Raw genomic sequence first — 144,179 nt, 5'->3', positions numbered from 1 at the left:
CACTCAAAACTGGCAGTCTTTCAGGTCATTCAATAAATGGGCCAGAGTAACACACCCAAATGAGGAATGTGCTGCCTCCAAAATCCAAATAGGCCCACTAAGCACTGTGCCTCTTTCATGGTTGTAGGAGGGGCCAAATGCAGCAACTTCATCTTAGAAGGAATATCTCAGCAGGCCCCACACCACTGGACCCCTAGAAATTTTACTGAGTTAGAAGATCACTGAATTTTAGTCAGATTTACTTCCCATCTTCTGGCACACAAATGTCTCACCAATAAGTCCAGTGTGTTTGCTACTTCTTGCTCACTGGATCCAGTCAGCATAGTGTCATCAATGTAATGGACCAATGTGATATCTTGCAGAAGCAAAAAGCTATCAAGGTCTCTCCAAATAAGATTATGACCAAAGCTGGAGAGTTGATATATGCCTGAGGTAGAACAGTAAAGGTATATTGCTGGCCTTGCCAGCTGAAGGCAAATTGCTTCTGGTGGGCCTTATAGACAGGAATGTAGAAAAAGGCATTTGCCAAGTCCTAATGGCTGCATACCAAGTAGCAGGAGATGTGTTAATTTGTTCAAGCAATGAAACCACACCTGGTACAGCAGCTGCAATTGGAGTCACCGCTTGGTTAAGCTTATGATAATCCACTGTCGTTCTCCAAGATCCATCTGTCTTCTGCACAGGCCAAATGGGAGAGTTGAGTGGAGATGTGGTGGGAATCACCACCCCTGTATCCTTCAAGTCCTTGATGGGTGCTCTAATCTCCACAGTACCTCCAGAGATGTGATATGGTATTTGATTTACTATTTTTATAGGTAGAGTTGGCTCTAATGGCTTCCATTTGGCCTTTCCCACCGTAGTATCCCTCACCCTACCAGTCAGGGAGCCAGTGTGGGGGCTCTGCCAGCTGCTAAGTATGCCTATGCCAATTGTGCATTCTGGCACTAGGGAAATGACCACAGGATGAGTCTGGTGACCCACTGGACCCACTATAAGTTGGACCTGAACTAAAACTCCATTAATTACCTGACCTCCACAAGCCCCTACTTTAACGGAGGATCACAATGACATTTTGGGTCCCCTGGAATCAATGTCAGCTTAGACCCAGTGTCCAGTAGTCCCTGAAATATCTGATCATTTCCCTTTCCCCAATGCACAGTTACTATGGCAAAAGGCCAGGGTCTCCTTGGGAAAGGATGGGAGATTCACCGCATAAATTATCAGTAATGTAGTGGGGTCTTTACTCAAGGGCACCTAGCCTCTCCTTCATTCAAGGGGTTCTGGGTCTGTAAACTGGCTCAAGTCTGGACATCAATTAAGGGGCTGTGGTTCTCTCTTTATAATTCAAATTAGTCTTTTATCAGTTCGATCTAGAAGTTTTCTGCTTGTATAAATTAAGTAGGAATACAGTAGACTTCCTATCAATTTCACTTTTAGGAACACTGTGGTTAATTATCAGATGCTAGAGGTCTACAAGAGTCAGACTATTCTGATTGCCGCTTTGCCTCTGCTGTCCATTATGGTAGCTACATCCACCTTGTCTTTGATGGTTGAGTGCCACCACTTGGCCCCTGCCATCTTGGGATCCAATTATTCCCATTATATTTAAATTCTGTAGTTGAGTGACTGTTGTTCCCACATTAGATCTGATGCACAGAGAAGAGCGATTACAGGGCTCTTCAAAAATGCAGGTACTGCCCCCTCGCAAATCTATTTCACAAGTAATTGGTCAAGGGTATACCTTCTGGACCCTCCCCACTGGGATGAGTAGGTCTAAAGTGACTAATCCACTCTAGCCTTCCAATCTCCCTAAGCCTTTTGATCCCTTCCTCTCCATTAAACCAAGTGAGATTAGGCATTTCCAGCTTGCTCACAGTGGACCATCTTTTAATCCATATTTCAGCTAACCAAGCAAATAAACTATTTGAACCTTTTTTTAACTCCCTGAGCTGCAACGTTAAAAACAGAGTCCCTACTTAGTGGGCCCAAATCAATAAATTCAACCTGATCCAACTCTGTGTTCCTTCCACCATTATTCCACACCCTTAATATCCATTCCTGTGCCTGTTCTCCATATTTCTGTTTATATAAATTAGGGAACTCAAACAGTTCTTTTTGAATGTAGCACATCTCTTCATGGGTCACACTCTCAACCTCACCTCTTGAGGCCCACCAGGACTTTAGTCTAGTTATAGGTCTAGAAGCAAACAGGGGTATTGGGAGTGGCTCCTGAGCAGAATCAACATTATTTTGCCTGGAAACTGCCTCAGGGAGGCCATCACTGTTGCATTAGGCAGCACAAAGTTTATTCCCTCAGACAAAGGTGGAAAGGCTGATGGCAGCATGGGTTGGGGAGAGGATGTTGTTGCTACTGGAGATGGGGAAGCTATTCCTTCTAGCAAACAAGGTTCATCAGAGTTTACAAGCTCAGTGTCCCCAGCTTCAGCAGGGTCCCACACATCCCCATTCCAAGTTTCAGGGTCCCATTCTTTTCCAATCAATGCTCTAACTTTAACAGTAGACACTTGACAAGGTTGTGCATTGTGCAGTTCAGCCACTCACATGATAAGAGCTTGTGTCTGTTTTTCCACAATTTCAGTTCTTTCTCTACAGGAGATAGATTTTCACTCAGGGCAATGTTAGCAGATTTGAGGCTCAGTATCTTCTTCTGAAGCCGGGAGACAGAATCCCTGAGTTCACCAATTTCTCTCATTATTTTGTCCACTGAACTTAAGAGTCACTAAACTCCTTGCCTCTCACAATCAGTGAATCAGGAATGTCAAATGCATTTATTCTGTATAACTTTCTAGTTTACACCAAGGACTTTCAGTGTTCTCCATACTATTAGGAGTAGAGTCTTTAGCATTTTGGGGTCCAATCATACTAAATAACCAACTGCAGAAACCCCAAAAACAATGAAAGAATTCCACCTTTAATATTTTGTTCCTCTAGAACCACTCCTGGCACCAGAATTGTATTATTAAGGGCTCTCTTAGAAGAACAGAAATAATAGGAGACATACACACACACACACACACACACACACACACACACACACATATGTAAAGGGGAGTTTATTAAGCATTAACTTTCATGATAACAAGGTCTCACAATAGGCAGTCTGCAAAGTGAGGAATAAGGAGAGCCAGTCCGAGTCCCAAAATTGAAGAACTTGGAGTCCCATGTTTGAGGGCAGGAAGCATCCAGCATGGGAGAAAGATGTAGGGTGGGAGACTAGGCCCATCTTGCCTCTTCACTTTTTTCTGTCAGCTTTATATTCTCTGGAGTCTGGTTAGATGGTGGCCACCTGATTAAGGGTGAGTCTGCCTTTCCCAGCCCACTGACTCAAATGTTAATCTCTTTTGGAACACCCTCACAGACACACCCATGATCAAAATTGCATCCTTCAATCCAATCAAGTTGACACTCAGTATTAACCATCATGACCACCATTCAGTCAAAACCTTGACAATCTCAGTTTTAAATATTGTATCCTATTATCACAGTCACTGCTCTTAACTATTATACATCCATGTCTCTATAAATTTTGAAAATGCCTTAAGTATCCGAAGTACATTTTCTGTATACCTCCCATAATAAAAGAAAATTACTCAAATGTCTTCAAACCATGATCTTATTTGATGTTCAGAAAAGTAGTCACTAATATATAGGTCACTAGAAAAATACCTAGCTGTCTCTTACAGCAGTTCTACCACATTTTAAGTAAAACACAAGGCATATGCACATCTCGTTTGGGTGCTCCAGCAACACTCAGATAATGACACTTAAAAATACCTGTGATCATTCTAAAGGATAGCAACTGATAACCACTTGATGAAACACACAAATTATTTAATGTTCTATACTTAGTATATAGTATATTTTTCTGAACATGCATTGGGTGGGAAATTACTGATAATTCTGGAATAAGGGAAATTAGCTTCAAGATTTCCAAAGCTATTCCTGGCTGTCACTTCAGATCAAAATCTTTAGCCAATCCAGGTAGTTCCTATCCAAGTAGTTCCTAAATTTGTGATATTATGCTTCACCATTATGTATGAGGTAAGAATTAACCACCTATACTTGGCACATTGAGAAACTTCTAGACAAGCTTTCTCTCTTACGTTTTTTAGTGATGTGTACTCCCCTTCTATAGAGGTTTACTTACAGTAAAAGGAGAAGATGCACAAAATGGAATGCATCTGAAACCCTTAGAAGAGAAGAAATATCTCTGGGCCTTGGTATAATCTGCAGCTAATGTGAGCATTCTTGCACAGAAGCAAAAATAATGGAAGCTTTTGGTAAACCCAACACAACAGGCAACTCTCTATTTTTTTAATCATTTCTTACCTTCCGCATGGCTGTCTTCTTAATTCTCTGACCACATTTTTAAGACTCATATGTTAGACATTTTTCCTCTAACCAGATATAATGTCATCCCCTAGGGTTCTCTCCTCCAGTCTCTTCTTTTCTATTCGCTCTCCTTAGATAATTTACACCTATGACTAATATTTAAACTCATGATTTTCAAGTGTACACTATCAATTCCATTCTCTTTTCTAGGCCTGACCTCCTATTCATCTTCAATCTTATGACCTTCAGACGGTTCATTCATACAAAGTCTAAAACTAAACTCAAAATCCCATTGTCCTTGAAATTTTACCTTTCCCAATGTTTCCAAGCACAATTTATAGGATCTACATCTAATCAATAAACTGAACTAGAAACTTGAGATCATTCTGTTTATTTTACTAGTCTGTAATCCACATGATTGTAAGAACTTTGCCTCACTAGTCCCAATATACACAACAGGTAGCGAAGCACCAGGCATATGGCAGGTGCTCAATAAATATGTAATCAATAGATTAATAAATCGTTGACTCTTTTCCCTTCTCTTATTATTCATCTGGTTACTAAATTTTGTAGCTCTGTTCTAGAAGCATTTCTGGAATTCATCCTCTTTCTTCTATTTCTCCTGCTCCTGCCATGTACTTCTCACTTTTCTGTATCTTACTCTTCTCATGGTCGTACATCCTCCACACTGCCACAAAGGTTATCTTTCCAAAATAAAATTCTGATCAGGTTGTTCTCCCAAGGGAACATTCCTGTTGGTCTCGCAAACTCTTCAACACGGGCTTCAGTCCAAATGTTTAGCTTCTCACCATCTGGCATTTCTCTAATATAAACCTTATGGTCTACCCAGTTGGACTTGTTTCATTCTTAAACACAGTGCATATTCTTTTCTTTCCCATCAATTTGTTCATACCCTTCTCTTTGTCTGAAATGCTCTTTCACTCTTGTCTCCTGGCAAGGCAAATCAACATTGTCTCTTCTGTGAAATTTTCTCTTTCCCATAGATTCTTCCTATCTTGTTTGCCCATTGCCGTTTGCTCAGCATTCTCTCAAGGACTTTCATATTATTTTTATTTCATGTTCATTTTGTCTGCCACATCATAAGATTCTTAAAGAAGGAACCATGCTGAATTCATTTTTACTGCTCCCACTCTCCAGTAAGTATAGCATATAGTGGCCATTCAGTATGTATTTTAAATTGAGTCATTGTGTGGCATATTGAGGAGAAACTCTAAGTCTGTATTGAGTATGAAATGGAAGCTTGGCAGTATGCTTGCACCAAAGTTCTGGAAAACTTCAATATACCATGCAAAACTAGTGATTAAAGCATTATTACTACTAAAGACTTAAGTCTAAAACTGCTCAAATAAAACATTGGAGAAAAGCTTCAGGACATTGGCCTGGGAAAAATTTTCATGAGTATTAATAGCCCACAAGAGCAGGCAATTAAAGCAAATATGGACAAATGGGATCACATCGAGTTAAAAGCTTCTGCACAGCAAATGATACAAAAAACAAAGTGAAGAGACAACCCACAGAATGGGAGAAAATATTTGCAAACTACCCATCTGACAAGGAATTAATAACCAGAACATATAAGAAGCTCAAACAACTATGTAGGAAAGAGTTTAATAATCTGATCAAAAATGGGTAAAAGATTTGAATAGACATTCTCAAAAAATAAGACATACGAATGGAAAACAGGCATAGGAAAATGTGCTCAATATCATTGATCATCAGAGAAATGCAAACCAATTTTGCATTTCATCAGAGAAATGCAAAACTACAATGTCATATCATCTCACCCCAGTTAAAACGGCTTATATCCAAGAGACAAGCAATAACAAATGCTGGCAAGGATGTGGAGAAAAGGGAACGCCTGTACACTGTTGGTGGGAATGTAAATTAGTATAGCCACTATAGAGAACAGTTCGGAGGTTCCTTAAAAAACTAAAAGTTGAGCTACCATAAGATTCAGCAGTCCTACTGCTGGGTATATGCCCAAAAGAAAAGACATCAGTATGTCAAAGAGATATCCGCACTCCTATGTTTGTGCAGCACCATTTATAACAGTTAAGATTTGGAAGCAATCTAAGTGTCCATCAACAGATGAATGGATAAAGAAAATTAATACATATACACAATAGAATACTATTCAGCCATAAAAAAGAATGAGATTCTGTCATTTGCAACAACATGGATGGCACTGGAGATCCTTATGTTAAGTGAAATAAACCAGGCACAGACAAACATCGCATTTTCTCACTTATGTGTGGGACTTAAAAATCAAAACAATTGAACTAATGAACATAGGCAGTAGAAAGATGGTTACCAGAGGGTGGGAAAGGCAGCATGGGGCTGGGCAGGAGGTGGGGATGATTAATGGGTACAAAAAAAATAGAAAGAATAAATAAATACCTATTAATTGAGAGCACAATAGGGTGACTATAATCAATAACAACTTAATTATACATTTTAAAATAACTTACAGAGTGTAATCGGATTTTTTGTAACTCAAAGGACAAATGCTTGAGGGCATGGAGATCCCATTTTCTATGATGTGATTATTTCACATTGCACACCTGTATCAAAACATCTCATGCACCTCACCGATATATACATCTACTATGTACCCATAAAAATTAAGTATAATTTTTTTAAAAAACATTATTACTACTAAAACTCAGGTTATGCAATGGAATAGGGCAAACGGCTGAGAGAAGACACAGAGAGCAGTTAGCAGTTTGTTTTTATGTGTGTAAGAATTATGTGGACAATTTTCACTTTTCTGACCTTGAATCATAAGCCTCCAAGAAGTCCACCTACACATGGTTTCCTGATGAGGTCAGCATGAGCCCCACTCCAGTACTTGCTACGGTTGTTTATCTAAGCAGGAGCAAGTAACAACTGGTACAGTTTCAACCTACAGTGAGTGAAATGAAAAATGGTTTGGCACAGACATCAAAACTATGTTAAGATCATCGAGCACTGAGGTAGTGGTGGGGGAAAGCTTTATCCTACTTTACTTTCTGGAAATTATCTTTCCTCTATTTACAATACATTATGATTCCCTCATAGGTGCTGATAGATGTGTGAGAGTCTGTGTCATTATATGTCATTATATACATATATCTTTATTTCATTTATTCCACCAGCAAAATAAACTGATTAAAGATGTTTCTATATCTAATAGAATTAATATTAGTTTTCAGAAACTACAAGAAATGTATTCTGCTTGAAATAATACTACGTTGTTTAAAGATCTCTGAATTGAGTCTATATGTATAGACAACAAAAGGCCATAGTCATATTTTTGAATTTTAACTTACCTACATTTCACTTTATGTGTAGCCCCTCATGATATCCTCTATCTAACATAGCAAGGGCCTTGAATTTACATCAATATCAGTGGCTTGTTTGCTTTTTAAATACTTAATAAAGATTTCTATTATTTGATCTGAAATTTGCCTATGAAAAGAGCATTGTACTTGGTAGATACATAGCAAAATGTTTCTATTCAAATGAATGATTAAGATAAAGAGGACTGGCATCCTTAGTTGGGAATCTAGGGCCACATATGAGTGGGAACCTTGCAGCCCACTGCTAAGCCACAGACTCCTGCCATGCTGGGGTTCAAGGGGGAAAGAGTCTTACAAATCCCATCAGGGCCAACCTTCTCAGCATCCATAGATATGGATCTTTGCCAAAGAAGATAATCCTCTCTGCCCCCCACCACTATTAGTTTCATGGTATTAAGTCCTTCAATTTGAGACAGAAATTCTCCTCTCACCATTGGAGGGAGGTATAAAACCCAACTGAGACAGGAACAATAAGACTACACCGATTTAACCACGTGATAAGTAGGAATAAGTAAACAAAATCAGAACTTTTCATAAAGTCTTTTTAAGTTACGTTTTGGATGAGTAACATCTTCAGGGAAAGTAAGCATAAGGAATAAATCTAAAAGGATGACAGAAAGGGAATTTCCAACTTGATGGGGGAAAGCATAATGAAGAAAGACTTAAACAAATGAATATAAATTTGTATTTATTGAAATCACTTGCTCACAACTGATCAAAAATCATAAAACCAATAGTAGTGATAATAATTGAGTGTTATTATATGTGAAATAATAAGCTAAACATTTTTTATAAGGTTATCTGATTTAATCCTCTAATAGAATCCTGGGAGGCAAGGAGTATTGTCTTCATTTCACAAGTAAACAAAGGTTGTAGGTGTTCATTAACTTGCTCAAGGTCATATAGTTTAAAAAGTTGTGCAACTGAAATGGAATCTTAGGTCTGTCTGCCTCTAAATCCCATGCTCTTTCTTATAAAACGCAGGCTATATTTATGTAATCCTTTCCACACAGGTGTTTTTTGTTTCTTTGTTTGTTTGTTTGTTTTTGTGAGACAGTCTCGCTCTCTTGCCCAGGCTGGAGTACAGTGGCATGACCTCGGCTCACTGCAACATCCTCTTCCTGGGTTCAAGCGATTTTCCTGCCTCAGCCTCCTGAGTAACTGGGATTACAGGCACGTGCCACCACGCCCGGCTAGTTTTTGTATTTTCAATAGAGGCGAGGTTTCACCATGTTGGTCAGGCTTGTTTCGAACTCCTGACCTTGTGAGCCTCCTGCCTTGGCCTCCCAAAGTGCTGGGATTACAGGTGTGAGCCATCACGCCCAACCACAGGAAGTTCTTATTTGTGGTTGCTCCTACTCCAATTCCCACTTCAAAGTGGAATAAAATTTAATAACAGTTGTGAAAGATTGGGTTCAAGACAGAAACTGAGTTCAGTCTTAAAGATACTAAAGAAAATAACATTTCATGTGCCTGAATTTTGATACTTGAAAATACTCTACCAGCTTGTGGTCATGATGGAATACTTTATTTGAATTCAATGGATAGGTCAACCTGGAAATTTGCTTTGTAATCTGCTGCAACTCCATTAACCAGTTGACTTCAGCAAAGGAAATCAATGATCCTAACCAAATCTCATGTGGCTTAGAGCGGCCGACCAAATACATTCCCTCAACTAGAGGAAGTATCCAGTTCGATTTTGCATTTGATATTAAGCACATTAGATTGCCACTAATGAAGGTCAACTGAACATTTATTATGATTTTTATTATTATTGAAGAGCAAGCTAGATACTGACTCCCTCAGGAAACAGTTACTGAGCTTCTACTGTTGGCCAAGCACTGTTACAGGTGCTGGAGAGTCCACAGGAACCATGACAAACAAGGTCATTGCTTGCACAGGACTTTTGCTCTAAGAAGAAAGAGTGACTCATTAAAAAGAAAGAAAATAGTGGAGAAAATACCAGAATTAAAAAGGGTGATGTGAAGAGATGTGGGGCTAGAACATCTTTTGTATGTTCAAAGATGGCCTTTTAATTAAGTGACTTTTAATACACATCAAATGAAAAGATTATCAAACATTCAAGATGATTTTTTAAGTCCCAAATATATTCATAAAGTTTATTAGTAAGACAATCACTTATTCTGGGTAATAAATATTCAAGCCAGTTTGGCTATAATGAAGACATAATAGGTAGGTAGTTACTCCTTGAAATAGCCTATGGAATACAGCTGCCTGTCAAGATGATTTAGAAATTCCAAACTTGTTTCTTTTATTCTCCCAAGATCATTGATTATTAATTGCACATTCATGAATTTTAAAGAAAGAAACAATATTAATTGGGCTTTGTGGGGGACCTTATAAAATTGTGCAAGAGTGAGAGAGGCTGATGAAAGGAAAAGATTAATACCCATGTAGTGCCAGGAGGGTGACTAATGCGATTACTTCCTTATGAGGCTGTAGCTCTCAAACTCTTGATTCCAATTTTAACAGAACAAAGCAGATTTGAAGCTCATGCACTGACTTTTTGCCCAAAAATATTTGAAAATTATTTTTACTGCAGTTAGAAACTTTATTCCAGAGATAAGAAGAGTTTTCCTATCCAGAATTAGATAATTATCATACTTGTGAACAAATTGACTTTAGCCACAGTGAATAATACAAGTAGGCACAAGCACCAAAAATGTTACCACAGAGTAGTTTTATTTAGTATGGAAATTCTAGTCAATCAAAAGTATAACAGCATAAGGAATTTATTGATTATGGCCTTTTCTTCATATAACATCATAGTTATGAGTGGTCTTTTTTATGATATTTATTATACATTTTTAATTTGGATTCAATGTATCTGTGCTGGATTTTCTTCTTAAACACACATCTCTATCTATACTTATATAATAATGACAATGAATACTTTAATTAATTGTAACATTCTCAATGTGGCCCTTTTATTGTTTTTCTTAAATACAGCAGGAATTACAACTTCACTCTACTAAAATAAGTGTTTAATTTTGAATTGAAGATGCACAAAAATTAACCATGTCTTTCAGCTCTTTCTAAGAGAAGTCACCTGTCAACCTTCAATACAGTCAGAAGGATTCCAGGAGCAAAATGAAGAAAACTGAAAGCAGTATTTCACTTATAAGACTAAGAGAATTTAAAAGACCCTTTTAAATGAATAAAATAAGCATTTTTAAAATCTCTGTTATCTATAGTCATATAACTAACCACTCTAAAACTTAAATTTATTATCTCTCACATTTCTGTGAATTAGCTGAGCACAGCTTAGTGGTTCTTGCTTGGGGTCTGTCAGGCAGCTGCAGTCTGACTAAGTTGGACCGAGTGGCCACAGTGGCTCACTCTCATGGCTGGCAGATGATGTTGGCTCTTGGTTGGGAGCTTAGGTAGCTTGTCCATGTGACTTGAGCTTCTCACATCATGGCAGCTGAGTTTCAAAAGCAAGTGTTCCAAGACACTAAAAGAAGAAATGTCCTAGTTTTCCATTACCATGTAACAAATTACCACAAACTTGGTGGCATAAAACATTGCCCATTTACTGTCTCACAGTTTCTGTAGGTCAGAAATCTGGGCATCGTTTAGCTGGGTCTTCTGCTCAGTATCTCACAAAGACTGATCAAGGTGTCAACCAGGGTGACAATCTCAACGGAGGCTTAGGATCCTTTTCCAAGCTCACTTGGGTTGTTGGCAGAATTCATTTCTAGCAGTTCTAGAACTCAAGGCAACTGCTTTCTTTGAGACCAACAGGGGAATGTCTCTGCGCTCAGGGAAGACATAAACTTTTTTTGTTTAAGAAAAAAAGAACAGTTGCCCAGCCACAATGGCTCACGTCTGTAATCCCAGCATTTTGGGAGGCCGAGGCAGGCAGATCAAGAGGTCAAGAGATCGAGATCATCCTGCCCAACATGGTGAAACCTCACCTCTACTAAAAACACAAAAATTAGTCAGGTGTGTTGGCGGGCACTTTTAGTCCCAGCTACTCGGGAGGCTGAGGTAAGAGAATCACTTGAACCCAGGAGGCAGATATTGCAGTGAGCCGAGATCACGCCACTGCACTCCAGCTTGTTGACAGAGCAAGACTCTGTCGGAAAAAAAAAAAAAAAAACAAAAACAAAAACAAAAAAACAGCTTTATTGAAATATAACTCGCTCATTTAAGGTAGGAAATTCAATAGTTTTCAGTATATTCACAGAATTGTGCAACCTTAATTGCTTTCTAACTTTAGGATGCTTTTCTCATCCCAGAGAGAAACCCTGTGCCCATTAGAAGTTACTTTTTTTTTTTTTTTGAGATGGCATCTTGCTTTGTCACCCAGTCTGGAGTGTAGTGGCGTGGTCCTGACTCATTGCAACCTCTGCCTCCTGCATTCAAGTGATTCTCCAGCCTCAGCCTCCCGAGTACCTGGGACGACAGGCAGGCATGCACCACTGTGTCCAGCTAGCTAATTTTTGTATTTTTAGTAGAGACCAGATTTCACCATGTTGGTCAGGCTGGTCTTGAACTCCTGACCTCAGGTGATCTGCTCATCTCGGCCTCCCAAAGTGCTGAGATTACAGACATGAGCCACTGCACCTGGCCAAGAAGTTACTTTCAATTCCACCACTGCCCCTAGCCCTAGACAATCACTAATCGATTTGGTCTCTATAAATTTTTTCCTGTTCAGTTATATTAGTGGAATCATTCACATTCAAAAAAGACTTAGTGACTGATTCATAATCATGAGTCACTAAGTCTTTTGTGACTTAGCAAATGTTTTCAAGATATAATGTTGTGTTATGTATTTTTATTTTATCCCCTTTTATAGTTTAATATTTTTATGGATATACCACATTTTATTTATCTATCAATGTTGATAGACATTTAGATTGTTTTTATTTGGGGATTATTGTGAATAATGCTACTATAAACATTCATACAGAAGTTTTTGTATGCACATGTGCTTGTATTTCACTTGGTTTTATACCTAGGAGTGAAATTACTAGATTATATGGTAACTCTATGTTGAACAATTTGAGGGACTGCTAAACTATTTTCCAAAGCAGCCATACCATTTTCCATTCTCACCAGCAATGTATGAAGATTCCTATTACTCCTCATCCTTTTCAACACTTGTTATTATCTGTCTTTTTTATTATTATAACCATCCTATTGGGTGTGTAGTATCTCATTGTGGTTTTGATGTGCATGTCCCTAATGACTAATAATTTGAAGGTATCTTTTTATGTGCTTGTTAGCCACTTGTATACCTTCTTTGGGAAAAATACCTATTCAAATCCTTTATTCATTTTTAAAATTGAGTTATTTTTATTTCAATTTCTGAGTTTCAAGAGGTTTTTTTAAAAATATATTATGAACACATTTCTTCCTAGATATGTGATTTGCAAATATTTTCCCAATTTCATGGGTTGACTTTTCACTTTCTTGATTACATCCTTAGAATCATTACAATTTTAATTTTGATGAAGTACAATTTATCTTTTTCGGTCTTTTGCTACTTTGCTTTTGATGTTGTATCTAAGAAATTATGGCCTGCTCCAAGTTCATGATGTTTATCATATGTTTCCTAAGCGTTTAATAATTTTAGCAATTGCATTTAGGTCTAAAATCCACTTTGTGTTTATCTCTGTATATGGTGTGAGGAAGGGGTCCAATTTCGTTCTTTGGATATCCAGTTGTTACAGCACTATTTGTTGCAAAGACCTAGCCCTTTTTAAAAGGATCACCTGACTAGTTCTAACCTAACCAGGATAATCTCCCTTTCATTAATTCAAAGCCAACTTACTAGGGACCTTAATTACATCCAGAAATGCCTTTACCATTGCCATATGAGGTAACATAATTCCTGAAGTGACATTTGTCATAGTCACAGGTCTCATCCCAAATCAAGAGAAGTCTACAAAATGAGGCATCCACTCTATGAGGTAAAATTTTGGAGGACAACTTAAAATTCCCACTATCATGGATAACTACCAGTGGCTTCAGGCCTGGACTTGAAAACTGACAGAACATTATTGCTATCATATTCGATCCACAAAGCAGTCATAGGGCCTACAAAAATGCAAAGGAGGAGTAATAGGGTTCTTCTTTTCATGAAAGGAGTTCCTAAGAACATGTGCCTGTCTTTAATCTGCTACAACCTGTTGTCATAAAAAGAAGTTTTAGAGATGGTTGTTTGTTTGTTTGTTTATTTGTTGGATACAGAGTCTTGCTCTGTCATCCAGGCTGGAGTGTAGTTGCAAGATCTCGGCTTACTGCAATCTCCACCTCCTGGGTTCAAGCGATTTTCCTGCCCCAGCCTCCTGAATAGCTGGGACTACTTGTGTGCACCACATGCCTGGCTAATTTTTGGATTTTAGCAAAGATGGGGTTTTGCCCTGTTGGCCAGGGTGGTCTCAAACTCCTGACCTCAAGTGATCTGCCCATCTTGGCCTCTCAAAGTGCTAGGATTACAGGAATAAACCACCATATCCAACCTAGACATGGTTGTTTATTAAAATATTTTAATTCTAGTTTTCTTTCTTCTATTTTAAGATTCTTAAATACTCTGAAAATCAAGAAGACAAATTGTTGTAAAGTCTGAAACAGAATATAATAACTACATATATTTATTTACTGAAAAGAAATTAGAAACCCAATTATTACAGGAATCTGGCCTCTTCCTCTGTTGATTTGTGCTTAGCACATGCCCAGGTGAATCACCTTGGCTGTTTCACACAGTGCATTTCTTCTTTGTGAGCAACAGGTGACCTATGAATGACCTTAGAAGATGATTCAACTCATATACAGAAGCAGTTTTCTCAGAAGTAAGAGTTTTAAATGACTTGATTAGAACTGAAAGAGAAGGCCTCATACCAACAACCCTACCCCAATAAACTACTGTTAACTCTCTGCTCCAGCTTAATTCTAACAATGTAGAATAAAAACTCCAAGCGGCATTGTCTAATCTATGCCAAATTTGTTAAAGTGTACCGGAAATGGAGACCTATACCAATATGCAAATTTTACAGGTATAATCAGCCTGTAGTGGTTAAGCCATTGCACAAAGCTTGTCCTCATGCAAGAGAATGGGCAAAGTTTTTTAAATTTTATTTTAGATAAAGTACTTCATTTCTGCACAAGTGAATAGACCTATCTTAGATACATAAGAAACATACTCCAGAAATACATGAAAACCAACTCTGTCTCTCTGTCTGTCTCTCTCTCTCCCTCTCCCTCTCTATCACTCTCTATCACCACCCTCTCTATCTCTCTGTCTCTTTTCTCTCTCTCTCCCAGAAGAAAACTGAAATGGAAATCTGAGGGAGGTTGATAGAATACTATATGAAGGAAGAATCAGGATATTAAAATAGATATAGACTTTCTTGGAAAAAAATGTACAATTACTGTATTAGCCTAAGCTGGAATAATTATAAGTGTCTTTTTTTCATGATCACAAGGCAGAAAAAGAAAACACAAAACAAAACAAAATAGAAAACTAGAACTCAACATAAAATATCTAACTTGGTCCCAGAGCAATTTAGTTTCTAAAACTTATCCTGATTAGCAAGTTAAACAAAAAATCCTCATGTCTGAGTTTGTATCTTCATTTTCTAAATGGTGATAATCATATCTAACCTACCTATCTCAAAGAGGTATATTATAAGAATTCAGTAAAATATGTTCATATGTCTTTTTTCATAATTTTATTTTAAATTTAGGGGTGCATGTGCACGTTCATTATATAGGTACAATTGTGTCATGGGGGTTCCTTGTACAGATTATTTTGTCACCAAGGTATTAAGCCTAGTACCCATCAGGTGCACCAAGGTATTAAGCCTAGTACCCATCAGTTATTTTTCCTCTCTCTCTCCCACCCCTCATCCTCTGATCAGTCCCAGTGTGTGTTGTTCCCCTCTATGTGTCCATGTGTTCTCATTTAGCTCCCACTTATGAGTGAGAACATGTGTTATTTGGTTTTCTGTTCCTGTGTTAGTTTGCTAAGAATAATGGTCTCCAGGTCCATTCACATTTCTGCCAAGGATATGATCTTGTAGTTTTTATGGCTGCATAGTATTCCATGGTATATATGTACCACATTTTCTTTATCCTTTATCATTGATGGGCATTTATGTTGATTCCATGTCTTTGCTATTGTAAATAGTGCTGCAATGAACGTATGTGTGCCTATATCTTTATAATAGAATGATTCATATTCATTTGGGTATATACCAGCAATGGGATTGCTGAGTTGAATGATATTTCTGTTTTTAGGTTTTTGAGGAATCACCACACTGTCTTCCACAGTGGTTGAACTAATTTACGCTTCCACCTACAGTGTATAAGCATTCCTTTTTCTCCACAATATTGCTAACATCTGCTATTTTTTTGACTTTTTAATAATACCCATTCTGACTGTTGTGAGATGGTATATTAAAGACTTCTATATTTAAGTCTTTAATCCATCTTGAGTTAATTTTTTTTATATGGGGAAAGGAAGTGGTTCAGTTTCAATCTTTTGCATATGGCTAATCATAGTATCCTAACACCATTTACTGATTAGGGAATCCTTTCCCCATTGCTTGTTTTTATCAGGTTTGTTGAAGATTAAACACTTGTAGGTGTGCAGCCTTATTTCTGGTTCTCTATTCTGTTTCATTGGTCTATGTGTCTGCTTTTATACCAGCATCATGCTGCTTTGGTTACTGTAGTCCTGTAGTATTGTTTGATGTTGGGTAGCATGATGCTTCCAGCTTTGCTCTTTTTGTTTAAGATTGCCTTGGTTATTTAGGCTCTTTTTTTGGCTCCACACGAATTTTAAAATAGTTTTTTCTTAGTTCTGTAAAGAATGTCAGTGGTCGTTTAATAGAAATAGCGTTGGTCTATACATTGTTTTTGATTTGCATCTCTTTAATGATCAGTGATATTGAAGCTGTTTTTCATATGCATGTTGGTCACATGTATGTCTTCTATTGCGAAGTGTCTGTTCATGTCCTTTGTTCACTTTTCATTGGGGTTCTTTTCTTCTTGTAAATTTAAGTTCCTTATAGATGCTGGATATTAGAAAATTGCAAAAATTTTCTCCCATTATATATGTTGTCTGTTCATTCTGTTGATAGTTTCCCTTGCTGTGCAGAGGCTATATAGTCAGTATAGCCATTTTAATGATATTGATTCCTCCTGTCCATGAACATGGAATCTTTTTCCATTTGTGTCATCTCTGATTTCTTTGAACAATGGTTTTTAGTTATCTTTGTATAGATCTTTCACCTCTCTGGTTAGCTATATTCCTAGGTGTGTGTGTGTGTGTGTGTGTGTGTGTGTGTGTGTGTGTGGCAGTTGGGCCAGGAATTGTGTTGCTGAGTTCACTCTGAGCTTGACTGTTGTTGGTGTACAGGAATGCCGTGAGTTTTACACAGTGATTTTGTATTCTGAGACTTTGCTGAAGTTGTTTATCAGGTTAAGGAGCTTTTGGGCTGAGACTACAGGGTTTTCAGGTTTCTACAGGTACAGGATCACGTTATCTGCAAACAGGGATAGTTCAACTTCCTCTCTTTGTATTTAGATGCCCTTTATTTTTTTCTTTTATGATTTCCCTGGCCAGGGCTTCTAATACTATGTTGGATAGAAGTGGTGAGAGAGGGCATCTTTGTCTTGGGCTGGTTTTCAAGGGAAATACTTCCAGTTTTTGCTCACTCAGTATGATGTTAGCTGTAGCTCTGTCATAGAAGGCCCTTATTATTTTGCTGCATGTTCCTTCAATACCTAGGATTTTTGAGAGTTTTTAACATGAAGGGGTGTTGAATTTTATCGAAAGCCTTTTCTATGTCTATTCATATAATCATGTGGTTTTTCGTCTTTAGTTCTGTTCATGTGATGGGTCACATTTATTGACGTGCATATGTTGAACCAAACTTGGATCCCAGGGATAAAGCCTACTTGATCGTGGTAAATAAGCTTTTTGATGTGCTGCTCGGTTCAGTTTGCCAATATTTTGTTGAGGAGTTTTCATCGCTATTCACTGATAATAATGGCCTGAAGTTTTCTTACTTTGTTGTGTATCTGCCAGGTTTTGGTATCAGAATGATGCTGGACTTATAGAATGAGTTAGGGAGAAGTCCCTCCTCCTCAATTTTTTGGAATCATTTCAGCAGGAATGGTATCAGCTCTTCTTTGTACATCTGGTAGAATTCAGCTGTGAATCTGTCTGGTCCTGGGCTTTTTTAGTTGGTAAGATACTTATTACTGACTCAATTTCAAATCTCATTATTAGTCTGTTCAGGGATTCCATTTCTTCTTGGTTCAGTCTTGGGAGGATCTATGTGTCCAGGAACTCACCTATTTCTTCTTGATTTTCTAGTTTATGTGCATAGAGGTGTACATAATGTTCTCTGATAGTTGTTTGTATTTCTGTGGGGTTTTGGTAATATCCCCCTTGTTGTTTCTGATTGTGTTTGTTTTAATCACCTCTCTTTTCTTTTTATCAGTCTAGCTAGTAATCTATTTAATTAATTTAAAAAAATAAAATAAAACCTCCTGCATTCGGTGATCTTTTGATTGAGACATGATTTTTTTGTGTCTCAATCTCCTTCAGTTCATTATACTCTTGTCATCCAGGCTGGGGTGCAATGGCATGATCTCAGCTCATTTCAACCTCTGCCTCCCGGGTTCAAGCAATTCTCCTGCCTCAGCCTCCCAAGTAGCTGATATTACAGGCATCTGCCACCATATCCACCTAATTTTTACATTTTTTTATAGCGATGGGGTTTCACCATGTTGGCCAGGCTGGTCTGGAATGCCTGACCTCAGAAGATCCACCCACCTTGACCTCCCAAAGTGCTGGGATTATAGGCATGAGCCACCACACCAGGCCTGGTTATTTCTTGTCTTCTGCTGGCTTTGGGATTTGTTTGTCCTTGGTTCTCTAGTTCTTTTAGTTCTGATATTAGGTTGTTAACTTTCTAACTTTTTAATGTGGTATTTTAGTATTGTAAATTTTCCTCTTAACACTGACATAGCTGTCTCCCAGAGATTCTGTTATGTTGTATCTCTGTTCTTATTAGTTTAAAAGAACTTCTTGATTTCTGCCTTAATTTCGTTATTTACCCAAAAGTCGTTTATGAACAGGTTATTCAGTTACCATGGAATTGTATGGTTTTGAGTGAATTTTTTAGTCTTGATTTCTAATTTGATTGTTCTGTGGTCTGAGACATTATTTGTTATGATTTCAGTTCTTTTTATTTGCTGAGGAGTATTTTACTTCTGATTACATGAAAGATATTACAGTATGTGTCATGTGGCAATGTGAAGAATGTATATTCTGTTGTTTGGGAGTGGAGAGTTCTGTAAATGTCTACGAGGTCTATTTAATCAGTAGGGCATTAAAGTCTCCCACTATTCATGTGTGGGAGTCTGTCTCTTTGAAGGTCTCTAAGAACTTTATGAATCTGGGTGCTTCTGTATTGGATGCATATATATTTAGGATAGTTAGAGCTTTTTGTTGAATTGAATCCTTTGCTGTTATGTAATAATGCCTTCTTTGTCTTTTTTGATCTTTGTTAAAGTCTGTTTTGTCTGAAACTAGGATTGCAACCATTGCTTATTTCTGTTTTCCATTTACTTGGTAGATTTTCTCCATCCCTTTATTTTGAGTCTATGTGTGTCATTGCATGTGAGATGGATTTCTTGAAGATAGCGTACCGCTGGGTCTTGGTTCTTTATCCAGGTTGCCACTATATGTCATTTAATTGAAACATTTAGCCCATTTACATTCAAGATTACTATTTGTATGTGGGGATTTAATCTTGTCATCATGATGTTAGCTGGTTATTTTGCAGACTAGTTTATGTGGTTGCCTTATAGTGTCACTGGTCTGTATACTTCGGTATGTTTTTATAGTGGCTCGTAACTGTCTTTCTCTGTACGCCTTTTAGTATGCTTTAAGCTGCTTCGAGAAAACCGAACTTAAACTCACCTGAACAGCCAAATAATTTCCTGTCACATGACTTCCAGAAGTAGGGCAAACATTAGAGTTGACAGCTTCAGTTACTGTACATCATCAGGAGCACATGTTCTTTCCAACTCTCCTTTCTGTTGTCAAGAGATTTGGCATAATCCACGCCAAATCTCTCATTCCCCTAGTGACTATAAAATGGCTACAAGTAACAGTAGGGCCTCCCTGCCTCTTTCTATCCACAGAGAAAATAGAAATTCTTCCCTCCAGACCTTACACCCATTCCTGGACCAGTAACACCAATCAGTGAACTATCTGATGCTTGACTTATACAAGAATTCCTGAAAGGCTCTGGCTTTGATTCATTAGGACCCACTCCTGGAGCTGGGAAAGGGGGAACTTCTCATGAGTTGCAAGAGCTATGTGATGGATATAATTACATATGAACAATATTGGATATCTGTAAAGGGGAAATATTAGAGAAGAAATGAAGGTTGAGTAAGCAATCAACAGCATCCAATATAGACTGGGAAGTCACCTGGAAATAGCACATTTTTATAAATATACAATAAGATATTGTTTAGCTGTATTTCCTTCAAAGGCAGCAGCTCATCTTCCCCTACAACGATACTGAAGTTCTCCTAAAAAACTTGATGGGGAGGATCTGACTTTCTTGGCGACTATAACTGAATCTACCTTGTTTAAGGTAGATTTTGAAGGTGGATTTTTATAAATTATGACATTAAAAACTATAATACAAGCAAGAAAAGCCCGAGGCATCAGTATAAAACATGGTGTTAAGAAAAAATTTTGATGAGTTAGAAATATTTTCATATTTTAAGTGAAGAACAGCAGGATTTTTAAAAAAGAAATATCCTTACCTTATGCTATATACAAAAATTAACTCAAAATTGATCAAAAACCTAAAGGTAAGAGCTGAAACTATATCAGTCTAAGAAGAAAACAAGGGGGAAGCTTCATGACATTGAATTTGGTAATGATTCTTTAGATATGACACCAAACCACTGGAAACAAAAGAAAAATAGATAAATTGTGTATCATCAACCTTTAGAACTTTTGTGTATTAAAGGACACTTATCAACTGAGTGAAAGGCAACCTACAGAATGAAATAAAATATTTGCAAATTATATATCCAATAAGGGTGTAATATACAGGATATATAAAGAACTCCTATAACTCCACAAGAAAATAAATTGATTTTTTAAATGGACAAAGAATTGAATAGACATCTCTCCAAAAATAAATATATAAATGTCCAATGAGCCCACAAAATAATGCTCCACATCACTAATAATTAGGGAAACACAAATCAAAACTATGAGATACCACTCCATATCTATTAGGATAACTACTGAAAAAACAAACAAAACAAAATAACCAGACTTGGCGAGGATTTGAGGAATTTGGAAACCTTTTGCACTGTTGGGAATGTAAAATCGTGCAGCTGATATGGAAAACAGTATGGTGATGCCTAAAATAATTAAAAATAGAATTCATAGTAATCCACTAATTTTATTTCTGAGTATACATCTAAAAGAATTAAAAGTAAGGTGTCAAAAATACATTTATATACTCATGATGTGCATAGCAGCATTATTCACAATACTTAAAAAGTGGAAGCAACCCCATTGTCCACTGACAGATGAGTGAATAAATGAAATGTGGTATATACATATAATGAAATACTATGTAGCCTTTAAAAGGTAGGAGACGTAACACATGCTACAGCATGGATGAAACTTGAACACCTTATACTAAGTGAGACAATTCAGTCACAAAAAAATAATTACTGTATTATTCCACATATATGAAGTACCTAGTATAGTCAAATTCATAGAGACCATAACTAGATTGGTGGTTGCCAAAGGAGTTATTGTTCAATGTGTATAGAGTTTCGGTCTGGGAAGGGGTCAAAAGTTCTCATGATGAATGGTGGTGATGGGTTCACAACAATGTGAATCCATTTTATGCTACTAAACTGAACACTTACAAATGGATGATACGTTTTATATGTGTTTTCCCACTTTTTAAAAAAAGTGTACAAAAATGTTCACAATTTTGCTATTTTACTACTAAACTGTCCAAAATGTATTACTTATGTAACAAGAAAGACACTGATTTAATGGAAATACCTGTTACTTCCTTACCTCTTAGTCTTGAAAAGATTGAATTCCTATTCCACATCTGGAGGAGGTTGAAAATTTTCTCCGAGATTTCTACTAATTCTTAGTTGTAAAGTCTGCCTCTGATTCTCCATTCCTAATTTCACTGAATTATTCTATGTTAAAAAATTTTTAAACACCCTCAAGAAAACCATTTTCCTCTACATTACATTTACATAGACTCTCTTCAATTTCACAAAAGCAAAATGAAGCATTAAAACACCCCATAGACACATGCATTTAAGGAGTTAACTGAAGATTTGAAGAGATGGGAAGTAGGGCTTGTGTATATCTACAACCCAGGACATTTCAATTTGAATATCAAGCACTCAGGTCTTACAAGTCATTTCAGTGTCTCCACTTTGGTCGCTTCAAACTTATAACATCCCAACCTCACATCACATCAACCCCTTATAGCTCCTTTCTTTCTTTTTTTTAATCATTCTTCCTCACGCATTCTCTTTTGTATGGATTCTCCTCTTTCTCAAAGCTCAAAATTCTTCTCTATCATGTAATCAGTTCAGAGCTCTCTAACCCCTTTACCCCCAAATTCAGCTCTAAAACCTCCCCTGGGATCACTAGAATAAAGGACCCTTTTTTATAGGTCTTCTCCTTCTTAAAAGGTAGCTGTAGTCATGATAGGCATTTTCCCTTCCATTCCAAACAGAGGGTCAGAGCCCCAGTCTCCTTTTCTACGCCCTCACATCTTTCCTGTCACCTACCCTGCTATAAGCTGCATTCACCTCCTTGAAGACAGTGAGCTGCCAATCTTCTCTGCTGGCACAGTTCGTCTGACCCTAATCAGGTCTAAGTCCTGCTTATATAATTTTGCAAATCACCATTTTCAGGGGCATACATGGAGTCCATTTACCAAGTCTTTCTAACAAGTGCTAGAACTAGTTGTTGTCATAACCCACTGCAATGAACTCTACTGGGAATTGCAAGAGATCATTTTTCTTCTGTATCTTAAAAAGGGACTCCTTGATGCTCTCTCAGGCCTTGAAAATGGAGCGAAAATAAGAAGAAACATTTCACATTTAGCTAAACAAACCACAATGTAAAACAAGATTCATTCATCTTAGGTGCATAGGTTCTTTGAGGGCTTATTAGCTAATGTGTACTATGTATTCAAAGAGAAACAATAGCACCCTGTGTAAGAAATAATGCTTTAAAAATAAATGGACAAAAAATTTAATTTTCTATTCAAGACTGACTTGGTTTGGCTTTTACTAACCACTGACTCTGAGGAAGAGGAAAATGTTTTAAGTAATGTCTTTTAAATTGGTGTAAATTGATGGTTACCGATATTTCGACACAAAAAAAGAAATCCATATTATTCTGATAGTATAAAGGAACTTACTTGTAAAATATTTCAAACCAGTCATTTATTATTTTTTGAAGTCCATTCCATTTATTATTCAGTCCATAAATTGAGTGACTAATCTATATCCTTTCACCCATTGACATAACTCTCCAAAGATGTTCACATAATGTTGTGTATGTGAGAACAAGGTAGGAGGAATGTAAACGTAAGTCATAGAAATTACCAGAATGGTAAATAAAAGGGATTCTATAGTTTATCAACTTTAGAAATCAAAGAAAGAGCTCCCAGTCCAAATATAGCCAAATGGATAATTGTGAATAAGTTGCTAATAGGAAACTGTTAAGCGATCATCCCAGAAAAGAGATGAGAAATTTAAGAATGGTGCAGAAATTATCTAGGTGTATGTAATTTTTGTTGTGGTAGGCAGATGAATAGTAACATTTTTCCTAATGTTGTCAGTATTTAATAGTCTGAAAACTATCTACAAGTATTCAACAAGGTGGATTCCAATCTATGGAAGTGAGGAAAGCAACATGATCAGGTGTGAAAATAATTGAACTAGGTACCAGGAAACCAGGTTCTAAGGTGAGAGCTGTCACTGACTCACTAGGAGACTTCAGGTCATAGTTGCTCAGTCCCATCCATCCATTTTTTTTCTGGTGCCCATTCAATAAGTATTTCTTGAAATATTTATTGCTATGTGCTAACAAAAAATGATAAGTTCTGAGTTGCAATAATTGATTAGAAATGGTCGGTGGCCTCAGATAGCTCCCAGTCTAGAGGGAAAGACAAATAATAATGATGTTTGTTCTCTAAATAAATGTCTTTAGTTTTAGAGTGGTACTATCGATCAAGCATTGTTGTGGCAGAAAGTAGACCACATTATTGCTCTACATTCCTCACTGTTGTGGGAAATGTCAGGCTGCTATGTCTGGCAGGTACTACAGCCACAATGTGAGAACCCAGGAACTTTTCAAGAGTCTATTAAAGTGTTTCCACCCTGGAAAAAACAAAACAAAACAAAAACTGTTGGCTGCAAAATTTAAAAATAAAATTGCAACATGAACAATCATTATTGTTTTTGCTCTAAACAAGTTACTTATTTTTCAATGACTCAGAAAATACGGTGATACATAAATTATGTTTCAAGTTAGGTGTTTATTTTAATATATTTGAAAAAATATAGACTGGGCTTCCAAAAGTAACAGTGCCCGGGACTCACTAAGGTCTTTGAATAGTCACTCCCTATGTAGACAGACATGGGTTCAGTCCTGGATCAGTCACATGTTGGTTGGGGACTTAAGAAACTACCTTGAATGGCTTAAGCTGTAGTTTAGTATTCTATAACATGAAGATAATCATATCCAACTTAAAGTATTATAATGACTAACATATAATGCTTTATATGGAAGTTGCCTAGCATAATGCCTGGCACACATTGGTTGCCCAATAACTGTTATTTTAATTTTCTTTCCTGTATAGTTGGGGCTACTGTTGATATGTTTCTCTTTTTTTCCATAAAGTGACATTTTTGCATTTTTTTCTTTTAAATTATGTGTTTAGACACCATTGGGATTCCAATGTGATCTCAGTCATGTAATCTGCCTTTTTCTGAAGTTTTATTTTATTTTTAATTGACAACAATAATATATAGAAAACAATGTGATATTTCAATACATGTATACTGTGTGGAATAATCAAATCAGGCTAATTAGCATAGCCATCACCTCAAATATATAGCATTTCTTTGCGGTGAGAGGATTTAAAGTTTAGCTATTTTGAAATATACAATACTTTAATATCAACTAGTCACCATGCTAGGAAACAGACAACAGAACTTGCTCTTCCTGTCAAACTGAAACTGTGCCCGTTGACCAGCATCTCCCCTTTTCCTGCCTATACTCCTCACCTGGCCTCAGGTGGCAGGAGTGGAATCAATCACAACATATTAACTTTAACAAAAAATGTTAAAGCCTACATCACTCTGAGCATATCTCTTCCCAAACACTGGGCTCCGAGGAAACTGTTAGGAAAACAATGGTATATCCAGAGACGCCTTGACTTCTCAAGGTGATACTGTTGTGATACTAAGAAGAGGGGTTTGCCTGGCTCATACCCTTGGTGGTGTTTACTCAAGAGACACTTTCTAGTCTCTTAAGAGAATTTCTCACCCCACCCTCAAACTTCTGTCATTCTTCCATCTTTTTTATCTTTCACTGAACCTCTACAAAAAATAACACATTTTGCTGTTTAAAAAAAAAAAAAAAAAGTCATTCATCTCAATTACTGACATGCTTATTTGTATGATTTCTTTTTAAGATTATGAAGACTTGAATGGTTCTTGGAGAGTTTATTTTTATTTTATATTTGGTATCTAAAATCTGGAAAAAAGTCCCACACTTCAAGATACAGACAAATCTGCATGAAGAACAGATGAGTGAAATTTTCACAACTCAGCTTGCATTTCTCTGACTTCTCCAAAGGTCATCACTTTTGTGTGAGCATTGTTTTCTTGCCTCTATATCCCAAAGGCAATATTTTATCTTTTCTTAAAGGTTTTATGTGCTTTCTTGTACTTGTTATCTTTCTTAAATGGTCATGTAGTTAGGTGATCACATTGACTTTATTGATATTACGCAACCAGTAAAATTGTTATTATAGGTAATTAATTAATTCCCTTCCAAACCCACCCATCTTGTCTCTGTCCCTTAAAAATATGATTTACTTTTAGCATTCTGAGTTTTGCATGACCCATAATACCTTTGCTGTCACTAAGCCTAAGCCTACCCAAGAGTGGGAGCAAAGAATCTTCCAGATCTCCCACTTCACACAGAAATATCACATTGTGCCATCTATGGAGGCAAATGGATTTGGCTCCTAAAGGACAAACTTTGGTCACAACAAATTATTTATTGACGGAAATATCACTAAAAGTGTATGTGTTTTCAATTGCAGTGAAGTCCATGAGGAATTCAAACCATGTCAGTGAGCCCCTCTTCCCGATGCATTCTTCATGGGTTGAAAGAATCTCTAGGTCCTAGTTATAAAAGACTCATTTTATAGGAAAGGAGATTCAATTTTAGGAGAGTTAGTGAGTTTTCCAAGGTGGTCACTGATTTGATCAGAAGTAGGAATAGAATTTAGGTCTTCTAGGATGCTAGCCTAGTGATCTTTCCTTTACACCAAAATGTTCTTGCACTGTGAGCCTCTGACCATAACCTTTAAAAAAAAAAAAATCCCAGGTGGTTTCTGGGAAAAAAGAGAAAACTATTATCCAAAAATCGTGTCCAGAATTATGTGTCTCTGGGCCTAATTAACATGTCAGGGGCCTAAGTTGGCATCTTCTGCCTTTCTCAAGTTCTGCTTCTTAAATTTTTATACTAAGAGCAACATGGGGCCAGACACTGTGTAATGCTGTTGTTTCTCAGAGAAGTGTATTTTTTCACATATTCAGAGTAATTACACAGTGTTTTTTGTAGAAAAAAATTATTACAGTTTTTAATGCATTCCCAGTTTGTGAACTATTTAGCTGAAGAAAAAAAAAAACTACTATTCCCTTTTGCAGCAATATGGAGTCACAGGATGAAAACTCAGAAAAATTAAAGCACCGATAGCTGCTGCTTAGCACTTAACAGTTATTGAAAAATCTTTTTCATATACATTCTCTGCTTTTTGTTTTTGTTTTGAGACAGGGTTTCACTCTGTCACCCAGGTTGGAGTGCAGCTACAGGAACCCAGTTCACTGCAGTCTTGACCTCCTAGGCTTAAACAATCCTCCCACCTCACATTCCCAGGTATCTGGGACTACAGGTGTGCGCCACCACACTCAGCTACTTTTTAAAACTTTAGAGATGGGACCTCACTATGTTGCCCAGGCTGGTCTCAAACTCCTGGCCTCAAACAATCCTCCCACCTCAGCCTTCCAAAATGCTGGGATTACAGGTGTGAGCCACCGCACTTAACCTTGCATTGCCTTTCTTAATCCTACCAAGAACCTTAGAAGATGGAGATATAGAAATCATCATCTCCATTTTGCATATCAGAAACTGAAGCTCAATGAAGTTACATAATTTGGTCAAAATTACTCAAGTAGCTTTGTAGACTGATTGTTTTAATCTTAACACCAGCAGCAAAAATCTGAATATTCCTTTCCATATACATGTTTCTTTATAATTTGTACATACATTGATTAATATTGTTATTAATATTAATTAACATTATTCTTAACATTATTAATATGTTGAATATGTTATAAAACTTACTATCAAAATGGGAACTTTAAAGGGTAAGATAAATATAAAATAACCATTATTTTTTGTTACATATTTTTAATCAATGAAATAAAAGTTTTGTTCACACACAAAAAGTAGTATTTATGACATTTTTAGTACAAAATGTATGATTCAATATGCTCTGTTTTTTTGAAGAATTTTATTTAATACTTGTGATTTAGCAATATGAAATTCTGGTTCTAAGTTGAGTTTACTTTGATACTTGATTTTATGGCCAGATAAATGGAAAAGCCACTCAATATTAACATATAAATAGAAGACGTGCATTATTGATCATACTGATTAAATTATGGAAATTATTTTCAAGTTCATCCACTAATTATGCAATGTTTTCTCTTAAAATTCTGTTAAAAATTTTCCTCTCATCTGACCTCTGCTAATTATTCTTGCCAACTAATCAGAAGACATTAAGGTAGAGCAAATTTACATTATTAACAAATAAGCTCAGACTTCCAGTTTTAGCTCTGGCAGATAAAGAGCTTGGAAGTCATTACTCTCATTTTCTCAACAAGATAAAGTTGAACCTACTGAAAAATCAATGACTTTTCTTGTACCCATGAGGTAGCAGGGCAAACCACAACCCAGAAATCTCAGCTGAGATCTGCTTATCTGGACAGGAACTACTGGAGTCTTAAACTAGTAAAAACACATAAATAGTAATTTTGATGACTTAGAGGAGATGAAATATGTACTAGCTTACAATTGAGAAAATCCTGGCAGCTGCAGTCTTAGAAGGGCCTCCTCACTTTTACGTTTAGAAACCCCAACAAGCCTTCATGGTGAAGAGAAAAGAAAAATCCCCTCATGGTTCTGGTAGGGACAATCATAGTAAAACACCCCAGAGCATTCTCCATGACAAAAGCCTACTCTCCAGTTGGTGGGGGAAACACTTGACCAGAGCTTTAAAAACCGCCTGGAGGAAGGACGTTTCTCTGACTTCCTGTCTCAGCTTAGAAGGGAACAAAACTATGGAACCTTTGCAAAGGTCAAAGCCCCAGAACTCAGGCCTGCTGAAAACAGAGATTTTATTATTAGATTACAGAACATTTCCCTTGCCCTACCTTACCACCACACCAGCAGGACTCCACTAGAATAACAGTGACTTACAGCTGAAAGAGCACATTGCTATTTACATGTTTCTGCTAGTTTAAGCCTCCAGTAGTTCCTGTCCAGACAAGCAGATCTCAGCTGAGATTTCCGGTCTTACTCCAGATTCCATGTCTCAGTCCAGATTCCACATCTTAGTCCATTCATGCTGCTATAACAAAATACTATAAACAAAATACTATAAATGTTTAAACACTAAACATTTATTTCTCACAGTTCTGGAAAGTGAGAAGTCCAAGATCAAGGAGCCAGCACATTTGCTGTCCGGTGAGGACCCTATTCCTAGTTCTTGGATGATGTCTTCTTGCTGTGTCCTCACATGGAAGAAGGGGCAAACCAGCTCCCTTGGGCCTCTTTAATAAGGACATTAGTCCCAATCATAAGAGTTCTATCCTCTTGACCCAGCTATCTTTCAAAGCCCCCCTTCTTCCTAATACTATCATATCGGGGGTTAGGATTTCAACATATGAATTTTGTGGGACCACAAACATTCAGACCTTAGCACACAAACTCTATCTGAGGACTATTTCTTAGGGAAGCCTGAAGCAGTAAAAACATAGACACTAGAGGAATTTGAGACCACTACCACCTATAGCTATAGCTAACATTAAGGTGGGCCCAACTCCTAGCCAGACTGAAACAGCTATGTTGTCTGGGGTATACACCCCGGGGTTTGTCATCATGTGCCAGGAAAATTTAGTACATGGACGCACAGGAGGAGTTTAGGAGTGGAAGTTTAATAGGCAGAAGAGAAGAAAAAGAGAAACAGGTCTCTTCATAGCGAGAGGGGTTTCCGAGGGGAAAGGAATGGCTGGCAGTGAATGGGTCAGATTTTATAGTCAGGTTTGAGGAGGTGGTGTCTGAATTACATAGGACTCACAGATTGGTTCAATCAGGTATGACCTTTACATAGTGCACAGGGAAGGCTGATCTCCTCACCCTAATCTTATTAATTGGAAAGCAAATGAGCTTTCCAATTAATCGGTGCCATCTTGTCTGTTTCTTACTGTACATGTGGCTGGCAGAGAAGGGAAGGTGGAGCCACCATCTTGAATATGTCTAGTTCCTAGTTCCTGCCAGTATTCACACTTGCAAGCTTCCAGCTTGCTTATCTATGTCTGCAGCTTGACTTTAGAGTCATGCTCTTTGTTAGAAAATTATTTGGGGCTGCTTTTCATTGAAAAGCAAAGCCTTACCCAAGACTTCTGTACCCTCATTATCTGCCTAAGTGATTTCTTCATAACTCCCATATCAAGATTACCATAAATCTTCACACTAAAGGCCTAATTGCCTCAGTTCCTATTACTTTATATGTCTTGCCTTGTTTTCAACAACAAAAGCAAATAGAAGACATGCTAAAAAGCAAAAGAAAAAAAAAAAAACCTCAGATACGACATAGATTTTGGAATTATCAGGCAGAGAATTTTAAAATGCTACAGTTAATATCTTAAGAGATGTAGTAAAAAAGGTAAACAACATGCAAGCACAGATGAGTAATGTGGGCGGAAAGATGAAAATTCTAAGAAAAATCAGTTATATTCAAACCCACATGACAGAATCTGTTCTAATTAAGAAAACATTAAAAACACACACACACAATCAAATAAGTAATGGCACCACCTTCAGCCTCTCTATGATAGGGAACTACTTCTCTTGTTCTAGGATTTCCTCTCAAATGTGGCAAGGGAAACTGTCACATATCAATCGAATGAATGAACAAGTATCAATCTGTCTATTAAATGTATATGCACCCCATTTTGGCAACAACTGCACTATAACCTAATAGCCATGTCCCCATCTACATTGGGCAATTATCTATGAAGGAAGAGCTAATTTATGTTGTAATTCAATTTTCCATTGAGACACTTGGTTGAACTATGTCCTCCAATGATTGCATTTTTTTATATAGAGAGGAATAATACTTTCCACTTAACCTGCCAGATGCCCTGAATTCATATTGAGAATCAAAAACTAGTCACAGTAAACCAGTATTTAAAAGGAGATAAACTGGTTACATTAAGAGTCAATTTAGGCCAGGCATGGTGGCTCATGCCTGTAATCCCAACACTTTGGGAGGCCAAGGCGGGGAAATTACTTGAGGTCAGGAGTTCGAGACCAGCCTGGCTAACATGGTGAAACCCTGTCTCTACAAAAAATAAAAATATATATAAAAAATTAGCCAAGTGTGGTGGTGTGCACCTGTAATCCCAGCTACTCAGGAGGCTGAGGCAGGAGAATCACTTGAACCCGGGAGCAGAGGTTGCAGTGAGCTGAGATCACGCCACTGCACTCCAGCCTGGGTGACAGAGTGAGACTTCATCTCAAAAAGATAAAATAAAATAGTAAAAAAGAGTCAATTCACCATTCACTTAATCTGGAAATAGAGTTGTCTCCAGTTAACATTTATCAGTTATTTTTACTGATGCTAGTAGGAATGAAGGAGTCTTGGGTTTGACACTTTATCTAGTTAGTTGTGACAGTTCTATTCATCCAATATTCACCTTCCCCTCTTCACTTCCAAACTCTCTTTAAATAAGGCAGAGCCACCTAACTAGCTCTGGCCAATGGGCAGTGAGCAGAAGTGACAGAAAGGTATGAGCTCTTCATGTACGGTCTCTTATGGTGGAGCCTGCATCAGCAATATTCCTAAGCTTCCATGAGTAGGAGAGCCTCATACCACCTCCCTTGGTACATGCAACTATACTGGATACGTAGCATAAGCAAGAAAAACACTTGTTTAAGTCAACAAGATTTCCAAGTTCATTTATTATCTTAGCATAACTTGGCCAATCCTGAATGATACGGTAATCCTGAGGCAATTATGCTTCTTGTTTTCCTTTTCTGTAATAAGAACGAAACTACAAATGCACTCTCTCTGCTCCATAAGTTGTCACACAGAATGAGTTATAGGTTAATTAGTGGGTAAATCCCTTATACATGGATTAGAAAATGCACCCTAGCACTATGTAGGTGAACACTATAGTTCCTATAGACTCTATCAGAAAAACGGGATACATTTTTAGTGCAAGGATAGAAATGGCCTATAATTGTCTTAATATTGGTCTAGGCCCTTCTAATCAGAATAATAAATTTTAACCTCATTTGATTTATCTCAAAGTGTTTTTGCAAATAAAGGCCTTCTATTTGGAGTTTATTTATTCTCCCTTCCTCCATGTGTACATCCATGCACATTGGCTGCTCCATGACCTGTATAACTATAAATGAATAATTAAATGAATAATAAACTTAATGCATTGATCATAACTATTTATTTCTTAAAACAATAAAACAATTTTGACATATCGAGACTCTGGAATGTGTTATTCTCCAATTATGGATGTGTTGGCCCTTTGCAGAAAAAGAAAACTATGTGGAGAGAGATGGGAAAGTCAGAGTAGAATGGACTCAGGCAGAATCTACCTACACATTTCTTCAGCTCTAAAACTGAATATTACATAAAATGTTCATGCATAATTGAAAACTAAAAGCAGAAAATGTATTGTTGAGTGACATTTTAAATGACCCACAAGTTAGTGCTTTCAGTAAGTTAAAAGATAAAAAATACAACAGCGGAAGCCATGTTTTGTGTTATCACTATGATTCATTAATTTAAAAATAAGCCGATGTTCAAAAAAGAAAGCAAATCAATTTCTTTTTTTTTCTATCTGCACAGCCTAATGATTTATAAAAACAAAAGTGAGAATGTGGTCTACATATTGTGTTAGAAATATTAATAATCCAGCTGTTGAAAGTGATATAAATTTGCTTAATTCTCCTACTTTAAGTAAAAGACATTACAACACAGCATGTTGAAATCTAACTAAATGATACTATTGAAATATTGTGTTGTATGTTTTACACCTGAACCATTGTATCTAACACTCAGAGGTCTTTTAAAAAAATTTTTGTTATATTTAAGTTCTGGGATACATATGCAGAACATGCATATGTATTTATTATACTAAGTATTTATTATACTTTAAATTCCGGGATACACGTGCAGAACGTGCAGGTTTGTTACATAGGTATACAAGTGACATGGTGGTTTGCTTCACGTGTCAACCTGTCATCTACATTAGGTATTTCTCCTAATGCTATCCCTCCCCTAGTCCCCCAACCCCCAACAGACACTGGTGTGTGAAGTTCCCCTCCCTGTGTCCATGTGTTCTCATTGTTCAACTCCCACCTATGAGTGAGAACATGTGGTGTTTGGTTCTCTGTTCTTGTGTTAGTTTGCTGAGAATGATGGTTACCAGCTGCATCCATGTCCCTGCAAAGGACATGAACTCATCCGTTTTAATGGCTGCATAGTATACCATGATGTATATGTGCCACATTTTCTTTATCCAGTCGATCATTGATGGGCATTTGGGTTGGTTCCAAGTCTTCGCTATTGTGAACGGTGCTGCAATAAACATAACGTGTGCATGTGTCTTTATAGCAGGATGGTTTATAATCCTTTGAGTATATACCCAGTAATGGGATTGCTGGGTCAAGTGGTATTTCTGATTCTAGATCCTTGAGGAATCACCACACTGTCTTCCACAATGGTTGAACTAATTTATACTCCCACCAACAGTGTAAAAGCCTTCCTATTTCTCCACATCTACTGAGAGGTCTTTTTAACCAACATTCTGGGTTTTTCAAAAGAATTTTATAAGTCACTTCTCAATAATTTAACCTTTTACTTTTATACTGGGTGTTAAAGACATATAGTAAGATAAGCACTTTATAATCAGTTGACTGGCTAAGTACAAAAAAATTGAAAGAAGAGAAACTTGAAATTTTTAATTCTTCTGTGCCTAACTTTAAACATTAAATGTTTACCATAAGCATCAGTCCTGATCACAAAGGAAATACTTTTAGCATATATTTTATATTTGACTTATCCTAAGACATGGCTTCAAGTGCCTTCTACGAATCAAGCATGGCATTTGACATTAAAGGAAATAGTTTCTGAGAGCACGGAGCTGACAGTCTCGTGAGAAAGATAAGGAAACAGATAACTACAATGAATGTACTGCAAGAAAAGATCCTTTGGTGAAGCTATAGAAACCCATGGGAAGAAGACTAACCCAGGTTGGAATGGGCATGACTATGAAAAAGTGAGTAGGATTTTAGCTAAGAGAAAGACAATGAGGGCACTCTTGAAAGAGGAAAGAGTTTAAGCAACAATGCAGAAGAAAGTGTGTATCTTTGAAGAACTTCTAACTGCGTTGAACACTGGCTATACGACTGAATCACAGGCAGGGCCGCCCAAAGGAACTTTTTGCATTGATGGGAATATTCATATTGTCTTCACTCTAATGCAGTAAGTGACTGTAAAGCCACCAGTCACAGTGGCTATAAAGTACTTGAAATGTAATGAGTGTGACTAAGGAATAGAAATTTTAATTTTATTCTGTATTATTTTAAATGACATTGAAGCAGCCACCTATGGCCAGTGGCTATCCTATCAGCAGCACAACTCTAGATTATCAGTTGCTGAAACATGAGGCAGAACACAGGGCTCACACTTCGAAGAGTTTTATAAACCAGGTTAAGTAGTTGGGATTTCAGCCCGAAGGTAAAGAGGAGTTAATGGTGAAGAATGTTAAGCAAGGAGGGATGTGATCAAATTCCTTTAGAAATATCATTCTGACCGCTGTGTTTAGGATGCAAAGGAGGCTCAAGGCTTGAGGCAAAGACAGCAGATAAGTTTATGGTTAGAGTAACACAAATGAAAAATGAGAACCCCACTAAAGACAATGGCAGGGAGTATTTGAAAGAGGAGAGAGATGTGATTAAATGTGAGATTAAGGAACAATAGAAAGAGACATTCTAGTGTCTGGATTACACACATAGGTGGAAGAAAGTCACCAACATGTGCAATAGGAGTTAAGAAAAATGTGAAGGGTTGCTCTATTTAACTGATATTGAGTATGAACTGTCTGTGGGACAGTGAAGTAAAAAAGACATAATTAGGAGTTGCATGAGTATGTTAGCAAATAGAGAAACAAATGAAAATAGCATCTAGACATACTTTGTTCAGTCTTTATATTCATTGGCAGAAATTTCACAATAAGCTGTTAACATCTTTTAACTTCAAAGAATTCAGATTTATATACATTCAATATAAAATATTAAAGGCAATGCAATCAGATTCATAAAGTGCTTGTAAGTTTCACTTTAAACATCAATTATCATTATGTAATGTTTTGAAAAGTATCTTATTTATTTAAACTTTTGGACTAGTTATATTTTGGATTGACTTGAGATTAGTAATTTCTCAGATATGGAATTAGGGTGTCTTTCCAAACTTTCCAAAGGTGCATTCTGGTGATGATATTCTACGTCAAATAGGTTTAATTTTAGAATAACACGAATGTTCTTTTACTAGCCAATGAAATAAATATTTTCTTTCTTAAAAAAAAAGGAAAAAAAAAACAAAAAAAACCCTTTCTCTCATAAAGGAAACAAACAAGCTTTTATTATTTCAGAACCCATTCTGGAAACTGACTTAAATCCATTATTCAGGTTTCTACAGATAATTATGGCTCATCTCAAGGTATACGAAAGTTGTGAAATAGAAAATATCATCTCAAATCTACACAATAACTATTTTTGGGTCCTGAATCCACATAACCTCTAAAAATAAGTCTTCCTGAGAAAGTATAGTCCACTAAATACATTTCAATTTTTGTCACAAATAGTCGTATGATCACTGGTTCCAAGTGCCTCTTTGGGACCTGGATGTTCCTCCAGTGATTTGTATACATCTTTGTAATTTTCACACTGAATGTTTAGTTCTTTTTTTTATGGTTCCTTTAAAAATATAACACACATCTTCCAACTGCCACCTGGCTGTACCCTAAAAGTTTGTCTGGGTAGGCTGTGTGGCACCCAGAACACGTTTGCCATAGAAAGAGTGTTGTAAATGTTGGAGAGGTTCCCAGGTAACACACAAATGCCTATTAGCCCTGTGGATGGAGCTAATGGCACTGCAGAATCTTAGGCATTAGGACGTAAGTTGTTCAAGACTCTGAGACCTGGAAGGCAGGAGTGATGAAAAACCTGGGGAAGAACTGTACATTGAAGAGGAAGAAAAAACATATGCTGAATGGTGCCAAGAAAAAGGACAAGGGCTGAGATTGTAAGAAATGTTTTTTTTAAAAAAGCAAGCAAACAAACAAACGAAATACTGTTGAAACGAGGAAGAGGGAGAGAGAAAAAGATGGGGAGAGAAAGGCTATATTACAGTTTGATGTTTTCTATTTTGCTTTCACTCTAACCCTCTAGTGGTTAGTGAAGGAGGAAATAAAGAACAGGGGAGCAGCAAAAGGTGAAGGGGAGCTTTCTCTGTCTTTTCCTCTCCCTTCTCCTTCCAAGAATTGGCTCCTTCCAGCCATGCTCATATTCCACCCCGCTACATGATGGCCACATCATGTTGAGATAAAAGACTGTATACAAATTTTTAAAACTTCAAAAAAACAAAGGCTACCCAGTGAACTGTTTTATATAGATAATTATAATATTGGTCGCTGTCTTTTGGAACAATTGCCTGCTGTGGTCACACAGCTGTAATGAAGAGATCACGCTGTGAAGTGAAAAGTCTCCTTTTCCTCTGGGATTAGATGCGTACTTGCCTTCTTACAGACAGGTTTCGGAACTCAGGGAGGAGAGAAACAGCGGTAAGGAGCAGTAGAAGAAATTGTCTTGATCTCCCGTTTCACTAGCCTGGAGAAAAGGTGCTTTTGCAGGAAACTCGGTTTGCAAACACTGAACATCTTTTGTGTTTCTTGTTGGCAAAGCAATTGATTCTAGTTAGAGATTGGCTGGGTGCCACCGTGTAACCAGTTTGTCTTTTCTGTTCTGAAAAGTATAGTAGGAAGAGCTACAATTGAGGCTTCTTTTTTTTCTTTTCTTATTATAGTCTGTTTATACTATTTGTTTTTTATTTTTTATTTTTTTGCCTACTACCCCTTCTGCCATGAACCGCACGTGATTCGTAAGTCACAGTTCATAATACTTTTTAAAATATATAAACAACAAAAATATACCTTTCGAGACATTTTTTAAAACAAGAGGGAGAAGACAGTTTTTATACCAGTACGCCTTCCTCCCTAATATGATTATTTTACCTTTTTCTCCTGACAAAGAAACCAAGCCAAAACCTTGTGCTATAAGCAGAAAAGGTAACAGAGGGTGTATTGAAACTCCATAATGCTAACACAAAGATAGACTACACTGTGAGCGTGGCATTTAAGGAGCCGAGGACAGCTGCAGCAACCATTACTTTCCTATTTAATTTCTTTCATAGATAGAAACATTGTAACACTCAGTTCTATTTAAATTTCAATTCAGTTTTATTAAGGAATGAATATCTACTATTGATTATTTATTAGCTCCTGTCTGCCCTCTGTTTAAAAAAGTTCGGATACTTTTACCATGGAAAGTATTATTCAAATGATTTCATGGTAAACATTCATAATTGGCTTTGGTGTAATTGACACTTTGAAAGCACCACGAGTTGAAGAACTTGCAGAGAAGCCATGGAGGCACTGAGGCCTCAGAAGCGCAGCTCTCCTCCCCTCACAAAGGGGACTACAGTGGTGGCAGGGCGGGGATGGGTGAATCCACTCCCTTGAGGCAACTGCGTTCTCATTAGCAAGCTGTGATTTGGGACTGACTCTGAGCAACGTCTATTGTATGTACTTGGGTGTCTGGGCTTGGAAGACAAAACCCGCCAAGAAAGCAGGTCAAGAAGGTAAGCCCTTCCCCTAGAATCGGGAAGACGGAGGCCTTTTGTTTGCTTTCACACATTGAAGCAGACTTAACTGACTCTCCTTCATGATAGTGAAACAGGTTCTGCAAAATACACATCCAAACGTATTCTCCAAAAGGTAATATACAGCACGAAATCCAAGCAAGAGGCCAAGCAGAAAAAGCCTTGATTGTTGTTGCATAGATTAATTGCTCTCAATGCCAAAGGTTTTAAAAGGAGATACCTTCATTTTAGCAAATGGCTTGATGGCAAGAGAAGAATCTGTTAATGGGTTAACACTTAGGTGTATTTTATTAAAATGTCACAGAATATCTTAAAAATATACTACCAATCAAAAGAATTTTTCACTATAAGGTTATCAGGTCATTTTTGCATCTTAGTCAACTTTAAATTTGAAAAACATGGTGACCCTACCACATTCTGATGAAAACTTTATTTAGAAGTACACATTAGTGAAACGTTCTTGACAAAAAAAAACCTAACCTTTAAAAACTAAAGAGTGTAGCTGGGTGCAGTGGCTCACGCATGTAATCCATCATTTTGGGAGGCCAAGTCAGGCGGATCACGAGGTCAGGAGTTTGAGACCAGCCTGACCAACATGGTGAAACCCTGTCTCAATTACACATTCAAAAGTAAGCCGGGCATGGTGGCAGGCACCTATAATCCCAGCTAATCAGGAGGCTGAGGCAGGAGAATTGCTTGAACCCGGTGTTTCCAGAATTGGTGGGTCCTTGGTCTCACTAACTTCAAGAAAGAAGTTGCATACCCTCAAGGTGAGTGTTACAATTCTTAAAAGATGGTGTGTCCAGAGTTTGTTCCTTCAGATGTATCTACAGTTTCCTCCTCCTGATGGGTTCATGGTCTTACTGGCTTCAGAAACAAAGCTGCATATCTTCACGGTGGGCGTTACAGCTCATAAAGGCTGCAGACACCCAACCACTAAGCAACAAGATTTACTGCAAAGAGCAAAAGGGGAAAAAAAAAACCTTCCACCACGAAAAGTATCACACGGTTGCCACCGCTGCGCTGGGCAGCCTGCTTTTATTCCCTTATCTGACCCCACCCACATCTTGCTGATTGGTCCATTTTACAGAGAGCTGATTGTTCCGTTTTGACAGGGTGCTGATTGGTGTGTTTACAAACCTTGAGCTAGACACAGAGCACTGATTGGTGCATTTACAATCCTTTAGCCAGACAAAAAAGTGCTCCAAGTCCCCAGCAGATGAGCTAGACCCAGAGCACTGATTGGTGCATTTACAAACCTTGAGCTAGACACAGAGTGCTGATTGGTGTTTTTACATTCCTTTAGCTAGATACAAAAGTTCTCCAAGTTCCCACTAGATTAGCTAGACACAGGGTGCTGATTGGTGCCTTTACAAACCTTGAGCTAGACACAAAGTGCTGATTGGTGCATTTACAAACCTTTAGTTAGACATAAAAGTTCTCCAAGGCCCCACCTGACTCAGGAAACCGGCTGGCTTGGCTTAGTGGATCCTGCCCAGGGCCTCCAGCATAGTTGCCTTTCAGTCCCAGGCCAGGCGCGCCCACTCCTCAGCCCTTGGGCAGTGGATGGGACTGGGTGCAGCTGCAGAGCAGGGGGCGGCACCCGTCGGGGAGGCTGGGCAAGTAGGAGTCCACTGGTGGTGGGGGGCACTTGGGCATGGCAGGCTGCAGGTCCCGAGCCCTGCCCCACGGGGAAGCAGTGGAGTCGCAGTGAGAATTCAGCCCAGCACAGGCAGGCCAGCAGTGCTGGGGGACCCAGCACACCCTCCATAGCTGCTGGCCTGGGTGGTAAGCGCCTCACTGCCGGGGACTAGTGGCTCTGGCCGGCCACTCTGAGTGGGGGTCCCGAGCCCAGGCCCACCCGGAACTGGCCCTGGCCCTGGCCCTGGAACACCATGCACAGCCCCGGTTCCTGCCGGCACTTCTCCCTCCACACCTCCCTGCAAGCAGAGGGAGCCAGCTCTGGCCTCGGCCAGCCCAGAGAGGGGCTCCCACAGTGCAGCCAGGGGCTGAAGGGCTCCTCAAGCATGGCCAGAGTGGACGCTGAGACCGAGGAGGGGCTAGCAAGGACTGCTAGCATGTTGTCACCTCTCACAGGGAGGTAGAGGTTGCAGTGAGCCAAGATCACACCATTGCACTCTAGCCTGGGCACAGAGCGAGACTCCATGTCAAAATTGACTAAATAAGTAAACTAAATATTGTGTGGTGTTCTCCTCCTTGTGTCCATGTGTTCTCATTTTTCAGCTCCCACCGTGAAAATGTGGTGGTTGGTTTTCTGTTCCTGCCTTAGGTTGCTGAGGATAATGGCTTCCAGCTCCATCCATGTCCCTGCAAAGGATATGATCTCATTCCTTTTTATGGCTGGATAGTATTCCATGGTGTATATGTACCACACTCACCTGGAACTTAAAAATTAAAAAAAAAAAAAAAAAACACATAAACTCAAAAATGCTTTATATTGTGATGGTAATAACCCCAGTGTTTGGAAACAAGTTTAGGGCAAAAACATGAAGTCACATTTTTGAGTCAAAGTTTATTTTTCAATAGGAAAACAGTAAGCTAAAGGAACTAATAAATTCTTTTAAATGAGGTTGGCACGGTGACTCATGCCTGTAATCCCAGCAGTTTGGGAGCCCAAGTTGGGTGAATCGCTTGAGTCCAAGAGTTCAAGACCAGCCTAGGCAACATGGCAAACCTCATCTCTACAAAAAAATGCAAAAATTAGCCAGAAGTGGTGGTGCATGTGGGCAGTCCCAGCTACTGGAGAGGCTGAGGTGGGAGGATGGTTTCTCTGCATGAGATGGGAGGCCAATGGAGAATGTTGAGTAAAGAACTGATCTGATCTATTCTGGAATCTTGTGTTGAGACAAGCTGCAGAGGGATAAAGAGGATGAGTAGGTTATTGCAGTCATCCTTGTGTGAGAGATGGTGGCTTAGACTACAGAGTGAAGAGTAACAGTGATATAAAGAGTTTGCGTGTCTCTAAAAGGTTCAGACAAGATTTGCTGATGTAGGGTGTGAGAGAAAGTGAAATGTTAAAGATGAGCCCACCTTTAGTCTGAGCATGTGTTAGGATATAGCTGCATTTACAGATGCTCCTCAATTTATGATGGGGTTAAATCCTAATAAACCCATATTAAGTTGAAAATATCCTAAGTAAGAAATGCATTTGATACACCTAACCCACCAAGCATCATAGCTTAGCCTAGCCTCCCGTAAACATGCTCAGAGATTTACATTAGCCCACAGTTGGGCAAAATCATCTGTCACCAGAGTCCATTGTAGAATGTCTAGTGTTTCCCCTCATGATCACATGAGGAGCTGTCACTGCCCAGCATCGCAAGGGTGTCACACCACATATCACTAGCCTTGGTGATATGGGAAAATATTACAATTCCAATTCAAAGTATGGTTTCTACTGACTATGTATCACTTTCACACCATTGTAAAGTAAAAAAATTGTAAATGAAACATGTAAGTTGGAGACAGTTTGTACTAAGTTGAGGAGGACTAATAGAGGAACAGCTTCATTGGGAGAGACAAGGAATTTAGCTTTAGACATTGAGTTAAATGGGATATGTGAATCTACATTTGAAGGGAGTGGTCCAGCCTAGAGATAGTTGTTAGAATATTTATGATCTTTAAAGCCATGTGATAGGATGAGATCACAAGAGGAGTGGCAGGGGAGGAAATTGACTCAGGCAGAGAAAAGAGAGTTTTACAAGAGTGATTAACAAGATAAAATCTGGTACGGCAGTCAAATAAAATTTTATTCAGTCACAGGCCATCCTAAGGAATGAATAATCCTGTGACTTTGGATTTTAAAATGTTAAGTGAACTTTTCAGAAAATAACCCTGGCTTCTAAGTTGTCTAGGTAATATAGCAACACATATGGTATGCAGACCTCTGAAAGCACCTAAAATAGTACATTGGGGAATGGAAAGAAAGCATTAGAGTCTACAGCCATACCACCCTGAACGCCCCCTATCTTCTCTGATCTCAGAAGCTAAGCAGGTTTGGGCCTGGTTAGTACTTGGTATGGAAGAAAGCATTAGACATCAATCTTGTAAGAATTTAAAATTCAATATATTATTATAATATGTATTTTTTTTAATTGACAATAATTCGTGTGCATGTGTACATACATCTAAAAACATTTTTAGAGGTGGGAGATGTAAAATGCTTGTAAAACACTGTACTATAGTGAAAGAATTAGCAGAAAGCTGAAAAGGCCTTTTTGCTACTTAGCTGTGTTATGGTTGATCTAGAATCAACCTGTGTTTGGATACATCCTTATATATGAGTAAAAAGGCCACTAAGTGACCAACTGCTTGACTCTAGTTAGGGTAGGCTCTATAATGCCAGCTCTAATGTTCTTGTCCAGCACACTCATGCTGGAGGCCCTGCGGTCCTAGTGCCTGCTCAGCATCCACTCCTGCCACCTACACTCATCACAGTAGCATGCAGAGCTGCGCTGGGCCTCAGCCACAGCAGCCAAAGGAATACTGGTTGCATCGTGAAATCGGAGTGCTTGAGAATATTGCCCTGCTTCCTTTGTTCTGTTTTTCTGCAATTATTTTATCTGAGAGAGACCCTCTGGGGTTCCTGCATTTGTCCTCTGAGGAGGGGGCCTAACACAGCAAAGTCTGGAGGCTGCTTAAAAACCCTGCGTGTGGCACTGTGATCATTTCTCGTCATTTATTTTTGCTGAAGCTATGTACCTTTGATTAAACCTGGCACGGCACTTTAGAAGTCACTGATACACATCAAAGAAGTTAGCGCTCCTAGATCAAAATAGACTGAAGGTTTGGACCTGAACCAGCGCTGCTTGAACACTAAGAACAGACCACAGCAGGAGGCAATTGCTTTTGGACAAGAATCAGGAAATAACCAAATGGATTTCCTCTATTTCTTCCTTCATTAGCAGCATGGCAAATGCCTTCATCCTTTTAGAAGAGAAATCTTTATTGGATTTTTATCCATAAACCAGTTTGGGGGTAAAATTCGAGGTGGAAACTTAAAGAACTTCCTAAACTATAAAACTTTGTGATAAAGATGAACATAATTTATGCTGGATGAATGGAATAAATACCCCAATTTTTCTTTTTATTTTATATGCAATTGTTGATAGAGCTCAAATGCATTTGAGGAATGTAGATTTACTTTGTTTCCATTTGGTGATCTGGGAACAATTAAAAAGATCATACAGATCGATCAAAAATAGGATCAAGTGGAAAAATTACACATGTCGGTAAGCCTTTGAGGAGTTTTTTCCAAAGACATTTTGAGAGAATGGAGGAGTTTCATTTTTATATAATCTCTCCTCAAAGGTGAGTACTTGACTTGTAATAGACATCCAATAAGTATTTGCATAAATTATTTTAAATGCCAATTTCTAAATCATATCTAATATAAATAAATTTATTAAATAGATCATAAATCATCTATTTAAAAATAAACTCAGTTGAGTTGGTAGAAGGATAAGAATAATTATTAGAGCAAAACATCCAATAATCAGTAATTCCATTTTGACTTTTTTAACAATGAGATTTCTAAGTGCTGAGATTAACAACCTCATTTGTTCTTCACAATAGTTCTGTGATGTAACTATGTTATTGATCCCTTTCTACAGACAAAGCCATTGAGGCTTTGAGAGTAAATTAATGCTCCTATGATCAATCAACTATTTATAACAGTCCATTGGCAAACGTTTCCTGTAAAGGACGAGATGGTAAATATTTTAGGCTTTTTTGCACCATACAGTTGCTATTGCAACTACTCACCTCTGCTGTTGTAGCATGTAAACAGCCATAGCCCATACATATATAAATGACTGTGGCTGTATTCCAGTGAAACTTTAATTATGGGCTGAAATTTGAATTTTGTGTAATTTTCGTGTCATGAAATATTATTATTCAATTGATTTTTTCCCAGATCATGTAAAAATGTAAAACACATTCTTGTTTCACAGGTTGCACCAAAAGAGGTGGTGAGCTGGATTTGGTGCACAAGCAGTAGTTTACCAAGCCCTGATAGAAGGGACAGGCTCAGGAGTTAAACTTAGATTTTCTACCACAGTCCATGTTCTTTCCACTACACCATATGGATTTGTTTCATAGTTGAGGAGAGGCCCTAGTCAGAGACTTGAAATCTGGAGAGTTTTACTGCTGTTCCTACTTTTAAAATTAAGTATAAGACTCAAACATTTTAAGCTTCTGCATCCAAAAAGAAAGATAGAGTAATCACCGGCAGTAGAGTAATTACCAAAGAGAGAGCCAATAGCAAGCCCAGCGAACACTTCATTGTCAGCTAGAGGGTTTGGCTAAAAGTAAATTTAATACTCATTAAGAAATGAACATTGCTTTAATGCCACTTCAGAGGCTGGTAAATTGTAGCTAGCTCTAAGCAATTCAGGAAGCCGGCCCATTATTTTAAGGCTGACATGTACTTACAAACAAATCCTTCAGAAGGCAAGAAGATCGGGAGAAGCCCCGTAGTGGAAAGATGAAGTGTCCCCTGAAACAGCCCAGACCTGGAATTCTACCGCTTACAAAAGCAATAGGCATGGTCATAAGTAGAAGAGGGAGTGGGTGTTGACTGTACTGAAAATATGGCACCCAAACTTCATAAAGTACAGCCCCACAGAGGAAAGATTTTGAGAATTGCACCTGTCTATGAAAATAGTGATTAAAAACACACTCTTATCAAGGTACATTTCATCATTTTTATATTTGTTTTCCTCCTCCCGTATCATGATTTATTACAACCCCTCTGAAGCATGAAGCTGAAATTCGTCTCCTTAAACCTCTCTTCCCTGAGTGATTTTGTTGGGATAGAGCGGTTCATAAGAACTTAGCAATTGCTGGTGTGCTATGGAATAAAACTGTCAGTGTGATTTAAAAATACATATTGCAGAAAATAAGAAAATGCTATTTAAGAACCTTGTCATTTCATCTTCTATAGAAGACAAAGGCAATGAGGGAGAGAGTTCAAAATAATAAAAAAGACTTTGTTAATTGTGAGGCATTTACAACCTCAAAATCACGTCACAGTGCCATGGGAACTAGCAGGTATCCAAGTGTCTCAGATCTAAAATAACAGGAGCTAATTGCCCAAGTGATAGATGACTTTAGAGAAACGTACTTAGATAAGTAAATTAGTGAATGAAAGAAGGCAATGAATGACTAACTACGTATATGTCCTTACATATACTTTTGGGGATACTTTGGATTTTGTTTTTGAATTTTGGAATGCAAGGAGTTAATCATCTTGAATATTCCCCATTTCCTTTTGTTCTGGCTCTTCTGTGACATCATGAAATTAAAATGTAGAAATTAACCCAAAATGCTGGCGTTGTCTTTAAGTTGCTTTTGGTTTTCTGTTTGCCTAAAAGTTATACTTGATGAGCTTCCTCATCTAGGGGTTTGGTAGGTGCAATATATGAGCTTGTGGGAAAATATTTCATCAGAATAGCATTAATATATCTTTGCTCAGAATGAATATTCTCTGCTGCACTACCCTTTGAAAGGAAAATGCATATTCATGCAGTATTGTGAATGGATAAAGAGAGGAAGAAGGATTGTAGGCAGAAGAGAGATGATTTTACTCCTGCCACTTAGCTAAATAGGTACAGAGATAGATATTTAAGTGCATCCTTTAAGCATATAGACAGATATTTAAAATTTTATAGACAAGTTCTTGCCAACCTTTTTCTTTTCTTTCTTTTTTTTTTTTTAAGACAGAGTCTCACTCTGTCACCTATGCTGGAGTGCAGTGGCGCTGTCTTGGCTCACTGCAACCTCTACCTCCCAGGTTCAGGCAATTCCCCTGCCTCAGCACCCCCTAGTAGCTGGGATTACAGGCACACACTACCACGCCTGGCTAATTTTTGTATTTTTAGTAGAGACAGGGTTTCACCATGTTGGCCAGGCTGGTCTCGAACTCCTGACCTCTGATGATCCACCCGCCTCGGCCTCCCAAAGTGCTGGGATTATAGGCGTGAGCCACCACGCCCAGCTGCCAACCTCTTTTTAATGAAACATACAGTAAGTATTTATTTGTGATAACACTGTGGCAAACAGCAAGGAGTGTGAAAACAGTTATTTGGAATTTGCTATAAAATATTATTTTACTGACATTGTAAAATTTTGGTAAGAAAAAGAAAATGCAACGTATTAGGAAAGATATAGATTATTTCTAAAATAAAATTTCAAACACTTAAAGAGAAATTTGAGCTTGCTTTTATAATACTGGGTTTTAAGGTTGAAATGGTTCTACTTGATTCCTAGCCAAGGTGTTACAATGATGATTTCATCAAATTTTCAGTATTTGCTCTCTGAAATATTTCCATGTAAGTAAATAGTGTATATTTTAAACATTTCTGAAACCACTCATTTATAATAATTGGTTTTTTAAATCTAATAATTCTTCCTTTTCTTAAATTATCAGCTACATTATTGAAATTTCCTGAGATCATGTATTTGGACTTTAAACCCAGGTGAATTTTTTTTTTCATATTACATGTTTCAGAAATAATGATGAAGTTTCAATCTGCAAAGCGTGCATACATTTGCTAGGACAGCCACCTGGCAGCTAGCTTGTATGCTAAAGAGCAGATCCAGCCAATGAACATCAAGCATATAGTTTATGTAAAGGTAAGGATTCAGGGGCTGTATAGCAATGCATTCACTGTAGCTCCCCTCCTCCCATCCCTGATTTCCCACTCTCTACCTACAGGACACCTTTGGGCTGAGTGCCACGTACTCTGTTTGTGCACTTTGTACATGAAATCTAGAAGGCCTTGTACCCTGGTTAATAGTGGGCTACCACAGACACTGCAGCTGGTATGAATACATATGTCCAGGTGCTTAATCATCTCCTTGTCTTCTCTATAGTGGGGCTTTTCTGGTGGGCCTGTAAAGTGTTCCATTGGAGAGTTCAAGAATACAAGGAAGAGACTGCATGTGATTACCCAGACCAGGCCAAGGCTCCATCTATATCCTCTAGCTTCTTGATTTCCTAACCAAATGGACCAATGTCTAGCTTTAGAACACCGCTTTTCTGTCCACAGATAAACTTGGGACTCTGAGGGTCTAGAAGCCACCTGACAGAATCTCTGTAGAAGAGATGTGCTTCCAGCCAGCATTAATGGGAGACGAGGGGTTTTCTGTGCAGCCCGCAGACCAGGACCTTTTTTGTGTGTAGGACAGGTCAACTCCTTTCCAGCAATTACATCTCACACTTACCCCAACTGACCACAACCTCAACCAGGGAAGCTGGTTACTTATTCCTGAGATTTTAGTTACTTATTCCTGTTACTTATTCCTGAGATTTCTCACCTGCCTGTCCCAAGCATGAGGGAATTGTAAAAACAGAAAAACAGAGCTTGATCAACATCAGATATACAACTCAAAGAACCAAATATTAGTTTTTGCTTTACAGGTAAATAAATATTAATGTTAAAAAATTCCCTTCTGTAAATCAAAAATTTTTTTAACTTACTGTCATAGAAACTGTGATCTTGGTGAAATCACTGAATGATAAAGAACTTTAAAAATGTTTCTGAAATAAATCACACCTCTTGCCTAGATTTTGCTTTATCCTGCGATTTTTCATAGAAATTTTACTTTGACTTTGGTTAACATGTTAGGATTGGCATTAAAAATATAGGTTTTGCATGAGATAAAATTAGATCACTTGTAATTCCAATTTTTAGTGTTGTCAAAATAATCATTAATATATGTAAATTACTTGTTAAAATGGTCCCCATTCTTTAAGGTATCTAAACACCTAAATAGTCTGGTGGTAGAAAATTTAAGGTCATTTGGAAGTATAATATTTGAGGTACAATTCTATGAGACCAGGGCAATTCACAGGCAACAAATCAAGCATTACAAAGTAATATTTAGATAGCTACTTGTCATGTCTGGGTAGACATCACAGGTACCATGAAAAACAGCAGAAAGAGCCAAGACTACAAGGCTACATTCTAGTTATTTGGTTACATAGATACAGCCATGGTCTACCAATTTAAGCGGTAGTATTTAATAAAAGAGAAAGCAAATTACAAAATGAGTTGTATTGATAAATGTGATTAACTCAATTTAAATTTCAAGGCTTTAATATTTTAGTAGGCTTAGTCTTTTGTTCTTAGTCACATGCATAAGTACTTTTCCTCATTCTTTTGATTTAGTGACAGAAAAATCTGAATAATCTCTGTAGAAAAATATACAGTGGGAAAAACTGATCTAAATGAGAATAAACGTTGCCAAAGTCTTGTGGTTACGTTGTGTATGACCAAGTGGAAAAACAAACCATTATAATCCCACTGATTGTGGTTAAAAATAAATACCTCATTTCTTCTAAGTGTGATGAAGCAAGAGAAAGTTTATCTAGTTAGTTTTTAACTCTCATAGTTTATGTCAAAATTGAAACAGGAGAAAAAAATTTCCAGCATATAAATCCCAGGACATAGGCTGGTTGCCACACTACTCTTTGTTTTCCCCTGTTTTCTTAAGCACAAGATACACTCAAATTCCAGAGAACAGGCAAAATTCAGTGGCTTCATAAGCAGTCTTTGAGAATATACTTCAATGGTTTATCATTGTCAAATTCAAAGGTTCTCAATAAAAGCATATCAGAATCACCAGGAGATGTCAAATTAAAAGGTTCTCAATAAAAGCACACCAGAATTACCAGGAGAATAGCTTCAAAATACATATTTCACAAAAGATAGATTATGCAAATCAATAAATAGTAAACTTACCTCCAATCCACTGTAGTTTGGTGACCTCTTAAACTCAAAAAGACCAATACAGGAATGCTATTTATGCAGGTATATTCTGAGATTGTGTGTGTGTGTTTGTGCACGTGTGATGTGACACACATACATATACCAGCTTCTGCAGAGATCCCAGACCCTGCCTTTATGCAGAAGGCATGGTTAGAATGCGGATTTGCCAAGCATACTTTCTTCTGCTTCCTGGTTGTGTGATCATCAGTCTGGCCATGTTTCCCTCTCATTCTGCCATGGAGTTTATAAGAGCCCAGACTGGCAAAGACAGAACCAGTATTTGCCCATAATAATTTGGGAAATTCCTTGGCCTCATTCAACATTCATGGGTTTTGGTAACCCAGAGAGCGGAGTATAGGAAGGGGCCAAGATTTCTCTGAGCTGTTTTCCCAGGAAACATGGGTGTCTAAATATCAGAAATGGCAATACTGTCTTAATAATACCTCCTGTTCGTGGACAAATTCTGTAAATTTTTATTTGTCAGAATAAGTACAGTCTATGAATACTTAATTATTATGCAGTCATACTTTCCTGGTTTTTTTTTTTTTTCCTTTTTCCTTTTCTTCTAACCTAACACTCTCCTCCAGGGAAATCAATCACCGCACTAAACATTTACTAACAGGATCTCCCACTTTGGCTACACATTGGGATCACCTAGAGAGCTTTTTAATATACTGGTACTTGGGTCCCACTCCCAGAGGTTTTACTTTGATTGGTCTGGGATGGACCTGGGCATCTGGATTTTTTTATATCACCAAGGACCTTTTTTTTTTTTTTTTTTTTTTTTTACTTTTATTTTAGGTTCAGGCGTATATGTGCAGATTTGAAAGATAGGTAAATTGCATGTCGCAGGGGTTTGGTGTACAGATTATTTTGTCACCCCTTGGCAATAAGTGTAATGCCCAATAACCAAGGAGGTGCAAGGCCTCTACAAGGAGATTTACAAGACACTATTCAAAGGAATTAGAGATGGCAGGTAGTTTCTGGATCCTTACCCTCCTCCCACCTTCCACCCTCAAGTAGGCCCCAGTGGATGTAATTCCCTTCTTTGTGTCCATGTGTACTCAAATTTTAGCTCCCACCTATAAGTGAGAACATGCAGTATTTGGTTTTCTGTTCCTGTGTTAGTTTGCTTAGGATCATGGCCTCCAGCTCCATCCATGTTGCTGCCAAGGACATGATCTCGTTCTTTTTTATGGGTGCATAGTATTCCATGGTTTATATGTAACATCTTTTAAAAATCCAGTCTACCGTTGATGGACATTTAGGTTGATTCCATGTCTTTGCTATTGTGAACAGTGCTGCAATGAACATATGTGTGCATGTGTCTTTTTGTGGTAGAATTATTTACATTATTTTAGGTATATACTCAACAATGGGATTCCTGGATCCAGTGGTAATTATATTTTGAGTTCTTTGAGAAATCAACAAACTGCTTTCACAATGGCTGAACTTTACATTACCACCAGCAGTGTATAAGCATTCCTTTTTCTCTACAACCTTCCCAGGCCAGCATCTGTTATTTTAATAATAGCCATTCTGATTGAGATGAGATTATTTTCATTTCTCTAATAATTGGTGAAGTTGATCATTGTCAACAAACTAGGCATGAAGGAACATACCTCAAAATAATAAAAGTCACCTATGACAAACCCATAGCCAACCTCATACTGAATGGAAAAAAGCTGGAAGCATTTACCCTGAAAACCAGCATGAGACAAGGATGCCCACTCCTACCACTCCTATCCAACACAGTACTGGAAATACTAACCAGAGTATTCAGGCAAGAGAAAGAAAAAAGACATCCAAATAGGAAAAGAGAAAGTCAAACTATCCCTGTTTGCAAACAATATGATTCTATACCTAGAAAACCCCATAGTCTCAGCTCCCTGATCTGATAAACAACTTCAGCAAAGTTTTAGGATATAAAATCAAGGTACAAAAATCAGTAGCATTCCTATACAGCAACGTCCAAGCTGACAGCCAAATCAATAATGCAATCCCATTCACCATAGCCACAAAAAGAATAAAATACCTAGGAATACAGCTATCCAAGGAGGTGAAAGACCTCTACAACAAGAATTATAAAATACTGCTCAAAGGAATCAGAAATGGCACAAATGCAAAAATATTCCATGCTCACAAATAGGAAGGATCAATATTATTAAAATGGCCATACTGCCCAAAGCAGTTTACAAATTCAATGCTATTTCTATAAACTATCAATGACATCCTTCAGATAATTAGAAAAAAAACTATTTTAAAATTCAAATGGAACAACAAAAAAGAAAAGAACCCCCAAAGCCATGGCAATCCTAAGCAAAAAGAACAGAGCTGAAGGCATCACATTATCCCACATCAAACTATACTACAAGACTACAGTAACCAAAACAGCATGGTACTGGTACAAAAACAGACACATAGACCAATGAAATAGAATAGAAAGTTTGGAAACAAAGCCACACACCTATAGCCATCTGATCTTCAACAAAATTGACAAAAATAAACAATGGGGAAAGACTCCCTATTCAAAAAATGGTTCTAGGATAACTGGCTAGCCATATGCAGAAGACTGAAACTGGATTTCTTTCTTATACTGAAACTGGATTTCTTTCTTATACCATGTACAGAAATCAACTCGAGATGGCTTAAAGACTTAAATATAAAATGTAAAACTATAAAAAAAAAGACCTGAAAGATAACCATTCTGGACATAAGATCAGGCAAAGATTTTATGATGAAGTTGCCAAAGCAATTGCAACAAAAATTGACAAATGGGATCTAATTAAATTATAGAGCTTCTGCACAGCAAAAGAGTAAACAGACAACCAAAAAATGAGAGAAAATATTTGCAAGCTATACATCCAACAAAGATTTAGTATCCAGAAGGAACTTAAATTTACAAGCAAAAAAAAAAAAAAAAAAATTCATTAAAAAGTGGGCAGGAGACATGAACAGATATTTTTCAAAAGAAACATTTAGGTGGCCAACAGCATATTAAAAAAGGCACCTGGATTTTAAAAAGCTTTCTAAGTAATTATAATGCAAAGCCAAGATTGAGAACCACTGCGCTAGAGAGAAATTATTCTGTTTGGGAGTGCAAGTTTTTTTTTTTTTTTTTTTTTTTTTAAGTGAGTAAATCAAGATAATCCTGCATTCTATTTCTGAAAGAGAAAGACACCTATTGCTCTAGGGGTAAATGACGGCCTAGTCACCTTAATTTAGAATTTGCAGCTTTGTTCACTGTTTTACAGTCTCCATGTTATTAATTTTCTGTTTCATAAACCTGACAAACATAATTGTTAATTACGTACCACACACTCCACCCTCACAGTAATGGTTTCTCTCAGAACCCTCATCTGATATAAAGCTATAGTACAATGCCCCACTATATTAAATTTCAATTTAATTATCTTTATTACAGCATCACCTCCGTGGAGGAAATATTAACTCTGAGATGGACCTATAATAAGAGAGAAAGGTAATGCAGGGAGCCTTGCCCTAAAGCCTTGTGCTACTATATAGGCTACAGTTACAAGCTCAAGAGCCACAATAAAATGGTTGAAAAAGGAGCTTTTCTGCCATATCCTCGGCTCCTTGTGATGTGATCCCTCAAAGTTCCCTACTGGCACACACAAAGTGAATGGCATAAGAAACAGGTCTTACACACACACACATGCACAAGTCATTGTGCGTGTGTGTGTATGTATATGCACACTTTAGTTGAAAACAGAGAATAATTCACAAATAATTAGCCCAGGTGAGACCAGGAAACTGTCCATGGACAGTACATAGGCATTACACCATAGTTAATCTTTTAAGAGTTAAACTTTACTTAGCACCATGTACTTAAAAAAAAAAAAAAAAAAGCTTAGGGTATTTTGCCTTAAAACATTACTTGAAGTGACTTTCAATGACTCTCTTGAAACTTGGTTTGAAAGTTAAAAGAGCTAGAAGCCAGCAAGTTCCCCAAAAGTAATTGAGTCCCTAAATTAACATTAAGGGGCTTGAATCCCATGCAACGATGACATTAGGTGACTGAGAAAAAATGAACTAGAAAATTGGATCACAGAACTTTGAGGCTGTGTTATTAAAGCAAAATAATAAACTTTATTATCACTTATTCAGCATTTAAATAATAGGTATTTACAAGAAGTATTTTGGGATCAACTGCTATCAGGAGTGAACTGTCACCATCCCACATACATGCCTCACCACTCCCGTTTTTGTTCTTTTTAAACACGTCAGGAAGTTTAGGCACAGAGAAATTGATTTGTCCAAATTTCAGCCAATGGAGTCCAACATAAACACAGACAATACCAGTGACACTTGAAATATTCAGTGAATTGGGTGATCAGTATATAGCTAGGACACCAGCTTTAGCCTAAGTTGAACTTATCATAGGATATTGACATCTTTTGGGGCACCGGAGACGTGGTGGGGAGAGGGTTCAAACTAAGAATGCTCCTTGATAGAACACATTGAGGGAGAACATATTGAGACGCTTAAGTGAACAGCCAAAGAGGAAAGGGTATTTTGAGTACATGCTGTGCCTTTTATTCACATAACCCCACCCTCTGCTTAGGGAGAGAGGGTTGTAATAAAGAGCAAAACTTCGATTAGATATGATACTAAAATTTCGTGACCAATGGGAGCAAAAGCGCCTTATCTATTGGGGATTCTAACAAAGTGGAAATTAACAGAAAGAACTCTTTCCAGAATTAGTAAATATTGGAAGCTAGAGGAGGTAGGAAGTGGCTTCATGGAGACACTGCAGCTGTGCATTTCATGGTCATTAATGAATCTGATGGAATGAGACAGTGGAAAATGGTCAGTATTGGGCAGTAGCTGAGAGTTCTGTATTAATGGGGGAAATGTGAGGGTATGAGATGTGCTTGTTCTTATGATCAAATTGGTGTGAACTGAGTAAAGACAGCTGATTACTTAATATTTAGACTCCAAGGAAGATTCTCCCTGAATTGTAAATTGGCAGCCTCACTGGGCACACTGGCTAATGCCTATAATCCCAGCATTTGGGGAGGCCTAGGTGGGCAGGTGGCTTAAGCTCAGGAATTCAAAACCAGCCTGGGGAACATGGTGAAACCTCATCTCTACAAAAAAATACCAAAAAATACCCAGGCATGGTGGTGCATGTCTGTAGTCCCAGCTACCTAGGAGGCTGTGGTGGAAGGATCACCTGATCCCAGGAGGTTGAGGCTGCAGTGAGCCATGATTGCCCCACTGTATTCCAGCCTGGGCAAGAGAGTAATAGCCTGTCTCAAAAAAAATGAAATAAAATAAATGAATAAATAAGTAAACTGGCAACCTACTTCGCCAAAATATACAATCTTTCTATTCTTTATTATTATTACAACTTTGTGCAACACGTTGCCTATAGACATTTAATAATATTTGCTCATTAATTAAGACCTATCTGAACAACTACTATCAAGTTCCCATGGTTCCTTATTTGGGCTTTTCTTTGCTGTGTGCAAAGGTTCTATATGGTTTTACTAGATCCATCAGTCAGAGCTCAGTCAGGAAAACTGAAACAACTTGAGGAATTTCTAATGGAGGTAACAATGTAGGAAACTGGTTACTCAATATTGGAAGGCCCAAAAGAGCAAAAAGGAGAGGGTTTGATCAGTAACTGCAAGATGATACTTCTATCCTGTCAGTGACAAGACTAAAGGGGAAAATACTATTCAGGAGCCCATGATCTCTGCCATTAAAGTTGCTGGATAATCTCCTGCTGCGGTCAGAGCCACCACTGCCGCTACTTGGCAAGACCATAGAAGTAACCTGCTTTTTCTGCTATTCTGCTGATATACTGCCTAGAGCCAAGAGAGGAAAAAATGCCCACAATCTCTTTTTAAAAAAGCAACAACTTTATTTTAAGATCAGAGGTACATATGCAGGATGTGTAGGTTTGTTACACAGGTAAACCTGTATCACGCGGGTTTGTTGTACAGATTATTTCATCACCCAGTTATGAAGCCTAATACCCATTTGTCATTTTTCCTGACCTTCTCCCTCCTCCCACCCGCCACCCTGAAAGGCCCCAGTGTGTAGTGTTCCCCTCTATGTGTCCATGTGTTCTCATCATTTACCTCCCACTTGTAAGTGAGAACTTGCCATTCCTGTGTTGGCTTGCTGAGGATAATGGCCTCCAGCTCCTTCCATGTCCCTGCAAAAGACATGATTTTGTTCTTTTTTATAAAATGCTCTCAATGTTATTCCCACCTTCCAATTTCCTGTTAGGACTTCCCACTAGGAGAGTATAAGAAAGCTGCTTTGTAAGGAGCGAATCTTGTTAAAAATAAAGTTTGCAGACTTTCAGCCTGCTTCTAAGAGAGAAACACAGATGCATGAGCATGGAGCTGACAGCCAACAGACAAGTAACCAGCCCACTGGGTTACCCAACTTAAAGTTAAGCAGGAAGCCAACAATATTGAAATAGTCCTGTTAGATTAAATTCCATTGCCAATGAGAATTTGTTTGATAAAAATTATACATGATTGTCTGCTACATTAGTGTAACAGGCAACCATCAATTTTCTCCTCTTGTTTTGTGATCCATAGATTTAGCTGTAAAAGGCTTGCTTCTGTTTACAAAAATTTTAGTTGAAAAACATTTATAAAAACAAGAAAATATACATAGTATATTACAGCTAATAATATACAGTCAATATACATAATATATGTTTTATTAGATTAAGAAAAAGTGCAAGAAAGGAAATCCAATGCTTGTCACAGGGCCAAATACAATATCTGAGGATAAAATTTGATGAAAATAGCATTATGAAAATTCACTCCCATTAGATGATGGCTTTTTTATGTCAGCTTGATAACTTCCAGGAAATAAATGAAGACATTTTAAAAATCAAAGGGATATAATCATATACGTGGTGCCTTATAAAAATTGTTAATGGTATAGTATACCAGCTCCAAACTATGAGAACATTAACCACAGCAGGAGAAAGTAATGAATTCTAATAAGTCTGGAGACAAGCAAAGAAATAATTAATATCTCTGAATCAATTTTGTGGAGCTATTATCTTAATTTTGTGGTATTTTGAATAGAATAAAAATAGTGAGTCACAAAAGCAAGATATTAATTAAGCAGGGATGGTTCCTGAGACTTGTTGGTACACAGGCTACATTTTTTTCTTTTTATTGGAGACTGGAGTGTTACATTTCATTTCTAGAGAAAGTAATCATCTACTTTTCCAAAGCAGGTTAGCAGTCAAGTAGAATCTAAATGACAAATACCATTTCTCCTCAAAGGTGGTATCTACAGACCACACATTTTATAAAAGAAGGATCAGGTCCAAATTATTACAGTTTCTTTATTCACACTGATAGTCTACGCCACACACTAATAGGTGGTTCAAAGCAAAAGCTATATAATTGGTTTTGGATATCCCAACTTCCTTTATTTCTAATAAGTATCTATTGTTCCTAGACCTAGGATCCCATCATATGAGGAAGCTAGTAGTATCACTCCTCCAAGCCCCAGAGATGACTCTGGTTTGGTGGAGACAGTGGATTAAATATCTGAGCAGACAAGAGAGGCAGCCTCTAGACACACTCCCCCTACAGGAGTTTAAGGGCCTGAGGCTGGGGAACAGCTACCAGCACCAGCAGCGATGCCCTGGAGTCAGTCTCATGAAGCTTAGGAACTTTGAGCAATGTCTATCATTCAGGTGATCCCCTGCAACAAAGAACCATGATGTGCAGAGAGGGAAGGCGCTGTAACTAGAAGAGAATATTGGATACACTTGCCTTATTATGTAGTCTATTAGTAATCCTAGGACAGCCTCTAGCCAAAAAAAAAAAAAAAAACAACAAAAAACAAAAAAAAAACATGTTTTAAAGCTTAGTGTACTTGATTTGGCATTTCACCTTTCCTGTGCCTGCCTCCCCAGTCAATCTAAGTGTTTATCCTGATTTCCCCTTAGAGAAGACATGTGACTACTCTTGGCAACATTTGCTATGTTTATGAAATACAGGGTGCAAATTCTATATTTCATAAAGGAGAGATATGTTTGTATTAACAGCATGATCTTATGCTTATAATCTCTTTTTAATCTGGATGTATCTTACTGCCAAAGTGATTTCATAATTTAAGTTGATATTTTCTTTTCTGTCTTATTGGTACACAAAGTGATGGCATATTTTACAATCTTTGGTGTCATAGATTAGATAAAATATGTAATTCACTTAGTAAATGTGAAATATTGGACAAATTTCAGACCCCTACTGCATAAAATGTGAAGGTCAACACTTAACTAAAATGATTTCTTAAAGTTTCTTCCACCTTCAAAAGCCGTCAAACTATTTACTAGATCTTCAGCAAAAAAAAAGGCATTTGGTAAAGAAATTGAGATACCAATGACAAATAATCTATCAAGGAAACTTAAATTATTATTCAAAATTAATAGGCAGGAAATAGTTTAGTTGAGGACAAGACGAGTCTGCCAAAGACAGAGAGCGAGCAAGTGAGAGAGAGAGAGAGAGAGAAAGCTTAAAAGCCCAGAATAAAACTGCATACACAATATTTAACATGTTTTTCTATTTCTTAAAATGCACACGCCATATTACCTGAGCTGCTGAAGTGTGTAGTAGCAAACACAACCCTTCTCCACAGCTCATATTTTAAAGAATTGAGAAGTTACATTCATAATTTATAAATCAAATTAGAAATTTTCTGATTGGAAAAAAGAAGAAATTTGATGCCTCCCCCCCCCCCCCACAAATGCCTGAGAATGTATCCCTGTGGACATTGACCTGGGGAAAGCCACTTCGTCATTTCATCTATTGAAGATATAATTATTTTGATCCTCTAAGCTATCTGAAAATTTGAATGTCTTCTGTGTTATGATAAAATGCCCTTTCCCGTTAGCCTTCTGAAACAGAGTGCACGCAGAAGGCCTGCTAGATGCATTATAGGGACACATCAGGCATTCTGCAAGCTGAAGATTCTCCACTTTGATCTCCCAGCAAGCTGACTGTGGCACAGTGTCCCCACAGAGTTGAATGCACCACGGAGGAAGGTCTTTTAACTAAAGTGCACACAGGGAAAATTTCATGAGGTTCTTATGAAGTGGTTTGTTTTAGCTCTGAATGGAGGAAAAGAAGTAGAGAGGAAAAGGGGAAACGGTCTTGTGACATAAAGATCCAGCTGGACCTGGTGTGATTTTTATCATCTTAAAGCCTGTTTGAGAAGACTAACCTCAAAGTGTAAGACTGTCTCAATACAGCACATAAAAAAAAAATGGAAGGCAAAAAGTAGCTGGTCTGTAAACAACCCACAAAGCAAATCGCCAGTTGATATTTCCTGAACTAGAATTCTTTGAGTTACAATGGGAACAGCTTCTCGGTATATAAAGAGCATGAGTCTTCTCTTTGGTTCCAACGGAGCTTTGTCATGACTTGTAATGAGCTGAACATTGTAATGCATGTTCTAAAAAAAAAAATTGACTATGACTGTGTGTGCAAAAATACAATGCACATGCACCAGGATGTTAACAAAACAGCACCTGCACAAACTAAGATTGCAACTCTATTCTCAGCTTATCTTTGCTTTTCACTCACTGGGATCATTTCTGTTTCAATGGGAAGGAAAGCCGCACACGCAAGCAGAATTCATACATTAAACTGGAGCTACCACTTTTATGTGAATCAGAGCTCAGTAAACAAAACAAAAATCTGAAAAATTTTAAGTCCAAATATTATCTGCCACATAAATACAATAAGCTTCCACAATGACAATGTTAATAGCAATAGATGATAAGTAACACAGGCTTTTAAACCTGAGGTTGGAATTTAAGAGAGGTGCTACACAATTATAGGTTGTTTAAAATTGTTTTAAGTTGACTATACACATAAGAAGTATTTGTTCAGACTTTAAAACTGTTCTTAAAAATAACATCATTAATAGAGTTATAGAAATTAATGTACAGATGAGTGAAAATACATAAATAGCAAAAAATGATTATATTTATTTGTCCTTTAAAAATGCCAATAGTTAACATAGTTCTCTAAATCTAATCCAACATCTGTTCATGGTTTACAAGTGACAGGTTTGCTGATTAATTGAGAATAGATAACCCAGGTAAACAATAAAAACCACCACAACTAACAAATAGTGAATACTTTTATTTACCAGAAGTACCATGCCTTGTGCTAAATACTTATTTAGTCCTTCAACATTCTGTTAGGTAGGTACTTGTTATGCTTTGAATTTAGCAGATGATCTACCTCGGGGTTCAGGTTTATGAACCTTGCCCCTGTCGCATAGCTAGTAAGCAGCAGAGCTAGGCAGTGTGGTATCGCACTCCTCCCCTAGATCTAGTCATGACACATTTCTCACTCGCTATACCTATAATAGGAAAGAGCAAAACAACACCGAGGATGCTGTTATTTGGGCAAATGTACATTTTTCAATTGTGGGAAGTGAGAGCGCTTTCTATAGTAAGGCCAGTTGAAAGTGAACAGCAAGTATCCCTAATCTGAATCATTACAATATTACAAAATGGAGACTTGAAACAACCAAAGAACTTCATATTGGAAAGAGTATTAGAGGGCATCACATTACCCAACATAGGGGTTCTGTCCAGTGCATTCCTGACAGATGGCTGCATTTGAACACTTCCAGTGATGGGGCGTTCACCACCCACTAGGCAGCTTATTCCAATTTTAAATGACTTGAATTTTTAGAAAGGGCATCACTACATGGAGCCAAAAATCAGAGCTGCTATCACTTCAAGTAATTACTGCATGCTGTATCACTTGATCATTGAAGAAAATATTGTCTCACTGCAAAATATGGGAGCTAAAGTGTATACAAGGCGCAGCATATTTAATTGAGTAAGTGGCATGTCCAGGTTTGGATCTCTTCCTCAGCTGTGTCAACGTCAGTGAAATCCAACGGCAAGCCTGGATTATACTGCATAAACCTAAATAAAATTTACCAGCAAACCAAGAGCATCCCAGATCACGTAACTATTGCACTTTGTTGTATCAGCTTTATGTCCATTGTGTTGGTAAAGACACACCAAATTTCTGACTGAAGCAAGATTCAGAACTGGGCATGGTAGCAGAAACATGCAGTAGGTCTGTGAACAGGTAATTGCCACTATAAACCCTCTGAGTGAGGCGCGAAGGAGGACATGAGCTATAATTCATACGTGTAGTGTATAATGGAGGACACACACACAGCTGATGGGTGACTGTGGCTCCTCACACTACCAGCTTGCCTTAGAGGGTAGGGCTGCTGATGGAGCAAGGCATGGTGCCCATTGCACATGCCCACTCCGCACATCCAACCAAAGAGACTAAAATTCAAGGAAAATATTTGCTCTCAAAGCAAACAGAATCAGCATACACTTTAATCTGTTCTATAGATACACAGTGCCGCCTCTTAACCAAATGCCTTACTCTTGAGCAGTTCACTGCACTCTGTAACCGAACATCAGACAGGACAGGAGAAAGTAACTCCTTCATTTCTAGAGAGAAGTGCAAAGTTTGCTCATATTGCCTAACGTTTTACATCCATTGTGTCTAAAAATAAAATCCCAACAGTGACCAGGCTTGACTGTATTCTAAACAGAAGCTACATCAAAAGAGCTTATGAATCTGGCTTCCTAAGCTGGGGTCATGAATTGATACTTCACTGCTGACTTCTTCTGCTCCAATCTCTAAGAGAAGCTCTAGCTAGCCTCCAGAATTGGCAAAAATCTGTGATGTCTCTCTAAATTGAAAATCTATTGTTAAAAACAAACTTCTTAACAGGTTGACTGATTTTAATGAGTATCCATAGTTTTTATCAGCATCCATAGACATCCAATGTCTTCTGACATTAATTTTACTGAGTTTTTAACTCAAAAGTTACGTTACATGCATGTTTGTGTCTTTTTGCATTTCAATCTATTTTTAAAAATATTTGAAAGTATTTGAATTTCAAAATAAGCTGTCACCTATTACAGGTTATCCCAGAAGTCTTAGTGGAGTTTTGAGCTTTCATAACTGAGGCAGAAACAAATGCTACAAACTTCCAAAGAGCACCATTTGTAATATTTACGGTTACCTTTCCTCTAGGCTTATGCAGTTTTGTGAATTTTTCAAAAGCTGTTTTTAACTTTTTCCAGTTTCTCTTACAGAAAATGGTACACACTGACTAGAAAAAGAAAAAGAAAAAAATCAGTCAAGAATTACAAAATTGTGTACGTATTAAAAAACATAAATAATTACTATTTTAAGAGACACTTGAACAAGACAGTACATTCATACTTCTGAAATAGTTAAAGCTCAAAAGTGAACTAAGGGTTTTTGAAGACTCTGTAGAATGTTCCGGTTCTGGAGCCCTGCAGAGACAGGCTATGTCAGGCGGGAATATAGCAACCCAAAAGCCATCTCTGTATTTATGCTTCTTTACGCACTGCCTGAAAATGAACAAGCATAATATAGAAAGAGGACCTCTATCTTTAAGACATCATTTCCACTTTGTGAGTGCATAAATTAAAGGTGGAGAAGTTTCAAAAAGAGCATCTTCCCCAGGTCAAACCCGGGGCTCTGCCCCGTGGCACATGATTCAGATTTAGAGAGTAACATTTCACCCACCATATCGCTGTAGAATCTCATCATAATTAGACAGAAGAGATTTTCTTACTTGAGCACTTAAAGTCAAAGCTTACCAAGAGTCTGCTTGGAGAAATTTGGGCATATACGCAGACTTGATTCATTCTTTTGACTCCTTCTAGAAAAATCTAAGAAAGTTGAGGGTTGCGCTCAAGTTTTTATTCTCCTTCTTTAGGCCCCTTTTCTGCCTCCTGCCTTCCCAAATCCTCAAAGAGACAATGAATGTCACCACCACGGAAAAATCAAACTAGACTGTGAGAAAGCCAAAGAACTCTTTATCACTCAGTTGATATGAAATAGTCAAGCAGAAAATAATCTTCCATCCTAGTCGCACTGACTTATTTTATGAATGAGAAAAATAAAGGGAAGAACATTTTATCATACTGTGTTTTATCAATCTTGGGATAAAAGTCTGAGCTGGAGCTTAAGCTCCCCCTCTCAAAAGGGTACGGTGTCGAAGACACCACAGAGAGAGCTTATGTTAACCACATAGACTGTCACCTAGTTTCTGGTAGGGACCATTCTATTCATTGTCCAATCACTACCACAGAGCTGGCACATGGACTACAATCAGCAGATGTTTGTTTCACAAAATGTAGCTATCAGGACAATATAAATTTTTATATTATAAAAAGCTATTAGAGTATATTAACCTTTTCCTTCCTGCCTATTCTGGGTTGGATAAAAAAACAAGAGTGTTTTTAGAGTAAAGGGATAATACTGTATTCTAATTTTGATGGAAAGAACAAATTCCAGGAAAGAATTGCAATCATTCTGGTTTGAATTTTTAAAGGAGGAAGATGAAGGGGCACACAGGAAGACAAAGTGTGCTGAAACGAGAAAGAAGCCTAGAAAATAGCACAGAATACTGAAAGACACAGAAGAGAACACGAAGAGATTGCAGTGGGACTGGGACTTGGAACCACTTTCTGTACATGTTGTTTTAAGTATTAATTTTTGCGTAAATGGCATATAAGATCCTCATCCGCCATCTACATAAAAGATTGCGGTGCCAAACAGGACTGCCCCGTGTGGGCTTTGTTTCCAAGTCAGCTTTCTCACAAGCGTCTCTCTGTTTTCTGACAAATGAAAGGAACAAGTTCATTGGAACAAGGAGGGTGTATTGTCTCTATTTGCCGTTGACTTGTTTGCTTCCTTGGGGTACTTAATGAAGGAGCAGCATTTGGGCAGCAGGGAAAGAGCTTTGGAGTTGTCAAAAGCACTAGCTAAAAAGCTTCAAACTGGGTCTTGCCGGTGTGTAACTGCTGTGGAAGAAAACATTTGAAAACAAGACATGCATTTTTAATAAATGGAGACATAAAAGTTATTTTTATTTGATCTGAGCCTGACATTATTCTGTGCTTCTAAATTCCTTTGGAAACACTAGAAGTTTCAGTTCCCATGTCATCTTCAGAGTGCTTTGAGAAATGTGAATATTGTGCAATTATCTGTTAGATGAATGGAAAGAAAAGGTAATCTTTCCTTGAATGATAACCTTTACTCAGCCTTAAATACACAAGAAGTGCTTCATTTCTCACTTTCTTTATCTGACACACTGAAACAACACCAATAATTGTTTAGGCCTCTTGCAGAGATTCTCTGCTCCCTGTTTTGTATCAGAAGTTTTTACAAATGTTTCTCACGTGAAGTTTAAATTGATCAGCATTTAACTAGGTAAACTGGAGACTTCTTTGTTTGTAATTCTTTCTCAGTCTTTTGCCCATAAATCAAGAAACTGAATGGACTTAAAGACCTCCCATTATTTTATAGGTGATGAAACTGAGACCCAGAATGTCTGATATTTGCGCAAGACCATCTTGTTGGTTCTGCAGACCCAGAACACACCGATTCTTCAAGCCTTCCACTGTTTCTTCTGCTTAATAATAAAACATACACCATAAAAAGCAGCTGCTGCTTTTTGAGGCACAGTGCTAGATGTTTTAAATATATTAGGATATTTTTCTTCATTATCTCCTTACAAGATAATTATTATTCTCTTCTCTTAGATAAGAAAGCTGAGAAAGAAAGTTGACAAAAATCCAAAAAGGTAACGTAACTCACCCAATGTTACAAAGCTGGACAGTGGCAAAACCTGAACTAGAACACAGCTCAGACTGACCCCAAAACCAGAATAGCTAAGCTAACATATGCCTGAAATTAAAAAAAAAATGAAAACCTGAATATGAAAATAGAAATAGAGGCACATGTCTCCTTGGGTACCATAACAACAACAACAACAAAAGTGAAAATCAGGCTGTTTCTTGAAGTAATGGAAAGAAGTCCAATCTAGACATTGGAGTCCTAGCCAGTTCCATAAATCACCTAACTGAGGAATATTGGTAAAATTCAGCCTCACTGAGCCTTGGAGTCATGCTCTCTAAGGCCAGTGTTAATGCTACCTGCGCCACCTCCTTCACCAGACCACTGAGAGGATCAAACGAGAAAGATAAATATGATGACACTTCCAAATATTTATCAGAGAATTATAATTTTAAATTCTAAGCCCCACTGGAAAGGGTCTCAAAATTCTGAATTTTTTTATTAATTGCAGAAATAAATAGATAGAAGAATTAATAAAAAAATAAAGAATGAACATTTTCTACCTTGTTGCTTAGGGGAAAAATTACAGAAAAGATTTGCTTCTCTGATTTGAGAATCCTCTTGCTATTTATATGATCTCGAGAAACACTGAAAGCAAATGAGGGTGTACTTGGTTGATTAGTGTGCTTCCCCAATCATATCTACCCAGAACCTCAGAATGTGACTTTATCGGGAAACAGTACCTTTATAGATGTAATTAGTTAGAGATCTCAAGTTGAAATCATTCTTGGATTTAAGGGGATGATTTTCCTAAAACCAGTGACTGGTGTCCTTATAAGAAGAGGAGAGCACACAGAGAAACACAAAAGAAGGCCATGTGAAGATGGAGGCAGGGATTGGAGTGATGTTGCCACAAGTCAGGGAACACCAAGAGCCACCAGAAGCTGGAAGAGGCAAAAGATTCTCTCCTGGAAACCTCAGAATGCCCCTGGCTCTGCTACCACCTTGATTTCAGACTTCTGGCCTCTAGAACTGTGAGAGAACAAATTTCTGTTGTCTTAAGCCACCTAGATTGTAGCTGTTTGTTCCAGCCCTGGGAAACATATAGAAAAGGTAATGCACCTTCATCAATTATGTTCTCGTCACCAGGGAGGTGGCTTCTCCTCCACACCCATCCTCGGATGCTCCCCTGAATGGGTGAGGCTCTTTGGACAGTACTATACCAGTTGTTCATAGGCAATTTCCACTCCAATTGATCAGGGCTCAACTACTAAATAGGATAAATATCTTAAATATGCCCCCAGCTCACAGGTATTATAGGGAAGCAGTATTCAGTTGTAAATATATGATTCACTCTAGCTGCTTATCTATTATTATATTTGATATAATTTTGTGTTCAGAGCTCTTCATGAATAGACTGATGCTGGATGGAACTAGAAGCTCATCTGAGTCAAGAATGAAAATGCTGGTGATAAAAATTGCACATTATAGATTTGGGCACATCTTATGGTCTCAACAGAAAAGGTCCTCAGGGAAGATAATTACTTTTACTTTCCACCTTTGTTACAAAAATAATATAAAAGACAGGAAATGGGAAAGAGCTGCTTCAGCTTATTAAAAAAGAGACAGTGGGCATACTTTTTAAACTCTGTTTACATGTTAAGGGGCTTGAGATTACCACCGTGGTCAAAGGATACTGGGACTCTGCACAGAAGACCCTCAATTAATATTTGATGGAAGGACAAACAATAAATGATTTTTACATATAGCTTACTTTAGTAAAATTACTATAGCACATGCTACAGTATGTGATCATACAGACTGAAATATTTGGCAAATTATAAAACATTTATCTGTATATAGGGCAGTAGGAGGTGGACATTTCTTAGGCAGGGTCAGCTCCGGGAATACCCTGCTCTTCTTCCCTTTTCTTCCTAAACAAGAATGAGTTCATGTCCTTTGCAGGGACATGGATGAAGCTGGAAACCATCATTCTCAGCAAACTAACATAGGAACAGAAAACCAAACACCGCATGTTCTCACTCATATGTAGGAGTTGAACAATGAGAACACATGGACACAGGGAGGGGAACATCACATACCGGGGCCTGCCAGCGGGTGGAGGGCTAGGGGAGGGATAGCATTAGGAGAAATTCCTAATGTAGGTGACGGGTTGATGCGTGCAGCAAATCACCATGGCTGGTGTATACCTATGTAACAAACCTGCACGTTCTGTACATGTAGCCCAGAACTTAAAGTACAATTTTTTTTTAAAGGCATGTGTCTGTATATAGGGCAGTGGGAGGTGGACATTTCTTAGGCAGGGTCAGCTCCAGGAATACTCTGCTCTTTTTCCCTTTGCTTCCTAATTCCTCCTATATCACCAGTATTAACAGTATCTTAACCAGACAGATTAAAAGGCTAAATAACCATGAGGGGCTGTTGAGGAGAAGCATACAGCTTAACTGTAATGAAATTATAATGTTTAACACTCTTCGCCTCACTGATCCTGTGAATATACCCTAAGGCCCCACCCCACATATGTCTTTCCCAGCAATAATGAAGGCAAAAGAATAGAAACAGGTGTTCCCCATGAATGCCTGGACCCCGAGGGCACCACCTGTGTCCACATAAATCCAACACAAACAGTATCTAGCACAGTTGTGAGCAAGGTTATAGGACTCATCACACTCCGCTGCCAAGGCAGGAAAATGAGGACAGGTAATTTGGCTCTTTTAAGCATCAGAGATACACTGCCAAATACATGGAAGGGGACAAAATTCTCTTCCTTCTTGAAATTCTTAGGGAAAGAAGTAGAACTCAGCCAATACAAAATGAAACTTCTAAAAGTGCATTAACAATATCCGGCTGCAGCTACTTGGGAGGCTGAGGCAGGAGAATGGTGTGAACCCGGGAAGTGGAGCTTGCAGTGAGCCGAGATCACGCCACTGCACTCCAGTCTGGGTGACAGAGCAAAACTCCGTAAAAAAAAAAAAAAAAAAAAATTGGCTGGGCACGTGGCTCATGCCTGTAGTCCCAGCACTTCGGGAGGTCGAGGCAGCAGGATCACTTGAGCCCTGGGCAACATAGTGAGACTCCTTCTCCACAAAAAATAAAAAATAGTAGCTGGGTGTGGTGGTACACGCCTGTTGTCCCACCTCCTCAAGAGGCTGAGATAGGAGGATGACTTGATCCTGGGAGGTTGAGGCTACAGTGAGCTGTGATGGGTGCCACTGCATTACCTGGGTGACAGGGCAAGACCCTGTCTCAAATATACATGTATCAAACAGTTCTCAGAGTACATATGGCTTTATTTTACCATGTGGCTCATTCACAAGTATATGCCAAATTATACTCACCAGGAATTGAGGACACTATCAGCTCCAGAAATGGACATAGCAAGTTGCTGGTTGGGAGTCCTGTATTTCACAGGGCCCTTTTGTCCCCAGGGTTAGTGGTAAAGCTCCCTTTCCTTGGCAACAGAACTACAGGAGAACTGGCTGGACAAGTGTAGGTTGTTTCTACCTTCAGTAAGGGAACCCCATATGAAGATGTGCCAAATCTCCTTTTTTTAACACAGCTGGCAGCCCAAAGCAGTAATGCACGTGGATATCTAAGAGCGGGGAGACATTCAGGGAAGACAGGGCTAATGGAGCCACAGGGTGAAGTGGCTGATCTGCTCTAACAACCTTCTCAGTAGCAACCGCAGCTATTTCTCCTCCCAAAGCAATCGCACGTGATTAAAATGCCACGTTCTTCGCAATGTTCTGGGGAGTTACATTTACTGTGACTCAGAAATTTTGCGTTTATTGGGCAAAAGTGAGACCTATTGTATCCCAGGCTGCCTGTTGAGTGGATGCTTGGGGGCTGCAAATCTGATAGCCTACTGGGGGGATGGTTACCATACTTTCACGTGTTGAAAGTACACTGCCAAGCTAGATGTGCCGAAAGAGGCATTTGGAAATGATGCGCTAAGAACCAGAGAGCCTCCTTGGTAACAGTCAGTCTCAGAATTGCCGGATTCAGGCTACTGTGAGTTACAGTTACAATTTCCCCAGGACAATGTTTCTTAGGAAATGTGTCAGATCTTTGGTATTTTTGCATGATGGATTTTATTGACATAATGCTGGACCCAATACCTGACCCTCATCAGCCCCATTGTTAATGATTTGTGAATGCTTTGTGGTCTTCGGGCATATAAAGGTGCGCCCTCAGGTACACTGTCTCTGTACACATCACGCCCTCAGTGCACAATCGTCAGCGTGTGTGGGAAGTTCCTGGGGCCTCTCCCCCAAATGCTGTATGAGAAAACAAGATCAGGTATCATAAAAAAATTTTTAAAAGAACTCCCAAACTGTAGATCCCTTTTTAAAACTTCATTGTACTGGTTCAAATCTGTGCTAGTATATATAATACTTAATATACTTTGTTCATTAAATTGGCTTAATTGAAAAATATTTAATTCATTTAGATACCGGCAAAGATCCATTTTTTTTAATTTACAAAATCCCCTTAAAATATAGTCTCAGTCTGTTTTGTGCCTACAGGTTTACCTTAACAGCTAAAATATCTTTTGTCATTTCCCCTGGTTTTCAGGTATCTCTTTCCCATAACCAGGGTGTCAACACACAGAACAAGCAGGTCAATGGTTTTCAAAATGACTTCTAGCTGCACATTTTTTGTTGTTGTTGAGGCGGAGTTTCGCTCTTGTCGCCCAGGCTGGAGTGCAATAGTGTGATCTCGGCTCACTGCAACCTCTGCCTCCCGGGTTCAAGCGATTCTCCTGCTTCAGACTCTCAAGTAGCTGGGATTACAGGCACCCGCCACCACACCCGGTTAATTTTTTTTTATATTTATAGTAGAGACAGAGTTTCACCATGTTGGCCAGCCTGGTTTTGAACTCCTGAACTCAAGTGATCTGCCTGCCTCAGCCTCCCAAAGTGATAGGATTACAGGCGTGAGCCACCGGGCCCAACCTAGCTGCACTTTTATAGCAAATAGGATGCTTGGATGATAATTCCAATTGCACAGGAATGTTACTTTGCAAAATGTGTGCAGATTGAAAAACTAAAAGGGAAAAAAATGCTTGCCAAACGGTCATTGAAAATTGCAGAAATTAAATGCACAAGACAAAATTCCAAGCATTTAATATAGTCAAGTGGCAGTGGGGTTTGTCTACCGCACTGCCACAGACTAATGGCTCAAGTTCCTGCTTTGCAAATCTGATTTCTTGCTCAGAATGTTGCTCATAATTGGCTTCTGGGCCAGGATGCCCATTGAGATGTAGGAAATAGCTGTTGTTGATATTTTGATGCGGAAAAGGGTCTGTCAGATTTCTCTTTCCTGTAACCACTCACTTTCTCTTTGCCTGTTGTCACATTTCCCCCCGTCTCCTGCTCATTTTACCCACATTAAAGCTGTAAGTAAATAAATGACAGGCTGTGGCCTATCATCAGGTGACAGATCATCCTGCCTGGGCTCTGAAGAACGGAGACGTTGTCATCTGTCTGGTCCCCCTCATATTCCCTGTCAGCCTCACCGCATCCGGGTGGCATGTCACAGTCATCGGAGCAAGATGAATACAGCCGTGTAAACATCAGCTTGGGAGCCGAGTCAATCAAACATGGGACTCTAACTGCACAGAAGCCCTTCGCTGCCAGAAAAGAAAAGCACTCAGAGAGAAAGAAACGCCTTTCAGTGGCCTGTTTCTGCTTCCACTGCTGCTACTTCTTTCTTAATTGAATTTAACAGGTTGTGGGTTTTGTTGTTTGTTCTTTTCCAACTTGAAAGGGAAAAGTCATAATTTTTCCCCATCAAGAGTAGGAGACTTAATACAAATCTCGCTGTTTTAGAGCTGATCAATAGTTATTGGATTTGCCTAATCAGCCACAGCAGAGGCAAATCAAAGCCATAGCCCACAAGGACTCTTACAGAGCTTTATAGCCTCCACCAAGATGAAAGTTAGGCAAGTTGCAAGAAATGACAACAAAGGAGATGATGAAACATCTCCTCGGCTAAGCTCAAGTGGCATTTGGAAGAATAATTTGGAGGGTTGTTCCAAAACAAATAACGAACCATGTATTAAAATAAACAAAGTCATAAAAATGTCAGGAGGAATGCCAGCATAATAATGACTTCCCAGTGCGAGAGAAAAGTCAAAGGAGGATAATGCAACTTCTTCCTGAATGAAAACAGCCAGTGCTCTCTGTCCCCATGGACTTTCCATCTCCTTCTGGATACAGCTTAAGAAGTTTTTGGAGCTGCCATTTTAGAAACTGTCTTTCGTGGTACTTAAGGAGAAAAACTGAATAGATCCTTCCTTTGTTCTGTTAAAAAAGTAACTGTCAACCACCACATAGCTTTCTCATGTATTTGCAGTGCATGTGGAAAGACTCCTATGAGGAGGGTACCTTCTGCTGAGATTTCCTGAACACCCTGACGCTCACCTTGGGAGCAGCCATTGACAAAACTTGTACCACAGGAGGCCCTTTGGCTAAGCATTGATCATTTCTGAAAACGGGGTAGTTTTGTTGTTTCTCTGTCAAAAAAGAACTTATGTAGCTATCCAGCAGTATAAAGCACCAGAGTAATAGTGCCGATGACTCCAGAATTATCCCAAACTGTAGGGATTCTGAGGCAACGACACTTGCAGAGTCTGTATGTAGCATCAAACTAAAAGCCATTGAACACTGCGTTGATATCCTGTTCCTATATTCCTTGATCTACCACTGAAGACCCTGAAAGTCCTGGTCCCAGCCTAAATTTTCAGCCATATTTCTTTTTCTTTTATTACTTCCCTTTTGCCCTATTCTTTTTCTTTCTTTTTTTTTTTTTTTTTTTTTTTTTTTAGATGAAGTTTCACTCTTGTTGCCCAGGCTGGAGTACAGTGGTGCACTCTGGTCTCACTGCAACCTCCACCTCCCAGGTTCAAACGATTCTTCTGTCTCAGCCTCTCAAGTAGCTGGGATTATAGGCACCCACCACCATGCCTAGCTAATTTTTGTATTTTTAGTAGAGACAGGATTTCACTATGTTGGACAGGCTGGTCTTGAACCCCTGGCCTCAGGTGATCCGCCCATCTCGGCCTCCCAAAGTACTGGGATTACAGGCCTGAGCCACCACAGCCGGCCTACACTATTTTTAGGAAACTATATTACTTTCCCACATTTGGGGTATTGCTTTTATTACCCCCACCCCTGGAATATGTCTCATCCTTTCATGTATCCAACAAACATACACACTGGCCTAGAAATTCCATTTGTAGACATTCATCTACAAGAAAACAAATTTCCTTCAAGATTCTCTTTTCAGTATGCTTACAATAAAAAACAGATAGCAACCCCAAATTCCCAACATTATATAATACTTAAATAAGTTATAATATATCCATATGTAATAATGTAGTATTCAGGCAATAAAAAAATGATACCACAGATTAATACTGATTCTCATGGAATAATATTCATGATATATATTTTTGATGGAGAAAAATAAGCTACAAAGCCAACCTGTACAAATAGTTCTGCTTTTATAAAAAGCAACATATTTAAATATGTATATATTCATTTATATCCATATTCATAATTTTATTGAGCGTGTAGAAATACACACCAATGTATGCATATGTTATTTATGGATCAAGAAATTGTTTTGTATGTATGCATGTCATTTATCTGTATTCTACAACCTTTCAGAAGTAAAAATGAATTGCCTCGATATAGAAAATAATTGTAATGTAAACTATACTTCAAACTCTAGCTCAAATGGCTTTCTTCCCACACAAAGCTTTTCCTAAAACTTCATCAGTAAGCTCTTCTTTTTCTGAACTCTATCTGTATCTATTTTATGTCGTTTAAATTTCATCTTGGGCTAAATACATTTGTGTATTATTAAAATATAAACTGCATGAGAGTAGGAGTCCTTTCTAATTTATTCTTGCATGTAAACTTGTAGCAGATGTTTACAAATATCCATTGTGTGAATAAATATTGTGTGCCTAATCAGTAATTCTAAAATGTAGCTGCATATCAGAATTACTTTGAAAGTGTTTTAAAAGCACAGAGTCCTGGGCCTATCAATGCTTTTAGGTCTTATGTGGACCTAAAGGGGTGGAGAATTATGGTCCTACTGTTCCTCCTAGACAATTCCAGTTTAATCTAGGAAATTATCCTTCCCCCTGGCATGCTCATACTACCTGTCCACATACTTGGGCTTTGGGTCATTAATGCCATGAATTAATTCCTGTCCTTGCAAAAAGTATATAAGCAATTATTAACTGATCAGACTTAATAATCAAAGTGCCTGGAATATTACAAATGTTTTAACAAATGTTTGTGAAATGAATGGTTATATTCTCCTGTCATGTTCCTAAGAGCTTGTACTTGTGACTTCCACCAGAGTTCTCTCTCTAATTCCCTTGATTTTCTCCTTTTCTGTCTCCATAATACTCACCTAATTGTCTTCTTGAGAGCTGATTCACCTCTTAGCCTGATCATAATATTTTTGTAAGTACAGATTTTTCAGCCAGGTTGGCACAGGAAAATTAGCTGTGCACAAGAAGGAAGCTTCAAGATCAACATCAAAAGTTCTTGGGTGGGTAACGGGATCTGGGGTTGAGTATTTAGTAGTGGGATTAATCCATGATCTGAGAGGTGAGCCGGAGCAGTTAGGAGCAGTGAAAATCATTGTCTGGTGGTAGAGAGATGGGAAGAGAAGGAAATCTAAACAAGGATATTCCAACAGCATTAACTCAGGGAGAGAGCTGCATATTGGGTACGCAGCAATTCCATCCAGAAAATTTAAGTAGGGAGATGGTTCAAAGAATTCGTCCACATACTTTCTCTGCCCATTTGTCACTGTCACTCATTGTCACTGTTGCTTATAAGCTTTGTTCTTCACTCATCGTTTCGCCTAACCTCTCACTTGCCTGGTCCTAAGTCCCAGGCTCCCTTAAATCTTCTGGCATTTCTTAGTCAGTCCAGTCCTAGGAGTCATTGTATGTATCTGACCATAGAAAAGATTGAGGTAGAAGGTGCTGATGGGAAGAGAAACAAAATATGAAATTGAAGATGAGTAGGCCCTTTAGACCATTGCATTGCTATAAACCACCCTTCACCTGTGCAATCATTATACTGAAACAATATAGCACATACAGTGTCATGTATCGCAATGTTATCAAACTGGAAATCCTCCGTAGAGGTCAAATTTACCCTTTCTGGGTACTCATGAATTGTAGGTTTTTAAAAACCCATTAGCAAGCACTGAGATCTGTTGTCTCAAGTTTTCTATTTCAAACCAATATACGTGGCAAACATACGTTCCAATTTTTATTTTTAGTAACAATAAGATAATTTGGTAGTTAGAATGTGTGTGGATGTGCGTTAATATCATTACCGCACTTTTGGCTTTCCAAATGTGCCCTGTTTTTAATAGAAATAAAACCACTACGAGACACTTCAGAAATCACTTTCGAATAATTTTGAAGACACTTGTTCATAGAAAAAAAAAATGAGTCTCATTATCATATGATTTAAGTATTTAAAAACAAAGTCTAGTAACTTTTAGGGAAATTAAGTAATTTTAGCTTCGAGAGCCTCTTTCTCCATAAGCTAGTTATCTGGGAAATAAAATTGCATAAACCACCATTCTGTATACTTTTTCTTTTGCATGCTTAATTGACTGAAGGATGTAAGTTTTTCCCTAAAAAATCTGTATATTTACCTTGAATTATCATTTGATGCCTCTTACTCCAGACCTCTGTCTTTTTGAGCATCTGGTCTGTGGTCCTCGGTCTCAGTTTTGTTTCTGGATTCTCTGTGGAGATCTGTCTGTCATTCAGATTTTCACAGTAAACATACTAATACCTTTTTTTTCTCTTTATGAATTGTATTTTATAAAAATCTTGAGTTTTCTCAAATTTGTCTACCACCCTTCCCTTTCCCTTACCGAGATACAAAATATGATGAATCCATGGAAACAACATCCACATTAATTATAAATTTGTAATTTTTCTGCTTCTCAGGTGAAAAGACAGGCACATAGAAAAGCATCCGTTTTAACCTTTACTGCATGCATGGAGAGGGTCAAGTGCAGAGGTGCTGTGTACACACAACCAAGGCAATGAGGGGGAGTGTGAGAGGGATATAGAGACAGAGAGGGGAGAGAGAGAGAGACGGAAGAGAGAAAGAGAATGAGAACAACGAAGAAAAACAATGTAGCATACATATGAACTCTAAAACAGGAGTGAACAAATATGCCATTTAAGAGTGTACACTCTGAGGTCTGAAGTTCAAAAGAAGGAAGTCCAAGGGACTTTGATGGTCAGTGAGATCATATCTGTGCTATTACAGAGGGTCCACCTCTAATCTTTTTACAAATGTTTTTATTTCTCCTGCCTACTCCTGCCCATTCACACACACACACACACACACACTCCCACAGACACACACAGACTCACACATACACACAAACACACACTCATACACACAGAGGTGCATACAGTCACACACACGCACACATTCACACACACAATCACACACATAAACACATTCACACACTCACACATACACACCCTCACACAATTGGCACACTCACACATGCACATTCACACACTAACACATACACATACACACACACGTTCACACACATACACACATATGCATTCACACAGTCACACATATGTACACACACATAGACACACACACGTTCACACACATTCACACACACAGTCACACATGCGGGCACACACACAGACTCACACATACACATTCTCACACATATATACACGTTCACACACACATTCACACACACACAGACTCACACAGCCACACATTCCCACACACATACATGCATACACACATTCACACATATGCACACATTTACACACACACACGCACACTCACACATTCAGTTCACACACATATACGCGTACACACACTCATACACACACACTCACAAACAGAGGTGACCATTTCAGAAGAACAGAGTGCACCCCTGCGCCTGGCCAACTTCTCCCAAGATGGAGAACAATTTGGCATGAGGAAACGTTTAGGTCTAAGAGTCTCCTGCTTTGAGAAAATCTATTATACAAAAATACAACCACACAGCACATATACATGGGAGTATCTGATGACTTAACCCAAGAATTCTTCATATTTTAGAAGGATCTGTTGCAAGATTTTTTTAAGTAGCAAATACCATTAAATCATTTACTTAAAAATAATATGTAATCTATAAATAAACGTTACAAAAGCAATTCCAACATCATAAATTCAGGCATGGTTCTCCAGATTTTGGGGGCACCTTCACTTTCAAACCATATTTCTTTGTAATTTTATACAAAACTATGAAAAAATAACTCCCATGGGAGTCCCACATAGCCTTATAAGGATTCTCAAATGTTGGTTCTGGATAAGTACTTTGGCTCTAATCTGTTATATTTCTCTTCCACTTTCAGCTAATGTAAAGTTATAAAAGTTTACTCTAAAAATTAAAAGAGTTAATAGAGAATATTTCAAGGAATTTTGCTAAGGAACAGCATATGTATCTCTACAATAAAGCCCTTAATGAATAACGTTATCAGAGTTATTTGGTCTAAAATTAATTAACCCAAATTTTCAAATTGAATCCCAAAAACTGTGGATGCTGCCTTTTGTGTTGGTGTGCAAAATTGAGCCTGCATCTGTTTCCATTCAAAAGTTCCATCAATGGGCACTTTCCGTTGGCTTGCTCCGTAAGTAATTCAGAAGGTGGAACAGCAAAAAGATAAGAGGGTTCATTAAGTGATTAAAGTCACTGGAATTGATAAATTTTTATATCAAAAGATTTCACACAGAAAATGCAACTGTAGGAAAGTTTGAATTAATTTTTTTTATTTTTTTTTACTTTGGGGGAAAGGGAGATAGTAAAATTAAATTAAGGGAGGTTCACAAATAGTGTGGGAAGTCAAGATTCTAATTTATATGAAGCTCTTCAAGTCCTCATAGGGGTCATAATAACTATGATTTGGTGGATAATCATTTGATTTGAGTTGACCAGAATTAACTTGCTAGAATAAAGGGAGACTGAGGCTTTCTCAGCTTCCGCTTGGGTGGGGAGCTTGTACCATGATTTGAATGAGTTATGCATAGCCTGAGAGTGCTTTTTGAATTTGACAAAAGGCATCTTCACAAAAGTGCCCACCCAGTCAACGTATCCATGCTTCCAAAGTCTTATCATCTCTGGTGAAAGAGAACCCTTCTGCACCAGCACTGCAAAGGATGAGGACAGCATGTGTTCAGGGGAGAGAAGCAGTCGGTGGCTCCTGCAACAAGAGGCAAAGGACAAACACTCACCTCAGCATCTCAATCTTCACCAAACCATGAGAAAATTCTCAGCGCCTCAGAGCTTCCACTTTCTTTTCTTAAAGAAGCCTATCGCTTTACAGATATTTCCTAATGTATTTCTAGGAACCCTTCGTGGGTTGGGAGGGGGGGTCTATGAGTCATGCATCAGGCCTATCTTTTACACAAATCTGTGGTTGGCCAAGTCAGGGCTCTGCTGCGGTAGAATGCTAGAGTTTCCCAAGGAAGCTGGGCTGCACTGGAATTCTTCCCTCACTGCCTGAGGCATTGTCATCACCTTTGAGTAAGTAAAGAGAGACTAGAACGTTATTATCTCTGTATGCGATGAACCTCACCTCCTAATACACTCCATGGCCATGGTGAGTCAGAACGCCATTGCAGCTTGGCACTAGTGAGTTTAATGATACAGATCCATATCACTACTTTTGTAAAATAAGAAATACATTTCCTCCATTGCAATTAGGAATTAGGATAAGGGAACCAGAAAACACTGGTTTGGGGACTCAAGCTCCCAAACTTTATCGAAAACTTACTAATAAAATAATTTTGTCCCTAGGGTATAAAATGCTGTTAGAATGACTGATCCAGAAAAATTTTATTTTTCAGTCACCACACTGTACCTAGTACTATCACATTCCTCCAGTTGGTGGGGTGGTGAGATATATATATATATTTTTTCCATATTTCCATCCCTGGGGATAAACTCAGTAGGCTAGAGTATAGAAATAATATTCAATATTTACATTGATACACATTTTTTAAAAATAATATCAACCACACTGAAAAATTATCCAAAAAGAGTTTGGGCAGAGAAGTGACACAACAGACACAATTTGATTCAGGCTTTGTTTTTAATCCAGCCCTACGGTTCCCAAACTGTGTGCTGAGGGCACCCTGGTGCTGTGGTGATTCATATGGGCACTGCAGCATGGACAACATTTTAGAGGAAAACATAGTGACATTTGTCAAATACCACATGAGCTATTATTACCATGACTTTTCTTGGACCTAAATCAACTTAATAAGCAAGCTTGGACCTAAACTCAATTAATAAATGGAACTATTATGTTTAGGGTGTTTTTGGTTTTGTTTTGTTTTACTTTAGCTAGAAGCACTTTGAAAAAGAGCTAAGACACTAAAGATGCTGTGAATGGAGTAAGTTTGGGAATCCATGGTCTAGCCAAGTGATGATGACTGGCATTCCTGTGCTCAATGTCTGGCAAGAAAGACAAATATGGTCAAGTCCTATTGCTTGGAATGGTTTGGAAATAAGGTAATACTTTTGCAAAAACGAATTTTCCTAAAATATGGGAAATTTTGACTTACTTGCATATCGATATGGTTAGGCTTTGTCTCCCCACCCAAATCTCATCTTGAACTGTAATTCTCATGATCCCCGTAATCCCCATGAGTCAAGGGAGAGACCAGGTGGAGATAATTGAATCGTGGGGGTGGTTTCTCCCATGCTGTTCTCATCATAGTGAATTATCACGAGATCTGATGGTTTTATAAGGGGCTTTTCTCCATTTGCTGGGCACTTCTCCTTCCTGCCACCTTGTGAAGAAGGTGCCTTGCTTCTCCTTCGCCTTCTGCCATGATTATAAGTTTCCTGAGGCCTCCCCAGCCATGCCGAACTGTGAGTCAATTAAACCTCCTTCCTTTATAAATTACCCAGTCTCAGGCAGTTCTTTATAGTGGTATGAAAACAGACTAATACACATACATACATTGTAAAGGTAGTTTAATATAGATGAAAAATATAGTCAGCCAGCACATCTTCCTTTTTTCTTATTCAATAAGTTAGAACTTAGAAAAAGTTTTGAGTTCACAGATTGCCTAAATATCTTCTTTACGCATCATTCAAAAACTGCTGGTTCATGAAAATGGTAGTATGAACGAGACACGTACACCCATGAGAAATCATGTTTCTTTGTATAATAGGTCATGATAGGAAACTAATCCTAAGTAGGAAGACATGTTCCTGGATATATAATACAGGCTTCTCAGAACCATTCACATGAAATTTGACCCTAAAGCAGCAGTCCTCAACCTTTTTGGCACAGAGCTTGGTTTTGTGAAAGACATTTCTTCTATGAACCAGGGTGGGTGGGGGTATTAGTCTATTTTCATGCTGCTGATAAAGACATACCCAAAACTGGGAAGAAAAAGAGGTTTAATTGGACGTACAGTTCCACATGCCTGAGGAGGCCTCAGAATCATGGCAGGAGGTGAAAGGCACTTCTTACATGACAAGAGAAAAAAATGAGGAAGATGCAAAAGCAGAAACCCCTGATAAACCCATCAGATCTCATGAGACTTGCTCACTATCACAAGAATAGCACAGGAAAAACTGACCCCTGGCCCCCATGATTCGATTACCTCCCCGTGGTTCCTCCCACAACACATGGGAATTCTGGGAGACATAATTCAAGTTGAGATTTTGGTGGGGACACAGCCAAATCATATCATTATGTCTCTGGCCCCTCCAAATTTCATGTCCTCACATTTCAAAACCAATTGTCCGGAGCTGCACGCCCCGGCCATAGCGAATAATAATTGAAGATTAAACGCCTGAGCTATATTCACTTCCACCCCACACCTTCTCCCTATCTTTGCCTTTTTTCCCCTGTACTAATACCTCATTAAAGATGGCGCTCTTCCTGCTTCTTCTTCACTCACTTTTCCCACGCCCGGGAAAATTGTTACTTAATAGCGCAAGCGCAACATGACATCCGACCGGAGAAACCGAAACTAACCTGGCCACGCCCTCGGCAATGAGATCATTTCCGCCTTAGCCCAACCCCTTCCCTTCCAAGTGTATATAAGGCAGTGCATTACCGCCATTAAACGAGACTTGATCAGAGCACTGTCTTGTCTCCATTTCTCGTGTCTCTTGTTCCCCAAATTCCCACCCCCTCCTCCAGGGCCTGCTCTGACTATCCCGCGGGCCGGGATAACCAATCATGCCTTCCCAACAGTCCCCCAAACTCTGAACTCATTTCAGCATTAACCCAAAAGTCCACAGTCCAAAGTATCATCTGAGACAAGGCAAGTCCCTTGTGTCTATGAGCCTGTAAAATCAAAAGCAAGTTAGTTACTTCCTAAACACAGTGTGAGTCCAGGTGTTGGGTAAATACAGCCACTCCAAATGGGAGAAATTGGCCAAAACAAAGGGGTTAGAGGGCCCATGCAAGTCCCAAATCCAGCAGGGCAGTCAAATTTTAATACTCCAAAATGATCTCCTTTGACTCCAGGTCTCACATCCAGGTCACATTGATGCAAAAGGGTGGGTTCCCATGGTCTTGGACAGCTCCACCTCTGTGGCTTTGCAGGGTAGAGCCTCCCTCCCAGTTTCTTTTGTGGGCTGGCATTGAGTGTCTGTGGCTTTTCCAGGTGCACTGTGCAAGCCATAGGTGGATCTGCCATTCTAGGGTCTGGAGGACGGTGGCCCTCTTCTCACAGCTTCCATTAAGTGATGTCCCATTAGGGACTCTGTGTGGGGGCTCTGAACCTACATTTCCCTTCTGCACTGCCCTAGCAGAGGTTCTCCATGAGGTCCCAGCACCTGCAGCAAACTTTTGCCCAGGTATCCAGTGTTTCCATACATCTTCCCAAATCTAGGTGGAAGTTCCCAAACCTCAATTCTTGACTTCTGCATACCTGCAGGCTCAATACCACGAGGAAGTTGCCAAGATTTGGGCCTTGCATCCTCTGAAACCATGGGCCAAGCTGTACCTTGGCCCCTTTAACAATGGCTAGAGCAGCTGGTATGCAGGGCACAAAGTCCCTAGACTGTGCACAGCATAAGGACCCTGGGCTCAGCCCATGAAACCATTTTTTCCTCCTAGACTTCCAGGTCTGTGATGGGATAGGCTGCCATGAGACCTATGACATGCCCTGGAGACATTTTCCCCATTGTCTTGAGGATTAACATTAGGCTTCTTGTTACTTACGCAAATTTCTGCAGCCAGCTTAAACTTCTCCTCAAAAAATGGGTTTTTCTTTTCTACTGTATTGTCAGGCTGCAAATTTTTCGAACTTTTATGTTCTGTTTCCCTTTTAAAATGGAATGCTTTTAACAGCGCCCAATCACCTTTTGAATGCTTTGCTGCTTAAGAATTTCTTCCACCAGATACCCTGAATCATCGCCCTCAAGTTCAAAGTTCCACAAATCTCTAGGGCAGGGGCAAAATGCAGCCAGTCTCTTTGCGAAAACATAACAAGAGTCACCTTTGCTCCAGTTCCCAACAAATTCCTCATCTCCATCTGGGACCACCTCAGCCTGGACCTTATTGTTAATATCACTATCAGCATTTTTGTCAAAGCCATTCAACAAGTCTCTAGGAGGTTTCAAACTATCCCACATTTTTCCTGTCTTCTTCTGAGCTCTCCAAACTGTTTCAATCTCTGCTTGATACCCAGTTACAAAGCTGCTTCCACATTTTCAGGTATCTTTTCAGCAACACCCCACTGTAATGGTACCAATTTACTGCATTAATCCGTTTTCACACTACTGATAAAGATATACCCAAAACTGGGAAGAGAAAGAGGTTTAATTGGCTGGGTGCAGTGGCTCACACCTGTAATCCCAGAACTTTGAGAGGTCGAGGCAGGCGGATCACAAGGTCAGGAGATCGAGACCATCCTGGCTAACACGGTGAAACCCCATCTCTACTAAAAAATACAAAAAATTAACCAGGCGTGGTGGTGGGTGCCTGTAGTCCCAGTTACTCAGGAGGCTGAGGCAGGAGAAAGGTGTGAATCTGGGAGGCAGAACTTGCAGTGAGCTGAGATCGTGCCACTGCACTCCAGCCTGAGTGACAGAGTGAGACCCCATCTCAAAAAAAAAAAAAAAAGAGAAAGAGGTTTAATTGGAGTTACAGTTCCACATGGCTGGGAAGACCTCAGAATCATGGCAGGAGTTGAAAGACACTTCTTACATGGCAGCGGCAAGAGAAAAAATGAGGAAGATGCAACAGCAGAAACCCCAAATAAACCCGTCAGATCTCGTTAGACTTACTCACTATCACGAGAATAGCACGGGAAAAACTGGTCCCATGATTCAATTGCCTCCCCCTGGGTCCTCCCACAACATGTGGGAATTCTGGGAGATACAATTCAAGTTGAGATTTGAGTGAGGACACAGCCAAACCGTAACAGAGGGGTGTGGGGGAGGAATGGTTCCAGGATGATTCAAGTGCATTACATTTATTTTGCACTTTAGTTCTATTATTATTACATTGTAAAATATAATGAAATAATTATACAACTCACCATAATGCAGAATCCTTGGGATCCCTGGGCTTGTTTTCCTGCAACTAGAAAGTCTCATCTGGGGGTGATGGGAGACAGTGACGGACCATCAGGCATTAGATTCTCGTAAGGAGTGCACAACATAGATCCCTCCCATGCACAGTTCACAGTAAGGTTGATGCTTCCATGAGAATCTACATAGCAGTTCTACAAGGCAGTTCTACATGGCAGTTCATACTTTATTGAACCTAAGCATAAAAATGGACAGTTTCCCCTGCACCTTTGTGTATTCATTCTGAAGGCTCTCATGTCATGTAAAACTATGACCAAGAAAATTTCTATGCCTTTGCTCCTATTAATATGCCTTTTGTCAATTGATTTTTAGAGAACCTTTAGAGGTTGAAGTGGAAGATTTCCCTTGGCTCCTTTAATACTTTGAGTGTCATTTGTCAAAAAGGTAAATACTATATAATATTGTGAGCTATGGGGTTTCTGTGAAGACACTATTTAAAGACTGTTGAAAATATCTAAAACCTTACCATTATTTTTTCCTAAGACAAATCTTTCCAAGGCATTTTTTTGCAGGGAGGAGTTAATAATACAGAGTAGAAATAACCCTTTTCTCTAGGATGTTTCTGTTGTCTGTCTCAGTTAAGTTCTGCTGGAGTTTGTGGTGGGTGAACTTGAATAAGATAACACCACAAAGCCTTGAATCCCCTTCCCTGTATAATTCCAGTTTCAAACTGACTCCAAGGAGGAATTTGCATGAGATACGGAGTAGAAGTGAGGCAGCGGCTAGTACACTCTGAATGAAATGGTGAGAAGTAGTGACAAGATCGCAGATGCTGGTGTTCCCAGCTCATCTTCACTCTTCTCTATTCTGTGTCCAGCTCCTCTGTCCCAATGGGCACTGTTGACCAACAGCAGCGTTGGGCCCACCAGCAAATGCTTGGCAGCAAACTCACAGAGGCAGCTGCCACACAGAGGCAAGCTCCCCAAGGCCTTCCATGACCTCCCCTTCCCATCCGCCTTGGATGGGCTTTGCTCAGCTTATGACTTCCTGACAGCTGACTCTTCTGATGCCCCCACTCCTGCCTACCCCCACTCCCCCAGCTCCTTCTACACTGGAAAAGCTCTCATTCCTGTAATAAACCCCTGGTCCTGTGGCTCACAGTGGTTCCCTGACTGATACAAGTATGTACTGCAGACATCCCAAGTGACGAAGAAAACTTGAAAAATGATTCTCCAGTAAATGTGATTTTTCTTGTAAGTAATTTCCTTTTGGGGACATTGAACTGGAATACAAAGTATCTGTCATTAATCAGTTCTGTTTTTAAAAACCATCCTAGACCCTTGCTCCTTAAATCCTTTTATTAACACCAAAAAAGACTTGAGGGTGGGGAAACAACACATATATGCATAGATTGTCTAAAACGCATTAAAGTTACTCAAATTTCTTATGGACTTTTCCCCCTGAGGAAGAAGAAAATGTTTCTACAGTCAGGGAAATAGTCCTATTTGGTGTAGCTTTCTCTTTCAGTCAAGCAGTTTCTTTCCAGATTTAATAAACAGCTTTCAAAAGGGGTATAAAAGTGTCTGCTCAAAAGCCTGCAGTCTGTTATTTGTGGAAGTGCCTGTGGATTCACAGACCTGTTTCCAGAGGAGTGGATTATCATCTTGTGATAACTCATTGCTCAGCACTGAGTAATACAGTTCTGTGGGCAAACAAAAAAGCCATTCTTTTTTGGTGACAAAAGATGAAGCTAGTTATTAACAATTTGATACAAAAGAAGTAAAAAGGACTGGAAATGAGGAGTCAAGCCAGGTTTGGCATCTATTATTCACACAAAACCTTCTAGTAATGACAACTACCCCAATCACAGAAAACTCCTATTCAGAGGCCTCATTATCTTGCTTCACTGTCAAAAGTATAGATGATAGATAACATCCAATGACTGTCAAAATTAAAATCAAATCAATTTTAATGAAAGAAAATAGACCATTTCTGTTTGTTGATTCCAGGGAAAATGTAGGAAGATTAATTTCTGAAACCTTTAATTTATCATTTCACCCTGAAAAGTACCTGTTTTTGCAAATACTTTCTATATTGTCAACATCCTTTCTTTCTTTTTTTTAAAAAAAAAAAGAAAGAAATATATCTGGTTAAATGCTGAGCACTATTTCTCTGAATTCCAGTCTATTGAGTTTATGCCCAGAGATATTTTTTTTCTATATTATCTCAGAGTTGCAGGCTTCATCAAAGGTCATCAGATCTACTGATTTTTGTCAAATATCCCCATGTTATTTCATCTGATAAACTATAATTTGTTATTGGCCTTTTGAAATTTTAAAGAATGGGAAACAATAGCTGGGGTTTTTTTCTAAAATAAACAACAATGTCCGCTAAAAATTAAACTGAAAAGTCAAATAAAAATCAAAGGAAAAAATATGAGAAGGCTCACAATTCAGAAGGCTTAATCTCATTTAATAGTTCATCTGTATTTCTTTTTATTTATTTTCCACATGAATATGGGGCCAAATTCTCCATAAATGTTAACATAATGAGAACAAAGGAATACATGTGACAATTTCCTTCTGAAGTTAATATTTTTAAAATGAATTTATCTCCTATCACAAAGATCACACGCTATTTACAAACACTGGAAGGCTGAAGCCAACCATGTCTATTAGCCAGATGTTATTTCAGTGTTCTTTTAAAGCAATACTTAATCTTATGACACCACTGTGGCCCTTCAGAATTGTGGAGGACATGAATGTATTAATATAATGCATTTTTCTGTTTCTTGAAATATGTAGAAAACAAAACACCAAAATAAGTGAGTATCAGATGGCTGGGCCTGCGGTTCCATGTGCCTTACCACAGCTGATCTGAACCCTAAGCAGCATTTTATTGATTAGTATCATTACGTTATTTATCCCTAGTACAGCTCAGGAACCAATACTTTGATGCTTTCACATTTCCACTCGCATGGTTCTTATCAAATGAAAGGCAGTCAGTATATATTGGCCAAAAAGAATGGATCTGAGAGAGAAAGCAACCAAAATAAACTAATTTGAATAACACCCTACATTGCTCCCAGCCATCTCAATGTCTTTGTTTTTAAAAGGGCCAGTACCCCATGTTTGGTAACTGCAGCCTATGTCTCGATATCCTCCATCCCTGAAGCTTCAGACAACCTTTGAAGCTACTATTTACTGCGAGCACTTTGCATACATTAAAGATGTAGCAAAAGGTTTGGCTAAAAGTTTATCTGAATCAGCTATTTTAGAAATAATTTATGAGTAAATGCCTACTCTAATGTTTGTGTAATAAAATGTATATATATATTTTACATGTTAGAAGCCTACCAAGGGCATCAATGCTAGTGATTTAGAGACCTTGAGCTTCAGGAAGCTCCTATAAATCGGCTACCGTGACACTAGGACTTCAGTAGGAAAATGAGGCAAGGGCATTGACGGACTGGTTACTGAGAGTGAAAAAGTACAGTGTAGTTTCCATATTACTTTTCTGTGCAAACGCTACATATAAAATGAAATAGTTTGACCAGTAATAAAAATCATAAATAAAAGCAAAATACAATTCTTGAATAACAGAATAGCAAAGTGTTTCTTTTCTCTTTCCCTTCTTTTTCCTCCTTCCTTCCTTCCTTTTTTCCTTCTAGATTTTTCTTTCTTTCTTTTTTGTTGGTAGATGGAAACTAAGTTGGTTCAAATTTTCTGAATAGTCATTTAACATCTTCCAAAAGCTTTTAAATGTTCATCATTATAGGTGAAAATGGGCATTCTAATACCCTATTCATTGGAGAATAATGTAAAAAAAAAAATTCACAAATGAAAATTTAGAAATATATTTTAGTATTTCAAATGTTTACATCTATTGAACATTTCCACTTATATTAGTTTTTCTGAAAGAAAATAGTCTCACGAATGTGCAAGGGTACATAATGGAGAGAATTTGATAACAATTCCAACATTGATCAGTAAAGGAAGTGTTAAATGAAACTTGAGTCCATCCATATAATGTAATAGTAGACAGGGATTATTAAACTAGACACATCTGACTATATTGATGGGAGCATTGTTCAATATATAATGGCAAGTTGAAAAATAAAAAGCAAATTACAGAACAGTATACTAAATGTAGTCTAATTTTTAAATTTTAATATTAATAATATATAGTAGCATGTCTATTTCTGAAACATTTAAATTTTTAGAAATTTATATTTAATTTATTATTGGGGGAAATGTGTGTTTGTGTGTGTATGTGCTGAAGAATTTGACTCAGAAATTCCATTTCCAGAATTTTTTTCCTAATAATGAATAATATGCTTCTTACAACAAATTATTTAAGTTGAGAATGAGTTGAATATTGTATGCATATACTCAAATTCTATTCAGTAAATTTCAGTGATATTTTAAGGTTTTTTTTGAAATTAAAAATAAATTTGAAATTAAAATGTTATTTTATATATATATATATATATATATATATTTTTTTTTTTTAAGATGGAGCCTCCCTCTGTAGCCAGGCTGGAGTGCAGTGGTGTGATATCGGCTCACTGCAACCTCCTGGGTTCAAGTGATTCTCCTGCTTCAGCCTCCCGAATAACTGGGACTACAGGCACGCACCACGATGCCCAGCTAATTTTTGTATTTTTAGTAGAGACGGGGTTTCACCATGTTGGCCAGGATGGTCTCTATCTTCTGACCTCATGATGCACCTGCCTCGACCTCCCAAAGTGCTGGGATTACAAGCGTGAGCCACCATGCCCGGCCTAATATATTTTTAATTTAGGTGGGTTATAAAGTTTACATATACTGTGACCTCCTTTTTTGCAGACAACTTCTATAAATGTTCCTTATGTTTGTGAGCAAAATACATAGGTGAACATAGACAAATGTACATACACATGCAAATAAAAACATCTGGCAGAATATGAATGGTGCTTAATTTTTTTGTTGTTCCAATTATGAGTACTTTTTCCTCTCTTCGTTTAATGATAATTCCATTTTTTCCTCAGAAGGCATAATTAAAAATATTTTAAAATATTTTTTAAACACACGGATAGAAACTGACAAAGACAGTAATAGAAATACATGTCTAATAAAGAAATAAGGTATATTTATTAGGATAATTAAAGAAATATAAATTAAAGCAATAATGACATGCAAATTTTCACTATGAAATTGGCAAAGATTTCTGAGAGGACTCACTGGTGGCAAGAGTTGAGAGACTGCCCTTGCATTGCTCGTGAAGGATAGATTGCTCTGACCTTCTGGAAAGCAATTCAGCAAGTTAGAAACCTTCAAAATGCTCATAAGTTGGGCCACTAACTTTGCTTCTAAGAATGTATCCTAAGAAAGTAATCAGAGTTAAGGGTAAAGAGGTGTGACATTTGGCCATTTAAAATTGTGAAAAATAAGAAATAAAGTATTCAATCATGGGGGACACAATTAAACCATATTTATAATTATATCTGACATATTTATAATTAAGAGAATAATTATATATGTATGTGTGTTAAACTACTTAACACGATTTCAAATAAGTTGGATAATGATCATGTTACAATAATGCGAAGTGGGAAAAAAAGGGCCAGGACTCCAAATTATACACACAGCATCATTTTTTTTAAATGCAAGAAAATACATTAACATATACTATTTTTCTCACTCACTATTTGTGGAATAATTGAAAGTAGTTTGCATGTCTATCTTTTTACTCTTTATGTTTTTAAAAACTGTGTCGTTAAAAATTACTTGAAAATTCATTGAGTGAAAGGCATGGGCAAACACAAAAATTTGTACACGATGCAGGGTCCAAGAAACATATGGGCCAGAGGTTTTCATGACACACACTGGGCTAGGCTCTCGCCATCCCACGTAGAGCAGCCCTGGGCCAGGTATGGCTGCATACACCACACTTTGTGCTCCTCTAGAGCAACCCTAAACCCTTGTGTGATATAGAGAAACAGATATTTCATCTTCATTTCTTGGCCCACAATTCCTAAAATCCTTGGAATATTCCAAGCGACAAGGGGCTTTTTGTGTACTAGTGAGTTGACCAGTGGCTAGAAGCCCCTAGATATCTCCAGGATGGTGGCTTTTCACTGGAAAGACCACGACAGGATTAGAGGGTTGGGACTTTCAGCCCCACTCCCCAACTTCTGGGATGATCACCAATGGTTTGATCACCAGTGGTTTAATCAATCATGCCTGCATAATGAAGCTTCCACAAAAACACAAAAGGACTATTCAGAGAGCTTCCAGACAGCTGAACACATGGAGGTTCCTGGAGCAGGGAGCCTGGGGAGGACACAGAAGCTCTTCTTCCCTTCTGTATACCTCACCCTATGCATCTCTTCATCCGTATCCTTTGTAATATCCTCTGTAATAAAGCGGTAAATGTAAGCAAGTATTCACCTGAGGTCTATGAGCCACTCTAGCAAATTAATCAAACCCTGGGAGGCATTATGGGAATCCCAATTTATACCTGGTCAGTCAGAAAAACAGGTAAAACAACCTGAGGCTTTTGATGGGCAGCAGAAGTGGGGGTTAGTCTTGTGAGACTGAAGCCTCAACCTGTGGAGTTTGAATGCTGTCTCTATTGGAATTGAACTGGAGGATACCCAGCTGGTGACTACTGCAGAAATTGATTGCTTACTTGATATAGAGGGTGAAAATCCCCACACATTTGGTCGCAGAAGTCTTCTGTGTTGATTATTAAGTAAGGCTATAGGAGAAACTGAGTTTCGTTTTTTCCCTGTATCCTCAGCCCTTGCCACCTCACATGTCTGTACAGGAGTTGTAAGGCGCAGCCACAACCAATCAATGAAGAAGAACTGGAGGTTTACTATTAAGGTTTCTGTGATCAGAAGTGTGGTCCCTGGATCAATAGCATCAGAATCACCTAAGGACTTATACATGTAAATTCTCAGGCCCCACCCCAGACCTATGGAATCAGCCACTCTGGAGGTGGGACCCAGCAATCTGTGTTTTGAAAAGTCTCACGGAGATTTGGTGCATACTGAAGGCTGGGAATCCCTGGCCTTGCTAATGTGAGAAACCTCTGTCCTCAGGAGGACAGGGCTGAAATTATGCATATCTGTGCTGGTTTTGGCTGCAAGCATTGAAGCTAGAGGATCTGAAGGAGAGTCTGGGATCTTTCACTGGGCAAATTGCTGGTCTTGCCACAAACGTCATGGCTTCAGATGGCTTTAAAACCAAAGGTGGAAAGTTGCTTATTGTGTTTGCAGAGCTTTGGTTCTGAAAAGGAATTGAGAAATGGTCTGACTTCTACATTTTTAAAGAAGAGAAAAAGACTTTCAGCAAGGTGAAGTGATTTGATGCGGACTCATCATCAGACAGAATCTGTACTGAAGTCAGCTATCAGTTTTAAATCACACTGTTGTCTACCAAGCAAAAAATCATAATGGGAGTCTTTCACATTTTTTTCTTCTAAAAAGTCAATATTCTTTTATATCCCAAACAAATGAATAGAAACATTTATTTTATTTAATAATATCCCCAATGTATCTTCCAGTCATGCTGTCGAACATCTGTCTATTTTGAATGGCCCTGGGATATTATCTATTCAAAACATAGCTAAAGAGATGCTGTGAGTTGGGAAAAAAAAAACTGGGAGGCCAAATAATTCATAGTTGAGAAAGCTAAAATACACAGAGATTATTAAATTATGTTAATATTTTTAAATTGTGAATCCACTAGGATCTTGTTATTCCTAGTATGGTCACTGGTGCAGGTAGCATTGACATCCTGTTTAGGATGGTAAAAAGACAAGAAATAGCCATTGTGTATGCAACTGACAGTGTTGATTTTTTGTGTTTTTTTGTTTGTTTGTTTTTTGTTTTTTGTTTTTTTGAGACGGAGTCTCGCTCTGTCGCCCAGGCTAGAGTGCAGTGGCTCTCGATCTCGGCTCACTGCAAGCTTCGCCTCCCGGGTGACAGTGTTGACTTTAAGAGGCATTGGTAGAAGTTAACAGCCCTGCAGGTCCGGGGAGTGCTGATGAGTAGTAACCACAGTCCCTAAGCCAGGAACTCTCAGCCACATGATGAAGACCCGGGTTCACGATTAACACCTCGGTAACCTCTGATGCTTTAGCAAATACAATTGTTCAGTGTCAAAATGGCCTTTCTTCTTAAAATGATGGTGATAGTAGATAATAGATGCAGCTTTCCTCCATTCCTTGGAAATGTAAAAGCTAGCCACCCAGTGTCAGCCCCTCATATTTTCATTAATAATTTCACTGGCCAGTGAAATTTCAAAATCAGGGCACAATTTTGTAAGTCTCAGTTATGACATTGACTGTCTCTCAACTAAAGTGTTTATTATTAACATGATTATGAAACTTTCAGAATGGAGGGAAAAATTTTGAGAGCAATAGTAAGGAGGTTTTAAAGGTGAAAAATAAATCATGTCAACTTTCTGCATCTAACATAATAAATAATTTCACATGGATATTCCTTTCCAGTCTTTGTTCACATGATTACATATTTTAACACAGATATAATCATGGCATAACTGTAATTTTGAGTCCTGTTTTATTACTTTAGCACCATATTGTAAACATTCTCATTAGAATGCCATTCATACAAGAAGTGTTCAGGTGAAAGATATTAAAGCAATGAACCCCCTGAAAAACTGACAACCACATGAAAATTTTCTGTTCAAGTCCATATATTTTAAATCACTCAGGAATTGGAGAAATTGTTTCTTTTGCTTTAAATTTAGCTTTTATTGACAATCCAAAATCAGTAATCATGCATTAAAGCCCCTAAAAAATATGGCGCTGATTTTCAAAGAGAAGATATGCATTGCAAGAGGCAAATGGGCCTTTTGGCTAAAGAAGAAATTCTCTTCATTCTTTGCTCTTATTAGGGATTTTGTGATTATGCACATTCTGGTATTTGATGATGTTTCATGGATCTGTAGTATTAAAAAATTAAAATGGAGGCAACAGTTTAAATGTACCCCAAGTCCAACCACCCACAACCAGTAACTACATAGGCAAAACTTGTCATCCTGAAAAGCCAACTCTAATTATAAACAAAACACAAAACATAAGCTTTACACCCTCGTCAGAATGATTCAGTGAAATGAAACCAATCAGTTAGAGACAAATCAGCTTAAACAGCTCTGCTTGCCTTACAAAGAATGTTAATGTATAACAGCCAATTGCAAAAAAGGTCAAAACACTTCCTCCTTTATGCTTTATAAACTGTGCTGTAACTGCCATAAGCAGAGCTTCTAACCATCTTCACTTCAAAGTCTCCCAGTTGGCAAACATCCCTTTTGACTACACAATAACATTTTCTAACTTGATCAGGTTTTATTTTTGACAGTAGAAATATTTGACACATTAGGATAAAATGAGATGTGTGTCTGTGTTCTAAATGGAAGAAATACTAACTATATCCAGTCATTCCAACTGATGGTCACGAGTGAGAAAGATAAACAGATAACAAGAGACTTGTGGCAAATGACATTTCCCTTTCTTTCTGTGCTCAGAAGTGCACAGGGCATGGTTCCACCAGGATGCTGTATGTGGAGGAAAGAACCTCACATATGCAGTACCGATTCTGCTGCCCAGTTCCTGAGCTTCCTCAGGCTATCATCCTTAACATCTTATTCCCCGACTAGACCCTGAGCTCCTAAATCACAGGTGAGTGCTTTACTCTTCCTTGTACTCTAAGCTCTAACCATAGTTGTGAACAGTGTGGTGCTCACTAGATACTGACTGAATTTCTAAATTAATCATGAAACAAATTCCATGATATATTTTAAGACAGCAATACAGATGACCCTCTGTATTTGTGGGTTCCACATGCATGGATTCAACCAACTGCAGATTGAAAATATTTTGGAAAGACAATAAAAAATAATATAACATTTTAAAAAATACAAATAAAAATAAAGTATAACAACTGTTTACATAGCAATTTCATTGTATTAGATGCTGAGTATAATCTAGAGATGATTTAAAGTACATGAGAACATATGTGTACATTATTTGCAAATACTACACCATTTTATGTAAGGGACTAGAACATTCATAGATTTTGGTATCCTTGGGGTCCTGGAACCGATCTTCCATGGATACCAAGGAACCACAGTATTCACTGAATGTTTTTTAAACCTGTGTTTTCTACCTACGGACCCTCTCGGAGATGCTTCCTTCATCAAAGGGCATATCTAATAAATTGCCTCTCTGATTCAATGGGGCAATTTGTTAAAGCAGAAGAACACTTTGAGACCACGAGGGCACCATTTCATCAATTACCCCTCTGCTTCCACTGTGAAAGTGTCAATGAGCATACTTACAGGCGTCATAAAACACCAAGTGTGTGGCTTCACTGGGGAGCTGTGCCATTGTCTCAAAACTAACTAGTCTAGATTAATTGTTGTGTGATAGGAATGGAGGAAACATTTTCAGAGGAGCAGTCACTCACAAACACCAATGATGAGAGTACTGACTGACACAACCTTTCTGGGGGAGCTGGCAATATGTCAGAAAACATCTTGGCGTGCACACACACGCACAAAAACGCACTTCCAGGAATTTGGTCTCAAGGAGTATTTGGGGAAATACATAAAATATTTTAAGTAATATTTATGGTAGTAAAATTTACAAATCTTTTATGAGAATGCTGATCATTTTAATATGTGCATGACACTGAGCTTCCTATAATCATAGAAACTCAGTGGGGTGGAGCGTGTACCTTTTCCATCCTAAAGACGTGTTTTCTATGCAAAGGGGGAATCTGAGAGATGACAGAGCCCTCATGAACCAGGATGTATCAAATGCTGCATTTGGGAAATATGAGGGAACACTGGGGTTTTCAATTACCAAAGCAACAACTTTTTCTCCTCTAAATTTCCAGACATCTACTTTTACCTAATAGCCAGGAAGTTACATGTTAACAGGATATTTGTTTGTTGCCATTAGACAAATACATACTATGCATTATAAATCAACATAAATATATATGTGTGTGTGCATGTGTTACTGTATGTGTGTGTGTGTATATATATATAATATAAAACTTCTTTTTTTTTTCTTTGTTTTTGAGATGGAGTCTCACTCTGTGACCAGGCTGGAGTGCAGCGGCATGATCTCGGCTCACTGCAACCTCTACCTCCCAGGCTCAAGCAATTCTCCTGCCTCAACCTCCCAAGGAGCTGGGATTACAGGTGTGCACCACCACACCTGGGTAATTTTTGTATTTTTTGTATTTTGTATTTTTAGTAGAGATAGGGTTTCACCATGTTGGCCAGACTGGTCTTGTACTCTTGACTTTAGGTGATCTGCCCACCTCGGCCTCCCAATGTGCTGGGATTATGGGTGTGAGTCACAGCGTTCACCCTATATGTAGCACTTCTGCAGGCAATTAAAAATAACTTTAAAAAGAAATAAGAAATGTATCTCTTTCGCATTATTTAAAGTTCTATGAGAATGGAACGTCTCTGACAGTCCAAACATTTTAACACCATTTTAAAACTAGCATCATCTTCTTTTATGTTTCTCTTTAAAATATTAGTTATACTATTACTTTCAACTCCTCTAATTGCTGTATTCAAGCTATGTTTGTGGTAACTATGATCTATAAAGCACTATATATGTAAGATGTTTTCCTGAATATATAAAAAGACCTGATTTTCATATCGAGGATTTTGCCATCTAATTTGCACAAATAAAACACTAGAAGAGTTTAAACCATACCTCCCCTACCCCAAAAGGAAAAATCAAATCGTAGACATCAACTTGTTTATTGTGAAAGCCAAGATTTAAAGAAAAACAAAAAGCAAAAACAACAGAAAAGCTGAAATAAATTTTGTTAGATGTTAGACATAATACATGGGACTCTATCAACAATTCCATTGCAAGAGGAAAATCAAATTGGATGTATTTTTGATAAGATTTTTTCATTCTTAAAAGGCTTATAGTCACTTCACCCTATGAAGGTCTCAATGTACTTAATGAACATAAAACACATTTAATCATTCTTCCTATCTACTTCCAACAGTAAGGCATTACCTCCTCCAGCCATCAGGCCCAGAGTGCTTTCTCTCCACGATATTTTCCCTCTAATGTGGATACAGAATAGTCCAGCAAATTCCCCATTTTTCAGCCTAAGACAACTTAAAACAATTGACAAACCAACATTTTGTTTCATGGTCCCTAGTAGCCACAGAAAGCACCCATTGTTCATCTTTGACTTTTCCTTCTGCTTCAGCCACGGTTGATCCTCTGCAGGGGGCAGTGAATGATGGTCCTCAGGCCAAATCTGGGGAATAACCTGCTTTTAATAAATATTTTGCTAAGAAAGCACATAACATAAATTCTACCATCTAACAATTAAGGATATAGTTCAGCAGTGTGAAGTATATTCACACTGTTGTGGAACACATTTCCAGGTATTTTTCATCTCGCAAAGTGGAAACTCTATGTCCATTAAACAACTCCCTGAAAAACTAAAACTCTGTATCAATTAAACAACTCCCCGTTTCTTCATTGCTCCAGCCCCTGGAAACCACAATTCTACTTTCTGTTCCTGTGAATTTAACTACTTTCAGTGCCTTGTATGAGTGGAATCATACAATATCTGTCTTCTTGTGACTGGCTTATTTTCAAGGTTAACTCAGGTTAGAGCATGTGACAAGATTCCTTCTTTTTAAAAGATGAATAATGCTCCATTCTATATGTATGCCCCATTTCCTTTACTCTTCCGCCCATGAACATTTGGGTTGCTTCCACTCTTAGCTATTGTGAATCATGCTACAATACACATGGCTATACAAATATCTGATATCCTGCTTTCAGTTCTCTTGGATATATATCCAGAAGCAGGATTGCTGAATTATATGATAATTCTACTTTTTGTTTTTTGAGGAATCTCCATAATATTTTCCATAGTGGCTGCGTCATTATACATTCCCTCCAACAGTGCACAGAAGTCCCAATTTCTGCACATCTTCTCCAACCTTTGTTATTTTCCGTTTTTTTCTTTGTGGGTTTCTTAGTTTTTTAATAGTGGACATCTGAACAGATGGAAGATGATACCTCATTGTGGCTTTGTTTTGCATTTCTCTAATGATTTATAATGTTGAGAGCATAATTTCATATGCTTGTTGACAATTTCTTTGGAGAAATATCTCCCAAGTCTCTCACTCAAATTTTCAATTGGGTTCCTTTTTTGGTTGTTCTTGAGTTGTAGGAGTTTTAATATATTCCAGATACTAACCCCTTATCAAACATAATTTATAAGTATTTTCTCTCTTTTTATAGGTTGCCTTTCACTCTGAAAATCTAAATTTAATGCCATGAAACTTCTCTACTGTTTTCTTCCAGGAGTTTTATATTTTTAGGTTAAACATTTAGGTCTTTAATCCATTTTTAGCTAATTCTTAAACATAATGAAATATAAAGTCCAACTTCATTCTTCATTATTTTGCATGTGGCTATCCAGTTTCCCAACAATATTTTTTTAAAGAGACTGTACTTTCCCTACTGAGTAGTCTTAGTGCCCTTGAAGAAAATCATTTGAACATATATATGAGATTTTATTTTTGGACTGTCTATTCCATTAGTCTACATGCCTGTCTTTATGCCAATACCATATCATTTTAATTACTATAGCTTTATAATATGTTTTGAAATCAGAGAGTGTAAGGTCTCCTACTTTGCTCTCTTTTCTTTCAAGATTGTTTTTGTTATTTGTGGTTCCTTATGATTCTATATAAATTTTATAATTTTTTTCTATTTCTACAAAAAATGCCATTGGGATTTCATTAGGGACCATACTGAAACTGCAGATTACTTTGGGTAGTGTGGAAATTTTCACAACATTAAGCCTTTCAATCCATGAACAGAGGATATCTTTCCATTTATTTGTGTCTTTAATTTCTTTCAGTAAAATTTTGTAATTTTTATGTATAAGCCTTTCATCTCCTTGGTTAAGTTTATATTTAATTATTTTATTCTTTTTTATGCTATTGTAAATAAAATTGCTTTCTTAATTTCCTTTTTGTATACATTGTTGTTAGCATGTAGAAACAAATGATTTTTATATGTTGGTTTGTACCGTGCAACTTTGCTGGACATGTTTGTTCATTCTGACAGGTGTGTGTGTGTGTGTGTGTGTGTGTGTGTGTGTGTGTGTGTAATCTTCAGGGCTTTCTATATATAAGATCATGTGACCTGTGAACAAAGACACTTACATCTTCCTCTTTCATTTGAACTACTTTTATTTCTTTTTCTACCCTAATTTCTCTGGCTAGGACTTTAAATACTATGAGTATCATTGACTTGTTCCTGATTTTAGAGAAAAAACTTTCAATTTTGCATCACTGAGTTTCACCACTGAGTTAGCAGTTGGCTTTTCACATACTATCTTTATAAGGCTGAGGCTGTTTCCCTGTATTGTTAGTTTGTTGAGTGAGTTTATCATGAAGAGTGTTACATTTTGTTAATGCCTCTTCTGCATCCATTGAAGTGATATTAGGTTTTTATTATTCATTCTGTTAAGGTGATGTATTACTTTGATTTCCATATGTTGAATCATTCTTGCATTCTAGGAATAAATCTACTTAATCATGGTGTATAATCCTTTTAATGTGGTGCTGAATTTGGATTGCTATTATTTGGCTGAGAATTCTTGTATCAGTATTTATTAGAGGTATTGGTCAGTACTTTCTTTTTCTTGTACTATGTTTGGCTCTAATGTCAGTGTAATACTGGTCTCATATAATGAGTTTGGAAATGCTTCCTCCTCTTCAATTTTTTTAAAGAGTTCCAGGAAAATCGGTATTAATATTTTTAAAATATGTGATAGAATTCTCCAGTGAAGCCATCTGATCTTGGGTTTTGTTGTTGTTGTTGTTGTTGCTTTGTTTTGTTTTGCCAGGGGGAGGATTTTGATTACTGATTCAGTCGCCCTACTAGTTATAAATCTATTCAAATTTTTTATTTATTCATGATTCAATCTTGGTAAGCTGTGTTTATAGGAATTTGCTACATTTCTTCTGGGTTATCCAATTTATTAGCATGTAATTATTCATATGTTCTCTTATAATTCTTTTGAATGCTGAGGCATCAGTAGAAGTGTGTCCCTTCATTTGTTTTAGATTTCAGTCTTTTGAGTCTTCTTTCTTTTTTCTTTGTTAATCTAAGGGTTTGTCAGTTTTGTTCTTTTTGAATAAACAATTCTTTGTTTTGTTGATTATTTTCTATTGTTTTTCCATTATTTCTTTTATTGTCTATGCTCTAATTATTTTTCCTTTCCTTCTGCTAGCTTTGGGTTCCATTTGTTTGTATTTTTGTGAATTCTTTTTCAGAGTTCTCTCTTCTTTTTTATGTGAGCATCTACGGCTATAAACTTCCTTCTCAAAAGTGTTTTCACTGTCTCTGATAAGTTGTGGTATGTTGTGTTTTCATTTCACTTATCTCAAGATCTTTTCTTTTTTAACTTTTATTTTCAGTTCAGGGGTACATGTGCGGGTTTGTTATATAACTAAACTCATGTTATAGGGGTTTGTCGTTCAGATTACGTTGTCACCCAGAGTACCCATTAATTATTTTTCCTGACCCTCTCGCTCCTTCCACTTTCCATAATCAAGGTCAGTCCAGTGTCTATTGTTATCCTCTATGTGTCCATGTGTTCTCATCATTTAGCTCCCACTTATAAGTAAGACCATGCAGTATTTGGTTTTCTATTCCTGTGTTAATTTGCTAAGGATGATGGCCTCCAGCTCCCTCCATGTTTCTGCAAAGTACATAATCTCATTTTTATATGGCTGCATAGTACTCCATGATATATATGTACCACATTTTCTTTATCCAGTCTACCATTGATGGGCATTCAGGTTGAACCCATGTCTGCTATTGTGAAGAGTGCTGCAATAAGCATACACATGCAAGTGTCTTTGTGACAGACTGATTTATATTACCTTAGGTATATACCCAGTAATGGAATTGCTGGGTCAAATGGTAGTTGTGTTTTTAGCTCTTCAAGGAATCACCATATTGTTTTTCACAATGGTTGAAAGCATTTACCCTCCCACCAGCAGTGTATAGGCATTCCTTTTTCTCCACATTCTCCCCAGTACCTATTATTTTTTGACTTTTTAATGGTAGCCATTCTGACTGGTGTGAGATGGTATCTCATTGTGGTTTTGATTTGCATTTCTCAATCAGTGACGTTGAGCTTTTCTTCATATGATTGTTGGCTGCATGTATGTCTTCTTTTGGAAAATGTCTGTTCATGACCTTTACCCACTTTTTAATAGAGTTGTTTGTTTTTTTCTTATAAATATAAGTTTATTTATAGATGCTGGATATTAGACCTTTGTCAGATGCATAATTTGAAAACATTTTCTCCCATTCAGTAGGTTGCCTGCTTACTCTGTTGGTAGTTTATTTTGCTGTGCTGAAGCTCTTTAGTTCAATTAGATCCCATTTGTCAAGTTTTGTTTTTGTTGCAATTGCTTTTGCCTCCTCATTCATAAAATCTTTGCCTGTTCCAATGTCCAGAATAATATAATTTAGGATGTCTTCCAGGTTTTTTATAGTTTTCGGTTTTACATTTTAGACTTTACCTTGAGTTAATTTTTGCCTAGTGTAAGGAGGGGTCCAGTTTCAATTTTCTGCATATGGCTAGCCAGTTACCCCAGCAACATTTATTGAATAGGGAGTCCTTTCCCCATTGCTTTTGTAAGGCTCATTGAAAATTGATAGTTGTAGGTGTGCAGTCTTATTTCTGGATTCTCCATTCTGTTCCATTGGTCTATGTGTCTGTTTTCATACCAGTACCATGCTGTTTGGGTTACTGTAACTCTGTATTATAGTTTGATGTCAGGAAGTGTGATGCTCCCAGCTTTGTTCTTTTTGCTTAGGACTGCCTTGGATATTTAGGCTCTTTTTTGGTCTGAAGAATGTCAATGGTAGTTGGATAGGAACAGCATTAAATCGTAAATTTCTTTGGGCAGTATGACCATTTTAATGACATTGATTTTTCCTATTCATGAGCATAAAATGTTTTTCCATTTGTGTCATCTCTGATTTCTTTGGACAGTGTTTTGCAGTTTTCCTTGCACAGATCTTTCACATCCCTGGTTAGCTGTATCCATTGGTAGTTTATTCTTTTTATGGTAATGGTAAATGGGATTTCATTTCTGACTTCACTCTCGGCTTGATTGTTGTTGGTGTATAGGAATGCTACTGATTTTTATATGTTGATTTTGTATCCTGAAACTTGGATAAGGTTGTTTATCAGATCAAGGGACTTTTCGGCCAAGACTATGGGGTTGTTTCGATACATGATCATGTCATCTGCAAAGAAGGATAGTTTGACTTCCTCTTTTCCTATTTGCATTTGCATGCCCTTTTTTCCTTTCTTTTGTCTGATTGCTCTGGCCAGGACTTCCAATATTATGTTGAATAGGAGCAGTGAGAGAGGGCATCCTTATTTTGTGCTGGGTTTTCTTTTTACCTTTCTTTTTTTTTTTTTTTTTTTTTGAGATGGAGTTTCGCTCTGTCACTCAGGCTGGGGTGCAGTGGCGTGATCTTGGCTCACTGCAAGCTCCACCTCCCGGGTTCATGCCATTCTCCTGCCTTGGTCTCTAGAGTAGCTGGGACTACAGGTGCCTGCCACCATGCCTGGCTAATTTTTTGTATTTTTAGTAGAGATGGGGTTTCACCATGTTAGCCAGGATGGTCTCATTCTCCTGACCTCAAAATGCTTCCAGCTTTTGCCCATTCAGTATGAAGTTGTCTCTGGGTTTGTCATAGACAACTTGTATTAGTCAAGGTTCTCTACAGGGACAGAATTAATGAATATGTATATATATATGACTGTATTAAGTTTTAACTCACATGATCACAAGGTCCCACAATAGGCTGTCTGCAGGCTGAGGAACTAGGATTTCCAAATCCGGTCTAATTTCCAAAACTGAAGAACTTGGAGTCTGATGCTTGAGGGCAGAAATCATCCAGCACAGGAGAAAGATGTAGGCTGGGAGGCTTGGCCTATCTTGTCTTTTTCACATTTTTCTGCCTGCTTTTTCTATTCCAGCCAGCTGGCAGCTGATCAGATGGTGTCCACCCATATTAAAGGTGGGTCTGCCTTTCCAAGCCCACTGATTCAAATATTAATCTCCTTTGGCAACTCCCTCACAGACACATCCAGACATTGTATTCTTAAATCCAATGAAGTTGACACTCAGTATTAACCATTACACAGCTCTTATTGTTTTGAGGTATATTCCTTCAATACCTAGTTTATTGAGAGTTTTTAACTTGAAGTGGTGTTAAAATTTATCAAATGTCTTTTCTGCATCTACTGAAATAATCATGTGGTTTTTGTCTTTAGTTCCATTGATGTGCTGAATTATATTAACTGATTTCCATATATTGAACCACCTTGCATCCCAGGAATAAAGCCTACTTGACTGTGGTAGGTAAGCTTCTGATGTATGGCTGGATTTGGTTTGCCAGTATTTTCTTGAGGATTGTTGCATTAATGTTTATCACAAATATTGGCCTGAATTTTTTTGTTGTTGTTGTGTCTCTGTTGTTGTGTCTCATTTTTTGAAATCATTTCTGTAGGAATGATACTAGCTTTTCTTCGTACATCTGATAGAATTTGGCTATGAATCCATCTGGTCCTGGGATTTTTGTTTGTTTGTTTTTGTTTTTGTTTTGTTTTTGGTTGGTAGGCTATGTATTACTGAGTCAACTTCAGAGCTCATTGTTGAATTGTTCAAGGATTCAATTTCTTCCTGGCTCAGTCTTGAGAGGGTATATGTGTCCACGATTTCATCCATGTCTTCTAGATTTTCTAGTTTATGTGCATAGAGGTGTTCAGAATATGCTCTGATAGTTATTTGTGTTTCTCTGGGGTCAGTGGTAATATCCCCTTTGTCATTTCTAATTTTGTTTAGTTGGATCTTCTTTTCTTCTTAATTAGTCTACCCATTTTATTAATTTTTTCAGAAAATCAACTCCTGGATTCATTGACCTTTTGAAATGTTTTTCATGTCTCCATCTCCTTCAATTCAACTCTGATTTTGAATATTTATTTTCTTCTGCTAGCTTTAGGATTTGTTTTCTCTTGGTTCTCTAGTTCTTTTAGTTATAATGCTAAGTTGTGAATTTGAGATCTTTCTAACTTTTTGGTGTGGGCATTTAGTGCTGTAAGTTCTCATCTTAATATTGCCTTAGCTGTGTCCCAAAGATTCTGGTATGTTGTGTCTTTGTTCTTATTAGTTTGAAAGAACTTCTTGATTTCTGCCTTAATTTCATTATTTACTCAAAAGTCATTTGGGGCAGGTTATTTGATTTCCATGGAATTGTATGGTTTTGAGTGAATTTCTTAATCTTGATTTCTAATTTCATTCCACTGTGGTCTGAGAGAGTGGTTTTTATAATTTCAGTGTTTTGCATTTGCTAAGGAGTGCTTTGTATGCAATAATGTGATCAAATTTAGAGTATGTGCCATGTGGTGATGAGAAGAATTCTGTTGTTTTTGAGTGAAGAGTTCTGCAGATGTCTATCAAGTCTATTTGATACAGTGCTGGGTTCAGGTTTTGAATATGTTTATTAATTTTATGCCTTGATTATCTGTCTAATAATATCACTGGGGTGTTCAAGTCTCCCACTATCAATGTGTGGGAGTCTAAGTCCCTGAAGGTCTCTGAGAACTTGCTCTATGAATCTGTGTGGTCTTGTGTTGGGTGCATATATATTTAGAATAGTTAGATCTTCTTGTTGAATTGAACTCTTTACCATTATGTAATGCCTTTCTTTCTCTTTTTTGACTTTTGTTGGTTTAAAGTCTGTTTTGTCTGAAATTAGAATTGCAATCCCTGCTTTTTTCTGTTTTCCATTTGCATGGTAAATTTTTCTCCACCTTTTTATTTTGAGCCTATAACTGTCCTTGCATATGAGATGGGTCTCTTGAAGACAACATATCAATGGATCTTGTTTCTTTACCCAGCTTGGCACTCTGTGTCTTTTAATTGGGGCATTTTTTGCCATTTTGCCATTTAAGGTTACTATTGATACATGTGGATTTTATCCTGTCATCATAATGTTAACTGGTTATTATTCAGACTTGTTTATGTGGTTGCTTTATAATGTCACTGTTCTTTGTATTTAAGTGTGTTTTTGTAGTGGCTGCTAATGGTCTTTCCTTTCTGTATTTAGTGCTTCCTTCAAATGCTCTTGTAAGGCCCATCTGGTGGTAACAAATTCTCTCAGTATTTTCTTGCCTCAAAAGTATCTTATTTCTTCTTCATTTATGAAGCTTACTATGGCTGGATATGAAATTCTTGGTTGGAATTTGTTTTTTGTTAGAAGGTTGAACATTAGCTGGCAATATTTTCTGGCTTGTAGGATTTCTGGTGAGATGTCTGCTGTTAGTCTAACGGGCTTCCCTTTGTAGATGACCTGACCTTTCTCTCTAGCTGTCTTTAACATTTTTTCCTTCATTTCAGCCTTGGAGAATGTGTTAATTATGTGTCTTGCAGATAATCTTCTTGTGAAGTATGTTACTGAGGCATTCTGCATTTCCTGAATTTGAACGTGGGCCTCTCTAGCTAGGTTGGGGAAGTTCTCATGGATGACATCCACAAACATGTTTTCCAAGTTGCTTGCACTCTTTCATCTCCTTCAGGGACATCAATTAGATTTGGTATCTTTAAATAATCCCATATTTCTCAGAGGTTTTATTTGTTCCTTTTCATTCTTTATTCTCTATTCTTGTCTGCCTATCTTATTTCAGAAAGCTAGTCTTCCAACTCTGAGATTCTTTCCTCAGCTTGGTCTATTCTTCTGTTAATAATTTTGATTGCATTATGAAATTCTTGTAGTGTGCTATTCAGCTATATTAAGTCAATTACATTATTTTCTATACTGGCTATTTTGTCTGTCCACTTCTGTATCATTTAATTGTGACTTTTAGCTTCCTTCAGTTGGGTTTCAACATACTCATGCATCTTAATGATTTCCATTCTTATCCATACTCTGAATTCTATATCTGCCATTTCAGTCATCTCAGCCTGGTTCAGAACCTTTGCTGAAGAGGTGGTGCAGTCATCAGGGGGAAAGAAATCACTCTGGCTTTTTGAGTTCTCAAAGTTCTTGCACTTGTTCTTTCTCATGTTTTGGGGCTGATGTTTCTCTAACCTTTGAAGTTGCTAACTTTGGAAGGATTTTTCTTCATTTTATCCTATTTAATAAACTTGAAGGTTTGATTGTGGTATAAAGTGGATTCAGCCAACTGGCTTTGTTTCTGGAAGACTTTAGGGGGCCAGTGCTCAGCTCCCAAGTCCTGGACTACATGCTTGAACTCTGGGAGACTTATATAAGGCCCCAATTTTGTTGTCAGGCTCCTATAGGTTAAGAATCCACTGTGCTGGGGAAGGGGGCTGCTGACAAGGTGCTCCTGGACCAGTGGTCACTACTCTCCAATGAGTGGTGTCAGCCAAAGCATTTCAGAGTGCAGTAGCAGAAGGATGCATCCTTGTTTGCATGTGCCAGCAGCAGCAGCAGCATGAAGAGGTACATACTCATTGGCTGCAGCAGAGTGCTCGTCAGTGCTGGGGTGCCTGCCTCTGTGTGGTCATTCACCACAGTGGAGTGGGCAGCAAGGTTGCAGGGTCCAGGGGGCTCTTGTCAGGGACCGTGCACTCAATTAGACTGATAGTGGTGTTAGCACAGGAGTAGTGGGGTGTTCAATATTTCCCAATTTATCTTGTGATTTCTTTTTTGACCCATTGTTTTTCAAAGAATGTGTTTTACAATTTTTTCATATTTGTAGACTTTCCAGTATTCCTTCAACTAGTAATTTCTAGTTGCATTGCATTGTAGTTGGAAAAGACACCTTGCATGATTTCAGCTTTCTTAATTTGTTAAGATTTGTTTTGTGACCTAAAATGTAGTCTATCCTGGAGACTGTCCCACATGTGCTTGACAAGAATGTGTATTCTCCTGTTGTTGGAAGAAATGTTCTGTACATGTCTGCTGGGTACAATTGGTCCACATACTAATACTCTTCCACTTTACATCTCTGCCTTCCCACCCTACACACTTTATGTTATTAATGTCACAAATTGCATCTTTTTATACTCTGCATTCATTAACATCAATTTAGAGTTATTTTATGCTTGTCATTTAAATTTTATATAAGAATTAAAAGTGTCTTATGCACCAACATTATGATACTACATGAGTGAATATTTGCCTATATATTTATCTTTACCAGAGAGCTTTATATATTTGTGTGGTCTTGTGTTGCTATCTTATATCCTTTCTTTCAACTTGAAGGACTCTCTTTAGAATTTATTGCATACCAGGTCTACTGGTGATGAACACTCTCAGCTTTTGTTTATCTGGGAAAGTCTTAATTTATTCTTCATTTTTTGAAGGATAGTTTTGTATGATGTAGTATTCTTGGTTGGCAGGGTTTTTTCTTTCTTTCTTTCTTTCTTTCTTTCTTTCTTTCTTTCTTTCTTTCTTTCTTTCTTTCTCTTTCTTTCTTTCTTTCTCTTTCTTTCTTTCTTTCTTTCTTTCTTTCTTTCTTTCTTTCTTTCTTTCAGCACTTTAAAAAATTCATTGGCAATCTTGTAGAAGCTCCTTTGTGCAAGATAGTCATTTTTCTCTTGTTGATTTCAGTATTCTTTCTTTGTGATCTTTGGGAGTTTGATTATAATGTGTCTTGGTGTGGGTCTTTTGAATTTTTTGAGTTAGAGTTTGTTGAGCTCCTTGAATTTCTATGTTTATTCCTTTCCTCAGATTTGGGAAGGTTTTGGCCATTGTTTCTTCAAATAGTTATCCATTTCTTTCCCTCTTGCTTCTCCTCTGGGATGCTCATACTACCTGACAACATCCCTTAAGCCTTTTAGGCTCTTTACTTTTCTTCATTTTGTTTTCTTTATGCTCCTTTGACTTGGTACTTTGACCTCTTTGATAGATGCCCTGCTTTTGTAAATTAAAACTTTCTTAGAACACAGCTGTACCCATTCATTTATGTATTGCAAACCTTTTTGTACCTTTTGTGCTACATTGCCAAACTGTATCATTGCAATGATATATTGGCCCACAAATTTAAGTATGGCCCACAAGCATAAAATATTCTGGCCTTTTTCAGAAAAAAACTATCCTGATTCCAGCCTAGAAGAGTATATCTTGTCTACAAAATGACAGAGTATCTTTTGTAGAGAGTAAGCATTATAAGGATTCTGCTTCTTTCATCCCCAACCCATAGGCCATGGACCAGTACCAGTCTGTGGTCTGATAGTAACTGGGCCACACAGCAGGAGGTGAGTGGCAGGTGACTGAGTGAAGCTTCATCTGTATTTACAGCCACTCACCATCTTACGTGATTTGGCCATGTCCCCACCCACATCTCACCTTGAGTTATAATAACTCCCACGTATCAAGGGCAGTTCCCCCATATTGTTCTCATGGTAGTGAATAAGTCTCACAAGATCTGATGGGGAGTTCCCCTGCACAAACTCTCTTGCCTGCCACCATGTAAGACGTGGCTTTGGTCTTCGTCACCTTCTACCATGATTATGAGGTCTCCCCAGCCATGTGGTACTGTGAGTCAATTAAACCTCTTTCCTTTATAAATTACCCAGTCTCTCAGGTTTGTCTTTATTAGAAGCATGAGAACAGACTAATACAGTAAATTGGTACTGGTAGATTGGGGTGCTGCTGTAAATATACCTGAAAATGTGGAAGTGACTTTGGAACTGGGTAATAGGAAGAGGTTGGAACAGTTTGGAGGGCTCAGAAGAAGATAGGAAAATGTAGGACAGTTTGGAACTTCCTAGAGATTTGTTGAATGGCTTTGACAAAAATGCTGATAGTTATTTGAACAATAAAGTCCAGGCTGAAGTAGTCTCAGATGGAGATGAGGATCTTGTTGGGAACTGCAGTAAAGGTCACTCTTGCTATGCAAAGAAACTGGTGGCATTTTGCCCCTGCCCTAGAGGTCTGTGGAAAGTTGAACTTTAGACAGATGATTTAAGGTATCTGGTAGAAGAAATTTCTAAGCAGCAAAGTGCTTATGATGTAACTTGGGTGCTGTTAAAAGCATTCAGTTTTATGTATTCACAAAGATATGGTTTAGAATTGGAACTGATGTTTAAAAGGGAAGCAGAGCAGAAAAGTTTGCAGGCTGATGATGCAATAGAAAAGAAAAACCCATTTTCTGAGGAGAAATTCTAGCTGGATACAGAAATTTGCATAAGTAACAAGGAGCCAAATGTTAATCACCAAGGCAATGGGGAAAATGTCTCCCAGGGCATGTTAAAGTCCTTGGCAGCAGCCTCTCCTATCACAGGCCCAGAGGCCTAGGTAGAAAAAATGGTTTCATGGGCCAGGCCCAGAGCACCCCCTACTCTGTGCAGCCTAGGGATTTGGTGCCCTGCGTCTCAGCTACTCTAGACATGGGTAAAAGGGACCAAGCTACAGCTCAGCCGATGGCTTCAGAGGGTGCAAGCCCCAAGCTTTCATGTGGTGTTGAGTCTTTGGGTGCATAGAATTAAAGAAATGAGGTTTGAAAACCTCTGCCTAGATTTCAGAGGATGTATGGAAATGCCTGGATGTCCAGGCAGAAGTTTGCTGCAGGGTCGGGGCCCTCATGGAGAACCTCTGTTAGGGCAGTGCAGAAGGGAAATGTGGGGTTGGAGCCCACACACAGAGTCCCCACTGGTGCACTGCCTAGTGGAGTTGTCAGAAGAGGGTCACCATTCTCCAGGTATGATCCACCACCAATGGTAGATCCACCATGAGTTTACACCATGCACCTGGAAAAGCCACAGACACTGAACTCCAGCCTGTGAAAACAGCCAGGAGGGAGGCTGTACCCTGCAAAGCCAAAGGGTGAAGCTGCCCAAGACCACAGGAACCCACCTCTTCCATTAGCATGACCTGGATGTGAGACATGGAGTCAAAGGAGATCATTTTAGAGCTTTAAGATTTGGCTGCCCATCTAGATTTTGGACTTGTTTGGGGCCTTTATCCCTTTTGTTTTGGCCCATTTCTCCCCTTTGCAATGGGAGCATTTACCCAATGCCTGTACCTCCAGTGTATCTTGGTAGTAACTAACTTACTTTTGATTTTACAGGCTTATAGGCAGAAGTGACTTGCCTTGTCTCCAATGAGACTTTGGACTGTGGACGTTTTAGTTAATGCTGAAATGAGTTAAGACTTTAGGGGACTGTTGGGAAGGTATGATTGGATTTTGAAATGTGAGGACATGAGATTTGGGAGGGGCCAGCAGTAGAATGATGAGGTTTGGCTGTGTCCCCATCCAAATCCCACCTCATATTGTAATAATCCCCATGAGGAGATTATTGAATCATGGGGGCAGTTTCCCCCATACTGTTCTCATCATAAAGAATGAGTCTCACAAGATGTCCTGGTTTTATAAATGGGAGTTCCCCTGCACAAGTTCTCTTGCTTGCTGCCATGTAAGATGTGACTGTACTCCTTATTCACCTTCTTCCATGAATGTGAGACCTCCCCAAATATGTGGAACTGTGAGTCAATTAAACCTCTTTATAAATTACCCAGTCTCAGGCATGTCTTTATTAGCAGCATGAGAACAGACTAATACGCCATTGCTCACATTACTGCCTAAGCTCCACTTTCTCTCAGATCAGGGGTGGCATTAGATTCTCAAAAGAGCACAAACTCTATTGTGAACTGTGCATGTGAGGGATCTAGGTTGTGCACTCCTTATGAGAATCTAATGCCTGATGAGCTGTCACTGTCTCACATCACCCCCAGAAAAGAGTGACTAGCTGCAGGAAAACAAGCTCAGGGCTCCCACTGATTCTATATTATGGTGAGTTGTATAAATATTTCATTATATATTACAATGTAATAATAATAGAAATAAAGTGCACAATAAATATAACGCACTTGAATCATTCTAAAACCATCCCTTCCTCCATGGGCTGTGGAAAATTGCCTTCCATGAAACCAGTCCCTGGTACCAAAAAGGTTGGGGACTGCTGCCCTAAGAGGAAATGAACAAAACACAGTGAAAACAAAGAAGAATTTGCAGGTAAATGCTGAGCTTCAATCATCCCACAGGATTTGGACAAAAACTGGTTCAAGGGTGTAGCTCTTCTGGTTAATAAATGTGTTTTACTCTTTACTCATCATATTTTGGAAACTTTCAGATAATGATAGATTAATTGATCCCATGGCATTTAAGTTAGATATGGAACCACAGCAAAGAAAACTCTTAATGTAATATATGTAAGTTTTTACACAGTGTATTTGTATATAATTACTTCTAAGTTTCATGACAGAAGTCCTTCAAAGAAATCAAGCTAGTTGAAACATTGCATGGAAAAATTCTCTTGAAGCCTAATGGGTTTTCATTGACTTCAAAATGATTTACAGATCAAATTGTCTACTTTTCAATATTGGATACTTCCCTTTTATTACACTCACTTTTCGCATTTCCATACCTTTATCTCTTTTCTTCTCAATGTGTTATTCTTCTGTTAATTATCCTTAGCATCAATTCGTCTTCTGTTAATTATCCTTAGCATCAATTCTTCTCAAATGATGCTATTTCTACACTTGTTTTCCTATATGCTGCATTAATTTATTTTTTCCCATTCACTTCCCCGTCTCCAGACGTGATGTATATAAATCACTGAATGGATAATGAAATGGTTCTATTCTTGTTTTTGCCACCATCTATCTTGGTAACTTAAGGATATCTTATTATTCCACGAGTGTTAGATTCACCTGAAGCAGAGGAGATTGACTCAGTATCTCTAAAATATGTCAAAAATGTGTGGATAAGATAAACTTTAAACTATTTGCTTCTCAGCAAGGAATGTAACAAGTAATAGGTGTTTTAGAAGCTATGAGTGCAATGCTTCACAGCAATATACCAGATGTATATGGGCAGATTATCTTCAGAGCTGCCAAGAAGATGCACAGAGGCATTTCCATCAAGGACTACAAACTGTGCACTAAGCTCTTCCAGCCATATTGCCAGACATGCCTCTAGAGCCAACAAAACTGGGTCTGATTTAACATAATTCATCATCCCTGTTTTCTAAGAAAATATATACTGTAGACTATAAAAGTAAATATATGGAATTTATATAAAATATAATTTTAGTAATTTTGTATAGAATTATATAGAATTTATATAAAATATAAATCTTGATTTTGGATTATTAAATACATTATATGATAATGATAATTATGTAATGTCATATACAATAATTGTATGTGTTTTACTTCAATTACTTACAATTGGTTTGTAGTTTAATTTTAAGAATACAGAAGAACTGCAGGCACATCACTCTCCAGTTCCTGCCTCTGCCCTCTCTAATTGATATGTCCTTGTCCTGAGCTTCTAGCTCATAGAACCAACTAATTTTCCTCTTCACAGATATGGCTACTAATTATACCAATACTTAACACTGGATCCAGGAAGGCCCATCCACATTTCATCCAGCAACTCATAGGGTAGCCTGATTAAAGGTAATTCATTAGCTAGTAGATTTACTTGCATTGCTCTAGAACTTCAAGTAGAGAATACAGCCATTCTCAAAGAAGAAGGAAACAGAGAAGATGAACAGCAAGAGTCACTGTTGCTATCAGTGGGGCCCTATGAGTCATGAAAGGAGGTAAAAGAATTAGTGTGTACTACTTCTCTACAACCCTTCAATGATTTCCCACAGCTTCTTAGAAAACTCAAGCATCTTCCCTCTTACAAAAGGCTGCAATACACTTGACATTTGTCTATCTCCCACATCTCATCTCTGTCTATTCTTTCCATTGCTCCTTACACTCCAATCATACTGTTTTCTGATTTTTTTGTTGTTATTGTCTTTCTTGTCTTGGATAACTGTGTTTGTTATAACTTCTACCTGGAATAAATCTCCTTGCATGGTTGACTCCCTCTCATTATTCAGAACTTAGCTTATATGGCACTTGTTCTCTTACTATCCAAGCTACATTAGAATCTTCCTAGTCATTCCGTAACCCATTGGCCTGTGCTTCCCTTCTGCTAAATTAGATTTTTTTCCTTTTTTATTGTCTATCTTCTCCTACCAAAATAAAGTACAAGAGAGACGAAGGGCCCTTAATTGTCTTATTTTTTGTTGCATCTTCACTGACTAGAACAGAGAATGGCATTAGTATTCATGAATTACTAATAGAATAAATACATGAGTAAAAATATAATAAGATAATGAGACCCTAATACTGCCATGTATCCGATGGATTTCTGATTTCAGTTCCAGGTTACATGTATTCTTACAATAGATTCACTTTTTTTTAAAGTGACTTCCATTTCTGCTCCTTGCAACCAAAACCCATCATACACATGACACTCTGTATGACTTTGAGTGACAGGTCATCCACCACCAAACCCACACTGGAGCCTTCTCCCACACTGGGCACATTCCCAAAACAGCCCTGTAGATTCTCCACATGTTTCTATAACTGGTCATACAGGATTTCTAATTAATTTGCACAGACTTTGATTTCATACAATTTTTGGAGGACAGAAAATATGCTTTTTATAATCACATTTTATTTTTGCAGTTGGCTGAGTTTATATCCTGACATTCTTGGTTTTCTAATTTCATTAATTTGTATTCTACCACAGCTGGTAGTCTACTGGGAAGTTTGTTTTTTAACTTTACGAACTTTGTTAAGGCAGAGAGATTTTAAATATGGCAAAAAAATTACTTTTCAAACTAAATGTATTCATTAGTAACTTAAAGTACATAGTAGTACAAATAACGAGTTTCAATATCCAATTGTAACTCCCTGTGACAATGAAAGTTGTGAGTAATTGAAGATATACAATGAGGTATTGATTATCTTGAAGATGCCCTTACGGGAGGAATAAGGGCTAGAGTCATCTTTTTTATTTCTAAGCCCTCATAACTATCCTCAACTATTTTTAGGTTTTAATACTGTGATCCCAAAGGGTTCCGTTCCCATCTAGATGTGCTCAGCATCTTTAACTACACTGCCCTCCACCTGCATAGAGGTGAGGCAACCAATACCTAGAAAAGTTCCCTTCTCTTCATGTACTAATAATTTCCAGGAATTTCTCCAGAATCTGGTTACTCTACCCTCAACTACTCTAGTTGCTTAGGATCTGGTTCTTGCTGGTTTTTTACTTTTGGCCTGCCCCTTCAGACTTAATTGGTTCCACACCTTGTGTTCACCCAAATTTTTATTTTTAGTTTGTTCTATACCTTGCAGCTAAGAGTCATCCCTCTCCACTTCCACACAAAACCCAGCTTCCTGAAGCCCAGCAGGGACCCAAGGCAAGGCCCACCAATTACTTGGGAGAGGAGTTCAGATAAATGTTCCTGTATCCCATTACAAATCATTATCAGATGTAATTGCTTCAAAGTAATAGAACAATTGTGTAATACTAAAAAATTTACAGTGAAACACTACTCTCACCAAATTTCCAGGGTCCATTCCATTTATTCACTACTGGGAGGATATAAAACATTTTATTCATGTCTCTACGGGTAACTAGATAAGTAGAAAATAATACAGGAACGGACTAGGGGGCTGGCAATGGAAATGTAAAGGAAAAGATAGACGTGAAGCATGCTAGAAATGAAAATGTGATAAGGACCTGGCTGTTGTATATACATTAGGCACAAAGGAGACAAAAGTTTCTACAATAATGACAATTTTTCCAACTTGAATGACTGAATGCTTCATATCAGTGGCAAATAGGCAATTGAAAAGGAGAACAAGAGCAGAAGGAGTTGGGCAATTATTTAAAAAGTAAAACACATAGTCAAAAATATACTTAGTTGCATATTTTTAACTAATGTGGCAATGGTCAGAGACAATGATTAAATCAACTCATTTATCCCTGAATGAATGAGTTGTATATGAAAGAGACAAATGAGAGATAATCTCTCTCTCTCTCTCTGCTGGCTCTGCGACCCTGCACCTCCTATGAGCTTTCCTTTCCCAGACTACAACTCATATTTTAACGTATACCTTGGGCTCTGTTAACTAAGATGAGCACAAGGAAAAAGAACCCAGAAATTAAAGAGAAAAGAAGTGCTCAATGAGTTAAAAGAATCAAGCGAGTGCAAGGTTACCGCAAGCCAAAATATAAAGGAACTTCAAGAGAAAGAGAGTATAAAACAATTTGAAATGCTAGTGATTTCAAAGCAAATGCATTTGCAGCTTGAAGATTACTAGATAGTCAATAATTAGATATAGCAGGAAAGGGGGGAAGTATTGCTATATAACCAAGAACTGACTGCATTTGCTTTTTCATTCTGTGGTGATAGTGTTCATTTTGGGAAAAGGTTTTACATATAAGAAAGTACTTCAGCGATCATTTTGAGTGCATGTGTGAACAAAAAGGGCACTTTCCACCCTTAAAAGAGGGTAAAAAAAAAAACAAAAAACAAAAACAAACAAACAAAAAACTTAATTTCTATGCAAAACAGAGTAGAAAAAAAAAATGTTGTTGAAAGAGGATCGGCCAGGCACAGTGGCTCACACCTGTAATCTTTGGGAGGCCGAGGCAAGCAGATCACTTGAGGTCAGGAGTTCGAGACCAGCCTCGCCAATATGGTGAAACCCCGTTTCTACTAAAAATACAAAAATTAGTCGGGTGTGGTGGTATTTGCCTGCAATCCCACCTGTTTGGGAAGCTGAGGCAGGAAAATCAACTGAACCTGAGAGACGGAGGTTGCAGTGAGCCAAGATCAAGCCACTGCACTCCAGTCTGGGCAACAGAGTGAGACTCCATCTCAAAACAAACAAACAAACAAACAAACAAACAAAGAAAGAGAGGATCAGGAGCCTAGAGATAAAATAAATAAATAAATAATAATAAATCTGAAGATGAGCTAGGTAAAGAAAGATCCCTAATGCCAAGTTAAAGGCCTTAAGAAGAGAGGAAGCTAATGTCCTATTTTCAGCAATGGCTGATAAATTTTTGAGACTGTAATGTGTGATAATAAATTAATGTCCACATGGATTTTACTGTAGCTATTCACAAGAGAATGAAGAAATTAGGGTGGTGTCCACCATAGGGAAGAGTCAGACAGCAAGAGAAAGAATCTCCAAGTACTGAGAGTGATGATTAAGAAGAAAATTACTGTGTGGTCCAATAAACAGGTATCGATCTCCCTGAAATCCACAAGAATATCAGGGATCGTTTCAAAACTTTGTACAGTGTTGCTATAGATGGAATGTTTGTATACCCTCCAAAATTCATATGTTGGAGACTTGATCTTCAATGTGATGGTATTTGGAGGTGGGGCTTTGGGGGATAATGAATGGAATTAATGCTCTTATAGGAAAGAGACAAGAGCGAGATGGTCTCTCCACCATGTGAGGGCATGGAGAGAAGGTGGAGGTCTGCAAACCAGGAAAAGGGCCCGCCCCAGATACTAAGACCATGATGCTCACCTGATTTTGGACTTTCATCTTTCAGAACTGTGAGCAATAAATGTTTGTGGTTTAAGTCACCTAGTCTATGACATTTATTATAGCAGCCCAAGCTAACTAAGACAGGGATAGAGTCTTGTGCCAACATATTTGGATATTAAAATAAAAGGTGATCTTCAAAGTGTAGAGAACTTGATGACACCAAGTCAGCTGACTCTTGGGCTATAATAGTTTCACCGTTTGCACTTTTGTTTTTGTAATCAGTGTTGCCAGCAGATGCCCGTACTGAGCAGGTAATGGCTTACTTGGTGTCATTTAAGGAATTACTCTCTGCTTCAAGTTATCTCCCTACACTTTCTGAGTGTTACAAGTTATAGATTAATGTGTATAGGAAAATATCAGTCATTTTCACATTGGTCTAAAAATCAGTTAAAACAAACTCTCCTTCCTCTAGAGGCTGGCTAAGATTATCTGAAAGTTTTCATGAGAAGACAGAAGGGAAAGAAACAAGACACTGGGAGATGGAAACCCAGTCCCTGGCAAGGAGAAACTTTCAGGGCCCAACAAGTGGCACTAATGCCTTGGATGCTGGAACTGATGAGGTAGAGTGAGAGGAGATGGGTGTAATGGTGCCAAAGATAATTCCAACTGTTTAGAAATTTTACCTAGAGCATTGCATTTTTAAAAAATAATAATTCAAATTGTCATTTTCCCCATCATTTGTTTTTTCTTAACCGTTTCTGCCTCTTCACATTCTGTTCTTCCAAAGTGATCTTTAATTATTTGTTTTAGCTCTCTCCCCTTTGTTTTCTTCCTCTAGATATCTGAACAAGCTGAGAAATGGTTAAATTCAAACTACAGGAAAAGGAGGTGAGATTAACAGAGTGACTTGTCAGCTAGTTGGCATTGAGACGCCTCAAATCCCTGAATCTGACAGTTTTCCTGGATTTTGACCATAGTGTCTGTTTAGTTCACGGACAACCTATCCATATATAGTCAACTCTTCAGTAATTACACTCAGAAGATAGACTTTGAGACTCATCCAAGAAGTAAAGGGTCACATTGTCTTCTGAGTTTAATTTCTCACCTCAGATGTTTATTTGCTCTGAATAAAGCCTGTGGGATTAGAAAGGGAATCAGTTACATATCCCAAAGCAGCTCTTTTAGCTATAGCAATCAGTCTGAGTTCCTATCTTGAGTTTTAATGATGATTAACATCTCTATGATCTTTTGTGTTGGACTGAATTCTCTCTATCTAAGGAGAAAACTTGGTAAAATATTTTAAAGCAATCACAAAACTATTGCTTAGAACAGGTGTGAGTAAATTATAGCCCACAGGCCAAATCTGCCCTGTTGCCTGTTCTTATAAAGTTTCATTGGAACACAGCCACATTTATGTGTTCATATATTGTTTGCTGCTGCTTTTGCACAACTGCAGCAGAATTGAATAGCTGCAACAGAGATCATCCGATCTTTAAAGCCAAGAATATTTATTATCTGGCCCTTTATAGAAAAAAGTTTGCCAAGCCCTGACTACAGCATTACATCTTCCAGTATAGGCCTCCTTAAATTTGTATGGTTCTTGTTCATTAATCATGCTTAACTGATTTACTACTAAAAGGATATGAATAGCATGGGAACTAGCAAAATCATGTATTAAAAATAAATATTTGAAGTATCCCCAAAGCTGCATGTGCCACAGTCAGTTTGGTGATTCTCTAACTCTCTTTGACCATTTTGAACAGAACACAGGGCTTCCAGAAATCTGCACATCTCCAGCGAAGCATTTTCCAACCCTTATACAAGTTCTTCAAAGATTTTCAGCTATTACTTAGCAAGCTTGAAGCAACATACTGTTATCAGGAGGTAGAATTTTGATTTATGAAATAGTACAGCAGAGCAAAAGGTATTAGTCACATCTGTACTAGATGAGATATTTATAACACAACTGCTATCAGTTCCCAAATTTCAAAACCTTTTAAACCACTTTAGCTTACAGTACATTTCAAACACATTTTCAACTAAAGATCAACATTCAAAAGTACTTTAAAAAATACAAGTTAGAGAAAATATTCAAACTCTTTAGTATAAATATAGCATCTTAATATCTCTAATTATACTTGGTAGTGTGAGATTTTCTCATTATTTAGTATTTCCTAGAAGCTCCCCTGACCATAATCTCTAAAACCTGCCCATAAAGTAAAAAAGAATAACATTCTTAAAAGAAGTATTCTTCTTTTATAGAAAATACCAACGGTGTGAGCTTGGAAAATGTGATTTTACAAAACAAAAACATAATTGGACCATTTTGTATATAAAACAAATAAAATTTGAAAAATATTTTCATATCCCAATTGGTATATTTCTCTCAGGTTTTAAGACCTGTTTGTCTGAAATTTTAATATCTTTTTTTTTTTTTTACTCAAAATAGGCACTGCTGTGTCTGCCTTTTTCTTAAGTTCTCTTTGTTTTTAAGCTGTTTCCAAAGGCTATTTCAGACCAATATTAATGGGTAAGACAATCCTTAGTTTGTAACTTTTGCACTCATTACATGTTGTAACAAATATATTGCCAGGCTTCAACAATCCAGAATTGCTTAAAATTCTAAGAAACTGATTTTAAAATAATTTCCAAACACTAAGTTTACAGAACATTCAGGCTTTCATTTGATGCGTCTCACATATCTAAATTTAGCAAACTATAAAACAGCAGTTCTAACTGGTTCCAAAGATGATCTAGTTCAGAGTTGGCTATCTAACTAAGATGATATGCCAAATCCTAATGTTTTCACTCCTTGCTTGAGGAGAGTGTTGTCATTGCGGTTTAAGGAGGATTTTTTTGTGTTTAAGAATCTACTTTTGACTGGTGCAAAGCAGTGATATCCTGTTAATTTTTTTTTTATTTTTCCATAAGTTATTGGGGGTACAAGTGGTGTTTAATTACATGAGTAGGGTATTTAGTGGTGATTTGTGAGATTCTGGTGCACCCATCATCTGAGCAGTATACACTGCACCCTATTTGTATCCCTCGTCCTGCCCCACCCTTCCCCAGAAGTCTTCAAAGTCCATTGTATCATTCTTATGCTTTTGCGTCCTCATAGCTTAGCTTCCACATATCAGTGAGAGCATACAATGTTTGGTTTTCCATTCCTGCGTTACTTCACTTAGAATGATAGTCTGGAATCTCATTCAAGTCACTGCAAATGCCGTTAATTCATTCCTTTTTATGGCTGAGTAGTATTCCATCACAGTTTCTTTATCCACTCAGTGATTGATGGGCGTTTGGGTTGCTTCCACGATTTCACAATTGTAAATTGTGCTGCTATAAACATGCATGTGCAAGTATCTTTTTCGTATAATGACTTCTTTTCCTCTGGGTAGATACCCAAGAGTGGGACTGCTGGATCAAATAGTAGTTCTACTTTAATTCTTTGAGGAATCTCCACACTATTTTCCATAGTAATTGTACTGGTTTACATTCCCACCAGCAGTATAGATGTGTGCCTTGATCACTGCATCCACGCCATTATCTACTGGTTTTTTTATTTTTTATTTATTTTTTTTTTATGGCCATTCTTGCAGGAGTAAGGTGGTATTGCATTGTGGTTTTGATTTACATTTCCCTGATCATTAGTGATGTTGAGCATTTTTTCATATGTTTATTGGCCATTTGTATATCTTCTTTTGAGAGCTGTCTGTTCACGTCCTTAGCCCTCTTTTGATGGGACTGTTTGTTTTTTAATTGCTGACTTGTTTGAGTTCATTGTAGATTCTGGATATTAGTCCTTTGTCAGATGTACAGATTGTGAAGATTGCCTCCCACTCTGTGGGTTGTCTGTTCTTACTCCCTACTGCCTGTTCCTTTTGCCATGCAAAAGCTCTTTAGTTTAATTAAGACCCAACTATTTATCTCTGTTCTTGTTGCATTTGCTTTTGGGATCTTGGTCATGAAATCCTTGCCTAAGCCAATGTCTAGAAGGGGTTTTCCAATGTTATCTTCTAGATATATATATGTTTTTAATATATTTTTATTTTTTATTTTTATTTTTTTTTCCTGAGACGGAGTCTCACTCTGTCGCCTAGGCTGGAGTACAATGGTGCAGTCTTGGCTTACCGTGACCTCTGCCTCCCGGGTTCAAGCGATTCTCCTGCCTCAGTCTCCTGAGTAGCTGGGATTACAGGCGCCTGCCACCACACCCGGCTAATTTTGTACTTTTGGTAAAGACGGGGTTTCACCATATTGGCCAGGCTGGTCTCGATCTCCTGACCTCGTGATCACCCACCTCGGCCTCCCAAAGTTCTGGGATTACAGGTGTGAACCACTGTGCCAGAATTTTTATAGTTTCAGGTCTTAGATTTAAGTGCTTAATCCATCTTAAGTTGATTTTTGTTCCCATTAATTTTAAATGTAGCAGAAGCAGCTTAGTGTTGATTTGCAAAATTCTCCTAGGTATCAGATCTTGCAAAAAGAACAAAGGTAATTAGAGTTTGGACAGATATGAGAGGTCAAAGCAGGCCAAACAGGTAAGCAGTGCTAATCTCCAGGATAGTCTGGGTATTACAGCAGTTGGAACCTCTGCAAAGTCAGGGTATGCAGTGGATTCAAAGTTAGGAAGACAAGGATCATAACAATATAAATACTAGGAAATGCAGTAAAACAGAAGACCCAAAATATAATGGGAACCAGGGAACCCTCAGAAGCTGAAGAGGAAAGCAAATGTGATGACCAAAAGTCCTAGCAAAGAGTCAGCAATCAGAAAGTTACAGGCACGGTGGCTCACGCCTGTAGTCCTAGCACTTTGGGAGGCTGAGGTGGAAGGATCACTTGGGTCAGGAGTTTGAGACCGGTCTGACCAACATAGTGAAACGCCATCTCTACTAAAAATACAAAAATCAGCCGGGCATGATGGCACATGCCTGTAATCCCAGCTACTCGAGAGGCTGAGGCAGGAGAACCGCTTGAACCCAGGAGGTAGAGGTTGCAGTGAGCCGAGATCATGTCATTGTACTGCAGCCTGGGTGACAGAGCACGACTCTGTCTCAAAAAAAAAAAAAGAAAAAAAAAGGCGGGCACAGTGGCTCGTGCCTGTAATCCCAGCACTTTGGGAGGCTGAGGCAGGCGGATCATGAGGTCAGGAGATCAAGACCATGGTGAAACCCCGTCTCTACCAAAAATACAAAAAAATTAGCTGGGCACAATGGCGGGCGCCTGTAGTCCAGCTACTTGGGAGGCTGAGGCAGGAGAATGGCGTGAACCCGGGAGGCAGAGTTTGCAGTGAGCCGAGATAGCGCCACTGCACTCCAGCCTGGGCAACAGAGCAAGACTCCATCTCAAAAAAAAAAAAAAAAAAGAAAAGAAAAAAGAAAGAAAGAAAGTTACAGGAATTGAGGAAACAAGAGAAAGCAGTAGAGAAACATGATTTCCTCCATTTATTCATCAAGACTTCATTCACTATTTGAGTTCAGGCACATTGCTATGCTGAGAATGCATTCAGCATGATCCTGGCTCTCCACAGTTTGATAATATTGTAGAAAAGATTAAAATACAACCAAGTTATCATATTCTTTTTTTTTTTTTTCGATTCTGTTTCACTCTGTTGCCCAGGCTGGAGGCAGTGACGTGATCTCAGCTCACTGCAACCTCTGCCTCCCAGATTCAAGCGATTCTCCTCTCTTAGCCTCCCGAGTAGCTGGGATTACAGGCATGTACCACCATACCGGCTAATTTTTTGTATTTTTAGTAGAGACGGGGTTTCACCATATGGGCCAGGCTGGTCTGGAACTCCTGACCTCAGGTGATCTGCCCACCTCGGCCTCCCAAAGTGCTGGGATTACAGGCATGAGCCACTGCACCCAGCCCCAAGTTATCTTCTTAATACCACTAGAACGTATGCTTAAAAATGGTTAAGATGACAAATTTTATGTTGTATATATTTTAACACAATTAAAATAAATTTAAATATATGTTTTAAAAAGAGTAAAGATATATAAGTACATAATTACTATATGGTATTACGAATCCTAGCAGGAATGTCATCTATAAAATTGTGTAGGAGCACAAAGAAGAAATCACATACAGCCCCAATGACAACAGATAATCTTAATAACTGCTTCATAAGCAAAAGCTTTCATATCAATCTGGGAAGGCTGAATTGAGTTTTGTAGAGCAAAAAGCTTGAGAGCTCTTGACTGATTTATGGATGAAGAAGGCCAATAGGAATATAGTTTCACCACCATTCAGCAGCAATCTATTGATAACCAGCCAAGACAGAATAAGTGAAAATAGCACAGAGGTTAAAAGACCCAGGAGATGCAAAAGTACGTCCCCAGAAGAGAAGAATGGAGGTGACCTGATAGATGATGCAAGAAAGGCGCATGGACTCCTCCTGCTTCACAGTGTTGCTTCAAATCAATTCGGGGGCTAATTAATTAGGGTGACTATACAATGCATTGACCAAACCTAGTATTGAGAGTAAAGTGCATGTCTATTAATAATTATCCAGGACAACTGGGATAAATGGTGATCTTATATATTTGACTCTGGCTGTGGGAATTTGGCCAAGTTCCCTTTGTGAGCTTCCATTTAAATGGGAACTATAACTACTCCAGAACTGTGAGCTTTTAATTTAAAAATATGCGTGTGTGTGTGTGTGTGTGTGTGTGTGTGTGTGTAAAATGCCAGTTCATTGTAGACAACTGAAACAATATTATTGGTAAGTAATTAATTAAAATAATCTAGGATCTACCCCAATTCCAACTTTGGCCTTATGCCATTAATATACATTCATTAATGGAAAGTAGAAACGACAGGGTAATCACGATGTTTAGAAGCTGATCGGGTGGGGAAATCTACCTGCACGAGAACATTCTTGATCCATTTCTGCCTGCCAGGGGGCTTCTGCTGCAACTGATGTAAGACTGCAGACCTCTGCATTGCAACAGAGGTCATCCTACGGGAGTTATCACAGACACAGAGCCAGACAGGGCAGACACATCAGGGAATAGCTTTATGTAATTTGTATGTAATATTTTATAATTTGTATACCAAGTAATTTGTATGTTCTTAGGTCTGAACATCGCAAGTGATCCCTTTTTCCATCGAATGGTTTCCTTCACCCCTGCTCCTTGTTTATAATGGCTGTGTGGAGTGGACCTAGGAGAGCAACTGCTGCAAATGAGCAGATCTTACGTTTGTTTTACTGTTGTTTTGTCAGAGGGTCCAAGTGAATGCTGCAAAATTATAGCAAAAAGTAGGTGGACAGTTCACCAAAAATAAGGGATAATATTATCTTTGATATTACAGGTGATGATCAGGTCCTTGGGAGGTCTTGCTATAGACAAGCCAGAAAACATGTACCCACCTCTATTTCAATTTCATTTAGTGTTTATGTATTAATAGCTCAGTTTCAGTTTTCAATATGGCTTTAGGGCTGAAGGCACGATGTAGGGGAGAATACAACAATTAGTAATTTTCTCAATCTGTACTGGTCCTAAAAACCCAAACTTGTAGCCCAAATGTATCTTATAATTTACATGCAGACTTCTCTCCTTGTATATACACCACTGTTAAAGGTTTTGTTACTGAGTATCTGATGACCTTGACTTTGAATCACTTGATCTCTCACTGTCTCTGCTTTGCTTAATCTTAATGGAAACAGTAAGTTTCCTACTCTCTAGGACAGGTAGAACATGTTCTTAAAAAAATAAAACCCTTTATAAGTAAAAAATGGTAATGAAGTAAACCAGAAATAAGTTTCAGGTTTTGTTACTTCCATTAAATTACATGACCTTAGACAAATCACCTTATTTCTCTGGGCATTGTGTTTCTCATCTATATAATGGAGGGACTAGGTTAAGTCCCTTCTAGTTCTAATGTCCCTTAAAATCCCTTTTAGTTCTAATGTCCTATTATTCTATCATTCTAAAGCCAAGTCCTTCAGACAACCAGGGTATAAGGAAGAAGGTAAGTATTTCTTACAACCTGCAGAGATTTTTAAAAAGAAAAGAAAAAGACTGTTGTTATTTATTCTTGAGATAACTTTAGGTCTCTGGGAAAGCAGGACTAGGCAGATCTTCTCTCTTATGGAGTAATTTTTTTTTTTTTTCAAGAAAAGACGCTATGTGCCTCTCTTGGGTGAACACTTAATTTCCAGAATTAGAATCAATCCCAGTGAAATGAAACATTCATCACAAGTGATAAAACACAAAGGTATTTGTCCCAGTGTTAATAATATATGGCTATATTTAAAGCAACTCTATTGACCTGGCAATGACAAGGTGCCATTCTGAACAGCCATATAAAGTTTCCAAAGCAACAAGCAAACACTTTCACTTTATACTGCAGAAATACATTTTGCACATTTATAAGGCAAACACACACACAAAAGAAGGAGAAAAAAGATACTATGTATGATGGTTGATTTTCGGTGTCAAGTTGACCTGATTAAGGGATATTCAGTTAGCTGGTAAAGCATTATTTCTGGGTGTGTCTGTGAGGGGTTTCTGGATGAGATTGGCCTTTGAATCAGTAGACTGGGTAAGGAGGATCCACCCCCAATGTGGACAGGCACCATTCCATTGGTTGAGGGTTCAGATAGAACCAAAGCAGAGGAAAGGTGAATTTGCTCACTCTCTCTACTGAAGCTGAGATGCCCTTCTGCCCTTGGACATCAGAATTCCAGGTTCTCTGGCCTTTGGATTCCAGGACTTGCACCAGTGCCTCCTTGCCCTCCCTCCCAACCCCCATGCTTGATTCTTGCACCATTGACTTACACCATTGACTTCCCTGGTTCTAAGGCTTTCAGACTTAGACAGAGCCACTCTAATGGCATCCCAGGGTCTCCAGCTTGCAGATGGCCTGTCCATGGGTCTTCTCACTTTCCATAATCACCTGAGCCAATTCTCCAAATAAATCTGCTCTTATCTCTCTATCTGTCTATCTGTATATATCCTTTGGGTTCTCTGTCCCTGGAGAACCCTCATTAATACACTAGGCAATTTTCTTTAAACCCTCAGTGAGAAACTAAAGTAAAAATTTTATGCCTTACACATTTTGAAGAAATAGATAACTTATATTTTGATTTAATAAATATGAATTCAAGTTTTGCAAAGGTAAAATCCTTTTTTAGATTTGAATATCCAAAGTAGGAAGAGGCCTCCAGAATTATTTAGCTTGATCTCTTGCTACTGTGAACGATTCCAGAATCTGCTGCATAAAAAACACCTCGGTGTTGGTGCTTAGGAACTGAAGTTTTTGTCCTGGTACCAGCCAAGTGACCTGAGAGAAATATAGGCTTAATTCCTTATTTGCAAAGGAACATGTTTGAATGCCAAATATTATACATTATTAAAGTCATTCCAGATAGGTAGGGATCTGTCTTGCTGAAACAACTATAAGTACAATGATGATGACAACAAAAGCAACAGACATCCAGAGAAACAAGCTGTGCAAAATGTAACATCAGTAGTGGACGGAGTCAGAGTAAAAGGGCTTTCTTAAACTAAATTCTAATCCCTCAATTTAGTTGAAGTCCATTTCTGTCCTAATCCCTCAATTTAGTTGAAGTCGATTTCTGTCCTCAGTGAAGACATAATTGCTAGTCCTCCTTAACTTAAGCCAGAGTTTTCCACATACATAAAGATAGTTATTAGTTACGCTTTCACTTTCCTTCATTTGCTTCTAGTGTCAAATAGAATTTTTTTTTTTTTAAGTCACACTTCCCTGTTTGGGGGATGGAAGGCAGAGGAATTGCACTTTCTAGAAATGCCTCCTCTATTTCCAAAAGAGCATTCTTAGAAATGCCAAACTGACTCTGATTAAGAAAGCAAATTGACTGCCAGGTGCGGTGGCTCACGCCTGTTATCCCAGCACTTTGGGAGGCCAGGGTGGGTAGATCACGAGATCAGGAGTTTGAGACCAGTCTGGCCAATATGGTGAAACCTCGTCTCTACTGAAAATACAAAAATTAGCCAGGCATGGTGGCACACTCCTGTAATCCCAGCTACTCCGGAGGCTGAGGCAGGAGAATCACTTGAACCCAGGAGGAGGAGTTTGCAGTGAGCTGAGATTATGACACTGTACTCCAGCCTGGGCGACAGAGTGAGACTCTGTCTCAAAAAAAAAGAAAAAAAACAAAGAAAGAAAAGAAGAAGAAGAAAAGCAAACTTACATCCCAATAAAGTAGAATAATGCGACCAAATTGGTAACTTCATTTTTAGATCTATTTGTTTTCCTGAGTATTCTGTACAGTTCTTGTGATTCTTCATACAACATTACCCAACAGTGTCTGGGACCTTTGTCTATAGCTCCCTTTCCTTTCCTACTACAAATTAAGCATCCTTCATCTGAAAATCCAGTATATGAAATGCTCTGAACTCCAAATCTCTTTCAGCACTAATACAACTCCACAGGTAGAAAATTCCACACCTGACCTCATCTACAAACTTTGTTGCATACACAAGATTATTTAAAATATTGTATAAAATTACCCTAGCGTACGTGCATAAGGTATATAAGAAACATAAATGAATTTCATGTTTGGATTTGAGTCCCATCCCCAAAGTATTTCATTATGTATTTTCAAATATTTCAAAATCAAAAAAAAAAAAAAGAACAGAAATCCAAAACAGTTTTGATCACAAGCATTTTGGATAAGGAATACTCAACCTGTATTGCTACTTAGCCATCAGTCTAAGGGAAAGCACTTTTCCATCAGGGAAAAGAAGGAAAAAGAAGCTATTGGCTAGCCTGACCTTGCTCTTTTATTTCCACACATTTTACTACTGTGATCCCTAAAATGTCGAGATGACATTGGTTCCACCAAAGGTAGAGTGTATTGGTGGAAATACCAGGTAGAAACAACTATCCAACATTCCTGCCTCACCCCAATCCACACATGGCCTCCCATAGGCCCTCTGAGGCAGGATGACACAAGGCAAATATTTTCTTTAATTAAAGAAATTGTCCCAAACCTTGCTGCCAAGAAGTGAGCCACAACTTTTAGGTAAAAGTAAGAAAACAAACGAACTAAACTAGCCTTTTCAGCAAAGCTGCAAATATATTTTCAGGCAATGAAATTCTAAAGATTCTATCAACAAAGGAAGCTGGACATTTTCCTGAACACAAAGTTGTGGATATTTTTGGATGCTGGAAAACATGTGATTGCCTAGGAACACAGAAGTATGCCGTGCAAACGTCCCGGGCCCACTGGAAGAGAAAACTCTGCGAAGTCTACAACTGCGATATTTTAAGATACTTTTACAGAATGTACCTAATTATGTCATTCTAAACCTTAAGCCTACATGAACATGTATCAGAGCCAACAGCTTTACATCATGCACACATGTTTAACATCTCACTAACGCTTGTGAGCAGGAGAATATAGTCTTTGTGTTAGTAACAAAAGCATCATACTTCTTCCTTCAGACAACACCCACTTTTGTATAGCCAGACCCTCCAACTCTGAAGCTTTTAATAAGCCACTTGCCCACAAATTAAAAGAGATTCTCCAATTCCATCACTAGAAAAGAATGTGATTTCAGCATCAGAAGAGTAAATAAAATAGTAATCCTAGTGCCATAAATTATGCATCTTTCATCTCAAAGGACAATAAATAAAGCATCTTTCATCCCTATGAATCCTGAAGCAGTTAACAATTTATACACTAACATGTGAGACTCAATTGATTCATCACTGAAAGGCATCCTGCTCTGGGATGCTGTGGTATTCTGTTAATAGCACACACAAGTCTTATTGAAAGATGAGAAGCAAGGAAATGTTACTCCAATGGTTTACGTTTGAGAGATTTGAGTAGAGGTGACAGGACTCTAATTGCAATCCCCTCACGGTAAGAGTTCTCCCTCATTTGAGCTCAAGACTTCCCAGATACAAAGGTATAGTTCTTCAAACGTCATTGCTAGTGTTCCCATTTTTTCTCACATGGATTATTACAACATACTTTTTTGAAGCAAATATTTACTCACATCATTCACCTGTTGAAATACCTTGTCATTCTTCTTTGCCTAGCATGGAACTTCTTAGTGTGGCATGAAGGGTTCTCGACTTTCTAGCTGTTGATTTTGAAAGATCCTCTACCATTCAATAACCCTGGATGAGTTATTCTCAACTGGTGGGAGAGAAGGATCCAGGGTAAAGATAAGGTGACCATATACCTCACCATTCAAACTGAGCCACATATGAGAATGCAAGGAACACGCGACAGTAATATTTACACCAGAACAAGAGTAAACTGGGAATGTCCAAGGCACACTGGACTATGGCTCCCCCAAGTGAAGGGAAACATCTCATCAGAGTTTCTAAAAGGTTTGTGTAGGGGGTCATAAGCAGTTTGATAAAACTTGTTTAATATTCCTGGTGCCTTTGTAACAGAATCCACAGCTGAACGACACATTTCTGGCTGACTTGGCTTCTCCAGAAGAAAGAATGAGAAAGCATTACAGGAGTTTTGAGTTTCGAAAGGTTGGAGAACACTGTTCTAGAATCAGCATGGCAAAATTCTTTCTGGAAATCCACCAAGCTCTGTGAGCTGCACTTGAAGACATGTGATCCCACTTCAGCGCTCCTGAAGAGAGCTGGCATGATCAGAAAGAGGAGCTCTTCTCCCAGGCCCTTGTCTCTGGCACCGAATGAACCTCTGGATGGTTGCCAAAGGCTTACAAAGGTTGTATTTTCCTCATTCACACATTAGAGATATAACATCATTGGTGATGACTAGTACTAAGGGCCATATTTTTACATTCCATGCCAAATATGGCATCTCATTAATGAACTAGGCATCTCTCCCTATATTTTAGACCCTGGAGTTAGTTATGATCAAATTGGAAAAATTTCATCTACTGAACTATTGACATCACTCTACAGGTATTTACATTTTTCTTTAAAAAACATATTTTCACTGTAATCCCAGCACTTTGGGAGGCTGAGGCACGCAGATCACTTGAGGTCAGGAGTTCAAGACCAGCCTGGCTAACATGGTGAAACCCTGTTTCTACTAAAAATACAAAAAATTAGCTGGACATGGTGGCAGGTGCCTATAATCCTAGCTACTCAAGAGGCTGAGGCAGGAGAATTGTTTGAACCCGGGAGGCGGAGGTTGCAGTGAGCTGAGATCGCACCATTGCACTCCAGCCTGGGCAACAAGAGTGAAACTCCATCTAAAAAATAAAATAAAATAAAATAAAATAAAATAAAATAAAATAAAACCCATAACCCATATTTTCAAGTACATATTCAACACTGAGACTCTATAGTACCACAATGCAGCAGCAGATTGACTTGGCTTCTGAAAAGTACCTTAAAGCATCCTTTTCCCAGTCTTGGACTCTGTCTACGTGAGAGTTGGTTTTAACTTAAAAAAAAAAAAAAAATGTGGCCGGGAGCAGTGGCTCATGCCTGTAATACCAGCTCTTTGGGAGGTGGAGGCAGGTGGATCACCTGAGGTCAGGAGTTCGAGACCAGCCTGGCTAACACAGTGAAACCCCGTTTCTACTAAAAATACAAAAAATTAGCTGGGCGTGGTGGCACGTGCCTATAATCCCAGCTACTTGGGAGGCTGAGGCAGGAAAATCATTTGAACCCAAGAGGCAGAGCTTGCAGTGAGCCAAGATTATACCATTGCACTCCAGCTTGGGTAACAAGAGCGAAACTCTGTCTCAAAAAAAAAAAAAATTATAATATAAACTCAAATTGGGCTGCACTCTAAGATACATGAAAGCACATACCCACAGAAAATAAGCTGCCTCCAAGTCTGCAAGTCTTAGACTTTGCAAATATTGACAATGTCAGCCTGTAGGAGCCTTTACACATGTACGCATTCAATCAATACATGGATTGATACTTAGGATGGATCTAGAGGCAGTTTAAAAGAGCAGTGTTCAAGGATAGTAAGGAAGAATGACTTGTTTGCAGCCCTGGCTTCTGAACACACTGCAGAGCTCAGAATAGAGTAGGTGTTCAGTAAATATCTGTTGAGTAAGTGTTGAAAGAATACCTATAAATCTTTCTCTTCTCACAATGACTCAAACATATAAAGCAGAATGATAGCCCTTGGGCTAGGAAGGTTGGCCTGTGTGATCCCCCGTTAGCCTGCCTGATTCCAGGTGGGAAGAACACAGCTTGGCTGTCTCTGCTTAACCTCAAGCTCTTAGCGTTCCCATAACTTTATTAGATAACTCATCTTTTCCTCACCCAAGACAGATGCAGGAACACACGCATATCCTATGTTGAAAAAGTAGTACTCCGCACAGGAATGACTCAGCTGTAATGACAGGCCATGGATCTGAGAGGGCAACTGATTTCCAATATTCACCCTTCTGTGGACCTGACGAACCTACTGAGGCCAACACTAAAAATGCTGACTCTTACACATTGAGCCTATCTTTGCAAATTAATTGCAGTCCAGTACCACCACAATGTACGACCTATTCTGTTCTACACAGTGACACTGTGCCTATCCACTCACATAGAGCTTTCTTGATCAAGTAGAATGAAAGAAAGACCCCTAAGAGTACACAACTTGACCAGGAACAACTACTACCACTAAAAGAGAAACCAGCGTTAGCTTAGGCGAGGAGTTCTTATACATCTGGCATTATTTGAGAACAAGGTGTTCCAGATTTATGAATTTGCCAGAGCTTAGGAAATGGCAGACTCTGTGTGAAGAACCTATGCAATGGACATGTGATAACTAAGGATGGAAATTAATTACATCTGTGCAAGAAGGAAGTGGGGGCCAGAGAGAGGGCAAGGGAATCAAGCCCTCAAGAGTTCATAAAGAGACTGAGGGGAATTCTGGGTTTTTCAGGACACGTAGGGATTTGGGCTGATTTCATGTGAATCTAAAATGACAGAGTGACTCCCCACTAACACTGGGGAATCAAGAAACTTGCAAATTTAGGGCCAGAACCCAGGTGTTTTCAACCAGTCAGCAGCTCTTCCCAAACATCATTTTGCCCTTCACATATGTGATAACATGCTCTACAAAGTTGCCCAAGTTTGAGAGGAATTTTTAGAAGACAACTTTTTAAAGGACAGATGTGTGTTTTATATTTATATTTATGTAAAACACACGTATATGTTGTGAGAGAGAGAGAGATGGGGGGCTTTATATAACACGCAGCATGGGTTTTATTTTCTCCCTTCTGCATCTGTAAGCTCATTTCTAATCAGAGAGCCCTTTCACAACACAGGCAGCTGAGGAAGAAGATCGGCCCTTCAGGGCTTCAGGGCGAGCCGGCTTGTTTCCACTTGCTACAGAGGTGAGGAGCAGTGGTGCTGCCAGCTGCCCTGACAGTGACTCCGTCTGCCCTGCCCCCACCATCGCCCCAGGCCGTGCCCACACCTCCCCAAGCCAACCGCTGGGCTTCTGAAGGCACCCTGAGATCCCAAGCGTTACCTGGCAACCGCGCACCTGTGAGCCGGGTCAGCCAGGCAGGTGGTGCTAACCTGTGTGTTCAGGTCTGAGGGCGCCCAGTGCGTTTGTGTGCTCCCTCATTACAGCTCACTCCCTTGGCCCAGAGAGAACAGAGCTGATTGTTTTCCTTCTCGGTTTCCTAGAGACAACAGATCCACTGATTAGCTTTCTCCATCAAGCGTTCAAAGAGGCCAAGCTACACACCATAGCATTAACCTCGAACATGGAACTCTTAAGAAAGTGCCCAGTTTTATTTGGGGAAAAGATCTCTGCCAGCAAAGCCGATCCTTAATTTGGGAAATTTAAGGAAAGAACCCAGAGTAGTTCATAATAAATTATAATGCATGTGTGTAAAAAAAGAAAAAAATATATGTAACAATTATGCTTTCATTTTGTTTGGTTTTGCTTTGCTTTGATCTCTGTTCTTCCCCACCCCATCGCCACCAGAAAAGGTTCACCTGTCTGAGGAGAGATGATGGTATGGCTCTGGGATGGGCCTCTCTGGCCATTTCGAGGAGCAAGCAGTTCAGGGTTTGACCAGCTGTGACTCTCCACTGTATCCAGAGTTCCCGCTGCTGGCATGGAAATCTGACATTGACCTCACTTCCTGTCTGCTGACCTTGCTCATCTCAGGCACCATTTTCTGGAAGCAGACGAACAACTGTAAGGACAGAGAACTAGGTTGCTGCAGTGCCTCCTCCTTCCATCGCCCCCAGGGGAGTAAGTCTGGGCAGGGCAGGACCCAGCCAAACGTGGTTGTCTGTACGCTGCTGGGGCAACCCCAATAAATATTTTGTAAATGTTTCTTTAGTCCCCCTTCGTTTATTAAGAAAAAAAAAATTCTGTTCTCATTTTTGCATGTACCATATCACTAGCTTTGTAGTTGTAGGCGTAGATTAAGTTGTATTAGATATCCGACTTCCTTTATTACATTACTCTAGTTATCTCTTCTTTTCACTGCCTTTATTTGTTCCCCAGTCGTTTCTGTCCTCTCTCATTCTCCCTGCATGGTACTTTTTGTCTTAACCCATTACTTTTTGCTGTACTGTCTCTTCCATCCCATCCAACCTTATCCCATGGACTGTGTGGCCTGAAAATGTCCAAATTAGGTGTTTATACCTCTATAAAAAGCGTTTTCTGAATCACCCTGCTGGTTCAAAAAGGCACAGTATAAAGGAAGCCAAACAGTAAAGTCAATCAGGAGCCCACTGGCTTCCAAAGACTTTTTATGAGTAGGCAATCTTCGATTTAAAGATGCAAATACTGGTTGCTTTTGTTCTAATCAGTTCCGTTTTTTGTGTTCGGGCGGTCATTTCTGAATCATCTTATTCCCTTAAATCTTTCATTGTTAAACTTCGCCCCTGAGAGTGCTTGTTCTCCAGTTACTTTACACATACTAATTCCAGGTTAAATCCTCACGGGCTCCGAGCTGCCAGAGGTAAGGTGAGATACTCCTCAGAGCTCCTTTAAAGGATCTGAGCACAGTGATGTGAGATTGCAGGTGACTTTGAGATTCTTCTACCTTTTCTTGCTTCCAGTCTTCTTACAGATACTCAGATACTTTCTTGTAGTCAATAAAACTGCGGTGCTGCTACTGTTGATTTTTCAAATGTGTTACTTTTTAAAAATTTTCAATGTGGGAATGGAATACCAAACAAGTTGTTTTTTAAGAAAACTAAATCTCTCCCTTCAGGGATCTTTTATAATTTACTTTGTTTCCCAACACTGGGATTTTACAAACCTGTTTCTCGCTTACAATCTCACTTGGAGAAACAAAATCTCCAGCTTTTGTTGATAAGGTGATTGTGTTTTGAGTTTTCTTGTTTTAATAAGGAACATTTACATATTTTATGTGCTCTCTCTCTCTCTATATATATATATATAAAAGAAATCATTAGCAGTGCCCAAAGTTAATAGCCTAAGAATGTGTAGCATAATATACTGCAGTGTCACTGATAGAGTGAAAAAGATTTAACATAGGACTCAGGGGGAGAAAGTAAAAACAGTATGAAACTATTACTACTCCAACTAGTTCTGAAACAGCTCAATGTGAAACCAACCAGAAAATGATCATCCCACAACCATAAATATAAAGCACTAAAAAAGACAAAAGCTCTCTGGCATTGTGAAAAAATCCATAAATAAAAAGCACCCCCAAAGCATTTGCTGGCAAAAGTATTTAGTGAGGCAGTAAAAAAGAGTGTTTGTTTTCTTTATATTAAGTGATTTTTTATGGACTCTGTACAATTAAACACTACATAAGAACACCAGAACTGGAGTTTGCGTTTGCACCTAATTGAGTATAGAATCAGGAAGATGCAGAATCTGAAGAGGCGACGGGCCTTACATTGTACAGTCAAGGTTACTTGCAGTGTTTTGTTAAGTAAAAAGTGTCCCATACTGAAAAAAAATCATTTTTTGAATGTACATATATGCACACTGACACAATATGAAAACGAGGTTCTCTTTTAGAGCTTTATATTTAAATATAAGAGTTGCATTCTGAGGTTGATAGCTCTACTCCAAAAGGCAATCCTATCAGGCCTATCTTCCTATCAGATATCTTTTAGTTAAGGAAGATATGATCTTATTTCATTTTGTTGATATTTATTAGGCTACATAAGAAAGGGAGATTTTTCTTAAAGATGAAGTTGTCAGCTGAAAGGAAGCCACAATAGACCTCAGCACTAAGCCCTAAGCACTTAGAATAAGTAGCAGCAAATTAAAGTATAGATGTGATAAATTATACACAATACCATCTTCATTTAGTAAGTTAAAGACTTCCACATCTTAATAAAACATCAGGGACCTTGATGTCGATAATGAACCTAATAATGCTAATCATAACAGTAGTATTACCTTATACGTGTTTTGTCCCTTGATGAGTCCAAATGACTACAGTGGATGGATCAGCAGTTTCACCCCTCACATTCATTCTGTGGTGTACAGAGGTAATTATGGCCCCCAAATGGACAGAACCGCTGGTGATGAAGGCACAGTGACAGAGGCTGGCATAACCTTTGCCTCCACCCCAGTATCATTCACAAAGGATTTGCTGGTACAATGTCAAGTGAAACCATGTGCACTTCCAATGACTAGACTCTCCTGAGGAAATGCAAAAGGGAGGTGTTATCACTGCTGGTTTGGACCATATGCAGTTTCCAATAACTGCCTTAAAAATTACCCACATGGGCCAGGCAAGGTGGCTCATGCCTGTAATCCCAGCACTTTGGGAGGCAAGGAGGGCGGATCACTTGAGGTCGGGAGTTCGAGACCAGCCTGACCAACATGGAGAAACTCCATCTCTACTAAAAATACAAAATTAGCCAGGTGTGGTGGCACATGCCTGTAATCCCAGCTACTCGGGAGGCTGAGGCTGGAGAATCACTGAACCTGGGAGGTGGAGATTGCGGTGTGCCAAGATTGCGCCACTGCATTCCAGCCTGGGCAACTAGTGTGAAACTCCATCTCAAAAAAAAAAAAAAAAGAAAAGAAAAGAAAGAAAGAAAGAAAGAAAGAAAGAAAGAAAGAAAGAAAGAAAGAAAGAAAGAAAGAAAGAAAGAAAGAAAGAAAGAAAGAAAAAGAAAAGACCCACATAGATAGCAATTTCATGTGGGTGTAAACTAATAACTGACAAACTTAATACAGGACTTCATCCATTGAGAACAGTTTGCCTGTTGCAAAAGGGGGGTTCTTAACTGGTCCAACCCTATTTGGTTTTTTTTTTTTTTACAAATCTTTTCTCTCTGAGAATGAGAGCAATTTGGGGAATATACACCTGGTTATACCAAAGAATAAATCAAACCGTGTCACTTTAGAATTTACAAAGAACTTTTATGATATTAGGCTCTGTAACCTCACAACAACCCTTTGAGATCATTATTGCTATCACCTTTTTGGAGACAGGAAACTGAGGCAAAGAGAAGTTCAGTGACTTGCCAGAGATCACAAAGTTACTTAATGGTCAAGCCAGGATTCAAGTACAAACCTCCTGTTTCAAAATGCAGTATTCTTTCCACTTTATTCCAGTGTCTATATCAGTCACTGTGAATGCCTTTTAAACATCTACAATATGGAAGGCACCATGATCTGTAATGATTGTACATGGAGGGAGGTGGATCAGGGAAAGTGCACATTGAAAGCTGATTCCCAGGTTCCAAATCTATGCATCGGAGAGGATTTCTCCTGTATCAGCAAAAATAGGGCATTCTTGAGGTGAAATGGGGTTTAGAGGGAAAGACCATAAGTATAAGTTTAAGCTCAGTGTTTGAAATTTTATAGCCTATCTTGGAGGTGGCCAATAGTGAGAGATCTCAGGAAGGAAGTTGAGAATTGGGATGAGATTACCACAGGAAGCTGGATGAGATCAACCACAGGAAAAAAAGAAAAAACAAGGGGAGGAAGGCTGTGAATAAAATATCAGGGGAATATAGAGGGTGGGGAGGAACACATATATTCAGAAAGACAGAAAAAGCGAAATCTCATTTCAGAGAGTGGAAAAATTAGTCTTGAGATGGGACAGGACACTACATCCCCAAAGATAAAAAGAAAAGACAATGGAATGTAGTAACCGCATAAGGAAATTGTGACCCTGAAGGAAGAATTGAGGACATGCATGTTGGATAATCCCAACTTTCTCATTAACGACAAATGAAAGAGATGGATTTTATGTTCTCAAGAATAACATTTTGGGACGGCTACTGCAGAGGAAATTAGGAGGAACTAGAGATAAATAAAAGCAAATCTGCTCAGTAGGGAGGACCTAAGTGTTTTGAGCGAATTTGAGTATGTAGTGGAGAAATGATCATAGTTACTGGGAAATTATCCCAAGGGTAGAGGAATAGAAGAATTTAACCAGGTTTAGGAAATAAACAAGAAACCTACATTATAAGGTAAAAAAGAATGAAAGGAATTTTAACATGACTTGACAAGTTAGCTAAGATGGCTAAACATAAAGTCTAAGCTACGTAGGCAAGAGAGAATGGAAATTTAAAAAAATATTTCAATAAATCAGGTTCAGTAGGTATGGGAGGGGGCAGAGTATGGAAATACAATCTGTGTGTTGATTTGGTAGTCTGGACATGTACTCAAATTCTCCACAGTTTTTACCCCTCCCACTTTCATTTTCAGCTATTTATTTCATTTGCCTGTCCCTTGAGAACATTTGAGTTTGTAACTATTTGTCAAAACTTTCTCCATTCTTTACTCCTCATTATCTCCTAAATACCCTTTGTATTAGCTTCCCGTAGTAGCTGTAAAAAATTAGCACAAACTGGGCAATGTAAAACAATAGAACTTTATTCCCTAACAATTCTGGAAGTCAAGAGTCAGAAATCAGGGTGTTGGTAGGACCATGCTCCTTTTGGAGGTTTAAGGGGAAAATTGTTCCTTGCCTCTTGTCAACTTCTATTGCTTGTCACAAGGATGTGTCTTCAGGGCCACCATTCAATCCACTTCATACTTCAACCTATCTTCTAACCACATCCACTCCAACACACACACACAATGCCACTTAACCAATCTTCACTAATAGCACTGATGTCTTCCTAATTTTTCGTTATAAAGCTTTGGTTTTCATGAGGTTTTCTACAGTATTGCACATCATTAACAATTGCAGATGTCTGCAGACATCGCCTTGCTACTTTCTCTGCTTTCCATTCTTCATGCTATTCCTGTTGGGCTCATTTGTTAATACCATCTACTCCCCCATCCTCTTAAATGGTGATGTACACCAGAGGGCTCCCTCTTCTCTCCTCGCTTTTTACTCTCTGAATAAAGCTACACTCACAGTTTCAACTACATATCTGTGTTCATTATGCCCCATCTACATCCAACCCTGACTTCCTGCTTGATTTTTACACTAGCACCACCCAATGGAACTCGCTGTTATGATGGACAAATTCTGTATCTTCACCATCCAGCACAGTAGCCACTAGCCACATGTAGCTATTGAGCACTTGAAATGTGATCAGTGTTTTTAAGTAGCCACATGTTGTGCTGACTACCTTATTGGATAGTGCAAATCTAGTCTCCTCTACCCTATATGTCAGTTCTAGTGAATTTGTTGCCAGTCACACTATACGTCTTTCCACATACTCTTCTCTTTGCTTGGATAAGTCACCATTTATCCTTCAGGACTCAGCTCATCTGTGAAGTCTTTTTAACAACTCCAGGTTGAATTACTTGACCCTACTTTTGTCTTTCCACAACTCATTTTCAATAACGTATTTATATATAAATACATAATTTTAATTTTATATGTTTGTATCCATTTCCCTCACTACACCATGAACTCCTTGAAGAACAAGGGGCTCTATCTTAATTTGTTCTGCACTCTTTACAAGCCAACAAAGGACCTGGCACTTGTTCATTAAATCAGTAAAAGAAATGAGTGACTGCATTTTGCTTAGAAGTCACCCTGCATTGTCTTAGAGATAAAGCTTACCAAGCTGCAAATTCTAAAATACAAGGGGCTTCCATCCCCTTACATAATCTCCTCATGAGAATGGCCAGGTCAGGACAGTTCAGGAAGCTTTTAAATCTGTGCATTAGATAATAGAGAATCTTCTTTTCCTTTGTTTTGGTTTGATCTTAGTTTTAGTCTTTAATGTGTTACACTTTTAGGAGACTTAAAAACTAGAAGTTAACATGGCTAACTGGGCACATGAGCCATTTGGCTGTCACCCTTCATGCTTAAAGTGCAAATCATTCTAGGAATCACTCTTCTGTGGAATCTGAAATACAGTCATTCGGAGAATTCCAAATAGTGATGCATGATTTTTCAAAAATATGCTTTTAAGAAAACAGAGCTGACATTTTTTTTTGCGAGAGGAGGAAAGGAGAGAAAAAGAGAAATTCTGCTCTCATTTTGGCCATAGGATGTGCACAGGGGTGTGTGCATCTGTTAATGGGGTGAAGGACAGCATTAGTAAAGGGTTAGGCAGGCATGCCGACTGTAGAGAAGGCAACTCATGGAGGCTTTTTCTGTGTCTGTGCATTCAACCCAGCCTTCATTGCCTATGGCTGCTCTTTTTATGAAAATTGGCGCATATTTAACTGCTATAGCTATTGGCATCTAGGCTTAGTTTTACCCACAGAGGAGGCATTCATTCACATTTTAGCTATCATTTCCATTAAAGCTTGCAAGTACAAATGGTACCCAATCTAAACGGGTAAGGCACGACCAAATAAATATATCCCCTGAATACCCCAAACACGGGGTATCTAGAAACATAGTGGTGGTACTTACTGAAAGTGACATTAACTACAAACTTAAAATTTTCCTTCCTAAGTATATAGAAAAGCCAAATAATCTTTGTGAAGAAGGTAGGGAGTAGCAATTCCATTAAGATATTACGTGGAAAAAAAAAGCTTTAGTCCCGTTTTGTCTATTTCAAGCTCCATTTTATTCATATTGTAACTTAGAGAATCATTCAGTGAAATGGAGTGGGAGGAAGAATATGGGCTACATTTCCTTGGAACTTTAGATACATTTTTCTTTCCTGTTTTATCTATGCATGCAGGCGACATCTCCTTAATGAGAGTCTTCAAACTTCTTTGCCTTTTAGAAGTATCTCTGCTGTGCCCTGGGACACCAGTCACTGATTTTAGCTTTTAAATGTGCTCATGATATAAAGTAATTTTTTCCTTAGTGCTATTCATTGTTTTACCTGTCTTAATGGGAATTATGAGTTTGATTAATGGGTGGAAAGATTTGGCCCTTGTTAGAGTCCTTATCTCTTTTCCTCCCTGCTGCATGCTGCTTCCAACAGTCTCTGAATACTTAAGAATAATATCTGCAAATGAAGACTAAAATAAGAGTAAAAATAAAAGTTTATCCATGGATTGTTTATCCATGGTCCTGGCATTAGTGGTGACCATTTATATTAAAAGAATTCATAAATATATGCGTACATTCAGTCATACATTCATGTATTCATTCAACAAACAATAGACATTGTGCTTGGCACTGAGAAGAGTCTGGAATGATTTTAGGTTCTACTAAATTAAAACAAGACAGTGGGCAAACATTTAGCTTTACATTATATGATAATGAAAATGGATATGGTGAGGGAAGTAAGCATGGAAAGTTCTATTTGTTCTGTTTTAATTTGGTTGCTAGCCATGTATACTTAATCAAGTAGATAATCAGGAAACACCTGTGTTCAGTGAATTAATAAAAATGTATGACACATACTTCTGATGAAACAAATGACCAATCTTAGAATCCACAGGTTCTATAAAAATAACCACAAATAACCAGGCAACTAGTCCCATCATCACTGGGAGTGCATGCTTTAAGTCAAACATGGATATTTATCACCTGAGTAGCTCTTAAAGGTGAACTAATGCTTGTGGGTTTACTCATGAGCGCAAGGAAGGATTACTTAAAAACACTAAGTATTTAGGTGTGAGAAGTAAAATTAAAACACAAGATTTCAGTGAGAGCTTTGACTTGATTTATCTAATGAGTAGAAATGTGCTATTTGGGCAGGTCTATACCTTCATGTGCATGTATGAAACCAGACAAGGATGTGAATTTCTTTTGTCTTTGGAGTAATCAAGTAAAATAATACCCTATCACTAGAACGGCACTAATACTAACTCTTTGGAAAACAGTGTATTTTTTCTCCACTTGGGCAAAATATGAGTAAGTTAACTAAAATAAGCTGGAAAATATTCCTGACTCGTTCAAATGCAATCTGTGAGCTCCAAAAATAAATAAAGATTGCTCCTAAGAAGTCTAGAACATGATAGGATGCAAAGCAGTGGTAACAGATTAAGTACTCTGATGCTTCCAAACATCTGAATCAGCCTGTTCTGCCTGGTTAACATGAAAATAAGATGTGAGCAAAGATCTTAAATTGTAACTTTTCTCACAGGTCCTCAGATTGGAAATTTTAAAAATACAGTCGATGAAATTTAAGTAGTGATCATTGGTGTGTGTGGGAGAGGGTCATTGACAAATGAAACATATTACAAATTAATATTTCATACTTGCTGATGGACATCAGATGCACTTAATAGTACTGCTATTAAAGGAATAAAAATTATGTTTAATTATAAAATAAATATATTCTGCTTAATCATACACATGCATAGGTACCTACACATAAAAAAGATTCATGCACGTGCTGTCTCTCTCTCTCCTCCCAGCGTCTCTCTCACCAACGTCTCATCTAATCCCTAATAAAAAGGAATTCGAGCCCAAATGACAGTGAGTATAAAATTGATTACAAAGCAAAATTTTCAGGTGATGCAGCCCGGGAAGATGTAAATGTTTTGCAGGAATTATGATGTCATTTATGTTTCTGCCCAAAGGAGAGCCCCATTTCAGCTCAATCCCAATCAGGAAGTTATTCTTCACATCAAAGGAACATATTTTATACATGGCTGGGTAGAACACAAAGCATTTAGATGCTAGAGAGCTAGAGCAGAAGGGCCTTATATACTGAGATGAGCAAATTTCTGTGATGATAATTTCTTCCTGGAAAAGGATTTTATCACATGGCCCTGGAAGAGGAAAATGCCATTTTTAAAATATTCTTAACAACGGACTTTGAGTAGATGCAAAAGCTAAGACTTGCAATTTTGTGGAAATAGCAATAAACTGACCCCAGCTGGAGAGTGAGAGCTCATGTAAACCTATATCAGCCTAGACAGCTGCAATAAGCTGAACCTCAGCCTACTCTCATATCTGTAAAAATAAATGCTTATTTTTTTTACTCACTGAGATTTTTATGATTATTTGTTATGCAGCAGTAGCTAACTGATACAGAGAGAATAACTATCTTCAAGTATATGAGGACATTTTCTTTCTTTCCTGGAGATGAGAAAATGCTAGAAAAGATTCAGGTTAAAAATAAGAAAGATTAGTATTGTCAGTACCTTTATATGAGAGTTTCAATAGTGGGAAAGAGAAATGCTGAAGCCTTAGCGTCTAGAAAGAACAAACGAAATGATCTTTGTTCCTTCATATGTGTTGATTTCAGACATAAAGTCACAGATAAGTTTATAAAAATAGAAATATCATTTGAAACTCTGTCAGTTTTTAAAAATAGGTAAGAAATGTGTCCTTTACAGTGAGCTACTCTACCACAGTATAGAGGGTCGATCTAGTACTTTTGTTAAGACATATGGTTCATCTTGGTCCTCATTAACTTGAATCTAGTTTCTCAGAATAAATATTCTCTTAAGAAATGACAGACAGGCTGGGTGTGGTGGCTCATGCCTGTTATCTCAGCACTTTGGTAGGCCGAGGTGGGCAGATTACTTGAAGTCAGGAGTTTGAGACCAGCCTGGCCAACATAGCAAAAGCCTGTGTCTACTAAAGATACAAAAATTAGCTGGGCTTGGTGGTGCACGTCTGTAATCCCAGCTACTGGGGATCGCACCACTGCACTCCAGCTTGAACAATGGGGAGTGAACCTGTTTAACAAAAAAAAAAAAAAAAAGAAATTACAGAGAAACATCCCAAAACTAAAATATTAAACTTTTAATTAAACTAAACTTTTAGTTAAATTGAAAGATTTTACTTTTTCAAATTGTATATTGATGACAACCAAGAATCTCTGGCAAATAAATTTGCTTATATTTGCAAATATAGAGCATATTTGTTAAGGCTCTTTCTAGAGTCAGATAAAATAAATTCAGATCTCAGTTCTGACATGGATTACTCATGGTGCCTTTGTAGGAAGTTGGTTTCTGAGTTCCGGTTGTCTATAAAGTAAGAAATTACGTGTAATAAGTAGTTAACAAAGAGAAGCCCCTCCATTGTCATAATCAATGCCATCATCATCATCATCACCACGATCATCAGAAGATTAGGGGAAGATGAGATAGAATCAAAGTTGTGCCTTACAAGATGAATTTAGCAGGAGTATGCAGAATGAATTGGACCGAGTGAGCAAACTAGAAACACTAATGGTTTTATTTAGAATATTCCTATCTTTGTCTTCACCCTCTTGAGCGATCCCACACACCCACACACATCAGAGGTAGAGTGGAAATCCTAATAGTAAAACACATATAAGGCAAGGCTGGCACTTTTGCCTGAAGTACATCACAGCCAAAGATGCAGGCTGAAACATTCCCTATGCCCACTTTGCTCAGGAGCTCAGCATTGGCTAATGGACAGACAGACTCCAGGCTTGTGCCTAGAGCTCTCACCCTCAGCACTCCCTTGTGATGCTCCCACATGGTTTCTTTGCTGCCTATGCTCCTGGCCATCTGTTACAGTGGCATCACGCCAGCTTTCAGGATAGCTTGCTGGCTTTGCCGAAGCCCAGAGGCCAAGGAAAGGGTTTAGACAAGGAGCCCTTACAAAACTCTCAGGAGTGCCTGAAGAGAGCTCCAGGTTGCCTCTCCCTTTCCTCATACACCAAGGCTGAGAGTGGTTTTCTGCTTCACAACATTTTATCTCACCTGTTGATTTAACCAGTTGGATCTCCAATCTAAATCTTGAAATCTGGAGAGGAGAAAAACATGAACCATGTGTAGGTACCTGTGGCTGCCAAGCAGACAGGTGGTGTTATTGCCTGCTTCTTGGCAGGGCTAGCAGGAAGCAGCAGGGTTTCCATCAATACTCCGCTAGAGCCTCCTCTAATTCCCCAGTGTTCTCCTTTGCTCCCCATGATTCCTCCCTCTTTTCCTCAGTCATTACACTGTCTATAAGATCTAGCAAATATGTCTTTGTTTGACTTGTGTTCCAGCTCTATGCCTACTAATTTATATGAAAAATATTAAAACCTATCTATATAAGTTATTCTTACAAGACATGAGAAAAGATATTTAAATGCAACCGGTGTTTTAAACTAATGCTTTATGTGAGACTGAAAGATGTTTTATAACTACATTTAAAGTCATACACTGCCGCAGTGGATAGAACCAAAAGAGTAAAAGTCAATTGGAAATTAATACAATAAAAATCTTCAACCTAATGACCAAGAACATTTTCAGTTCGTATTCAATTATTTATTAGCTTAAAAAAAAAAAAAGGCTGGGCATGGTGGTTCACATCTGAAATCCCAGCACTTTGGGAGGCTGAGGTGGGCGGATCACCTGAGGTCAGGAGTTCAAGACCAGCCTGGCCTACGTGGTGAAACCCTGTCTCTACTAAAAATACAAAAATTAGCTGGGTGTGGTGGCATGTGCCTGTAATCCCAGCTACTTGGGAGGCTGAGGCAGGAGAATCACTTGAACCCGGGAGGTGGAGGTTGTAGTGGGCTGAGATCATGCCACTGCACTCCAGCCTGGGTGACAGAGTGAGACTCCATCTCAAACAACAACGACAACAACAACAAATAAATAAATAACAGAAAATTCACTCAAATGTCTAGAGCATGTGGTAATAATAAGTACGACAAAAACACTTTGGATAGTCCCAATAAGAGATATGTGCACCTATATTAGGGAGAAAACATAGAGACAACTGGAGTTTAAATCTTACCTGATGATAGAAGAATGTTTTCTAGGCCAATATACACTCATTCATTCATTCAGCAACTAGGGACTGGGCATCTACCAGATGTCTCACTGAACTAATGTTTAATAATAGGAAAGAAATCATTCAGAACATCTCCCATCAAGGATTTCATGATCTAATGTCATATGTGATTATGTGACCAGACAAACATAAAGCAAAGAACAAATGTGGTGATTGGGATATAGACAGGTATTATGAGAGTGCTTACTCCATCCCAGAGGGACCTAGAAAAAACTTCCTGGAGAAGATAAAAGACAGTTTTTGTTAAAAATTTGAATACATAAGGCACAAGAAGAACTAGATATCGCTAGTCTTTACTTAACAGGTTGAATAAGTCTGCACTATTCACTGTTCAAATGTTGCAAAATTTCTGGGTCAGATTAAAAAAGAATCTATGAAAAGGGAATAATTCTTGTTCTCTGTCACCAGAGAGTGGATGTAAAAACCAACGAAGATAAAGGATGTGAAAATACTTAGGAAAGCGTACAGCACTGTATAACTGAACGTTATGATTATCATTTACCTCTGGTATTCTTTTTTATCTACCTGAGAATCAAAACACAAATACAAAAACCAACAAAAAAAACCTGCAATGAATGTGCAGAGTGTTCTTTGCTTATCCATTTCAGAGGGGTAGTTTTCTAAAGATTATGAAATCACAGCACCAGCAGAGGCTTTGCAGGAGGATGGGGGCCTGGTTGTTCATTTCCCTGGCTTCAGAGGAAGGACAGAGTCCCACATAGCGGCCAAACTGTCCCATTTATCCCAATGCGGGCAAGGCTATCTTCCTCTCCAGAAAACTCCTCCATGCCAGAATGCATCATTGTTCACATTAAGAGTGGGATATACAATATAGGAAAAGTTGCAGATGCTGACTATTGCTCTGGCTTCTCAGGAAACAAACAACAAACAAGACTAAGTTTCAGGTTCTTGAATGCAGATGATTACAGTTGATATACTTTCTCCTAAATGAGCCAAGTTGCCTCCTGACACTCAGTTTAGAGTCAAAGAGTGAGTCCTTTTGAAAATACGTCTAGTCCTTTTATGAGTAAAAGTCACTCAGAGGTTTATAGTGGGTAACGGAGAGGAAATGGACAAAATAGAAAACAGACGTAATATTGTATAGTATATTGCTACTGGCCACAGGGGCAGAAGATTTAAATTCCAGACCCAACCTAGTCACTGCTTTGCTGTGAAAACATCTATCTATAAAACATTCAATGGGAACTTCATTTCTTCATCTATTACATAAAGGGAATAGACCAAGGAATTCCCAGGCTTCCTTCCAGCTCTGGATTCTAAATCTTGAACCAAGAAATTCCATCCATAAGCTCTACCCATAGGAGTAATGGTTTCTCCTACCAGTCTCATTGACCCATGAAGGCTTTCTAATGCTTATGAGAAGCCCATAAGGGACTGTAAATCTGTACGAATAATATGACAACTTTTCAATTTCTGTCATTTATAAACTTTTAATTAACTCTCATCGATAAGGATCTTATGTAAAGATTATTGCCTCTTATTTAAAGAGGTGAAATGATTAACTTTCCTAAGATGTCTGATTTTTTGCTTCTTTCAATTACTGCCTAGTACTATTGGTATTAATTTTTCAGAAGCAAAACAAACATAGCACTTTTCTTCTTTAGAGTGTCCAAGAAGAGTTAAGTTCTTGAATTCTATTTGAGTCAACATTTAGGATTAGCTATTTCCCAGAAGGTGGGAGGGGGGTGATATTTTAACATCTAAATATTTGAAACGAAAAATAAGTGAGTTGATTCACATAGAGGTATGTATCATTCGCAAACATGTACATATATTTTCCCTGATGCACGATCTCAGTAAAATATCAGAGAGAAAAAATGTCAGACATACATAGCATAGCAATCAAGGGCTAATGAAGATCCAGGTATTAAATCAATTAAGAAGTATCAAAAGCTACCTAATCATCAAGGAACAAAATTGGCACCACAATATGTAGTGAGTATGGGAAAGCCTAATTTACTAAACATACCCTGCAGTCACATAATTGCATGTAATTTTACCAGCATAATTAACTAATTTAATTACCACTTCTCAAGTGCATCAATTATTGACATTACAGAGTTTTCAGACAGCAGAATTACTGTGTGGTACATCCAGAGAATGCAAAATGCTTTGTACGCCTATTTTCCCAGTCACAGTCAACTACTGAAGAGGAATGTGAAGTCGGAGGTGGAAATAAGTCCTATCCTGGAAGACTCAGTTGTAGGGCAGGTTTAAAGATGGAACGACTCAAATGGGTCTGGCAGGAGGCAGAGAAAGGGAGGAAGTCCCAAGACTACGCTCTTCAAAGCAGTTCTTCGCAAGGGTGCAGACAAAATATGCAAAGCTCAGTCAGAAAAAGCAATAGAAGGCTCTAATTTAAAAAATATATATATGCAACAGCAATTCAAAATGTGCATAAGAATACTTTCATGAAGAAAAGGAAATAAAAGAAACAGAAGTTTGAAGCAACAGTTTATGAAAAAACAGAAGCTTGCTCTTGAGAATAAGGTTTTTCTATTTTATATCTTTTTTCTGTAATAAGTGTTGCTCAAACATATAAGGGATCTTCCTGGAAAACTGATTGAGCTTATCAAGTCAGAGAGATGTCGTTTCATGGCGGTTTTTAAAAAAGGTGGGGGGCAGTATCAATCGAGAAATGTCATCATGTTATGAAAGTTGTGACCGTGAATGGCTGAAAGTTCTAAGCGCTATGGCATGGTTTTCTGTTTCTTTTCACATTGCCCTCCTGTACCTGACCTTTGTACAGATGCTTCATACTGTGTGGAGGTGGCTGAACTGTGAAATAATGTTCACATTAGCAAGGCATTTTAATGAGACAATTTAATATGGAGTAAAGGATGTGAGACTAACATGTCTTTCTTACCTTTTGAGTCCTTGAATATCTACATTGTCTTCAGATTTAAATCAAGATTTTTTAAGTCCATTATTAACTCTGGAAAAAGAATTTCTTACTTCCATCTTTAAGGGTTTACCTATTGTACTAATTTTAAATGACTTAGTCAAGAAATTTAGAGATGAACTCAAAGAAAAGAAAACTGGGCCAGTGTAGTGACTCATGCCTGTAATCCCAGCATTTTGGGAGGCTGAAACAAAAGGCTTCCTTGAGCCCAGCAGTTCAAGACCAGCCCGGGTGACATAGGGAGATCCCATTTCTACAACAATTTAAAATACTGCCAGGTCTGGTGGCATGTGCCTGTGGTCCCAGCTACTCAGGTGGCTGAGAAAGGAGGATCATTTGAGCCCAGAAAGTCAAGGCTGCAGTGGATTGTGATCATGCCACTGTACTTCAGCCTGGGCAACAGAGCCAGACTCTGTCTCAAAAAAGAAAAGAAAAATATGTTTTCACTCATGGTTGGAAATCAGGTTATATTTTAAAGACCTGACCCATATATTGAGAGAAACTTTCAGAGCTTGGGAATAAGTGGTTGCAAAGGAATCAGGCTGGGTTTTCCAAGGATAATTTCTGCGAATCGTGTTTATTTACCTTATATAATAAACTTGTTGAAACTGAAAGTTGGTGACCTAGAATTATTACTTCACCCTTGGTGTGTGTCATTAAGAAGGGTAAAGTTGTCAGTTGCATGAAGTTCTCTACATCCCCACCACCTACGCTATATTTTTTCATAACACTTCTTCCTCCCTCACCACCTCTGAATGTCACAGAGCTCTTTTTCATCTTCTCTTACCTTCTACTGTAAATTGGCTTGACTTTAAGTCAATGTATTATCTCTCCTAGGGGTATTTAATGTAAGCTTCCTCCAAATTTTATATGTAAAATTTAGGCCTTTAGAAATGATTATGACTTTTTAATACTATTTCTAGTATTAATAATCAAGTAAGAAAATGTAATTTGGGGGGTGACAGCGGATAGGTGGGGAGACTAACTTATCGGCCCACCTAACACCTTATTAGATTAGAAATTCTCTTCTTCTGAAAAAGGTTTTTTCTAGTCTTGGGACACACCCCTGTGAATCAAGCTTACTGATTTTCTTCAGTCCTGATACAGTTCTCTACTAAATGTATTAATATAGTCCACAAAAGAGTCAGTAGGCCCAGTGCAGTGGCTCACACCTGTAATCCCAGCACTTTGGGAGGCCAAGGTGGGTGCATCATTTGAGGTCAGGAGTTCGAGACCAGCCTGACCCACATGGTGAAACCCCGTCTCTACTAAAAATACAAAAATATTAGCCAGGCATAGTGGCGCATCCCTGTGGTCCCAGCTATTCAGGAAGCTGAGGCAGGAGAATAGCTTGAACCTGGGAGGCGGAGGTTGCAGTGAGCAAAGATCGTGCCACTGCACTTCAGCCTGGGTGACAGAGCGAGACTGTCTCGAAAAAAA

General features: G+C 38.3%; 1 long non-coding RNA gene across 2 annotated transcripts; it reads right to left on the bottom strand.

Annotated features, from left to right (window-relative positions):
- Positions 1-74,614: 74,614 nt before the first annotated feature.
- Positions 74,615-128,067, bottom strand: LOC105482510 (uncharacterized). 2 transcript variants are annotated; one of them, XR_987677.2, is made up of 4 exons: positions 127,770-128,067; positions 127,294-127,450; positions 123,863-124,005; positions 74,615-75,108 (listed from the first exon to the last, which is right to left on the bottom strand). It is a non-coding gene; the product is annotated as an uncharacterized lncRNA (long non-coding RNA). The 2 variants fall into 2 exon arrangements; XR_987678.2 differs by lacking the exon at positions 123,863-124,005.
- Positions 128,068-144,179: the final 16,112 nt, after the last annotated feature.

The sequence above is a fragment of the Macaca nemestrina genome, chromosome 5 (assembly GCF_043159975.1).
Source record: "Macaca nemestrina isolate mMacNem1 chromosome 5, mMacNem.hap1, whole genome shotgun sequence".
In the NCBI taxonomy this organism is placed as follows: domain Eukaryota; kingdom Metazoa; phylum Chordata; class Mammalia; order Primates; family Cercopithecidae; genus Macaca; species Macaca nemestrina.
The sequence above is the reverse complement of the archived record's forward strand: the minus strand, read 5'-3'. Positions and strand labels throughout refer to the sequence as shown.